The sequence below is a fragment of the Hyperoodon ampullatus genome (genome assembly GCF_949752795.1).
Source record: "Hyperoodon ampullatus genome assembly, chromosome: 15".
Lineage (NCBI taxonomy): Eukaryota > Metazoa > Chordata > Mammalia > Artiodactyla > Ziphiidae > Hyperoodon > Hyperoodon ampullatus.
Window position 1 is genome coordinate 12,826,667 of NC_136928.1, and position 130,963 is coordinate 12,957,629.

The 130,963-nt window shown below is 41.1% G+C and overlaps 1 protein-coding gene and 1 pseudogene across 2 annotated transcripts; both read left to right on the plus strand.

Moving 5' to 3' along the window:
• Positions 1 to 1,268: 1,268 nt before the first annotated feature.
• On the plus strand, positions 1,269 to 94,672 carry ANAPC1 (anaphase promoting complex subunit 1; the record flags this gene model as incomplete). The annotated part of the gene is made up of 47 exons (XM_079720898.1): positions 1,269 to 1,481; positions 2,482 to 2,643; positions 4,523 to 4,574; positions 5,151 to 5,251; positions 5,832 to 5,914; positions 7,008 to 7,081; positions 8,812 to 8,957; positions 9,177 to 9,397; positions 10,112 to 10,321; positions 12,749 to 12,844; positions 20,755 to 20,845; positions 20,947 to 21,012; positions 24,346 to 24,480; positions 25,822 to 25,962; positions 26,527 to 26,587; positions 28,529 to 28,716; positions 32,726 to 32,800; positions 34,817 to 35,085; positions 36,393 to 36,484; positions 37,294 to 37,442; positions 40,167 to 40,245; positions 40,952 to 40,988; positions 41,070 to 41,140; positions 43,291 to 43,469; positions 45,746 to 45,960; positions 47,379 to 47,497; positions 50,842 to 51,113; positions 53,226 to 53,460; positions 55,583 to 55,674; positions 56,996 to 57,130; positions 57,301 to 57,383; positions 58,265 to 58,343; positions 59,051 to 59,125; positions 65,667 to 65,743; positions 66,291 to 66,381; positions 66,477 to 66,530; positions 67,408 to 67,601; positions 71,660 to 71,746; positions 75,224 to 75,341; positions 76,302 to 76,379; positions 76,743 to 76,810; positions 77,820 to 77,958; positions 79,948 to 80,034; positions 81,274 to 81,369; positions 82,989 to 83,187; positions 88,646 to 88,780; positions 94,307 to 94,672. 47 exons carry the CDS (start codon positions 1,269 to 1,271, stop codon positions 94,420 to 94,422), a joined length of 5,835 nt encoding a protein of 1,944 aa, XP_079577024.1. The 3' UTR covers positions 94,423 to 94,672.
• On the plus strand, positions 72,202 to 73,760 carry LOC307064749 (proline-rich protein 14-like; annotated as a pseudogene). The gene is made up of 2 exons: positions 72,202 to 72,235; positions 72,505 to 73,760. The product of its transcript is annotated as a proline-rich protein 14-like (transcript).
• Positions 94,673 to 130,963: the final 36,291 nt, after the last annotated feature.

Consider the following 130,963-nt stretch of genomic DNA (forward strand, 5'->3'; position numbering starts at 1 on the left):
TAAACTTTTAATTGTGAGTGCCGCTTCAAACCCTTTAAAGTTGTCTATGGTGCTGTGGTCAAATGTTGGTTTTGATCTGTGTTTGAGGATCGTAGCTTAAATGTGATGCCACAAAATCCATTTTTAATGTTGGTGTTTTCTTGGAGAGAGAACTGGCATCCACCTTAAATACCACATTATACAGTGAATTTTACTAGCTGTCAACTACTGTATGTAGAAATGTTTTGGAAGTAAAGGGGCATGGTTCCACCCACAGCTCAGCCACGTCTTTATAGTGATAAGCTGTACTGTAATAGGTTGTGTTAATTAAGAGCTAGGACTCAGGGGCTTCCCTGATGGCGCGGTGGTTGAGGGTCCGCCTGCCGGTGCAGGGGACGCGGGTTCGTGCCCCGGTCCGGGAGGATCCCGCATGCCGCGGAGCGGCTGGGCCCGTGAGCCATGGCCGCTGAGCCTGCGCGTCCGGAGCCTGTGCTCCGCAACGGGAGAGTCAGCAGCGGTGAGAGGCCTGCGTATCGCAAAAAAAAAAAAAAAAAAAAAAGAGCTAGGACTCATAAATTTGCTGCAAGTGTGGCTATCCCATGGCCAGAGTTCTTCATGCCTTGGTTTCCTGTGTTTGGACCCCAAATTGGAATTGATTGTAGTCATATGTTTAGGTGGACTGGGGTGTCAAAACTACTGGTGACATTTGACAGTTTATTAGGTCTTTTTGTGGATTGGTCAGCTGAAATGAGCAGTTCAACTTGTGATAAATTAGAAGTAATATGTGGTTTTTTGTGGGGTTTTTTTTTGTTTCATTCCAATATGCCAGTGGTCCTTGAGGTGTGCTTTTCAAATGAGTTTCCAACAGCTGAACAGAAATGACCTTAAATGTTGAGAAGTCGGGCAGTCATGGGACTATAAGGTACAACTTGTCTAAATACTTCATATGTGAAGTGTGGAAAAACTAGCATATAGTAGTAGGAAACATAGGATAGGTGTTGTGGGATGTAAGTGTTTGTCTCAACCCAGTGGTTTCCTTCAGTGGTAACCGTCTACTGGTCAGTCTCCAACTAAAATGTGGCGATAACTGTAATCACCTGAGAGTCAGATCTGGAATGACCTTTGATGTTATAATTACTTGTACACCTACAGTGTAATAGGATTGACACTCATCTAAGGATTAATGACTCTTCTGTAAACTTTTATGATATTTTATTCTGGTTTTAACTCCAGAAGCTGACCAGAGTGTGTTTGAATTCATACAGAAATAATGTTGATATTTGGAACCCATGTCGAACTTCTATGAAGAAAGGGCAACAATGATTGCAGCCGGGGATTTGCAGGAATTTGTTCCATTTGGTCGAGACCACTGCAAGCACCACCCTAATGCTTTGAACCTTCAGCTTCGCCAGCTGCAGCCAGCGTCGGAGTTATGGTCTTCTGATGGTGCTGCTGGCTTGGTGGGATCCCTTCAGGAGGTTACGATCCACGAGAAACAGAAGGTTCCATTAAGTTTCCCATTGTATTTTTGAAACATAGAATGTTGTGATCTACTTGTAATTTAAGGCTACCTGCAACTGAGAAATGAGAATAATGCTACTTCTAGGGTAGTGGTTAAGATTTGGTAATTTCAGTCAAGACTAAAATAATGACTTCATTGTATTATGCTGTCATAACTGTTTATTTAGACATATAACTCATGGTTTTATAGTAAGTACTATGATTATGGTCCATTCTAAACCTCTTTCTCTTCCCTCAGTATGTGGGGACCAGATTTCATGTTGTTTGATTATTAGATGGTAGAGTTAGAAATGGTCCCTGCTGCAAAAAGACTTACATGTTTCTTGAGGACAAAAAAAAAAGCCACATAAGTAGATAGAGTACTAGTTCTTAAATAGGAGAATGAGGTGTTAGCGTGTGTCAGAAAATCAGTCTTTCCCACCTTATTCCACTTTCATTCCATTTGGGATACCAAAATCTCAGGGAGAGGAAGTCTATGTAGTTAGAAATCTGAACCTTTCTCTCTCCCATTTATTTTGATGAGTGGGACAAGGGAAGGAAGGTGAATGTATATTTAGTTGTGAAGCAGGGAAATCTACCCTGTGAATAAACTCCCCCAGTGATTCCCACGTGCACCTTCCTGCCCCCTCTCCATCACTTCCCCATGCACCTAATGTACCATTTTACTTTCCCTAGCATGTTGGTTTCATTTTTGGATCTATAGATATGGTATAATTTTTGTTTGTTTATATTTTGGGCAAATAATAGAGTAGTATAATATAAAACATCCTGTAAGGTATATAATACACATATGCACACACCCCACTTTGTCAGTCAGTGGCACTAAGCTTCTAAGAATTGGGCTTAGATTGAGTCTTACTCCCCAGGCAAAGAGAGAGTAGGAGACTTGTCTCTGAATGATTATTTGATTTAATTAATAAATCCTGCTCCATACTTTGGAAAAAAGTGCTTGAACATGTCCTACATGTGTTAATTTTTAAGGAGAGCTGGCAGTTAAGGAAAGGCGTAAGTGAAATTGGAGAAGAAGTAGATTACGATGAGGAACTCTATGTGGCTGGAAATATGGTTATCTGGAGCAAAGGAAGTAAAAGCCAGGCATTGGCCGTTTATAAAGCGTTTACAGTTGACAGTCCTGTTCAACAGGTGAGTTGATTTGAATTTTAGCGTTTGATTGACTACTTAACACTTAAAAAACTTTTTGTCCTAAAATTTAACAGAAATAATAAAAACAGTGTAATGGTCCCAGCAGCTGGGTGTCCATTTAAAAACTTTCATTTGTTTTCTGTATCATCACTTTTTTTACACCATCCTTTGTCAATTTAATGATAGTCTTTAAACACTGTTCTTGAGTAATTCAATTTGTTATTCTCAATAAAATTTTCTAAGACATTGAGGGTACAAAGAATACTGTAACACATGATGATTATAATTGATTGCAGAGTATTCAATAAATAAAAATCTGGTTCCTAGTGATAATCAGGAAGAGAAAGAAAAAAACTAACTTGTTGCCACTGCAGTTGGCTATTACACCTAACTCTATTATAAAAATCAGTAATTAAAAGGAAGGAATTAAGCATTTGCCCTGCCTTTCTAGGAAGACGTGCAGTTCATCTCAAGTTAATGAAGGAACACCCTTATTTATGGACGAATGCCAGCTAATAAATATAGAAAGAAGGGTAGAGTTAAAAAAATCACCACTTTGTAACCTCCAATGTAATAATGGATTCAGAAAAGGATTGTTAATGGATATTAACACTCTTGGGTGAAAGGATATTATTACCATGGCACCAAGGTATTACCCTGTGAATTACTTGCTAAAATGGACTGGACATCAGGTGCTAGAAGAAAATTACATTATTTTTCCTCGGGTGGGATGATGGTTTTGTGGTTATATAGGAGTACATCTTTAGTTTTAGGAAATGCATGACGAAGTGATTAGGGGTAAAGTGTCATGATGTGTGCAATTTTCAAATAGCCCCCGCCCCCTGCAATTCCACATGTACTCAAATGCCCTTAAACAGGTACGGCAAAATTCAGGTGAGACAGATGTTCACTGTACTGTTTCATCTTTTCTTACTGAAAGTTTTCAGAATATCAAGTTGGAGGAGAAATGAAAACATTTATGTTGGTTGCATTAATTGTTACGCTACTGACAGGAGGTTTTTAGAAGCTTTTTACTCATGTGAAGTTCCCCATTTGTAGACACTGAAATCGTACCTCGATACTGCTTTTTTTTTTTTTTTCCATGAACTATTTCCTGATGAGTGTTGTACTCTTCTAACAATTTATTAGGAAGGGTCAACTGAATTATTCCCAAATTTGAGAACATGTGTGAAAGCATTTCCATCCAGGAGTGTCGAAGCCAGTGCTCTTTTTGCTGATAATTTCCCCCTCATGTAACATTGTGAATGTATTTAATACCACTGAAAAATGGTTAAGATGGTAAATTTTATGTTATGTATATTTTACCACAATTAAAAAGGCACATAAAAATGCCATTAAAAAATTTCAATAAGTGATTGTCAAGCATACCAGGTGAAGTTTAATGGCTTTTCCTAGTTTGTATATATATTTTTAAGATGGGCCCTTAAGAAAGGGAAATGTTTTTCTAAATATTCTTTCTGGCGAGTCAAAGAATGATAAGATTAGGTAAGTCTGGAGATTATAAAATAGCTTGGCAATTTTCAACTCTTCTGATTATCTTTAGCTTTGTATAGGATATAGGGTTTACGATAGGTTGAACCACTATTTGAATTCACTTTTGCTGCAACGCTTCTATCTAGTAGGTTTCTTGATTTTGTTTTCCCTTTTCTTTTTATTTGAAAGCATAGTTTATCTTTCCTTAAGATAGTTATCATTAATTAGTCTAATTTTATCTTATTTTTCTTTGTTCCCATGGTATATGTGTTGAGCTGATGAGGAGGGACCGTTATGTAGGTGACACTATTATTTAGATACCATTAGTTAATAGGTTATTATTTAGATGTAATTTTCTTAGGTAAGCATTTTGTTTTGATTTTAGGCATTGTGGTGTGACTTCATTATATCACAGGATAAGTCTGAAAAGGACTACAGTAAGTTTCTTTTTGAAATTTTATTTGATCTTATGATGATTCCAAATGTTTATCTCATTTTTTTCATTCAAAATAAGTAAGCCATTAATAATGGTGGATTAGCGCAAGCATTTTTATATTGTGCATTAAAGAATTTGTGCTGTTGGGAATTGCAATTTATTTATTTTTAAAACATTTATTTATTTATTTATTTATTTATGTCTGTGTTGGGTCTCCATTGTTGCATGCGGGCTTTCTCTAGTTGCGGTGAGCAGGGGCTATTCTTCGTTGCAGTGTGTAGGCTTCTCATTGCGGTGGCTTCTGTTGTTGCAGAGCACGGGCTCTAGACGCTTGGACCTCAGTAGTTGTGGCTCTCGGGCTCTAGAGCGTAGGCTCAGTAGTTGCGCTGCACAAGCTTAGTTGCTCCGCGGCATGTGAGATTGTCCCGGACCAGGGCTCGAACCCGTGTCCCCTGCATTAGCAGGCAGATTCTTAACCACTGTGCCCCCAGGGAAGTCCCGGGAATTGCAATTTATGATTATTGGGAATTTTTTTTTGAAAACAATGCATATATCTTGTTGTACTCTCTCTTTCCAGGTAGTGATGAAGTAGAAAAATGCATATGTATATTGCAAAACTCATGTATTAACATGCACAGCATAGAAGGAAAGGATTACATAGCTTCTTTACCTTTTCAGGTAAACTTGAGTGTTTCAGTGTTTTTGTGTTTTATTGGAGAATATTCTTGAATTATTTGGTTTCAGAAGTATTGCTACTCTCATGTCTTATAATCAAAAATGTTATTTTTACTGAAATAAAATTGTAGTGGCTTACCATTTCCATCCTTTGTCTTAAAAATAAATTATTTAGTGAAGTGAATTATGAAGTCTTTTCTGAGAGGTTTTTTTTCAGTTTAAGTGACATAGAAGAAATCATTTTGGTTTTATTCAAGCACTTGAGCAATATTAGTCTTTCTCCTGTTTCTCATTATCTTTTTCATGCTCTAATGCTGTTGTTACACTTTAATCACATTGTCATTTTGGTACTGATATTAGCTTCTGGCAGGAATTTCAGGTCGAACTTCTCTTCCTTAGATTTGACTTTGTCTTAGATTTACTTGTTAGAATTACTTTAAAAAATTATAGTTAATGATTGTTACTTTGCAAAACTCTTATTAAATTGGAAGAAAATCTAATGTTCTGTAATGTTTCGTAAAAACATGTTATAAAGAATAGTTTCTTTTACTTCTGTTTTTTTCCTCACCCTTTTACCCAATAGGTTGCAAATGTTTGGCCCACGAAGTATGGCTTGTTGTTCGAACGAAGCAGCTCTTCACATGAGGTTCCTCCAGGCCCACCCAGGTATGCAGGTCAGAATATGATTCCTTGGGCCTTTTTTGGTTGGTTCTAAGGTAAAATTGTTTCCCCAAAAGTTTGGGATGATGATAATTTCCATGCTGTCAGCACAGGTAGATGCCTTTTTCTCTCATTTCAGTGTTGTACCCTTACGAGTTCTACTTCTCACTTGGCTCTTAATTATATACAGCTTTTTTCCCCAAGTAGTAAAATTGAGCAAACACTTGGCTTAAAGATAACAAAACTCAATTCTTAACCCCGCCATTTTTTCCATCATGTTACTTTGGGCAAATCATTAGCTGTGGCTTTAGTTTCCTTATCTGTTACAGGAAGAATACTGTCATTTATTTCTTAGGATTTATGCAGTGATTTAACAAGCTAATGTATATAATCTCTGACAAAGGGCTTCTTATGTCTTAGGTGCGTAATAAATTATAGTGTGTTTACTTTGTCTCCCTAATCAGCTTTGAGCTCGTTGAAGGGCAGGAACATACAGTACCTGTCACTGTGGTGCAAGTAGTAGACACTGAGTTTTAAGAAAATTGCTTATAGATTTTAATCTCTCTCTGTGTTTAGATAGAAGGTCTGTTTTTTCCTTTTTTCAGTCACTCCTTAAGAAAATGCAGCCATTTTATTTACTTGAAGTGTTTCTTCTTTTTTTTTTTAAATACTCTCTTTTGTCAATAGGTCTAGAAGACTAAATTTCTTTCCTAGCTGTTAGAGACACACTGCCACTAAGAGAGGTTTTAAAAAAAAAAAGACTGCCTTATGCCCATGACTCTGTTTGTTCTGAAAGGTGTTGACTGCTGCTCACAGATACTCCCTGGGCTACACTGAGTTCCGTGTGTGTGTGTGTGTGTGTGTGTGCGTGCGTGCGTGAGCAAATTTACCCTGCATAAGAGGAAAGATTTCTAGGAATAAAATAGAAGATACTGTGAAAAACAGTAGGTCAAAAGTTTTTAGAGGGTTGCTTTTTGAGATGGTAGGTTTCTAGTTGTTAGTGTAATCTGCAGAAGACATTTCTTTGCAAGGAAAGTACAAAATTTGTGCACAGATGGAGTCATCTTGTGTTGGTGATTGTTTATTTGTTCTTTACTAGAGAACCTTTACCCACCATATTCAGCATGCTGCATCCACTAGATGAAATTACACCTCTTGTTTGTAAATCTGGAAGTAAGTGTATTTTTATAAATTCTTTTATGTATTCTCTCTTTTGAGTTTGGGGCTAGGGAGGAAATAAAGGAGCTTACGAAAATTAGATTTGTTTTATAAAAATAATTTAAGCATTTAAAAATAACTCTTATTATGAAAATAATTCATATTAATTAATTCATTGAATACCCTGGTATTAATTGTTTTAACAGCTATTCTTTTAGTAAAAATAGAGCCTATACATCAACCAGAAATACTGATATATTTTCTAACTTACCTGTAGATGACTCTGGACTTTGTTCCTTAGTAATTAGTAAGTAAATGAACAATACTTAGATAAACTAAAATCGTTTCCTTTTTTTAGAAAAAAGAAATGTAGGGCCTTAGACCTTTACTTTGGAAATTTTTAATATTTCATTTTCCCTGCTCATAATAACATGATTTGCTGAGACTCAGACTTTTAATAGTTCCTAGAGGTATTTCTAGATGCTTGTTTTAAAATTTTAAATGTGACCAAACATAGGCTATTATGAATAATGAGGACTTGAAGGCTAAAAAAAAATATTTATATTCTTTGACCAGCTTTACTTTAAGGACTTTATCCCAAGTATATATTCTGAAATACCACTGAGGTTTTTATCTTCTGTATCAGGGCTTGGCACACTACAGCCTGGGGGCTAAATCCAGTTTATTTTTCTAAGGCTTAAGAGCCAAGAGTGGTTTTTACCTTTTTAAAAGGTTGTAGAAAACAAAAATATTATGCTACAGAGTCAGTATGTCTGCAAAGCCTAAACTATTTACTCTTCGGCCTTTGACAGAAAAAGTTTATTGATAATTCTATATTATACTGTTAACAACTACAAACAACCTAAAAAAACATGTCAGAGTGTGTGATTGAATGGTATGCAGCCATTATTGATCATGTTTTTGAATAATATTTAATGACCTCAGGAATTGCTTATTCATAATGTTAAGTAAGGTACAAAACTAACTGCAATATCATCCTAATTTTGTAAGAACATAAAAAATATGTCTGTATAGGAAAAAAAAAACTCAGAGGAGTGCTCCCAAATATATTAGTAGAGGTTATTTTGAGTGGAATTATGGATGATTTTTATTTCTTTCTTTATAAAGTACTCCTTTTATAAAATAATTCTTTTAAAATTTTTCAATATTTTAACTGAGAGGGAAGCATTTCGGAGACCCTCAAATAAGGATATAGAAACCAGTTTATGGTGCTGTAGATGTAAAAGCTGGACTCACTAGGAAAAAACTTATTTTGCATGTGTACCCAGTAAAAGCAGAAACAGTAGTGTACTGTTCAACACTGTTTGAATAGTTATAGTAGAGAACAGATTTCTTAAAGAAGAAAAGAACCAGTAAGGAAGTCAAACTTGGTTGAATGGTTGAGTGCAATTTAAGAATAAGTCAGTTATTAAATGAGTCATGGACCTTTTACCTGTGGCTGATGAATTTAATGGTTTAGTCAGCACAAATCTTCAACATTTAGTTGCATGTCTGTGAAATCAAAACTCATAACGTTCTCATCTTTAATATATTTTAAAGGAATTGATGCCCAAAGTAAATTTATTAAAAATTGAGGGTTAATTACATAATATATTAATAGATTTTTGTGCCTTAATTGCCTTGATTTCTCTTTATCTTTAGGAATTGCAAGAAGTCACTTCATAAACAAAAGTCTTGTAAAAGTCCATTGTTCTATACCTGATCATTTCTTTTCTGTCTTTAAGGTCTTTTTGGTTCATCACGGGTACAGTATGTTGTAGATCATGCAATGAAAATTGTTTTTCTCAACACTGATCCCTCCGTTGTAATGACCTATGACACCGTTCAAGGTTTGCATTCTGTGTGGGCTCTCCGGAGAGTCAAAACAGAGGTAAGGGTAAAGGCAGATCACTTCTTAATAGAAAAGGACAGTTAATACTAAAAACTTTGCAGGTTTTTAGAAGAATCACTTGTGAAATAGGTTGAGTGCCTTAGGTAAAAAGATATATTATATCTTTAATAACTGGCAACTACCCTGCATTCTCACAAGGAAATTGCGCTTTTAATCTAATTATTTTCTGCCCCCTCCCCCTTTTCATTTTGACTTAAGGAAGAGAATGTTGTTTTAAAGTTCTCTGAACAGGGGGGCACCCCACAGAATGTGGCCACCAGCAGCTCGCTCACAGCACACCTCAGAAGCCTCTCCAGGGGAGACTCCCCCGTGGCTTCCCCCTTCCAGAACTACTCCTCCATCCACAGCCAGAGTCGCTCAACCTCCTCGCCCAGCCTACACTCCCGCTCACCTTCCATTTCCAACATGGCAGCTCTCAGGTGGGAATTAAGTGTGGAAGCATTTCCTTGCTTTAAACAAGACATCCCAAGAAAAAGATACCTTCTTTTAAAACTTTCTTTTGTGATTTGAAGGATTTAAAATTTCTGTTGACAGATCCTGAGTATCTTTTAGAGAAAGCAGCATTATTCCAGTTGTGCTATTTTTCCTAAGACTTCCAGGCCTACTGTGTTACTTTTTCACTGAGCCATATTTAGAAACTGCCAGTGCTTGTTGTAAGAGTGCCTCATTTTTACCACTAAGTGGCAGCAGTTTGGTGAATATTCATTACAGAAATTTTTTGGTACTCCTTTCTTTTGTCTTAATTTGCATTAGCTTTTCTTTTGTTTTTGTTAATATCTGTCTGGTGCAATAGGGACATAGTTTTGTTGGTGTGTATATGTTTGAATCTATAGGAACATAGTTTAAACTTTTTTGATTAATATTGATATAAATAATTGATTTTCTGAGGCAGAAAATGAACTGATTTTCAGTTAAAAAAAAGAATTCTAACAGGAATTCTAAATCTTTAGAATATAATAAAGCATGTTGACAAACCGTTTAAGTAGCTACTCCTTTTTAAAAAAATTGTATTTCTGACTGGGTTTATGGTATGAATACTCTCCGTACATAGAATTTGGAAAGCTTTATTAGAAAGTGTGTTACATCAGCCTGCGTTGTTAATTGTGGTGCACTCTTTTCTCTTTATTTTGCAGTCGTGCTCATTCTCCAGCCTTAGGAGTGCACTCTTTTTCAGGGGTGCAAAGGTTCAACCTTTCAAGCCATAATCAATCTCCAAAGAGACACAGTATTTCTCATTCTCCAAATAGTAATTCTAACGGCTCCTTTCTTGCACCAGAAACAGAGCCAATTGTTCCTGAACTTTGTATGGACCATTTATGGACAGAAACGATTACTAATATAAGGTTTGGAGTATATATTTTTATATTCAAAGAAAAATGATACTAAAAGTTTTAGAAAATACTTGGCATTTTGTGTAGAGCTTCCTTTGAGTATAAGCAGTTATTAATATTTCTAAAATACATAGAGATATGTATTAAAGGCTACCTCAGTTTCAGTAGAGGATGTTAGTGATATTAAGGTGAGCATAAAAATATTCTTTTGTCATTTGCTATTTCTTCCGTAACTTAGTAATCTCTCAGATTTGAGGTGTTTGATGTTTTAGGGAGAGACAACTAATTTCTGTAGATTAGGAAACTTGGGAATTTATAACATTTTTCTTAAGTTTTGTCTTTATGTTAGTTGAGTATCAGTTTTTCCGGGAAACACAACTCAGACCTCTGTTGCTTGTGACCTTCCTCCTTTTATGTTCTCTTTAATCATTCATTCAGTCAATGCCAGTGTGTGTGCCAGTGGCTATGGTTTATCAGCAAATAAGTTGCCGTCCCTGTCCTCAGAAAGAGACAGCTGGAGGATGGTGGCACTGCTCATCTGCTGGTAGGGCTTTGGAAAGATGACTAGGTATTTCCTGGGTGGGTAAGCGGGGCAGTACACAGTAGTTAGAGGAGATCAGAAGAAAAGTGCACAAGTGTGAATGTGTGGTTTGTTCAGGGAATTAAAAATACCCTCCATTTGTTTGTGCAGGAGGAGGGGAAGGGGCTGCGAAAGAGGAGGTGGAGAGAGATGGCCTTTTGGGCTGTTCTGTTTGATGAGAGCTGTAAGAAGGTGCTTTATATGTGGGTCATAAACTCAGGGGTCAGAGCAGTCACCTATCAGTGGTGATTGAGGCAAGACAGGTGGATTGGAGTTTACGGAGTGTGTAGAGGTTGGGTTCCAGGAGGGCCTGTGGATGGGCTTGCAGTTGCAGGGGTTCTGGTAACCCTCGAATCAAAGATAGTAATCATGGGTATGTGTGGTGTATAGGCCTTTTCTTTAGGAGAGGGTTTAACATTCATTAGATTCTCAGAGTCTGTGACCTCCGAATAGTTACAACCAGGCCGTGTAGAATCAGAAGAGGGCTAGTGACTAAAGTCTTGGAAACTTAAGATTTGGGAGTGGTGAAAAGAGATAAAGCCGCTGCAGAGAGACAGCGCAAGAGAGGTCAGGCGGGGGAAGCAGCAGGACGTGTCATGGAACACAAGAAGAGTGGCTTTTGAGAAGAAGGTGCCAATGTTGCCAGGTGCTGGTGAAGTGTGGCACTCTTAGGTGAGCTCAGAGAGGCAGTATCTGGATGGCAAGGTCACTGGTGACCTTGGCCAGAGCACCTGGGGGTGGGGGTCTAGGGTGGAGTGGAATGGGGTGGAAAAAGTAAATGGGGACCGAGGAGGTGAACATAGATATACAGACTGTCCAAGGAGTTTGCCTTTGAATGGGAATGAGGATACAAAACTAGCTGAGGGAATCTCAGGGTCAAGGGAGTTTTGTTTTTCCTGAACTATGTTAGAGAAAATTAGTCTTCATCTTTGCCCTTAAATACCTAAGTGTGTTTCTCTAAAAAGTAAGGACATTTTCTTACCTAACCATGCTACCATTTTTACACCCAGCCAAATTAACAGTAAGTCCTTTATATAATCTAATATTTAGTCCATCTTTGTATTTAAAGACTCATTTTAATATGAGAGAGTAGGCTATGAAAAGACTATATACCCAGAGCAGGGAAAGCACTGAAAATACAGCTGGCTCTACGACCTTAAGCTATCCACATCCAAGTAGAAAGACAAGCGCATGTTCTTAGGCTGGCCGGTCAGGGATGGGCAGTTGGAGGAAAGGAAAGATGTGAGTACAGTGTTGAAGGATGTTCTATTTTTATATATATAAAATAAAAATTCCTTATAAAAATTCCTTATATATAGAATAAAAATTCCCTGTATTTAAAAATCATTTGTCTTTAAATACCTTATTGCTAAGTTGGATATATTGCAGATCCTTAATGTACAGAGTTACAAAGAAATTTTTGAGAATAGAGAATTTTTGAGTATGGGTTAAAAAAAAAGGGATGAAGTGGAGCCTACTCAGAGAGAGGATAGATTGGAGAGGTCATGTTATCAAACGCCTGACCCCTTAGACCCTGTAAGAGGTCTAAGATCTCTTCAAGTTTGCATTACTTTAGCAGTAGGCAGCTTGCATGATGTGGAATTAAAAAGTCTGTTGGTAATGATTACATTTATTGTAATTTTTCCCCAAAAGAGCTGTGTAGTGGACTCAGAGTCAAAGAGCTGAAAGGAATCTTAGAGATCATAAAGTTCAATTCTTAGAAGTGCTTTTGTGTCTTCAAGCTTATTGCTTGGCCCAAGTAGTATTTCCTGTAGAATATTTTCAAAGACTTTTAATAATTACTATGGTAGATTTTTAAGCGAGTGCCAACAGTTTCTTTCTTAATGTATCTGTTACAGGGAGAAAAATTCACAGGCCTCAAAAGTCTTTATTACATCTGACCTATGTGGGCAGAAGTTCTTGTGCTTTTTAGTAGAGTCCCAGCTCCAGTTACGGTAAGTGCATTTATGTATCTCATTGATTTGGTATAAATAAACTTAGGACTATTTTTTCTTTTTCTCTCTCTCTCTCTTTTTTTTTTTTTGGCTTAAGTAGCTTTATTGAAATAATTTACATACCATAAAATTAACATGTTTTAAGTGTATAGTTTAATGATTTTTAGTAAATTTACAGTTATGCAGCATCACCACAATCCAGTTTTAAAAATTTCTATCACTTTAAAAAGATCTCTTGTGCTTGACTTGCATTCAGTCTCTGTTCCCATTCCCAACCTCAGGCAACCAGTATATAGGCTTTCTGCCTCTGCAGATTTGCCTTTTCTGGATATTTTATGTAAATAGAATCATACAATATATAGTTTTTTTGTGTCCACCTTCTTTCACTTAGCATGTTTCTTAGGGCCTACCATGTTGTAACATGTATAAATATTTTATTCCTCTTGCTGTGTAGTATTGTATAAATATACCACATTTTGTTTATCTAGTCATTAGTTGATGGGCATTTGGTTTGTTTCCACTTTTTTGACCATTGTGAATTATGGCACTATGAAAACTGGAGCCAAAGCCTTTGTGTGGACATACATGATTTCATGTAGATAGATAGGTAGATAACTAGGAGTGGATCAAATGATAAATTCATTGTAAACTTTTAAAGAAATTGCTAAATTTGTCTTCCAAATAAGCTGTACCATTTTACATTCCCACCAGTAATGTTTGAGTGTTCCAATTTCTTCATCCTTGACAAGATTTCTGATTTTAATTTTTGAATATTATTTTATTTATTTTTTTATACAGCAGGTTATTATTGGTCATCAATTTTTTACGCATCAGTGTATACATGTCAATCCCAATCACCCAGTTCATCACACGACCATCCCCACACCCTTGCGGCTTTCCCGCTTGGTGTCCATACATTTGTTCTCTACATCTGTGTCTCAAATTCTGCCCTGCAAACCGGTACATCTGTACCATTTTTCTAGGTTCCACATACATGCGTTAATATACAATATTTGTTTTTCTCTTTCTGACTTACTTCACTCTGTATGATAGTCTCTAGATCCATCCACGTCTCAACAAATGACCCAATTTCATTACTTTTTATGGCTGAGTAATAATTCCATTGTATATATGTACCACAACTTCTTTATTCATTTGTCTGTCCATGGGCATTTAGGTCACTTCCATGACCTGGCTATTGTAAATAGTGCTGCAATGAACACTGGGGGGCATGTGTCTTTTTGAATTATGGTTTTCTCTGGGTATATGCCCAGTAGTGGGATTGCTGGATCATATGGTAATTCTATTTTTAGTTTTTTAAGGAACCTCCATACTGTTCTCCATAGTGGCTGTATCAATTTACATTCCCACCAACAGTGCAAGAGGGTTCCCTTTCCTCCACACCCTCTCCAGCATTTGTTGTTTGTAGATTTTCTGATGATGCCCATTCTAACTGGTGTGAGGTGATACCTCATTGTAGTTTTGATTTGCATTTCTCTAATAATTAGTGATGTTGAGCAGCCTTTCATGTGCCTCTTGGCCATCTGTATGTCTTCTTTGGAGAAATGTCTATTTAGGTCTTCTGCCCATTTTTGGATTGGGTTGTTTGTTTCTTTAATATTGAGCTGCATGAGCTGTTTATATATTTTGAAGATTAATCCTTTGTCTGTTGATTTGTTTGCAAATATTTTCTCCCATTCTGGGGGTTGTCTTTTCATCTTGTTTATGGTTTTCTTTGCTGTGCAAAAGCTTTTAAGTTTCATTAGGTCCCATTTGTTTATTTTTGTTTTTATTTCCATTACTCTCGGAGGTGGATCAAAAAAGATCTTGCTGTGATTTATGTCAAAGAGTGTTCTTCCTATGTTTTCCTCTAAGAGTTTTATAGTGTCCAGTCTTACATTTAGGTCTTGAATCCATTTTGAGTTTATTTTTGTGTATGGTGTTAGGGAGTGTTCTAATTTCATTCTTTTACATGTAGCTGTCCAGTTTTCCCAGCACCACTTATTTAAGAGACTGTCTTTTCTCCATTGTATATCCTTGCCTCCTTTGTCATAAATTAGTTGACCGTAGGTGTGTGGGTTTATCTGTGGGCTTTCTATCTTGTTCCATTGATCTATGTTTCTGTTTTTGTGCCAGTACCATATTGTCTTGATTACTGTAGCTTTGTAGTATAGTCTGAAGTTAGGGAGTCTGATTTCTCCTGCTCTGTTTTTTTTCCCTCAAGACTGCTTTGGCTATTCGGGGTCTTTTGTGTCTCCATACAAATTTTAAGATTTTTTTGTTCTAGTTCTGTAAAAAATGCCATTGGTAATTTGATAGGGATTGCATTGAACCTGTAGATTGCTTTGGGTAGTTTAGTCATTTTCACAATATTGATCCTTCCAATCCAAGAACATGGTATATCTCTCCATCTGTTGGTATCATCTTTAATTTCATCAGTGTCTTATAGTTTTCTGCATACAGGTCTTTGGTCTCCCTAGGTAGGTTTATTCCTAGGTATTTTATTGTTTTTGTTGCAGTGGTAATGGGAGTGTTTCCTTACTTTCTCTTTCAGATTTTTCATCATCAGTGTATAGGAATGCAAGAGATTTCTGTGCATTAATTTTGTATCCTGCTACTTTACCAAATTCATTGATTAACTCTAGTAGTTTTCTAGTAGCATCTTCAGGATTCTTTATGTACAGTATCATGTCATCTGCAAACAGTGTCAGTTTTACTTGTTCTTTTCCAATTTGGATTCCTTTTATTTCTTTTTCTTCTCTGATTGCTGTTGCTAAAGCTTCCAAAACTATGTTGAATAATAGTGGTGAGAGTGGGCAACATTGTCTTGTTCCTGATCTTAGAGGAAATGTTTTCAGTTTTTCAGCATTGAGAATGATGTTTGCTGTGGGTTTGTCATATATGGCCTTTATTATGTTGAGGTAGGTTCCCTCTATGCCCACTTTCTGGAGAGTTTTTATCATAAGTAGGTGTTGAATTTTGTCAGAAGCTTTTTCTGCATCTATTGAGATGATCATATGGTTTTGATTCTTCAATTTGTTAATATGGTGTATCACATTGATTGATTTGCGTATATTGAAGAATCCTTGCATCCCTGGGATAAATCCCAGTTGATCATGGTGTATGATCCTTTTAATGTGTTGTTGGATTCTGTTTGCTAGTATCTTGTTGAGGATTTTTGCCTCTATATTCATCAGTGATATTGGTCTGTAATTTTCTTTTTTTGTAGTATCTTTGTCTGGTTTTGGTATCAGTGTGATGGTGGCCTCATAGAATGAGTTTGGTAGTGTTCCTTTCTCTGCAGTTTTTTGGAAGAGTTTGAGAAGGATCATGTTAGCTCTTCTCTAAGTGTTTGATAGAATCACCTGTGAAGCCATCTGGTCCTGGACTTTTGTTTGTTGGAAGATGTTTAATCACAGTTTCAATTTCATTACTTGTGATTGGTCTGTTCATATATTCTGTTTCTTCCTGTTTCAGTCTTGGAAAATTATATCTTTCTAAGAATTTGTCCATTTCTTCCAGGTTGTCCATTTTATTGGCGTAGAGTTGCTTGTAGTAGTCTCTTAGGATGCTTTGTATTTCTGCAGTGTCTGTTGTAACTTCTCCTTTTTCATTTCTAATTTTACTGATTTGAGTCTTCTCCCTCTTTTTCTTGATGAATCTGGCTAATGGTTTATCAATTATGTTTATCTTCTCCAAGAACCAGCTTTTAGTTTTATTGATGTTTGCTATTGTTTCCTTTGTTTCTATTTCATTTATTTCTGCTCTGATATTTATGATTTCTTTCCTTCTGCTAATTTTGGGTTTTGTTTGTTCTTTCTCTAGTTCCTTTAGGCGTAAGGTTAGATTGTTTATTTGAGATTTTTCTTGTTTCTTGAGGTTTGCATAGCTATAAACTTCCCTCTTAGAATTGCTTTTGCTGCATCCCATAGGTTTTGGATCATCGTGTTTTCATTGTCATTTGTCTCCAGTTATTTTTTTGATTTCCTCTTCGATTTCTTCAGTGATCTCTTGGTTATTTAGTAATGTGTTATTTATCCTCCATGTGTTTTTGTTTTTTACATTTTTTCCCTGTAATTCATTTCTAATCTCATAGCGTTGTGGTCAGAAAAGATGCTTGATATGATTTCAATTTTCTTAAATTTACTGAAGCTTGATTTGTGACCCAAGATGTGATGTATCCTGGAGAATGTTCTGTGTGCGCTTGAGAAGAAAATGTAATCTGCTGTTTTTGGATGGAATGTCCTATAAATATCAATTAAATCTATCTGGTCTGTTGTGTCATTTAAAGCTTCTGTTTCCTTACTTATTTTCATTTTGGTTGATTTGTCCATTGGTGTAAGTGAGGTGTTAAAGTCCCCCACTATTATTGTGTTACTGTCGATTTCCTCTTTTATAGCTGTTAGCAGATACCTTATGTATTGAGGTGCTCCTATGTTGGGTGCATATATATTTATAATTGTTATTATCTTCTTCTTGGATTGATCCCTTGATCATTATGTAGTGTCCTTCCTTGTCTCTTGTAACATTCTTTATTTTAAAGTCTGTTTTGGGACTTCCCTGGTGGTGCAGTGGTTGAGAGTCTGCCTGCCAATGCAGGGGACACGGGTTCGTGCCCCGGTCCAGGAAGATCCCACATGCCGTGGAGCGGCTGGGCCCGTGAGCCATGGCCACTGAGCCTGCGTGTCTGGAGCCTGTGCTCTGCAACGGGAGAGGCCACAACAGTGAGAGGCCCGTGTACTGCCAAAAAAATAAAAAAATAAAGTCTGTTTTATGTGATATGAGTATTGCTACTCCAGCTTTCTTTTAATTTCCATTTGCATGGAATATCTTTTTCCATCCCCTCACTTTCAGTCTGTATGTGTCCCTAGGTCTGAAGTGGGTCTCTTGTAGACAGCATATATATGGATCTTGTTTTTGTATCCATTCAGCAAGCCTGTGTCTTTTGGTTGGAGCATTTAATCCATTCACGTTTAAGGTAATTATCGATATGTATGTTTCTATGACCATTTTCTTAATTGTTTTGGGTTTGTTTTTGTAGGTCCTTTTCTTCTCTTGTGTTTCCCCCTTAGAGAAGTTCCTTTAGCATTTGTTGTAGAGCTGGTTTGGTGGTGCTGAATTCTCTTAGCTTTTGCTTGTTGGTAAAGCTTTTGATTTCTCCATCAAATCTGAATGAGATCCTTGCTGGGTAGAGTAGTCTTGGTTGCAGGTTCTTCCCTTTCATCACTTTCACTGTATTATGCCACTCCCTTCTGGCTTGTATAGTTTCTGCTGAGAGATCAGCTGTTAACCTTATGGGAGTTCCCTTGTGCGTTATTTGTCGTTTTTCCCTTGCCACTTTCAATAATTTTTCTTTACCTTTTATTTTTGCCAATTTGATTACTGTGTGTGTTGGTGTGTTTCTCCTTGGGTTTATCCTGTATGGGACTCACTGCGCTTCCTGGACTTGGGTGGCTATTTCCTTCCCCATGTTAGGGAAGTTTTCGACTATAATCTCTTCAAATATTTTCTCTGGTCCTTTCTCTCTCTCTTCTCCTTCTCTGACCCCTATAATGTGAATGTTGTTGCGTTTAATGTCCCAGAGGTCTCTTAGGTTGTCTTCATTTCTTTTCATTCTTTTTTCTTTAGTCTGTTCCACAGCAGTGAATTCCACCATTCCGTCTTCCAGGTCACTTACCCGTTCTTCTGCCTCAGTTATTCTGCTATTGATTCCTTCTAGTGTAGTTTTCAGTTATTGTATTGTTCATCTGTTTGTTTGTTCTTTAATTCTTCCAGGTCTTTGTTAAACATTTCTTGCATCTTCTAGATCTTTGCCTCCATTCTGTTTCTGAGGTCCTGGATCATTTTCACTATCATCATTCTGAATTCTTTTTTTTGGGAAGGTTGCCTATCTCCACTGCATTTAGTTGTTTTTCTGGGGTTTTATCTTGTTCCTTCATCTGGTACATAGTCCTCTGCCTTTTCATTTTGTCTGTCTTTCTGTGAATGTGGTTTTTGTTCCACAGCCTGCAGGATTGTAGTTCTTTTTGCTTCTGCTGTCTGCCCTCTGGTGGATGAGGCTATCTAAGAGGCTTGTGTAAGTTTCCTGACTGGGAGTGACTGGTGGTGGGTAGAGCTGACTGTTGCTCTGGTGGGCAGAGCTCAGTAAAACTTTAATTCACTGGACTGCTGATGGGTGGGCCTGGGTTCTCTCCCTGTTGGTTGTTTGGCCTGAGGCAACCCAACACTGGAGCCTACCTACGCTCTTTGGTGGGGCTAATGACAGACTCTGGGAGGGCTCATGCCAAGGAGTACTTCCCAGAACTTCTGCCGCCAGTGTCCTTGTCCCCACGGTGAGCTCCAGCCACCCCCTGCGTCTGCAGGAGACTCTCCAACGCTAGCAGGTAGGTCTGGTTCAGTCTCCCCTGGGGTCACTGCTCCTTCCCCTGGTTCCCGATGTGCACACTACTTTGTGTGTGCCCTCCAAGAGTGGAGTCTCTGTTTCCCCCAGTCCTGTCCAAGTCCTGAAATCAAATCCCACTAGGCTTCAAAGTTCGATTCTCTAGGAACTCCACCTCCCGTTGCCAGACCCCCAGGTTGGGAAGCCTGACGTGGGGCTCAGAACCTTCACTCCAGTGGGTGAACTTCTGTGGTATAAGTGTTCTCCTGTTTGTGAGTCACCCACCCAGCAGTTACGGGATTTGATTTTACTGATTGCGCCCCTCCTACCCTCTCACTGTGGCTTCTCCTTTGTCTTTGGATGTGGGGTATCTTTTTGGTGAGTTCCAGTGTCTTCCTGTTGATGACTGTCCAGCAGCTATTTGTGATTCTGGTTTTCTCACAAGAGGGAGTGAGAGCACGTCCTTCTACTCCGCCATCTTGGTTCCTTCTGACAAGATTTGATATTGTCATTTTCTTTGATTATAGCCTTTCTGGTGGGTGTGGAGTGTTTTTTTAAAATTCTATTTATTTATTTATTGGCTGCATTGGGTGTTCGTTGCTGCATGTGGGCTTTCTGTAGTTGTGGCGAGTGGGGGGGGCTACTCTTCTTGCGGTGCGCGGACTTCTCATTGTGGTGGCTTCTCTTGTTGCAGGGCACAGGCTCTAGACACGTGGTTTTCAGTAGTTGTGGCACGCGGGCTGTAGAGTGCAGACTCAGCTGTTGTGGCGCACGGGCTTAGTTGCTTCGGGGCATGTGGGATCTTCCTGGACTAGGGATTGAACCTGTGTCCCCTGCATTGGCAGGCGGATTCTTAACCACTGTGCCACCAGGGAAGCTCCTGAAGTGCTTTTAATTTGCATTTCCCTAATGACTTATGATGTTGAGCATCTTCTCGTGCTTATTAGCCATTCATTTATCTTCTTAGGTAAAATGTGTATTTATATATTTACCAATTTATTGACCTTTAATTTTGAAATTATTATAGATCACAGGATGTTGTAAAGTAGTAGAGGTCCTGTGTAGCCTGCACTTTTTCCCCCAGAGGTAACATCTTACATATCTATCTATAGTGCATTGTTAAAACAAGGAAATTGACATCAGTACAGTCAATGGGCCTCATTCAAACTTCTTCAGTTTTACGTGTACTCATTTGTGTGTGTATATGATTCCATGAAATTTTATCACGTGTAGATTTGTGCAAACATCCCAGTCAAGATTCAGAACTTCTTTATCACCTCACAGATCTCCCTCATGCTACCCACTTTAGAGTCACATACACCACACCCATCTACCACAGTCCCCAATCCCTGGCAACCACTAATCTGTTCTCCATCTCTATAATTTTGTCATCTGAAAATGTTTTATAAATGGAATCATACAGTAAGTAACCTTTGAAATTGGCTTTTTACAGTTAGTATAATACCCTTGAGATCAGTACAGGTTGTTGCATATATCAATAGTGTATTTCTTTTTTAATTTGAATATTTAGATGTGTAAAGTTTCAAGAGAGTAATGATAAAACCCAGCTCATCTTTGGCTCCGTCACCAACATACAGGCAAAGGATGCAGCTCCAGTGGAGGTAAATGCAGGCACATTTCTTGAGAAGTTGAAAGTCGTTGTGCTTTATAATTTGCACAGATCGGAAAATAAAAGTTTTGCCTTTTTTTTTTTTTTTTTTAGAAGATAGACACTATGCTGGTCCTGGAAGGCAGTGGAAACCTGGTGCTGTACACAGGAGTGGTTCGGGTAAGTAATAAATAGCATTTCATGCTTTTAGTAGGACTACTTCCTTAATTATTATTTTTTAATGTTACTTTAGTTTGATATTTAAAATTTGTTACCTCCTGTCTACAGAATTTGGCAGAAGATTCTTGTAAGAGTTGACAGTGAAGCCTTCAATTTAGGTTGGGCCTTATTTGAAGGTCTAGGATCACTGTCATTAGATGGATTGGCACTATGAAAACAGGGCAGTTGGGGAAACTTTAATGAATATAGATGATTTAAAAAAAAAGAAGAAAGTTAATTGACGTTTTATAAAGAATATAGTTTTGAAATTGATGTATGGGTAGCTTTCTTAAGTCTCAAAGTTTTAGTAAAGTTTCATTGTATTAAATGTATAATATATATGTTGTCTGTGTCTTTTTAAACAGTTGTGAACTTTACATACAGAATAATGTAAATTTTACAAATTTAAATTATGAAATTTAAATACACACAGTTTGAAGGATAATGAAGAGAACATTCATATAAGCACTACCCAGGTTAAGAAATAGGATGTTGCCATATATTTACAGTCTCTTGGATTTTGTTTCCTCACTGTATCCTCATCCCCCAGAGATCCTTACTTGGAATAAATCAGTCCCTTGTCTTTATTACTAGCTTTTGCAGTTATGTATGTATCACTGACGAGTAAATTGTTTAGTTTTCCTTGTTTTTGGATTTTCATATAAAGGAAACATACCACATACTCTTCTCTGACTTATTTTGCTCAACATTATATTATTTTTAGATTTATTTGTGTTGACGTGTAGCTGTTGTTGACTCATGCACTGTTACCTAGTTTTCCATTGTGTGATTATACCAGAACTTTACCAGCCACTAGGGTTGTTTTGCTGTTTCCTCTAATAAACAATGCTTAAAAAGTTTTTAAAAAATATATATCTCCTAGCCTTTAGAATATATGCATATTCAACTTAGCCGCATGGTGCCACATGGTTTTCCAAAGTGTAGGTTGCATCAAGGTCGCAAGGTTGTACTCCGTGCCTCCAACAGTGTATGAGAGCTCTCGAAGTTTCTTTACATTCTTGCTAACCCAAAGTACTGTTAGCTTTTTGTTTTTGTTTTTCCCAAATTGGTGCCTCATTACAGCCAGGTGATAGTGGAAGTCCAGGCTCCCACCTGGCCTTTGCTCACAGGGCCGAGGGCTGGGGTGCAGTATTTTCCTATCGTGTTTGTCTGGAGTAGGTTGGTCATTGTCTAAAAGTTTTCTAGCTATTCCTTTCCTGATGGGGTCTTTTTTCCTGTCTGCTCCCATAATGAGATTGTGGTCTGCCTCAACTTCCACGTTACCTAGAGGCCAGTTTGAGAACCGAATGGTGTTACAGATCAGTGTTTAGTTCTCAGATCTTTTACTGTGTCATTGTTGGTCAGTTTCACACATGGGTCACTCATTGTTGGTCAGTTTCACAAAAACTTTATATATACTAGTTGTTCTGTCATTTTTGTTTTTTAATCCTAAAAGACACACCAGGATTTCATACACGTATTTAGATAGTCCTTTTCTCTATTTCCTTCCTCTCCATTCCTCCCCTCACTCCCTAGTTGGGACAGCGAGGGGTTGCTGCTATGTTATTGCAGGGTAGGGATGGAATAGAGTGCTCCACCCACAGTCTCTGGAAGAGGGAGGGGAGAGGTAGGCTGCTTTTTATTACAGAGGGAGGATGAAAGCCAGGCCCTTCCCCCTTGACAGTTGCTGCACACGGTGGGGAGGTGGAGAGGGGCTGCCTCGTGGGAACGAGAGCAGGGCTCTGTCCGCAGCGTCTGCAGCTGCAGTGCCTGATGAGGGGAGGCGATGCCCCCTGGTTACTGCATGGCTGGGCTGTAAGATAGGCCTTGCCTCTGTGCTGGGGCAGGGCGCCACCTAGTCCTTGCAGGTGGGATGGCAGGACCCCGCCCGGAGTCTCCAAACACAGCTCCTGATGGGGCGGGCACCGAGGGCTGTGGCTTTTTCCGTGTGTTTGCCTGAAGTGGGGCAGGTGGGGCGAAAGTGTTTCTGCCCTGCTTAGTCTCTCTCCCTGACCAAGTTTTGGCCAAAAGAGCGAGGTTTTCATGGGCTCTCTTTTGGTGTGTGCCTGTGGGCATTTCTGGGTTGCAGGCCTCTCGAGAGCCCAAGGCCTGGTTATGTAGGGAGTTGGAGAAACAACAACAAAAGCTAGGGAATTCATAGTCCATTCCTGGTTCTCAGGGCCCTAGCCAGTCTTCTTTCCTCACCTTTTAGAGTCTTCTGCTAGTTGCATCATACATTTCATGCAGATTTTGTTGTGGTGGTAATTAGTGGGAGGAATAGCAGGGAATGTGCTTATCGCATATTTTTATGAACTGGAGGGGAGTGGTCTCTGATGGCTTTTTAAAAACTTTATATATATACTAGTTCTCCTGTCATTTTTGTTTTTTAATCCTAAGGATTTTATTTGGGCAACTTCTGTAATTCTATTAGCTTTCGGGTAGTATATTGACATAACTATGTATATTGTCAAAATTCCACTTTAGTTCTGAGTATCTCCTTTTAGTCCTATCAAGAGTTTTCAGCCTGTGTGGGTGTGAATTTCTGTTGTGTTTTTCCTGAGAACCCTGTGGGTAGCTAAAAGGAAGGAGTGGTTAGCATGGATTGCTGGCTCATTCTTTTAAGGTCAATGAAGAGTTTATGTAAATTTTTTTTGAGGAAGAAGTATTTGAAAGTTTATGACAGAAGACAGATTGTGAGCTAGAGAGCACAGTTTGAATTAGGTTGGATTCAATTTCTTGAGTATGCTTCAGCCTAAATTTTTTGGCTCCCAAGAAGTAATTGGTGTCTTTCTCTCTAGTCTCTGAAAGCTTAGTGTCTCTGCTGCCTTTACCACCAATGAGGTAGAAAAATGCATAGTATACTTGAATTTTGTATAGTGTCTTGACTATATTAACATTCCCCCTGTTTTCTGCCCCCAGAGAAGTCCTTAGTTATGAAAAGTAGGAATCAGGTTAAGAATTTATGCCAAGATATTCATAGTTGGTTGGTAGAATTTGATACATTATTAAAATTTTAATTCTCTGTTTTTTAGTTGTGTTTGGTGATCATAGACTTTGAAATATTTAAAGAAATATATGCTTACATGCCTTAACGTTTCATTTAAGAACATGATACAGTAGGAAATTCCCTGGTGGTCCAGTAGTTAGGACTCTGAACTTCCACTGCAGGGTTCAATCCCTGGTCGGGGAACTAAAATCCTATATAAGCCATGTGGCGTGGCCAAAACAACAACAACAACAACAACAACAACAACATTAAAGCTAATTTTTTCCACATTTTTTTATCACTTAAAGGTGGGAAAGGTTTTTATTCCTGGGCTGCCAGCTCCCTCCCTGACAATGTCGAACACGATGCCTCGGCCCAGCACCCCACTTGACGGCGTTAGTACTCCTAACCCTCTGAGTAAGCTGCTTGGATCCCTGGATGAGGTAAGACAGGGAGTGGGTGTTGTCAAAAATTAATAGTGTTTTAAAGAAGTTTGGTCAAATATTAGTTCTTCCCATGGTTAACTTTTTTCTGTTTTAACGATGACAGAATTGGAAGTTTGGCTAATGCTTGTAGAATGTGTGTATTTTCAAACACAAATGATTCAGTAAACATACATTGACTTCCCTTCTGATGTGTAAGGTACTTTTTGAAGGTGCTGCAGTGAGGAAAGTGATGCATTCTTTTTCAACTAGGGATCTTACAATTTACTTGGGTGGAACAGATGTACAGTCTGTTTTAAGAGATTATAATTTAAGATAGGTAGACTATTAAAACTTAAAGAGGAACAGAAAGTACCATAGGAGATTCACTGATAGGAAGATACATTCTGATGGGATGATGTGGTGGAATCAAAGGCTCCTCTTCTAGAGACGTGTCTACCTTGGTTTGGACCTGGAGGGTAAGTCGGATGTCTGTAGATGGAAGGGAGCTTTGGGGTAAGCGGAATTGCATGGGTGTGGGCATGGAGTCAGGACAGTGCGGAACATTTTAACACATAGTTGTATCTCCATCTCCCAGCATACAAGTGAAGACTCAAGGAGTCTGTGGAATGAATGAACGCTTATAAAAGTACACGTAGTCTCTTGGGTGAGGCAGGGCAGGGGGTGGGATAATAATAACCTGTTTTCTAGTGTTCTCTGTGTACTAGGCACTGTTCTGAGTGTTTTATATGTATTAACTCATTTAATCCCTTAAAACAGCTTTGTTAGGAAAATATTAATCCTTGTTTTACAAATGGGCACATAGAGAGATACAAGGAGGTTACTGGTCTAACGACATACAGCTAATAAATGGTAGAGCTAGGATTTACACTGTCTTCCTAACATGCTCTTGAAAAAGAAAGGATGAAAAGGTTTTTATTCCGAATGCAGTCTCCAGGGCATTATAGGTTTTTGAGCATGGAGTTAAGAATGTTAGGATTTGTGTTTTAAATAGGTTTATCTTGGGATTGCAGATAGACCAATTAGATCCCAAGTGCTGTAAGACTCTGGGGCCACCTCCTTCCGATTCCTTTCTTTCTCTCCTGATCTTGGTCCCTCAAGTCCAGGTAGTCTCCACAGCTTTGTAGTGCTGTCCATCAGATGTGCTATTTTTATCGACTTTTTCTAGTTGCTTTGGTGAGGACCTTGGTCTGCTACAAGGTACTTAGTCATGATTAGAGCAGAATGGTTTTAAATCATTATGTACAATTGCTAGACCATATGCAAAAAAGATATATAGTTTCTTTAACCTTAATTTCTCAAAACATGCTTCACATGTGTTGTATTTATGACTCTTTACAGGCTGTTCTCTTGTCCCCAGTTCCAGAACTAAGGGATTCTTCAAAGCTTCATGATTCTCTCTATAATGAGGATTATACTTTCCAACAGCTTGGAACTTACATTCATTCTATAAGAGACCCTGTCCATAACAGGGTAACGCTAGTAAGTATGCATATTTATTTTTAAAAGGTTAGGAAACTTTCCAAGAATTGTGACTGTTATTTAAAGTTTGTCAGAATGCAGAATTTTGTGAAAAATGGAAACGTTTCTTGTGATTTTTAAAATCTCTTGTAATGCGTCATTTTTTTGCCCTATTTTACTTTAAAGTAGTTCTGCCCAACTTTTCTGAAGTTCATGTATTCTTAAAAAATTTATTGAAAACAAAGCTTGTTCAATCAGTTGAATTTTATGTGGGCATGGTTTTTGTCTGTTAAAAGTGAGCCTCTTATTTTTGGTGATGGTGACTCAAGTGTCTATATGAAAATTAGACACTTTGTTAAAGACAAGAATTTTTGTAAATGTTTTACAAATAAGCACATTTATTGTTTCTAAAACTTCGAAGTATTCAATTCTGTTTGAAAAATATTGCTTGTTTTTCATTTATTTTATTGCATTTTTGTTGGACAGACAGTCTTGTGAAGCATCAGCTATTTTTAAGACATTCAGAGACTTAGAATGCACAGATTCTATTTACTTGCTCTTATTTGTTTCCATTCTTTTCCCTAGGAACTGAGTAATGGCTCCATGGTTAGGATCACTATTCCTGAAATTGCCACCTCTGAGTTAGGTATGATTAAGAATCAAACCTCACTTTGTGTGTTCTTAGTTTTATTTAAAAGATTTGGAGTAATTGCTGATTTACATGAATAATTGGGTTAAAAAATTTTGCTCTTTTTGAAGCCGTGAGATGGAGTTTTCTACTGTGCTGAGAAGCTTTAAAAAAGAGCTGGAGGGCACTTTGCTCTGTCTGCTCCACGTGTGCTCTAAGGCTGGGGGAACCCGGGAAGTGTGTGCTAGTTCTGCTTCTGTGAGATTTCTTATGAAAAAGAAGCCATGCAGTGAGATTACAGTGTATGGACACGCCTGTTGCAAGAAAATCTCAAAAACAAGGAAGCCCAAGCAACTAAAATAGTTTTTGGCATATTGATGGTTTTTAATCCAAAAATATATCTCTCAATTGTTAGATACATTGAAAATTAACATACTCGCCTTTAACTGAATAAAACAACGTTATAGTAAAAATACACTCAGGAGTATTTTGATAAAATTGGAGTCTGCTTGAATTATTATTGAAATGCAATTTGGAAAGTACTAGGTGAAAAATATTTCTGAACATAGAATAGTAAAGAAAACTGTGGAATTGAAAAGATTTGCCAACAAATGTAAATTAAGAAAAGAATGCTTGTATGATGTAAGAAAATTCAGGACATCTATTAGTTTCAAAGCCTAACTGCCAGAGCAGAGCGTTGGCAGATTGTGTGAATTCTGGAATTTGCTAAGTGGGCTAGAATGACTTTTGCGTTTTAGGAAGTATCTTTCATTGGTGTAGTAAATGATATTCTGAGTTCATATGGAGATGGCTTGCTTTTCTGAAAGGTATTTAGCCAGTGATCTCAAGATGTATAAGCCTAACCAAAGTACATAAAAACAAATAACAGGTTAATTAAAAAAAAAAATCTTACTCTCTCACGAGCAAATAGAAGTCACATAGTTCATGCACGTAAGTTTTTGTACTTATAAAGCTTTCCTCAGCCCCTCAGGCAGTATCTGGTTTATACTTATTTTGGATTCAGTCATGACAAACTTGATTATTAGGTTTTCTAACATTGGTTTCATTTGATTCCAACCTTTGCTGTATATGCACACACGTAGCAAATTGATGAGAAAAAGCATATGCTGCTGAGGATGGGCCTGGTGACAGTGCCAGTGGGAAGGGAAGAAAAGAATCCTCTAAAGAGATTATGGGAGGATACGAAAACATTGCAGTTTGGGGCCATTTCCTACTAAAAGCAGACCCAGGCCTCTTTATAGCAGTAGCCCTTGCCACCCTGAGGGGGTCACTGTATGACAGTGTAGCACTGTAAGTGATAGTCATACTAATGATATTGAGTCATTAGGAAAGTTATAGTTTACATGATATTGATTGATCAGAGAGCATGTAAAACATTTTAGAAACAATGCTGTCAGAAATAGTGAAAAGTTACAAAGCTTTGGTTAACCAGAATGTTCAATCATTCAGAACATATTTTAATGCTAGGTAAGCATTGCTGTTTGAGGAGGTATATATTGATTACATATTTACTGAAGTATTGAAGCAATATTTTATATGAATTTATTAATGTAGAAATTGTGTGTTTTTGTTAGAGTGGCCTTTAATTTATTGTCCAAACTAGGACATTTTTGAGAGTGAAATGGGGAGCTATTAATAACTGTCAGGGCCATGGATGTCAATCACTTCTGTCTGAGGTAATCTCAGCTCTTTGGTTACTCTATTTCTGATCCAAAATTAATGATCAGAAAGCTGCCCTGAGATCTCTCGCAAGCCCTGTTAAATTCAGTGTCAGTTGATTGGCTAGGTCAGATTTGCGTCCCATTGGCTCTTTAATGGCAGTTCTTTTTTCATAGTACTTGGCCTTTATATAGTACTAATTAAAAAATGTTCTTAGTAAAAGGGGAAAAGAAATGCATGCATAGGAAGCATACTAAAATTAATCTTTGCTTTTAACAGTACAAACTTGTTTGCAAGCAATTAAATTTATCCTGCCAAAAGAAGTAGCTGTTCAGATGCTTGTCAAGTGGTACAGTGTCCACAGTGCTCCAGGAGGACCCAGTTATCACTCAGAGTGGAACTTATTTGTGACTTGTCTCATGAACATGATGGGTTATAACACAGACCGCTTAGCATGGACAAGGAATGTAAGTACAGATAATTGTTTTTCCTTCTGAGATATGCTGTAGTTATCAATGTAATGTTCGCATAATTTTTTTTAACATCTTCATTGGAGTATAATTGCTTTACAATGGTGTGTTAGTTTCTGCTTTATAACAAAGTGAATCAGTTATACATATACATATATCCCCATATCTCTTCCCTCTTGCGTCTCCCTCCCTCCTACCCTCCCTATCCCACCCCTCTGGGTGGTCACAAAGCACCGAGCTGATCTCCCTGTGCTATGCGGCTGCTTCCCACTAGCTATCTATTTTACATTTGGTAGTGTATATATGTCCATGCCACTCTCTCACTTTGTCCCAGCTTATACTTCCCCCTCCCCATATCCTCAAGTCCATATCCTCAAGTCCATTCTCTAGTAGGTCTGTGTCTTTATTCCCGTCTTGCCCCAGGTTCTTCATGACCATTTTTTTTTTTTTTTAGATTCTGTATATATGTGTTACCATACGGTATTTGTTTTTCTCTTTCTGACTTACTTCACTATGACAGACTGTAGGTCCATCCACCTCACTACAAATAACTCAATTTCATTTCTTTTTATGGCTGAGTGATATTCCACTGTATATATGTGCCACATCTTCTTTATCCATTCATCTGTTGATGGACACTTAGGTTGTTTCCATGTCCTGGCTATTGTAAATAGAACATTGTGGTACATGACTTTTTTTGTGTGTGTGGTACGTGGGCCTCTCACTGTTGTGGCCTCTCCCGTTGCGGAGCACAGGCTCCGGACGCGCAGGCTCAGCGGCCATGGCTCATGGGCCTAGCCGCTCCGTGGCATGTGGGATCTTCCTGGACCGGGGCACGAACCCGTGTCCCCTGCATCGGCAGTCGGAGTTTCAACCACTGCGCCACCAGGGAAGCCCCCTATAGTTTTTATTTTTTGACTCGCATTTCATGGCTTACCTGTTTCATTCTCCTCTCCACCTAGCAACCAGAGTAATCCTGTCCAATAAAGTCAGATCAAGTCACTCCTCTGCTCAGAACCCTCCAGTGCCTTCCCATCCTACTCAGTAAAAGCCAAAGGCCTGCAAGACAGCACGTGACCCAGCTTCTCTCACGCCTGGTTTTACTGCTTACTCACCCCTGCCTTGCTCACACTGTCCCCACCGCACTGGTTCCATTGTTTCCCCTGAACACACCAAGCATGTTCCTGCCTCAGGGTCTTTGCACTTGCTGTTACCCCTGGAGAAAATTACTTCCCTCAGACAAGACAAGCTGAGGCCTTTTCCAGATGTCACCTCGGTACAGCCTGCCCTGTCCATTCTGTGTAGAATTGTACCTACGCTCCATGCCCCCCTTATTATCCCCTTTACCTTTTTTTCTCTTAGCACTAATTATATATAATATGCTGTATATTTTATTTATTTTGTTTGTGTGTCTCTTCTCCTCCCACAGGAAGGTAAATTCTGTGTGGGCAGGGATTTTTGTTTGGTTTTGTTCACTACTCTGTCTCTAGGACCTACAGTAGTGCCTGGCATAGATGGGTGCTTAGTGAACATTTGTTGAATGAACGCCCTTTTCCACCTGAATGAAGTATTATTTTCAACATTTTGTGTCTGTTGCATCATATGAAAGAATCGCCCTCTGCCATTTCCTTGGGAAAAATTTTCCTGGGAAAATAGGGACAATTTTCTTATTCCAAACAATTGCATGAATGCTACTTCATTCCAGATTTTTCCATTCTTTATTAAATATGAAAAAATTGTGCCTTATAGAAACCGAGGATTTCTACAATATGAATAAGTCCACGTCAGCTTCTTGTAGTTTTTGTATGTTACTGTCCTGTGGAACTTGTTGAGGAATACAGATCACTGTGCCCCATTCTCTAGCAGAGAGCCAGTGCCCCCTCGTGTTTCCATGCTGTGGTTAGGACTGAGCATCCACAGTTTTTTTCTTTCGTAAAGAAGAACATGATTCTTTGATTTACTTATTGCACGATAGCCCTAAAGGAAGGAACGAGGAAGTCAGCTCTGACATTTATCTGTAGGACTGCGTAGTTAAACCCTGCTGTCTTCTGGCCTCACCGTCAGAGTTCAGGGTGAAATGGTCCTCAGTGGCAAATGGTTTTTATTTTGCTTTGTCCGGATATATCTCTTTTTTGTTTTCATTTAAGTAATAAAGTGGAGGGTAGAGTACCGAATTTCTGCCAATGACTAGCTCTGTGATTTTGGCATTTCTTTGGGCCTTCCTTAATTTACGAATGAGTTAAATGAGAGGACTGGGCCAGATGTTGCTTTTTGGTTCTTACATTCTGTGAGTGGTTGCATCTAGGGTTAACTCTGCTGTCCTTTGGGATGCTCATATTTTCATTAGATAGATATTGAGTTCCTGATGTGGGCCAGGCATGAAGCCAGGCTTTTCAGATACGCATTAGGGAAGACAGATGTTTCCTCTCATGGAGTTGACTGTCCTAGGGGAAGGCAGATAAATGAATATTTTATATCCAGGTTGTGATAGATCAAGGTCAGGGATCCACAGAATTATATAACAGGATTGGCTAACCTGTGACATATTAAAATAATGAAAATAAGACAGATCCATATATGTCACAAAGAGGTATCTGTATCAGACAATCGCCACTGTCCTTTCCCATAACTCCAGGTCTTAATGAATCTGATAACCATAGCTGGGACATTCTTTCTGACTGTGGGACTTAAGACTATGTGTGTGTGTGCGCGCGTGCACACACGCACGGTATATTTGGTTGAAGTTTTAGGTAAGATAGCTATCATTTCATCTGTTGCTTTGATTTTGCTCTTGTTATTTTTGTTTTTTGATAATATTATGGTAAGTTGGGCTGTGTTTTATTTAAATGCTTCACAAGAAAACCTGTTCTCTTGATCAGTTTTTAAAATTACTTTATTCAGTTTAAAAAAGTACTTTGTGTGGTTTTATATTTAAACATTTAGTTTTAAAAATTATTGCTATCTATGTTTAGTTTTTATATAGAAATCAACTTTCAGATGAATGAGAGTAATTGATAAATATGTAAGTTTTTATAGCATAGGAAAATAGCTATTGCTATTTATAAGGTTATGGTTGATTAGTTGGTAGTTCAGTGCCTGTGTAAAGTAGCAGGTGGCAAAGGTTATGCCAGAGGGAATTGAATAAGACTGAAGTTTTAGAAAATTGCTTTTATGTAACTCATTAGGATAGGCTAACTATTATAACAGAAAGCTCTCAGAAGATATAATGGCTCACACACAATAAAAATGTGTATCTTGTTCATATAACAGTATTTAGCAGGTAAACAGGCCTCATGGTTATTAGGGACCCAGGCTGATGGAGCATCTGTCTTCTTCAACGTGAGGCTTCAAAGATAGCCTTAGAGTTGACGCTAGATGCAAGGGAAAGAGCCTAGGGGAGCATGAATGGGAGGTTTTCATGAACTGGGCCTGGCAGTGGTGACATCTACTTTCATTCATAATCACACTGTCAGAGGGCCACACCTAACTGTGAGGGGGCAGGGATACATAGCCTGGCTGTGGGTCCAGGAGAAAGAGGAGAACACAGATTTTGGAGAGTAGCTACCCATCTCTGCCATAGAATTGTTAGACTGTCACTGCAGACAGACTCTAAATAAATGTCTGCTAAGTTCTGACATTTGGCTAACACTGGGTTGATTCTTTGAGACTTGGCATATTTTGGGTATAGCTAATGGTCCTGTTCTTTCTACCAGTGGAGTGAAGATCTGTGTCATCAGAGAAGTAGGGGAGGAAAGGAAGCTACCGTTGCAGTACCTGTGCGCCCAGGCACTGGACTAGGTGCTTTACATAGATGATTTCATTTAGTCTTCACAATGATCCTAGAAGAAAGGTTTTCGTACCATGTTTTTCCAGATGAGAAAATGAGTTTTGGTGACATTCCTCAGTTTCCATAATTGGTAGAACTGATTTCAGGATCATTTAAGTTGATCAGTTGTCAGTGATAAATTTACATGATTTTGTCTTCTCTTTTGGGGTTATCTTCCAGTTTGACTTTGAAGGATCACTTTCCCCAGTCATTGCACCCAAAAAAGCAAGACCTTCTGAGACGGGATCTGATGATGTAAGCATTGTTTTTTCTTGCTAATAAAAATTAATCTGTGAGTATTATTCTGGTCCCCCACATTTGTAGTGTTCCTGTTGATTTGTGTGTATTTCTAACACCTTTTACTTATTTTAATACTGAATGACAGCTACTTTGAAGGACAGGACCTGTTACATTTTCTGTGGCTATTTATTCACTTTTGTCTTTGATGATCATCTAAAAATTACTAAACATACATAATGCTGTGTGATTTAAATTTGGGTTTATAGATGTTTTACTGCCAATTGATCACCTAAAGTGACAGCATTTGCCTTTTTAGGCAGTGTTTCTTTAATTTAGGTTTTCAAACGTATCAGATTCCATGGGTGTATTCTTGTTGTTTCAAAACATTCTTTTAAAATTGAGGTTTCATTTCCATAAATGAAATGCTCAGATCTTAAGTATGCAGTTTGATCAGTTTTGACAAATGCACACTCGTGTGACCCACACTCCTCTCAAGAACAAAACATTTCCATCATTCCATAAAGCTCTCTTGTGCCATTTTAAATCATTTTTTTCTTCTCAAGGCGTCCACTGATTTGAATTCTGTCATATATTAGCGTTGCCAGCTCTAGAACTTGATACAAATGAAGGAATATAGTATATAATCTCTGGCATAAGGTTTCTTTCATTCAGCATAATGCTTTTGAGATTCATCCATGTTGTTGCAGATATCAGTAGTTTGTGCCTTTTTATTGGTGGGTAGTATGAATATACCACAGTTTGTTTATTCATTCTTCTGCTGATGGATACCTAGCCCATTTCCGTTATTTGACTGTTATGTGTAAAGCTGCTGCCAACATTCAGCAATAAGTCTTTGTGGACATATATTTTCATTTCTCTTGGCTAAATACCTAGCAGTGAACTTGTTGGGTCATTGCTGGTTCTCAGACTGGTTATACCATGTTAACGCTGACGAGTAATATATGAGTTGGCCAATATTTGCTGTCGGTCTTTTTCCTTTTAACCATTTGGATATGTGGAAAGCAGTTTCTCTAAGAGGTTTTAATTTACCTTTCCCTAATGGCTCATGATGTTAGGCACTGTTTCATATGCTTATTAGCTACTTACATATGTTTGTGTGAAGTTTCTGTTCAGGTGTTTTACCTGTTTTTAAATTGGATTTAAAAAAATATTAAGCTGTAGAAGTTCTTTATATATTTTAGATATGACATTCTTTGTCATATGTGTATTTTGGGAATATTTTCTCCCAGTATGTGGCTTAACAGTGTCTTTTGGTGAGCAGAATTTTTTATATTGGTTGTCTAACTTATAAATTTTTTACTTTTATGGTTGGTTCTATATCTGTTCCAAGAGTTTTTAAGTTAGAATAACACACTGTATTGAGCCTGACAAAAGCACCAATAAATTCCAAGTTGTGACAAAACCATAGACCACATTCTCTCGACACAATACAATAAATCACAAGTAGAAACTAAAACACACTTAATACTTGTAAAGTGTAGCACAGTTTGAATATAAAATTCAGTTGACTATTAGGCACATTACTAGCGTCATCATCTTATAAACATTGAAAGATACATATACCAGCTAGATACAAGTAGACCTCTCCTCTTACTAAAACCCAAATCAATGTAGTGGTCCTTATACCTGCCTGTCTACACTTCCCACCTTTCCTTCTTTACTTTTGGCTCATAAGACATTGCCTAAGATAATCTGAAATTTTTCTCTCTCAATCTCTACCTAGGTAGTAGGATTTTTCTTCCAAAGTCTCTTCCCTAAGAGGGTGTGACTACATTTTTTCAAGTGGTTTTTAAAGGTGGCTTGTCTTAATATTTATTGCTGGCACCTGGAAACTGCTTAGCCATTTGAAGTGTTGGTTCTAATTTTTCAGCATTGTGATTTTTCATACTATTAACAACTTAATGTGAAAATGGAACTTGAATTGTTTTAAGTGAATTTGATTTTCTTTTTTAATGATGACATTACAGGAGGGATTATTTAAAAAGTTAATATCCTTTTTATTCTTCTCAGGACTGGGAATATTTACTAAATTCAGACTACCACCAGAATGTTGAGTCTCATCTTTTGAATAGATCTTTATGTTTGAGTCCTTTGGAAGTTTCACAGATGAAGGATGAGGATTTGTCACAGAATCTCAGTTTGGACTCTTCTACACTTCTTTTCACTCACATACCTGCAATTTTTTTTGTTCTTCACCTGGTCTATGAGGAGCTTAAGTTGAACACTCTAATGGGAGAAGGAATTCGTTCACTTGTTGAACTTCTCGTTCAGTTGGCAAGGTAAATGTTGTTTGTAGATTAGAAACTTCAAGAGGTCGTTAGTTGACTTGATCTTAGACATGAATATCATATAGGAGGCTTGCAAATAAATTTCTGAAATCTACCATCTCAACAAACCACAGCATTTTCTATAAACAACAGAATTGTTTGAAGGTATCCACTATGTAAGGGCCTGTGGGTCATGCTGGGGTTGCTGGTCTTTGTCCTAAGATGAGTGGGAAGACACCGGAGTGTGTTACACGGTGAGGATGACCTGCTTAGCTTTCATTTTGACAGGATGACTGTGGTGAAAGGTCTGTAATGACACCTGCTGTTTTTGTAGTAATGCGTATGTTCAGATAGTGTTTACAGTGAACAAAATCATAATTTACATGTAGGAATTGTCAAAGTAGGCATTAGAATCCCTGTTTCAGTGATGAGGAAACTTGCCCAAGTTTGTTTCTAAGAACAGGTGTCGTTTGCTAGTCCTGGGCTGTCTTTGCTGTTCCTTTGTTGTCTCAGTCTGTGGTCTTCCCCGTCTTTCAGGCTCTCTTAGTGGATCCATAATAAGATTGTTCTGATAATACTTTTAAAAGCCTTTCTAGCACCTTGTGTTTGGCACTGAACTGGGAAGGTCATACTTAGGTGTTATTTGAGCCTTTGTGACCCTTGGTGATAAAGAAAGTTAACTTTGAATCAAAATGCCAACCTCTGTGTTAAGGTTGTCGTATGTTTTCTAATTTCTGTTATCTTCCTTGAGATACTGAAATTCTTTTCTGAGACATGGCAGTTTTAATTGATGGTCAGTTTCTCTTAATGACAAATCATTACTATGATGAAAATACTTTTGTAATGAAATGATTTTCAAACCCTAATCATGGCTCTCTGAAACAGGTAACAGTTGTAAAATGTTTTACATTTTGTAAAGTATTTCTCGCATATTATCTTACTTAATCTTAAAAACTTGAGAGTGAGTTAACTGGTGTTGCTCCATTTTCTAGAAGAAAAAATACTGAGATTCATAGAGTTGACTTGCTGACTATCACACAGCTAATAAATTAAAAGAGGAGAAAATGGACCACAGTGTTTTCACAGTAGTTTTATCCACAAAATTCATCTAGCAAAAGGAGTTTGGGTTCCATTTGTCATACTGGGCACTTTAAAGTCCAGAAATAGAATACAGAGGCTCTAGATCTGGTTGTCTTCTTTCTCATAAGTAAATTTTTTTAATTGAAAAGTTCAACTGATGAGTCCTTCTAACTCTTTGGGAGGAAAATGCTATAATACCTTCCTTGTTATTTCTTTTTTATATGTTCTTATTGTTTTAGGGACTTAAAATTGGAGGCTTATGTAGATCATTACTACAGAGATTACCCAACACTTGTCAGAACTACTGGACAAGTGTGTACAATTGATCAAGGTAAGTGTGCTGTTAAAGGTTTTCTGAACAATGTAGTGACATTACCTTGTATTTTTCTTGGTGAATAGCAGAGGATATATTTCTTACCATTAGCCTCTAAATCAGGGGCAGTGTCTTTCCACCAGGCAGATTTTAGTTTGTCGTGTTCGACCTCTGACTTGTAGTAAGCCATAATCTCTTCAGTGTAGGGGGAAAATGTTACTCATCCCTAAGCTTCTGCCTTGCAAAAGCTTAGAGCTTCCAGTGCCAAGGGTGCTCTGCTGTCCTGTGCTGCCCAGGGAGTAGCCACCTGCCATGTGCTATTGAAGTTAATTATATTAAAAATTCAGTGCCTCAGTTGCACTGGCCACGTTTCAAGTGCTCAGTAGCCACATGGGGCTAGTGATTGCCATATTGGACAGTACAGATACAGAACATTTCCATAACCACTGTACTGTCTTAGACCCTGAGTTAAAGCGACTCAGGATCGGGGCCCAGTTGTTAAAACAGAGCACAATCCTGGGTGTATTGTCTGTTTTCTCATCTTTAGGGTTAGGGCAGAAATTTTTGGTTAGAGTCTTTATATGCCTTGAACACAAGAATTTTTCTAAATTTCCTTCCAGGATTGGATAAAATATTAGTCAGTTAAATTCCACATATTATAATATGGTCAGTTACTTACTGTGGCAGAAAACATGAAGCATTTTGGAGACTATGGAAAAATGTTATTCTGATCGTTTTCAAATGATAGGTATTGTTGATTATTTTTCCTTTAGAATAAAACAGTATTGTATTAATGTATCTTTATAAACATTTATCTAATTTTAAAGGACAAACAGGATTTATGCATCATCCATCATTTTTTACTTCTGAGCCACCAAGTATTTATCAGTGGGTGAGTTCTTGTCTGAAGGGTGAAGGAATGCCACCCTATCCTTACCTCCCCGTCATCTGTGAAAGAAGCAGACTTGTAGTCTTGGTATGTATTCAAAGTGTTGCCGAACTTGTTTTTTTCTTTTTCTCTTTCAGTATAATTTAAAAAATTATCATACAGTTAAATTAACTTTTTTTTTTCATTTTGTGTATAGCTCTGAGGATTTCAACAAATGTAGAGTTCATGTAATCACCACCATAATTAGGATTCAAAACAGTTTCATCACCCCCCTCAGAAAATTCCCTCATGCTTTTGAGATTCATCCAAGTGTTGCTGTATCAGCAGTTCGTTGCACTTAACTGCTGAGTGCCAGCTATACATTGTGTGGATATATCACATTGGTTTATCCGTTCATCCACTGAAGATATTTGGGTTGACTCCAGTTGTTAGAAATTATGAATAGAGTTGCTGTAAACATTCATGTCCAGGTTTTTTGTGTGAACAGAAGTTTTCATTTCTCTAGGGTAGATACCCAGAGGTGTGATTGATGGCCATATAGTAAGTATATATTTAAGATTAATATATGTGTATTTAAGAAACTGTAAACTGTTTTTCAGAGTATATGTACCATTTTACAGTTCCACCATCAATGTGTGAGAGTTCCAATTTCCCTGCATCCTGATCAGTGTTTGGTATTGTCATGATTTGTAATTTTTGTCATTCTGATAGATGTGTAGTGATATCTCATTGTGGTTTTAATTTGCATTTTCTTAATGGCTAGTGATATTTTGAGTATTCCTAGATATGAGGTTTTGTCAGATATATGGATTTCAAGTATTCTTTCCTGTAGTTTGTCATGTTCCATTGTTCTCTTAATGTTTCCTTTGTGAAGCAAAAATGTTTAATTTTGATGAAGCCAGTTTATCCAGTTTTTTTTCTTTTATGGATCGTGCTTTTGGTGTCATGTCTATAAATTCATTGTTTAGGTCACAAGGATTTTCTCCAGTTTTCTTCTAGAAGTTTTACGGTTTTATGTTTTACATTTAGATCTATGATCCATTTTGTTAATTTTTATAAGATGTGAGGTTTATGTTGAGATTTTTATTCCATTTGGATGGTCAATTCTTTTAACAGCATTTGTTGAGAACACTATTCTTTCTCTTTTGCACTTTTGTTAAGAATCAGTTGACCACATTCTTGTGAGTCTGTTTCTAGACTTTTTGTTCTGGTCCATTGATCTGTGTTGTGGTCCACACACTCTTGATTACTGTAGCTTTATAGTAAGTCTTAAAATTGGTTAGTATGACTTTTCCTTCCATTACTTTGCTTTTTCAAAACTGTTTTAGCTATTTAAATTCCTTTGCCTTTTCATTTAAACTTTATAATCAACTTGTCCATAGCTACAAAAAATCCTACTTGAATTTTTAAAAATAAAATAATTTTTATTTTTAAAAATTAATTCATTTTGTTAATACATAGTTAATCAAAGATCAGACCTTCAAATAGAACCAGAGGGTGTTGGCAAAGGTGAGTTCCTTCACACTCCTTTCTCTTGGTCCCCCTACTGGAGTGGCCTGCCTACAGGTCTTTTGTGGACCTTTCTGGAGATGGAGCCTTCCCAGACTTAGAGGAGAACCAGATCTTTTGTCTCCTCTCCCAGATGTCACTGGAGTATATGAATGTCCTTGCTCCTCACCCATCTTTTCCTTTACTCTGCATTCTGCTTTGCTTCATGTTGAGAAAGGCTTCAGAACCCCCTGTGGCTCTGAAATTGACACGCAGAATGGTAATTCTGCTTTTTTTAAAAAAAAATGCTGATAAAATATACATAACATAATATTTATTATTTTAACTATTTTTAAGTGTACAATTCAGTGGCGTTAAATACATTCACAGTGTATTAAGAGCAGCTTAATCCCAGAACTTTTTCATTCCTTGCTGCTTGTGTGGAAACATTCAGGTGAAATCACCAGATGTATTGGTCCTGTCCAACTCTGCTGAAATGGGTTAGACTCAGTGTTATATCTACCCAAAAGGGAGCCAGAGAAATATGAATAAGCCAGAGTTGTTCAGCCTCCAGCTTAAATAATAGTAGTCAATTTGTAGATATTCATATTATATCTTTGTTAGATATGATGTCAGCTAGCTTTAGGAATATATGATTTGCAGTGCTTGTATTGGTTTAGAATGTAGGACTTGAAGATCCTCCAGCATTGTGCTGAAATTTTAATAAGTCATGCTGCTACTTTCTTTCAGAAAAAAGAAAAAGCTGCAGGCGTAGATCTTAGTGGTAGTAGCAAGTATTCAAGCGAGAACTTTGAAGGCTGAAGCAGAGAAGGGTTAGGCCTAGAGGGGTAGAGAGTTAGGGTGTACCTCACCAAATGTCAATCAGTTTATAAGTAGATAAACAAAGGTTGGTACATCTGTATAATGGAATACTCATCAGCAGTAAAAAGAAACAAGCTACTGATACGTGCAGTAACGTGGATGAATCTCAAAGGAGTGCTGAGTTAAAGAAGTAGGGCACAGAAGACTACATGTTCTATGACTCCATTTGCATGACGTTGTAGAGTAGGCAAAATTTAGGGAGAGAAAAAAGATGAGTTGTTTCCACTGCTTGGTGTAGGGGAGGGAGTGGATTGACTCCAAGGGGCACCAGGGAACTTTTTGGTGTGATGCAGGCATTCTGTGTCGTGACTGTGGTAGTGGTTATATGATTGTATAACATTTGTCAAAGCACAGAGCTGTACATTTAAAGTGGGTGAATTTTCCTATATGTAATTATGCCCCAGTAGTTTAAAAACTAATGTTAACTTTCTCCTTATGCAGAGTATTGCACTCTACATACTTGGTGATGAAAGTTCTGTTTCTGATGAATCCTCACAGTATTTATCCAGAATAAGTATAGGTAAGTCAGTCTAATGTTAAGCTTCTCCAAACAAATTTTTTTTTTTGAGTTTATTAATTAATTAATTTATTTTTGCTGTGTTGGGTCTTCGTTTCTGTGCGAGGGCTTTCTCTAGTTGTGGCAAGCGGGGGCCACTCTTCATCGCAGTGCGTGGGCCTCTCACTCTCGCGGCCTCTCCTATTGCGGAGCACAGGCTCCAGACGCGCAGGCTCAGTAGTTGTGGCTCACAGGCCCAGTCGCTCCGCGGCATGTGGGATCCTCCCAGAGCAGGGCTCGAACCTGTGTCCCCTGCATTAGCAGGCAGATTCTCAACCACTGCACCACCAGGGAAGCCCCAAACAAATTTTTATAGATGTTGATATCAGAGTTGAAATTTAAAAAATTAAAAATTTTCTAAGTGTACTTTAGAGGCCATGTCTTGCCTCATTTTAGAGGTGACATAATTGCACCGTTTTAGTCTGGAGTCCACATCTGACTTTTAGAGACCAAGTTTGCTTAAAATCTAACAAATTTTACATTTTCAGTGTGCCTAAAAAGGACTGTTTTAGCCCCAGGGAAATGATTATACTTTCCAGCCTGCCAGAGTACTGCTTATTATTTTTTAGCAGTTGTTTATTAAATGAATTTTTATTTGCAAATGTTTTCTACATGTTGTGTGTTTTCTTTACCAGGATAACTATCAAAATAAAGTTTCATTTTGTTTTAGCCCCACAGAAGTCACAAGCAGAACAAGAGGAGAACAGGTGACTTTTATTCAGATTGTGCTTTTACACAATCTGTTTAATAACTTCGTATTTAATAACTTCATGTTTGTTCTCTTATAGGTTTAGTTTCAGGCATTCTACATCAGTTTCTAGTCTAGCTGAGAGGTTAGTCGTCTGGATGACTAATGTAGGTAAGGTGGTCTTTGTTACTGTTCATGTGTCTTTGAAATCCTTTCCCTGGACTCCTTCCTAAGTAGGCCCTGCGTCCTCAGAGCTCACTAGAGCTGGAAGGCGTGAGAAGGGAGGGCCTCTTGCTCTACAGAAGGATCCCACAGGATGGAGATGATGGCCCATCAAGCCACCCTTCCTTTCCCTGACAGTCTCACAGCTTCCCTATACTAATATCTGGGCTATCAGAAATGAGTATTTCTGGCAAAATCTAAAAGTAACGTGTAAATATTTCAGGGTATGCTTTTGAATGATACAGGCCAGGGATTTTATGCACCAAGAGGCAGATTCACCTGGGACAAGAGAAAGGAAGGAAAAGAGTTTATTCTCTCTTCCTAAGCCTGTGCCTTTAGGTTTTAAGCTGAGTAAAATACTAAAATTTCCTATAAAAATGAACTAAAAATTTTAAAAAATATTACTGATATGAAAATGTAAAAAAGGAGAATGTTATAGAGTAGTATGTTAGAAAGTAATGCTTTAATGAATATTACAGGATGTTTCTGAATTCTTATTTAGGGAATGTTCTAAATGACTTAGTTTCTCACTGTTCTTTTTTGTATGCTTCCTTTACAATTCCAATAATTGTCATATAGTATTACAGATGAGATACTTATGCTGAAAAATATGAGTTCTGTTCATTTGAATATTACATAGTATTTAATAAAAGCGTTATTCTCAAATAAGGTAACATTTTAACCTCAATAATTAATCAACTTTCTATATTAATAAATAATGTATAATATTATAAAATTTAGAAAATTTTTACAGAAGAAATTAATTAACCTGAGGATTTGAAGTTTTTTTTTAATGAAATATGGTATACATATGAGTGTATAAACTGTATTTAGAGGATAATAATAAAATGAACATTGATGTCCTGGTGACCCACCATTAGAAATAAAACATTGCCAATGTAGTAGAAAGCCCTGTGGATCTACTCCTGCATGGCATCCTTTTCTCATACACCCATCACTAGAGGTAAAGTACCCGTCCCATACCCTACCTAAATTTTGTATTACCTTCTGTCATTTGTTTTTATCACTTCATATATTGCTTAGTGATGTATGTTTTTTAACTTTATGTAAATAGATATAAATATAAACATTTTTTTTACTATCTTATTTTCTTCACTCAATATTATTATTTAAAGATGCATCCATGTTGACTCATGTAGCAGAAGAGCATTCATTTTCACTGCTGTATGATCTACTGCTTGAATATATCACAACTTATTTATCCATTCTATTGATGATAGCAATTGGGCTCTTTCCTCCCTTCCCTTTTTTGCCATAATGAAACATTACTAATGAATATTTTAATGCTTATGTCCCGGTGCCACGTGCACAACGTTCTGTATGTCTGTTGGTGGACCGTAGGGGTGGACCTAACTCTGCATGCTGAATGTTTTCCAAAGTGGTTGGACCCGTATACACCACCACTGGCTGTGGAAGAGAATTACTGTTGCTCTGCATAGTTACCAACACTTGGTATCGATTGACTTTAATATGTGTCTGTCAAATGAGTGTGAACTTTTATTTTCTAGTGGTTTTAATTTACATTTCCCTGATCACTCATTGGATAGAGCATCTTTTTTATATGTTTATTGACCATTTGTGTTTCCTCTTAGGGAAATGTCTTTTTGTCCTTTGTGTTTTTCCTATTGGATTGTTTGTCTTTTTCTTTCTTTTTTTTTTTTTTTTTTTTTTTTTGCGGTATGCGGGCCTCTCACTGTTGTGGCCTCTCCCATTGTGGAGCACAGGCTCTGGACACGCAGGCTCAGCGGCCAAGGCTCACGGGCCCAGCCGCTCTGCGGCATGTGGGATCTTCCCGGACCGGGGCATGAACCCGTGTCCCCTGCATTGGCAGGCAGACTCTCAACCACTGCACCACCAGGGAAGCCCTGTTTGTCTTTCTCTTAAAGTTTTTAGGAATTTTTTGTTTAAAACAAAATTTTATACTCATCCCTGAGGTCAAGACACTGGTTTGGTAGTAAGATGAATAAAATCAGTTTCTTGCTTATTTGTTAGGATAGAGTTTACTAACTTCACTCAGAGAATAATTGGGACAGTGGTAAGTCTAAGTGAAAAATTTTCTCCCTTCCTTTCACCACAAGGTTTCGCTTTAAGAGACTTGGAAACTCTTCCCTTTGGAATTGCTCTTCCCATCAGAGATGCGATTTATCACTGTCGGGAGCAGCCTGCTTCAGACTGGCCAGAAGCTGTCTGCCTCTTGATTGGACGCCAGGATCTTTCTAAGCAGGCCTGTGAAGGAAACTTGCCCAAAGGGAAATCTGTGAGTATCAATATGGAAAGTCCATATTCAGATTTAGCCTCAATAAAATCAGAGTAGAAATGTTCTCCATTTTCCTTTAAGTCTTTTTGCAAGTGTAGATATCAGATTATCTTTTATATTACATGCTAGATATGGTTTAAAATTGGACAAGTCTTATTAATTGTAAATCGAACATGGGAACAGATTTTGTGAATGCTCTGTTTTGCCTGGACCTTTCTGTACCTTGAGTCAGGACAAGTGCCGAGTCAGTAGAGCAGCTACCATGACTGATTGATTCCCTGCTTGTACCATGTTAGTAATTAACTACTTTGTAATTATTATGTGGAAATAGGGAGAGCACATAATGTCCTGAATTTGAATAAATTATAACTGTTTTCTCCTTCATACTTTTTTGATGTGTTGCATTTCTTAAATTTAACCTTTTACATAGGTGTAAATATATCTTTAATCACATAAAACGGAAGCCCCAGGAAAAAGGTTTTTTTCCAGGGGGGCACTAAAGTTGTTCAGAAGCTGTCTTAATGTTATCCCTCCTCAAACAGTGTCCTTCATCAATGTTCAAATCTGTTTTTTTAAGAATGGGTTCTAAGACCCTACAAATAGAAAGTGAAATATATCGTTATCCTCCTTTCTTTTTAAAATCAGCCTCTTTTAAAACTTAAAAATGGAACTTTTAAAACTTCTTCTAGAACTCCAGTTAACTTTAAAAAAAATGATAGCACCTGCATTTACTCTGAGGATCAAGGAGGATTCAGGGATGGTTATTCCACCCCTGGTGACTTTGGTACTTTATGTCTCTGAGAAAACAGTGCAGATTTGGCTCATCTTTTATTAACCTTTGAACCAACACATAATAATCAATACATTGTAACTGTTCATAATCCACATTAGATCTTAGGCTATTAATGCTTCTTCAGAGACTGTTGTCAAAATTTATTCCCAACATCAGAGTTGTATAATGGATCTGTGACAGAAGCAGTTTCCATGGGGGATCCCATCTCCAGCAGGGTTGTTCCAGCACATCTGTCTTTTAATCTGCACTGAAATAACAACTCTTAGTTGAATTAGCATTTGTCTTGTTTTAAACAGAAAACCAAATTTTTTTGCTAATAATATGGTTATCTTTACCTTGACCAAGGTATGTCTTTAGCATTTAGACCTCTTTTATTACTGTGAATGTGAGAACATCATTAGCACTAAAGCCAAATGGTATTGATAATTATTCATCTATATTTATAAGTCATTTTAAGTAATTCTGGCTAAATTAAATTTGTTCAGTTATTTGAGGTTACATTTTATAACTCGTCTCAAATTTATCAGCTATTTGGGTCTATATCTTATTGCTAACTCACCTATTAGAATGTAGCTTCTTTTAAAATTAGATGTTCCATAGGAATTATAATAAATTTTTATCAACTAAAGTCAGACTGATTATCTAGTCATATCTACCTTTATTCTTTTTTCAGGCTAATGTCGCTTCCACATTAAATGTTGCAAAACTTTAGCATTTCACCTAGGAGTTAATTTTTGGTGAAAGGAGTTAAAACTGAGAGAAAATGAGATTTCTGCTATTAACATCTGTCTTAAAGTCTGACTGAATTATGTGGACTGGGAAGGCTCCTAGTAAAGTACATGCTGAGCTTATGAGGACAGAATGATAAGCAAGGAATGAACTCTCCTCACTTGTTTTGCTTCATTTCATCCCTTTCCTTTTATGAAATATAGTTGGAACATACTTAGGAAAAAAAAAGTGAAAACCAACCATGATTTATTCTGTTTAAAGTACAGAAGTGAGAAAGTGTTGTCTGCCCTCCTCCAGCCCTTGGTTTATATCCTTCCAGGTTGTTTTCTTCTGCTTCTATCAATTAAAGACAGTATTTAAATTGGTGTTGGTTCTTTAGTGCGTGGGGTTAATATTCCATTTGCAGTAATTTGTGTCCTTTTTGGAATATTTAGGATATAGTTAGATTTTTACCATTTTTTTAGAATATATCTTTCAATGGAATCAGCCTCCCGACTATTGTCGTAAGTTGAAAGCTTTCCCCTTGGCTCAGTAAAGAATGTTTCCAAGTGGGCAATATAATTATACTTAAAAAAAAAAAGATTTTTACGTTAGAGTCCCAGTATGTATTGGGAACCCAAGCCAGCCCTGCTTTGGAATATATTTTTTCTCTGCACTGATGTAGACTTGGTACCTCATCCTGTGTATCCTCATGTTCAATAAGTGTGTGTTGGCTGGTTTTTAAATTAGTATTACAACCTAGTCTGTTACTCAGGTGCTCTCATCAGATGTTCCTTCAGGAACAGGAACTGAGGAGGAAGATGATGGCATGAATGACATGAATCAGGAGGTGATGTCACTAATATGGAGTGAAGACTTAAGGGTGCAGGATGTGCGAAGGCTTCTTCAGAGTGCGCATCCTGTCCGCGTCAACGTGGTGCAGTACCCAGAACTCAGTGACCATGAGTTCATTGAGGAAAAAGAGAACAGGTAAAGGAAAACATCAACTGCTGTAATTTAGGTAAAAATTTAAATAAAAAATTAAGTACTGCCTCATTTTGTTCAGCTGTAAGAATAAGCATGACTGTAGCATTCACACCTCACAGAGTTTCTCTGGGAATCAAGTGGGTCATTTCTACACGGTGCTTAGAGCACTGCCCAGTACATAGTAAAGCTCAATGCAGTCAGTGATTATTATCAGAGTTCATTGATTGTATGACGCTGATTTTTTTTTTGTACCTTTTACTATTTCTGAAATCAGATTATGTCTTTCAATCTGTAGGTGTTTGTAGGTGTTATGGTTTAAATGGCAGTGTTTTTTCTTTTTTAGTACCTCATGAAATAGTGCTGCATCTTAAAATCAATGGCATCTTAAATGGAAGGGGGAGGCTATACTGTTTTTGTTTTCACTATTATAATTTTGTAGATTATGTATAGTGTTTCTGCTAAACATGTTATGGAATGTAGTCTGCTGGCCTGATTCTAAATTTCCCTGATTTTAAATTAATGTGGGGCAGTGTTCCCAGAGAATCTTAGGACAGCAAAATTTTCCTCACCAATGAACTAGAAAGCAGCTATATATATTTACAGTTGGAGAGGGTGCTTGTGAATAACTTTGTCTGCAGAGAGAACTTCAGCCTCTGGTTAGCCTCAGAAGGAGGAGGGATATTTCTGTCTTCAGATATAACTTGTCTTAAGTGTTTCCTGGTTATGAATGCCCCTGCTTCCATAATTTCTGTTGGATGCCATTTATTTTAACATAGAAACAAATTCAAAAGCAGTGTATTAGTTTCAAAGTATAGCCTGTAGAAGCCATTTTAACCTTGAACATAGTTGACATATAGTGCTATTAGTCCTATAAGTCCTCACCATCAAGTAAATGAAACTCCTTCTGTGTTTCCTGGAGACACCATGAAATCCACTGACCTCCAAAACAGGGACTTCCTTTTTTACCTTGTGTGCACCCATGGAGGTGGCACTTGGGCTACATTCACAAAAAGGATGAGAGGAGGATCCCAGCTAAACTGATAACAGCACAGTGAGGAAACCCAACAAATGTGATACTTTCCTCTGAGAGGGTTAGCATCATTTAGAGTAGAATTACAGGTTTTACTTTTTGAATACTTAGGGAGAGTTGGCTTGGTTTATACAACAGCTGATTTTAATTCAAAGCAAATATGAAACAGAAGAAAGAAACGTGTCTCCCCTTTAGAGTTTCTGATGGGAGTAAGAGTATTAGAATGAGAACAGCCGTGTTTAGATGACTCACTCAGGACTTTGTATGGATTTACTTTGATGTGGCTTCATCTTACACAGCACTGCTGCTTTTGAAATACTTGCCTACAGATTACATTCCAGTTTTTTTTGTTTAAAATTTTTTCACATGTTGGTTTTAATTTTAATTATAGATTGCTCCAGTTGTGTCAGCGAACTATGGCTCTTCCAGTAGGACGGGGAATGTTTACCTTGTTTTCATACCATCCTGTTCCAACGGAGCCATTGCCTATTCCTAAGTTGAATTTGACAGGTATGTTAAATTCTGGGCTCAGTGAGAAAGGAAAATGGGTATATATTTAGTGGAGTTCTTTTGAATCATTGTAGTTAAAACCAAAGAAATGCTCTATCCCCCATGATATTAAATATTGTTAATAGCTACTGTAGTGATTATTGTTAATAGCTACTGTAGTGTTTATCAAAGCTCAAATAGCAAATCAAATTAAACATTGAGGGAAGTAGAATATAGCCCATTACTAAATTTTGTTTTTAATGAGACCATTTCAAGATATAAAAAGGCACGTGGGGAAGTTTAGAAAGATACTATTGAATGGTGAGATTATTAAACTTTAAATAACCTTAAAGTCAATATGTAAAAATATTTAGTCTTAAAATGTCTTGTTATGTCTTAGCATGAATAGATGATGCTTGTACAAAAACAAGAAAATATACTAAGCAAAAAGAAAAAATGGTCACTCATAGTAGTCCCAACTTGTTAGAGTTCACTAGTGTTAAATAACACTTTGGTTTATTTGTTTCCCAATTTTATTTCTCCATTTTATAATTTTATATTTGTTTATCAGAAAATTTAAACCTGTTTTAGAAATTGTTTTTAAAAATTTACTATATAGTGAGTGAGCATCCTTTTATATGTAGCATATATATGTGTACAATTATGTATATGTATTTTATACACATTTTTAATCAACAACTTCATTTTTATTTGCTCCAGAATATTTCGCTTAATGGAATATAGTTTATATAAACCACCTGGTATTTTTGGAAATTACTGTTTTTTGCCATTACAAACGTATTGTTGGGTTATATTTATCTTTTATCTTATCAGCAAGATTTTAAGACTGATGTAACATATTGTCAAATTTCCCTTCTGGTTGGTTACATGAGGTTTTACTTCTGCCAGATGTAAGTGTACTTATTTCCCAACGTTACTGATTATAATGGGTTTTATAGTGCACATCCACCTGATCTGGTTTGAATATATATACTAAATGTGACAGTTGTATACAGTTGAAATTGTTATTGAAAATCCCTTAAAGTATATAGTATATGTGACCCGTACAAATGTATGATACATACAGTAGTGTATAGGATGTAGTATATACAAATACCATTCCACCATATTTTAAGTTACATAATTAAAAAACCCAGGGTCCCACTGAGATTTGTAAAGAGCTTGTGTTTTTAGCAACATGCAGAAAATGAGATCGGCTAGTGAAGAACACATTCCTGTATCCTATATCACACCTTTTCTGGAGCCATAATCTCATTGACAGACACAGCAAACAGTTACCTTCAGTATTTTAATTGTTCTCTCTCTTAGAGATAAAACAGCTATGGCAGAATCAGAACAATTAGTGAATATTGATGGAGGGTACTGTGTATAGGTGTTCATTTTATTAGTCTTTTAACTGAGTGTTTTCATATAAAAGGTTTGGGTTAAAAAAAATCTCATGCAAAATTGGCAAATGTTAAAATGTATTACATCTGGGTGGTAACGCTTGGGTGGATGTTAAAAAGTAAATGCATGAATCATTGTCTCTTTTTTCAGAATGCGTTTAAATTTGCATGATTTAAAATGTATTTATGACATTGATGCAAAGTTTTATTCTTTTAGTCATTCTGGTAGGACCCCCTCCCAAGACCAGCACTGCCCCCCGCCAAAAGATGATCTTGTTTTAATAATAAATTCATTTAGGAAAAAAATGTTCACTTGAAATAGTTCCTTAACTGACACTGGTTTGGCCTGTTGTGCTTTTGTATGTAATTATTCTTATTGAAGAAAATTTGCTTTACCCTTTGCCTTTTATTTTCTCTTGTGTATAAAAATTATGTCTTATACATATGTTGAATTGTTGTTTTAGAAAATTTACTTGCTTTTTCATTATTAATCTCTCTGCCCTTTTTGAGAAAGTAAAAATATAACTCATGAACTTGTCACCAGTGTGGTGCTATCACAGACCAGCATTTGAGTTAGCTCTTAGGTACAAAAAGCAAATGGTGAATACAAATATATTTTATTTTATGCTTGTGTCTGTGTATGTGTATATAGACTACAAACAAGACACTGTGCATCTAATTAAAATTTACATAACTTTCAGAACTCCTTTAAAACCATATTTTCAAACCTCTAGTGAACTGTATAACTGTATGCAATACAGTAAGTCCCCTACATATGAACGAGTTCAGTTCCGAGAGCACGTCCATCAGTCCAATTTGTTTGTAAGTCCAACAAAGTTAGCCTAGATACCCAACTAACACAATTGGCTACACTGTACCAGCTACATCACTGCTGCTTTTACGCTTGCTTCTGGACATCCTGGGCTTGAAGATACTGTACTACTGTACTCTACACAGTACTGTACAGTAAAGTACACAAAAGCACAACCACTTGTAGAGGATGCACAAACGTGACAACGTACACCAGACGCGTGAACTAACTTACGGGATTGGACACGTGAACATTTGCATCTTTGAAAGTTAGCAATTTGAAAGTTCGTATGTAAGGGACTTACTGTATTTAGAATATTTATTTTAAATAGTCATCCATGACTTGAGCTAATACAGAATATTAAAAATATAGAGATAATTCAGTATTTGTGGGTACGCAGTGTAGTCAAAACACTCAAGAAAAGGCATTCAAAGAGAACATAGCATCATGAACATTTAATTTATACTGTTCTTAAATAAGTTGACCACAGATTTAAATTTAGTGAATACTCTTTTATGGTTCACTGGGTAACTCAAGTGTATAAAATGTTTTTTATATAGGTATCTTTGAATACAATTTGGCATTTTTACCAATAGCGTGTAGATTTCTGTATCATATAGAGAGATGTATAGATAAGAGATAGAGCAAATTTATAAAGCTCCTTGTCTTTTTTAAAAATATAATTTTTCCGTAACGTCCAGAGAAAAAGATGGGATGGCATATTTGAAATTAACATTGTTGTCAATCACATGTTGGAATTATTATTCATGTAGTTTTTGATGTTAATTTTCATTTTCTTTTTCGGTGAGCTTACTGCTGTTTGAAAGACAGATTCCAAAGCAGTGGGTATCCTAATCAGATCTGTACACAGTTAAATTGGTATCAGTTATCTTATTATAGTCCCATATATTTTAGCAGAAAGGACAGTGAATTATTTTATACAGTTAAGGTTTTTCCACCTTGCATCAAGTTTGACTCACATGTATAAAACTTTAAGTATGCGTAGTAACCTAACATCATTACAGGTATTATGGGGTTAAGGGTTTTGAATGTAGAAAAGTGGTCTTTGTTCTCAAAGCATCTAAATGTAACAATTTTGGTTTCTGAAATTTTGTTCTCTCAATTTAAAATTTTGTTTGCCTGAATAGGGCGGGCACCGCCTCGGAACACAACAGTAGACCTGAACAGTGGCAACATCGATGTGCCTCCCAACATGACCAGCTGGGCCAGCTTCCATAATGGTGTGGCTGCTGGCCTAAAGATAGCCCCTGCCTCCCAGATCGACTCAGCCTGGATTGTCTACAATAAGCCCAAGCACGCCGAGTTAGCCAATGAGTATGCTGGCTTTCTTATGGCCCTGGGTCTGAACGGGCACCTTACCAAGCTGGCTACTCTCAATATCCATGACTACCTGACCAAGGTGAGAACTCGTGCTGCCAGCTCCTGGCCTTGTGCCTCCCCTGGGCTATTACAGTAGCTCCTAGTTGTTCTGTTTGCTCTTCTTCAGTCTTGTACCTCTAAGTGCATTCTTCTCACAGCAGGCAGAGAAATCTTTCTAAAGTGTAAATCGGAATATATCACTTCCCTGGTCAAACTGTTCAGTGATCTTCCATTGCTCTTAATGTACATTCTAGGAGCCTGTGTGATCCTACTCACTTCCCCAGCCTTACTTTGTGCTTCTCTTTTCCTTGCTCCCTATGCTTCAGCCATAGAGACTGCTTGTATTAGCTCCTTGGCAGACCAAACTCTTTCTTTTGGCGTAAACTTTTCCACTTCTATGCCATAAAAGTTCACCCATATGAAGTACACAATTCAGTGGTTTTTATCATATTCACAGAGTTGTGCATCCATTACCACTGTTAATTTTAGAACATCTTCCTCACCCCATGAAGGAACCCCCTACCTAGGAGCAGTCACTCTCCGTTCCCCTTTCCCTCCGGCCCCTGGCAAGCTGCTAATCTACTTGCTGTCTCTATGGATTTGCCTACTATGGACATTTCATATAAATGGAACCAAACAATATATGGTCTTTTATGACTGGCTTCTTTTGCTTACTGTAATGTTTTCAAGGTTTGTCTATGTTGTACCATGTATTAGCACTTCATTCCTCTTTATTGCTGAATAGATATTTATTGTATGGATATACTGTATTTTATTTTTCCATTCCTCAGTTGATGGATACTTGAGTTATTACTACTTTTTGACTATTATGAATAATGCTACTGTGAACATTTATATACACATTTTTGTGTGGGTGAATGTTTTCATTTCTATTGGGTATATTGCTAGGAGTGGAATTGCTGCATCATATGGTATCTCTTTGTTTTAAAGTTTGAAGAACTACTATATTGTTTTCCAGAGTGGCTGCACCATTTTGTAATCCCACCAGCAATACATAAGGGTTCCAATTTCTCTGCTCTCTTGCCAACACTTGTTATTATCTGTCTTTTTAATTATAGTCATCCTAGTAGGTGTGAAGTAATATCTCAGTGTGGTTTTGTTTTGCATTTATTTCCCTGATGGCTAATGATATTGAACATCTTTACATGTGCTTATTGGTCATTTGTATATCATCTTTGGAGAAATGTCTATTCAAATCCTTTGCTTATTTTCTAATTGGCTGTCTTTGTTGTTGAGTTGTAAGAGTTCCTTATGTAATCTGAATACCAGTCCATTAACAGATAACATGATTTGCAAAAATTTTCTGCCATCGTGTTTTTTGACTTTCTGATGGTGTCTTTGAAGCACAGAAGTTTTAAATTTTGATGAAGTCCAATTCATCTACTTTTTTTTGGTTACTGTGCATTTGATGTCATATCTAAGAAGTTACTGCCTAGCACAAGATCACTTGGATTTATATCTATTACATAGATTTACACCTATGTTTTCTTCTAAGAGTTTTTTTTTTTACTTTTAGTTACATCTTACTTGAAGTTAATTTTTATGTATGATGTCAGGAAGGGGTCCAATTTCATTCTTTTCCAAGTGGCTGTATAGTTATCACAGCATCGTTTTTTTGAAAAAACTCTTCTTTTCCCATTGAATTGTCTCGGCACCCTTGTAGTCAATTGAATATCAATGTGAGGGTTTTTTTTTAATCATCTTGGCGTCATTTACATGTTTTTCCCTCACCTGTCAGCATTCTCTCTCACTTGGTAAATTTGAGTGCCCTCCCTTCTTGCCACTTTGCCTGGCTAATTTGTACTCATTCTATTGTAAATTTTACTTTTTAGAGATTCTTAATAATTCTCCAGTCCCTTCTAATCTAAAGTAGGCTCTGTTAAAATACTCTTTCATAATCTTTACAGTTTTTCATTTGCTGAGTTTTCAATAATACGTATTTTTTAGTTTAACACTTTCCCTTCCCCAAGGGCACTAACTTCATCAGAACAAGGACCCTGTCTGTTTAGTGTGCTTGTGTATTCTTGGAGCTCCTCACTGCGCCTGTCACAGTACTGGCAGGCAGTATTTTACTTAAAACTACATATTTGTTTTGGTAGTGACTTAAGTCTCATTCTGTTTTCTGTCTTAGGGTCATGAGATGACAAGCATTGGACTGCTCCTTGGTGTTTCTGCTGCTAAACTAGGCACCATGGATATGTCGATTACACGGCTTCTTAGCATCCACATTCCTGCTCTCCTGCCCCCAACGTCCACAGAGCTTGATGTTCCTCACAACGTCCAAGTGGCTGCAGTGGTTGGCATCGGCCTTGTTTATCAAGGGACAGCTCATAGGCATACCGCAGAAGTCTTGTTGGCTGAAATAGGTATGGCGTTAATAGTGCTGTGGTTTCGTAAGTGTATTTTTACCATTCCACAGGACCCAAAGTAAAAATGATAGTAAGATTATAAAAATTAAGGAAAAAATAGTAGCTTTTGTGAGCACAGAATGAGCTATACTAATAAAGAAAAAAACTGCAAAGTAATGTTTTCCAAGGCTGATGTTACTATGCAGGTTACTGGTCTGCATACGTACTTGGCTAGCCCATTATTGAGCTCCAGTGGTCCCATTTCACGAGGTCGCCTGAGGTCTTAATCACGTGCGAGCATGCTGCCTATCCTGCTCTGTCTTTGCCAGGCAATGTCTAGCAATGGTCTACACTTAAAATTCAGAGTTGATTGTTTTGATCCCTACAAGCACAATGTTTATTCTGTCGGACAACAACACTTCTAACAAAATGCAAGTGATTGATTCCGGCTTTCCTCTATACGCTGGTGGGTATGTTCATGATAAAAGGCATTTTTTATGTTTTCTCCGAAGTCTACATTCTTTGGAAACGTGTCTTACGTGTTATCATCTTTTTCTGAGAAATGGAAATGCTATTAGCATTATTGGTACGTTCAGTAATTTAGATACATACTTGCATGTCTTGTTGTGTCCTATTCAGGATCTTTCTACATATGTTTCAGGATAGCCACAAAATTGGCCCAGGCATCTCTGCTTCAGGCCATAGATCTATGGTCTGCTGCTCAGACTCTGCTCCAAATGCCTTATTCTGGGACCCAGCCTTCTTTTATGGTGATAACAGAAGGGCAAGAGGGAGAACCAAATAATGGAAGCGCATTTTAGGCCTTTGCTTACCTTGAGCCAGCCAGGATCCTAGTTCAAAGCCGGTCACACGTTCAGGTACAGAGGAAACTCTGTCAGGAGTGTGGATGTATTTATAACTGGCACTGTAGGGCAGTGAAGAATTGGAGTCAACAATGTAGTCAACTACAGTGATGAAATATTCACAAAGCTAAAATTTTCCTGTCAGCAAAATATGTAATAGCATAAGTGATTGGTCTGAGAAACACTTCTTCAGAAGATACTCAGGATTGGCTTTTAAAGCTTGTTCATCTGCAAGGTAATTAACATTCTTTGGCTGTATCATAATGATATCTAATGGTGCCAACATTATACATATCTCACAGCCATAGTACACCTCTTTCATATTGTATACAGAAGATTTCATCTGGATTCATATGCGTATGCTCTTTTGTATAATTACAGTCAGAATGTACGTACTGTTTTTGTACTGCCCTTTTCATATATCATTGTCATAAATGGCTTTTAAAATTAATTTTATATTGTGGAATAGCTCACTGAGTTGGTTTTCTATAAATTGCCTAATCATTGTCTTATTTTCAGGGCTTTTAGGTGGTTTTTAACTCTTTGCTAATTAAGCAATAAACATTACACTGATTACTTGTGTATAATTTTTCTTTCTTTTTAAAAAAGTTTTTTTCCTGGGGATGAAATTCCAGGAATGTGAACTTTTTTTTTGGTGGAAGGGGTCTTTATATATAATACATTTTGCTGCCCTAAAAGGGGTGGAGTTAGAATTAGGGGGTACTTTTTAAAGTATGAATTTTGCATCCAGTCAAACTTAGAGCATCGATACAGAGAAATTCTATCATAGTAAGGCTCAGTATTATATAGATTCAAAATAAGTGTCTGGATGCATAATATTTAACATTCTTAAAAACTTAAAGGAAGTGTCCTTCCTGTTCCTTATCAGTATTTGAACATGTTTTTACCACATCTGAATAGATTTGAAGCTAACAAAACAAGAACAAAAGGAAAGAAATTACAAATTGAAGCTTTTTTGAGCATCCATCCCCTTTAAAAAATTTTGGTAAATTTTTTTTTTTATTATAAAACTCAAGGTTTGATAGTATTTTAAAGCGATTGCTTTCAGATTGGCAAATTAGAAGAACCATGTTTGGGGTTTATTTTGTGGTAAACTGATAGTTGTGGACACCATTTGTGATAACGTCAGATCTTTCTTAGTGGGGTTATATTGAATCCATAGTTCTTATGCAACTTACTAGAAAGTTAACTCTAAAACTTTTACGAGTTAGGATTTTAAGAGGCCAGTTTGAATTGTGTTACTTTCTGTTTTATAGGACGGCCCCCTGGTCCTGAAATGGAATACTGCACGGACAGAGAGTCTTACTCTTTGGCTGCTGGCTTGGCTCTGGGCATGGTTTGCTTGGGGGTAAGCAGAGTCTGTGCCTGCAGATGCTTCAGTTACAAATTCTGCTTGTTGAGACAAGTAGCCTTGACAGTTTACTCTGAATACCACTCTGCCTTACTGTGACTTAACTTGCTGTGATCCTCAGCTCTTTCTTCTTTCTGGATATTTTTCAAAGTGCCAGATTTGGGAATGGAGAGAAATTGTAGTGGAGAATGGGGCTTTAAGGTTTCTTCCCCCCTGGCTTAGATATAAGTGTTCATGAATGAACTAAGTGAATGAAGTTTCTCGAAAAGAGCTCAAGACATAAGATGAAGAAATAACAGTTCACTCAGTAAGAAAACAGAAAAAAGTGAAAATGGGTGTGTGATGGGGAGCCTTAAGAGTCTGTAGGACTAGAGATAAACCAGAACTCTCTTTTGGTGCCCTGGTGTTCACTAGGTATCCCAGAATGGCAGCTGCTTTGTGACAGAATGCAGTATCATTCTGACTCCCCATCTTTAACCCCATCTAGTAGACGTAGTGTAGGGTTACCAGAGACATTAAATGACTATGTCAGCTGGAATGTGGGTCCTTTGAAGAACCACCAATACAGTATTATACTGAAACTGAATTATATAAAGAAAGTCGACTGTCGTTTAGGCTTTTGACTCTTCACATTTGACACATGAACTAAAGAGGCAGATAAAACAATGGAAAAGCATCATACTGGGAACTGGGATGTGAATTCTGGTCCTGACCAGTGAGTCCTGACATCATTTAACTACAGTATTTTCTAGTAGTTAAGCAGCTCAATAGACTGTGGAACCAGACTGCCTTGTTTTATATCCACTGCTGCTCCTTACTAGCTATGTAACCTGGGGCGTAATCTCTTTGTGCCTCCCTTTCCTCACCTGTAAAATAGTAGCTATTTGATCGAATTGTCATATTAAATAAGTTAATCCATGTTAAACATACAGAATCATGCCTGGAAGAGCGTTAAGCGTTCAGTAAGTTATTATTATGGTTATTATTGCTGGAATAGTTCATAGGCACAATAATGAAAGGATTCAGGTGTTCATAGTTCAGGTTTCATTTACCTACCTAATATTTTCTTTAACTGTTAATGCAGTTAACTGTATTTTGAAGCCTTTATGTATTTTATGAAATGAAAGTATTAACTTGCCTGTGTATGTATTATAATTTTTAATGTGAATTATTAACAGACTGAGTTATGAGATTTTAATTGATAAAAAACCCAGAAGGCTGGCTTTGAAGTTAGTTTATTGTTTTCTTTGCTATGGGTATGTGTCATGGATCTTATTCTGTAAAATTTCCTTTCCCTTGTCTGTTACTTCGTTTACAGCATGGCAGTAATTTGATAGGTATGTCTGATCTCAATGTGCCCGAGCAGCTTTACCAGTACATGGTTGGAGGCCATAGGCGCTTTCAAGCAGGGATGCACAGGGAGAAACATAAATCTCCAAGTTATCAAATCAAAGTAAGTCCAAATCAAGCAACAGATCAAACTTCTGCAAGCTAAGAAGTTAATTTGAAAATAGTAGTTTTCATACCAACATGTGTAAATATGTTAATTTTAAGCATAGGTTAGTATTCAGAAGAATTTTGTAATAATTCAGAGCTCTTTTACACAAACTTTTCTTTTGATAGGAAGGAGATACCATAAATGTGGATGTAACTTGTCCAGGTGCCACTCTCGCTTTGGCCATGATCTACTTAAAAACCAATAACAGGTACCGCATCTCCTCACCCCATCCCTTGCAATGACCATGTGACTTCCTTTCTGACCTCAGCAGTAAAACTAAATTATCTTACTGTGTTTACCTCTCCTGTGCTAGATGAGCCTGATTTTAGTGCTCTCAGATACTACAAGTTATATAGAGTTTTATCTAGAAATAATACATTTGGTTATTTTAATGATATTTGATAATACAGTTGCCAGTTTCTATTCACTTTTGTTTTATAGTTGATGTCACTGACAATCAAACAATGTCTAAATTCCTTTTCATTAATTTTGCTTGTTATGAGGCCTGGGTAAATCAGAAATACTTAGCATTATTATATTCTTGGTTACCATTCATAAAAATGGTTTCTGCTTAGTTCGAGAGCTTTCCTAATAGCTATTTCTTCTGCCTCCCCAAGCCCCGTAATTAGTGCTGACACTTGAAAGTAGATGTTTGGTGTTTATTCTTTTACATTTTGTATAGAAGAGTAAGTTGGGTTTTAAGTCTTTTAATTTAAAAAACATTCTAAGATTAAAGAAATTTTTCAATGTTGTAAATTCCTTTTTTAGACAAAGTGAATGTTTGTAAAATTAACAAAGTTGTTAAAAACAGGTTTAATCATCTACTTTTTGGATGAAAGTATATGACATTGCTTTCTTGGCACTGGAGATGTTTCATTTAATAAAAGAAAGCTAAAAATATCTGCCCTTAGGAAACTTACAGTAAGAAATACATACATACTAAGTATTACGTTGGAGGACATGAAGTACTATGGGAAAAAGTAGGACAGTGGTTGGAGTGGAAAGAAAATTCTTGAAATCTGTCTTGTGGTCTTGATGATCTTATTCTCTTCTTGAGCAATAACGCTTACTGGTATCCACCACCAACAGATCCATTGCAGATTGGCTCCGAGCTCCCGACACGATGTATTTGCTGGACTTTGTGAAGCCAGAATTTCTCTTACTTAGGGTATGGTACTTGGCAATTTTTAATTTCTGTTAACATGAGGAGTCTATAAAATATCTCCACCAGGGAGCTTTACTGTTAATCCATCATGTGTATATATAATTGGTAGTGTTCTTTTGAAATTTCCCAAATATAACTGTAGGAATTGCCAGGAAAGACAATCACTTTGATATATAATACTTGGAGTGACATTTTAACTTGTCACATTATTATTCAAAACTTCCTAATAAGTAACAAGACACTGGGGCTTCATTACTACTTTATTTTACGTTCTTTCATTATTATTAAGAATGAAATAATACTATTAAGGGTATAATTAGTTACAGTAACTGACATAAATTTGATTCAGATTTTCCCTTTTCTACAATGTTTATGCTTTTAGCATATGAAAGGCTTTAAATTATGTAGACAGATCTAGGTATGATTCTTTTCTTTATGATTTTTCTTCTATGGAGCAGGTTTTAAAAACTTCTCTCCAACTCCTCCAAACTTCAGTGATGATCAAATCAATTTGAGATTTTTTTGAGATAAATGTAAATCTTCAGTTTATTTTAATGAGTGGCTTAGGTTGATACTATATACTTTGTTTTTCAAATTTTTCATCAGTTGGGAACTAATTCTCAAATTGTTCTATTAACAGTATTATCATTGTTACAAAATCTATGAACTTTGCCTGCTGTAATTAATTTTTCTGTATTGCATTTTTTAAGACACTTGCTCGATGCCTGATTTTGTGGGATGATATTTTACCAAATTCCAAGTGGGTTGATAGCAACGTTCCTCAAGTACGTATGTATAATAAATATTATTATATCTTTAATCACATAAAATTATGATTTCCTGTGGGATTTTCTAAAACCTTATAAAATACTTTTTCTTTTGAAGGCAGTAGTGATGGTTATGATTACTATATTTCTTGAAAACGTAGGAACTGTTATTTTAAGATTGTATGCTGAGCACAGACCACAGCCTTCCTTTTTCGGTTACAGAGCACTAGAAATGCTGATTTTTAAAAATTAAATGTATCGAAGAACTCTAAAAAAGTATTTTTGACATTTTTATCCTAAATAAGGATACATTTATCCAAAATACTGTTATACTTTGTGACAATTTTTTATCTTGTATGTAAGAAGTTGTTTTAATTACTTTATGGCATATTTATGCAATAAGCCAAATAGTTAAAAATAAGCAGACTCTTTTGTAAAAACTCCAAATATTGTAAGTATTGTAACTAAATATTGCCCTTTAATTAACTGTCCATGTCCTCGGTACCTTTTTATTTAGAAAATAAATCTGTTTATCCTTTAGAATGCTAGAGTGCTCCCTCCAATGTTTTAATAAGAAAATTTCAAAATAAAGGCTGAAAGAACTTTATACAAACACCCATACAACCAATTAGATTCTACAATTAATATTTTACTGTATGGACTTGTTTAATCACGTATCCATTTATCTTTTCCTCTATCCAACCCATTATTTTTTGATGAATTTCAAAGTTAGTTACAGATAGTCATACACTTTTCCCTAAGTACTTCAGCATGTGTATTATTAACTAGAATTCAGTATTTACCTCTTTTCTTTTCCTTTTAAGGTAAAATTTGTATATGATGAACTGCACAAATTTTAATTATACTATTTGATACAATTCAACTAATGTATAAGTTCATGGAAACAAACCTTTATCAAAATGGCCACAAGTTCCCTTCCCACTCAGTCTGTGCACTCACTCCCCATCCCCAAGACAACCAATTTTCTGATTTTTTTCTCCAAAATATATTACTTTGCCCGATATAGAACTTTATATTAATGGAATCACAATGTATACCCTTTTGTTTAAGACTTCTTTCACTCAGCATGATTTTGAGACACCATTGAGTATATGAGTAGTTCAAACTTTTTATTGTTAAGTAGTATCCCATTGTATGAATAAACCACAGTTTTTTTTTTCATTCTCTTTTGTTGGATGCCTGGGCTCGTTCCAGGTTTTGGTACCGTAAATATTCTTATGCAAATATACATGTGGATTTATGTTTTAGTTTCTCTTGAGTAAATACTTAGGATTGGAATTACTGAGGCATAGAGTAGCTTTAGAGTATGTTTAGTTTTATAAGGACTGGTAAACGTTTTTCCAAAGACGTTGCACCATTTTACTCTTGGACCAACAGTGTATGAGAATGCTGGCTGTTGCATGTCCTGCAGCTGTGGCACATCTTGCAAGTATTTGGTGGTGTTAGTCTTTTTAATTTTAGCTCTGCTGGTCAATATGTAATGATAACTTATTGTAGTTTCAATTTGCATGTTGAGAACGTTTTCATTTGCTTATTGCTTCTTCATATATCTTTTTTTAATGAAATGTCTATTTATATCTTTTGCCCATTAAAAAAAATTTTGTATTGTTTATCTTTTCATTACTGAGATGCTAGAATTTTTTATATATTCTGGAAACCTATCCTTTGTCAGATAAATGTTTTGCAAATATCCCTCCTAATCTGACTTGCCCATTCATTTTTTTAGTACTATTTTTGATGAGTAGAAAATTTAAAAAATGTGATAATGTCTAATTTATCAACGTTCAATTTTATGGTTGTTTTTTGTGTCCTATGGAAAAAATATTTGCCTAGCCTGAAGATTTATTTTTTTCTAAAAGCCCTGATGTTTTAGCTTTTATGTATAATTACATAATTCATCTCAAAGTAATTTCGTTTATGGTACGAGGATAAGGGTTAAGGTTTTCATTTTAAAAAATATAGATACTTAGTTGTGCCAACACTGTTTGTTAAAAACACCTTCTCTTTATTGTATTCCTGTGCCTCCTTTGTCAAAAATTAGATGACTGGTCTTTTTTTTTTTTTTTTAACATCTTTATTGGAGTATAACTGCTTTACAATGGTGTGTTAGTTTCTGCTTTATAACAAAGTGAATCAGTTATACATATACATATATCTCCATATCTCTTCCCTTTTGTGTCTCCCTCCTTCCCACCCTCCCTATCCCACCCCTCTAGGTGGTCACAAACTACCAAGCTGATCTCCCTGTGCTATGCGGCTGCTTCCCACTAGCTATCTGTTTTACATTTGGTAGTGTATATATGAGATGACTGGTCTTTTATTCTTTTTCTGTCGTTTCTACAGATTGCAAGTTTCTATTGATTTATCTTTCTGTTCATTCACTCTTCAGGCATTTTATTTTCCTATTAAGTACATGAAGTGAATTTTAAAATTACATTTACCGTACTTTTTAGTTGTTTTTCCTTTTTTTTTTTAAATAATTTCTACTTTTTTTGATGAGATTTTCTGTGTTTTCACTCATTATGGGCATACTGTCCTTCTAGTTAGAAGAGCTGCTTTAAAATCCTTCTCCTCTAATGCCAACAGTGTGGTCATTTCAGGATTGTTTTCCATGGTCTTTTCTCCTGAGAATATGTTGCATTTCTTGTTCTTATGTTAAGTACTTTTGATTTGTAGCTGGGACATTGTGCATGTTGTCTTTGAGTTTCTGTTGTATTCCTCTAAAGAGTGTTTATACATATGTACATACATACATATCTCTGTGTATTTGTGTACACACTCACACACACACACAAATACATTTTGTTTTAAAGCAGGCAGTTAATTTACTTGTAATCAGATGTCAAACCCTGTCTCTTGTCTGCCAGTTCTAATTTTAGTTCAGTTCTTTTATCCTCTGGAGGCTGAGTCTGCCCTGATCACACATGGTTCATGGGTCAGGCAGACATTTAACTCCCAGCACATTTAGATGTCAGAGATATCAGTTCCTTTTGGAAAATAAATGTACACTGTAGGATGAAAACATACTTTTTCTTCATTCAGCATATGTTTGTTGAACCTTTGCAAATGCAGGACACCATATTAAATTCTATGCTGCATTTAAGATGCATCTGACATGTAGACTGCCTTCGAGAAAACTTTATTTTACTAAATTTTGTTTATAAAGTGAAGTTAAACATGTACACAAGTAAATGTATTCTCAAATGGAAGGTGAAAATTCATGTCAGTTCTTTCTTTAAACTTTTGTGGAAATGTAGTCTTTGGACTTTTTTTTTTTTTTTTTTGAGGTACGCGGGCCTCTCACTGTTGTGGCCTCTCCCGTTGCGGAGCACGGGCTCCGGACCCGCAGGCTCAGCGGCCATGGCTCACGGGCCCAGGCGCTCCGCGGCATGTGGGATCCTCCCGGACCGGGGCACGAACCCGTGTCCCCTGCATCGGCAGGCAGACTCTCAACCACTGCGCCACCAGGGAAGCCCTGGACTTTTTTTTTTTTAATTTATTTATTTGGCTGTGCTGGGTCTTAGTTGTGGAACGTGGAATCTTCGTTGCAGCATATGGAATCTTTAGTTGTGGCATGTGGTCTCTTACTTGCGGCATGTGGGCACTTAGTTGTGGCATGTGGGCTCTTAGTTGCGACATGCGGGATCTAGTTCCCTGACCAGGGATTGAACCCGGGCCCCCTGCATTGGGAGCATGGAGTCTTAACCACTGGACCACCAGGGAAGTCTCTTGGACTTTTAATACAAAGTTATCTCTCTGATATTTATTTTACTTCAGACTTAATAATTTTAAATTTGGTTTTTATTACATCAGGGATACACAGTAGGACATATAATAAGTTCACAGTTCTGTTGGTTGATATTGCCTGTCACTCTCCACTTTCTCCTAGTTCTCACCCACTCATCTCATTGATTCTGTAGCAGGGTCCCTTGTAGGGAGCAACTTAGCATCAAAGGTGGGATTAAAAAGGTCACTTTGTAAACTGCTTATTTGTTTGAATTTAAGGCATGTGTCAAATACAATAACTAGCATCTTCATAGCACTTTTTCCTTCATAAAAAGCTTTCCTCTACAGCCTAGTGTTTTTCTTTTTTGCGGTGTCATGCTATAAATTGTTCAAGTATTGCCCCCATTGTATGGGTGGGAACGATGTACTACTTTAGATTATCTATTTGTGTATCTATTAGACCGTGAACTTCTCAAGGCCAGCTACCGTGTCTTTTCCATCTTTCATTCCTAGCGACTCGCGCACAGTAGCTAGAGTTCAGTATATCACTGTTACACTGAAAGAGGACGGACTGGTCCAAAACCATCCAGCTAGTAAGAGATGGGGCAAAACTGAAACTAGCTGTTAGGACTTCAGAGCTTGAGGTTTTTGTATAAGACTCTGTACAAGACAGGGCAGTTTGGTGGTCTTTTCTTGTTCATTTCCTGTGTGCCTCAACCTGCCTTTAAGTGATTACATGTTTCCCTTTGATTACTCCTTATATTTCTTGCTATTTTTTAAACTTTAGGAGACCATGGAAAAGGTTACAAGGACTGGGTTGAAGTGTGCTCCCCACCCCCACAGTTGTGTATTTATTGAAAACAGGATTATTTTATGACATAATTGGACTGCATGCTTTCTTCTTTTATATATAAATTTATTTATTTATTGAAAAATTTTTTTTGGCTGCATTGGGTCTTCATTGCTGCGCATGGGCTTTCTCTAGTTGTGGCGAGTGGGGGGCTACTCTTTTTTTTTTAATGTCTTTATTGGAGTAGAATTGCTTTACAATGGTGTGTTAGTTTCTGCTGTATAACAAAGTGAATTAGCTGTACATATACATACATCCCGATATCTCCTCCCTCTTGCATCTCCCTCCCACCCTCCCTATCCCCCCCTTCTCGTTGCAGTGCACAGGCTTCTCATTGCTGTGGCTTCTCTTGTGGTGGAGCACGGGTCTAGGCTCACAGGCTTCAGTAGTTGTGGCACGCAGGCTCAGTAGTTGTGGTGCACGAGCTTAGTTGCTCCGCGGCATGTGGGATCTTCCCGGACCAGGGCTCGAACCTGTGTCCCCTGCACTGGCAGGCGGATTCTTAACCACTGTGCCACCAGGGAAGTCCCCCCACAGTTATTTATAACCCAAGTTTTTAGTGATGTTTTAAAGTGGTTATGATCAAGTGTGGTCTTGTGATAGCAATGGTACAGATCTATAATAATGATAATAATGGAGCTAACACTTGCAAAGCATATGTGCCAAGCATTAATTTTAAGAGCTTTGAGGCGGTTAAGTCCTCTAATTCTCAGAGACACCTAGAAGGTAGGAAGTTTATTTTTGCTCATTTTTACAGATGTGGTCCCAGGGCTAGTGTGTGGCCCTGCTGGGCTTAGAACCTAGGCCTTCAAGCTCCAGGCTACATGCTCTTTTGAAGACAAAAAGGAGCTTGTATATGTCTGCTGTCAAAATAGAAATATTCCATTCCTGTATGATATTGCTAATTTATATGAATGTTATAATCAGGTTATCCATGAATATATTAATTACTCACTTTGGAGTTATATCAGTTTTTCAGAATGTCGCTCAATTTCTGAGTAAATACATCCAAAATTGAAAATAAAGACAAGAGGAAGGAAGAAAGATGGAAGTAGTTATCAGCCTATATTACACAACCAACATAGTTGCTTACCTCATTGAGATTATCAAAGAGAAAAGGTATTTCAAGTTTTTTGATCGGTGATATTCAGTATATAGGAAGATTGTGTCATAAGCGACTTCTGAATACTTACTGATTTATTATGGAAAGCATGCTGAAATATTACTCCCCTGAACAGTCTTCTAAGAAGAATTATAGGAATAAATCATCAGAGTTTTACATCTGTGTACCTGCATTCATAAGTTTAGAGAATATATAGCTTTATGTTTTTTATTTGTGTTTAAGTGAAGAGAATCAAATCAGTTCTTGGTTGTTAAAGTTAGATATTATCTATATTTAAAAAAAATAAATTCTTGTTCACACTTATACTAAAAGGAAAGGGATGTGTTGCTAAACGTTAGTTACAGATTAACCTATTGACAGTTTAGTTTAGCTTGTGTAATTAATCTGGTGACTAACTTCACCTTTGGTAGGTCGGTAGGCTTAATACTAGAAACATTCATGAGTAAGACGTATATGTCTCTGGTTATTAGAGTTTCACTGCAACTGCTTTTTCCCACTTTCCCTGCTGCTTCCCCTCACTCCTGCCCCAGCTCTGCTCTGTGGCCATCATCTTTGCATATCAGTTCACTTGCATGAAACATTATTACTCTGTTATTGATTCAGAATATACTTAAGTCTTCCAGTTTATATTCGTTCAGTCCTATTCAGTTATTTGGCCCATCTTAGATTTGAAATTGGATTGCATTCAATGTGATTAAAATATAGGCCTTTGAGTGAGATGGTTTGGTAAAGCTTATTTTATATAAATATGGCCATAAGCAATATGTTACTCTTCAAATTATTAAATACTTGTAACTTGAATGTTAACGTCCAAGTATTCTTGCCTTCTGTCTTGACAGATTATAAGAGAAAATAGTATCTCTCTCAGTGAAATCGAATTGCCGTGTTCAGAGGATTTGAATTTGGAAACTTTGTCGTAAGTCCTAAAACATGTAATAGAAATCAGCTACTTTAGCATCTGTCAGATAAATGAATTGGAATATACTGTGTAGGAGTAATCCTGTTCTTGATCTGAGTAATGATTCTGAATCCCCCATGTTTCTAACCATTATTTACCAGATGGTCACAGGTTTGTTTTTCGTTTGGCTCTCTGAAGTATAGAGTTCTTACCCTCAAAAAGCGGTGTCTGAGTTTTAACTTGTACATATTCCTCTTTTATCCTTTCCATTAAAAAAAATTGGCAGTGATTGTTTAAAATTATCTTCTTTTGCTGCATATGAAACAGTGCAGGCAAGAGGCCGACTTTATCAGCAAGAGCCGCATGGTGCTTCCACTGAAGAAAACCGGATGGAAATCTGTCCAGTTGATTGAGTAGAGGCACAGTTGAGCATTCCCAGAAGAATATAAACTATTGATAATTTAGAGAAGAGGAATATTTATTATTTGTATCCCCAAATAACAGTAATAATGAATTTTAAAGCAAGACAAGGACAGTATTTAAATTTCTTGTGATCTGTTTTCAGGCAGGCACATGTCTACATAATTGCAGGAGCTTGTTTGTCTCTGGGTTTTCGATTTGCTGGCTCAGAAAACTTATCAGCATTTAACTGTTTGGTAAGAAGTATCTTCATTTACTGTGTTCTGTTTTCTTTTTTACAGAGTCTTAGTATGCTTCTTTTAACCTTAAATTTTTTCTTTTGTTTTTCCAGCATAAATTTGCAAAAGATTTTATGACTTATTTGTCTGCACCTAATGCTTCTGTAGTAAGTCTTTTTATGATGATTTTCCTTGGGAATAAAATTAAACTTGAAGAAAATTCACTGCTAATTTGATTACTTATGTGTTGCCAAATATATGCACAGTTTTTGAATTTAGAATGGGAGATTTGAAGCTTTGGCTTATCTTTGTATTTTAGTTCTGGGATATTAGGTGAGAATGTGACTATGCTTGAAGGTATCTAATTCTTGTGACAAGAAAATAAATAAGAAAAGCCATAACCTTCATGGATTGTCATACCTTGTGCCATGCTCAGTACTGAATCATGGTAACTGCTTTTTGAAAAAATTAGTACTTAGTAAAAATGCAGTTGCTTTTGAGGATTGCTGCTCTGATGATAGTAAGACTGCAAGATTTTATTTCCTGGTTAAAAAAACAACAGCACATTAATCAACATTATTTATATTAGAAAATTGGAAACATCAAAAAATGTAAAATTAGCCAAAAAATGGACTGTGGTGTATCTACACTGTTATATAGAGGAGCTATCAAAATCATATTCTGTAAGAATTTTTTATGAGTGAAGATTGCTCATGATAAAATAGATTAAAAAGCTTAAAAATACTGTGTATAGTAATATCTCAGTTTCATTAAAAGCAAAATAGATACAGGGAAAGATTTGGAGAAAAAGAAAGCCAAAATGTTTACAGCTGTTAGTATTCCAAGTGATTGTTATTTCCTTTTGATACTTTATTTTCTGAATTTTCAACATGGAACTTAAATTTCATAATCAGGGAAAATATTTGTTTTTTTAGATTTTTTTAAAAATTGTGAACATTTGTAGTCTAATGCTGGCCACTTTAGTTTTGATAATAAAGAAAACGTAGCACAGCGGTTATAGTATGTCATCTTCTGCGTCTCCAGACAGGTCCTTACAACCTGGAGACTTGCCTGAGTGTGGTGCTGCTGTCTCTCGCCATGGTGATGGCTGGCTCAGGGAACCTGAAGGTTTTGCAGCTTTGTCGCTTCTTGCACATGAAAACAGGTGGTGAAATGAACTATGGTTTCCACTTAGCCCATCACATGGCCCTTGGACTTCTGTTTTTGGGAGGAGGAAGGTAAATGAATATATATATTTTTTCCTCAGTGAAAAGATCTCATGAGCAAGATCTCAAAGAGTGACTTATTTTGATTTTGAAGATGCAAGAAAATTTTCAATTCTGACTAGCTATTAGCTTATCTAGGGCATTATTACACTTAAAAAGGGCTTTTTCATAGTTTAACCACCAATTTATGCCCCACTTAGTAGCGTGACCATCCTCTCTCTAGCACACTTGGCATCACTGCATTTCTCAGAAGAGTCTGTACTCAGTACTTCATTGCATCACCTCGTGTTCCCACTCATTAATGACTTTACTCTTCTACTAAATTGCTTTCTCATAATGGTCATGAACACTTTCAGTTACCAAATCCTATGAGATTGCCTTAGTTTTCAACTTTCTTGCTCTCTTTCCAGCATCTATCATTCCTGACTACCTCATCCCTTTATAAGACTTCCTTGGCTTTTTTTTTTTTTTTCCCTTGGCTTTTAATGATCTGTTTTGAATAAAAATACATATCCAGAAAAGTGTGCAAATCATAGGAGAATGACTCAGTGAACTACCTACAGTATGAAAATCTGTTTGATATTATGTAGATCAAGATGTAACCGAGACAGCCCATCTCCAGCCCTGCTCTGTCCCTCCCAATTCACTGTTACTTTACTTCTGCCCAAAGATAGCTGCTACGTAGCTTTCTAACACCTTTGACTGGTTTTGCCTGTTTTTGAAATTCAGATGAAATCATATACTATGTATCCTTTTGTACTTTATTTCTTTGCTCAACGTTATGTTTGAGATTCATCCATGTTACGTGTAGTATTGGTTTATTCATGTTTCAGTGCTGTTGAATTCCACTGTATGGTTATACCACAGTTATTAATCTATTCTGTTAGTGACGGATATGTTTGTTTTCTAGTTTGGGACTGTTATGAATAATACTGTTATGAGTGTTCTTGTACATGTTTTTGATTTTGTTATGTATAGATCTATGAGTAGAACTGGGTCATAGGGTGTATATGTATGTTCTATTTCAGTAAATAATGCCATCAGCACGCCAGAGTGGTTTTACCATTTTATATACTCATCAGCATCATATGAAGTTCCAGTTGCTCCCCATCCTGTCAACACTTGTTATTGTTAGCCTTCCTAATTTTAGCCGGCACATAGTAGTATCTCATTGCGGTTTTAATTTCCATTTTCCTGAATAATGGTATTTGGCACCTTTTTATATCTTTAATGGCCAACTGAAAAGTCTCCTCTTGTGATGTCCAAATCTCTTGCTACCCATTTTCATATTGGTTTATTCATTTAAAAAATTTTATTTGTGGTATAATATACATAACATAAAATTTCCCATCTTAACCATTTTTAAATGTACAATTCAGTAGTATTAGATATATTCACATTGTTGTGCAACCAATCTCCAAAACTTTTTCATTTTTCAAAACTGAAACTCTATACCCTTTAAACAGCTACACTTCATTTCCCCTTCCCCCACCCCCTGGCAACCACTGTTCTACTTTCTGTTTCTTTTTAAAAAAATTAATTAATTTATTTATTTTTGGCTGTGTTGGGTTTTTGTTGCTGCGCACGGGCTTTCTCTAGTTGCGGCGAGCGGGAGCTACTCTTCAGTTGCGGTGTGTGGGCTTCTCGCTGAGGTGGCTTCTCTTGCTGCGGAGCACGGGCTCTAGGCACGCAGGCTTCAGTAGCTGCGGCATGTGGGCTCACTAGTTGTGGCTCACGGACTCTAGAGCGCAGGCTTAGTAGTTGTGGCACATGGGCTTAGTTGCTCCGCGGCATGTGGGATCTCCCCGGACCAGGGCTCGAACCCGTGTCCCCTGCGTTGGCAGGCGGATTCTTAACCACTGCGCCACCAGGGAAGTCCCTACTTTCTGTTTCTTTTAATATGACTATTCCATATTAGCTTATCATTATGATCCCAAGACCTTTGTCAGTTTTGTATGTTGTGGTTATCTTCTCCTACTCTGTGGCTTGCCTTTTAACTCTCTTAATGTTGTCTTTTGATGAACAGAATTATTGATATTTTTCTTTTATGGTTTGTACTTCTTTGTCCTTCTGATGAAATATATTCTTATCCACCAGAAATGAAGATATTTGCTTATTTATCTTGTAGAAGTTTTTTAGCTTTTCCATTCACATTTGGATTTAAAGTTGACCTGGAACTGATTTTTCTGTGTTGTTTTCCCCAGTTGACACCTTACAGGTATCAAAAAGTTTATCCTTTCTCCACTATTCTGTAGTACCACTTTTGTTATAAATTAAGTGTCCATATACATATGTTTATTTCTGGGCTGTTATGTTCAATTGTCTGTTTTTCTGTACTTGCACAGTACCACACTTGTCTTAAGTATTGTAGTTTTGTAATAAGTTTTGATATCCAGTTAGAGTAAATCCTCCAAACTGAGATTTCTTCTTCAAAAATGTATTTTTCTGTTCTTGGCTCTTTGCATTTTATATAAATAGTACACTTTGTTTTTGACTTTTCCACACTAAATAACATGATAGAATATTGATCGGAGTTGCATTGAGTCTATCCATTGGTTTGGAGGAATTGAAATCTGTTATAACATTGAGTCTCTCAATCTGTGGGTATGGTGTATCCTTTCATTTATTTAGTATGTGACCTTGGACACCTGACATACTTCCTATAAGTCAGTAGGTTTATTTTACACTCTTAAGACTGAGTTAAAACGTTGGAACTCACCCTTTCAGAAGTACAGAAAGTAAAGATTATTAGAAAGGTGTGCATTCATTTCCTTTTGACAGGTTTTGTAGAAGTTTCTTCTTTTAATTGTTTAAAATTAAGAGTGGTTAAGGAAATATTACAAAAATTCTTATTTTATGATTTTTGAAAATTTCTCTCCTTTCAAAGTAAGCCCCTCCATTTATTTTATCTTTATTCGATCTCACCTTTTGTCATCACACATTGCATGAGCCTACGTGTTCTTCTTTCATACGGAGTAGATTTTCTCCCATTCTGCTGCTGCTTTTCTAGTGACTTTTTAAATCTTTGAATGCTTATGTGTACTCTGTAGCAACATTTACATTTCTCATAGCATAGTTACACCCTTATGCTTTACCTTATGGTAAAGCAGAAATGGCCTAGTCTATGTACATGTCAACATAGATATATTTCCATATTTAAATTTTGAAATCTCTTCTTCATTAAATATATGTGTGTATGATAAATGCTAAATTCTTACTTGATACCCTAATTATTAAAAAAGATAAGGAAAGAGATTTGGAGATGTGTGTATGTGTATATGTATAATAAAAGATATATGTATATAGAATAGGGACAGCAGTGGTTTTATGTGATGTTCTGAACCATATTTATTTCAAAATATTTGTAAGAAAAGCTAAAACTTTAGACAAATCTGCCTGTTTGCCATGCTGAATTCGAGCAACAGTAAAATAATTGGACGAAAATTTCAAAAGATTTTATTTTACTAAGAGTATGTGGCCTTTGTAAAATAAGTTTATCATATCGATAAGAAAAAAAAATATTTGTTTTTCAAGGAATAGTTGTTTATCCATTCACTGTAAATTTTTAATGGTAGCTTTTGCCTGTTTTATTTAGTCTAGCGTTCTAAGGAAATGCTTACGCTTTACAGAAAGGAAAAAAATGTTTGAGATACCCAGTAAAGAAACTTTGTATGTTTAGAAGGTTCATATTTCTATAAGTAGGCATATATAAAACTGGAGAAGGTAGCATACTTTACACTTGACTTTTTCAATATCTATAATCTCTAGAATTGCACTCATGGTCCTCACTACTGTTCTCTTTTAGGTTAAAACTTTGCTTACTAATTCAAGTTTTAAAATTTAATATTTGTGAAAAGTCACTCCTGCTTTAAATAGTAGATGATGTTGAAGTGGCTTAAGGACTGACTGTAAAGTCAAGTGTTCACAGCGTTGATGCATTTGTATTGATCAAGGGTTAGCTTTATCAGTGTGCCTTGCCATACTACCCGAATTTCCTGATTCTCGAGAATGCCGTGAGAGTTTGCACAGTATGATTAACAGCGTCTGTCCCTCCGGAATCTGTTTTGCAGGTACTCTTTGAGCACATCCAACTCTTCCATTGCCGCTCTCCTCTGTGCCCTTTACCCGCACTTCCCAGCTCACAGCACTGACAACCGGTGAGTCTAGTGATTTTCCTCACGTGATCTTAAGTTCTCTAAGGGGCTAAGTTGATTGTGTTTTGGCTCCATGGATTTGTTTCCAAATTAGCTTTATTCTGTTCTTCAACTTCGTTATCTCCCTGGGTAAACCTTTTAAAAAGTTTTTCTCACAAAATATTAAGCCAGAAGAGAACTTTGGGCACCTGATGACTGATCAGTCTTCTCCCATTCTCCAGGCAATAGAACTGCTCTAAACCCAGAAGTAGGCCAGACAGGGTTACCTTTAGGGAAAAACTCATCATGCAAAAGAGAGCAGCTAAGAGAAGATGAATATGTTTTGGCAAAATTGTTTAGTTCCAAGAGAGGAATTTGTCGATTTAGCGGCAATGTCAATGTGAATTCTGTTTTTTCTCTCCTTTACATGAATGCTGAGAAGTTTTGTATAATTGACAAAGAAGGGACAGAAAAGCAAAATGCAGCAAAGAATTAGACAATTTAGAAGTGGAAGTGAGCAGTAGAACCTCAAACATGTACAAGCAGTCTGATAATACAAAAGCTCTGCATATGTTAAAGTTTTCGATATGTTTAAAAAAAGGGGGGAATTCCTTGGCAGTCTAGTGGTTAGGACTTAGCGCTTTCACTGCTGGGGCTTGGGTTCAATCCCTGGTTGGGGAACTAAGATCCTGCAAGTTGCGCAGCAGGGCAAAGAAAAAAAAAAGAAAAGAAAAAAAAAATTCTTTCCATTATGGCCGAATAACATCCCATTATATGGATAGACCCCATTTTGTTTATCCGCCAGCCCCTGGCTCGAGCATTATGGGGAGCCAGGAGCCCCAAACAGCCGAATGTGCAGCCCCTCGGGGCCTCTTTGCCCTTGGAAAAAGCCTCTCGGCACGTCCTGGCCATGGTCCTGGAAGATGTCGTGGCTGCCCACAGGGTCCCCCTGGTGCCCCAAGAGGAGATCTCCAGCCCACGGCACCACAGCAAACGTCAGGATTCTGTCCGCAGCCAACCACCTGCCTCGCCACGCAGGCAGGCCACGTGGTCCCCACAGGCCGGGCCTTCCGACCCACTGCACTTATGCCGAGAGCCCTTGAGCCGTGTCCGTTGGCCCTTTTCCACCCTGCGGCGGTGATCAAGGGCAACACCTGGCCCAGAGGAGGGCCCTTCACAAAACGTGGACCAGGCCCCCCAGCCCACGCAGGTGGTGATGCTAGAGGACATTGCCAGCTCCAGACCCCCAGTGGAGGGCTCTGCCAGTGAGACTCCCAGCTTCATCATCCGAGCAAGAAGAGCTGGGTTCACCAGCCAAAGCCTCTGCCCAGGGACCTGTAACCCCCATTCCAGCCATCTGCCCTGTCTGCAAACCCTCTGGAGAGCCCACCACCAGCCCCTGGGGCTTGGCCTTCCATTCCGTTCGCTCCAAGCAGGAGGGCTTTGCTGACATCTTCCTCATGCCCAGCAAAGCCCCTCGCCCTCATCACCCCCCATGAAGTTGGAGTCGAAGATTGTCATGTCAGAGGCCGAGCAGTCTGGGGCCACTGAGGGCACTGCATCTATCGGTCCCCGGCCCCCTGTCTGCCAGTGGCAGGCTCAAGACCAGAATCCCCCAGCACCTCTCCCTAAGCCCTCTCTGGGCCGATGCCACTCCTGCCCTGGTCGGGACCCCCTGGCCCACCCCACCTAAGCCGGCCACGGCCTCGGCGGCGCACTGTGGGTGGCGGAAAGATGGCCTGAGCCCCACCACCCCCTTGGCCCTGACTCTGGAAAGTGGTCTTCCCTCTTGGAGGGGGTGGAGGTCTCCTCCCCTCATCACATCTTGCTCATCTACTGCATCCAGTTTTTCCTTCTTTGAACCTGCAGAACCCAAGTTGAGCTCAAGAGGAAGGAGCCAAGGGCCTCAGAAGACCAGGTGCTTTCAGACCCCAAGACCAAGACCATGGGAAAGGCTTGTAGAAAGAACCACCAACACTTCCGTTTCCCTATGAGTTTCAAGCCTAGCCAATCTCTGTGGAGGAAGGGAAGACAATAGCTCCTTATATCCCAGTGACATCCAGGGTGCTCCATGAGCTCAACTGAAGGCACCCCCAGTGATCTGCCCAGAGATGGATCAAGAGAGGGAGCGCTCATTGCAGCAATAAGCCGTCATTTAAAACTACAGCGTAATGTAGAGACAATAATGACAGAAAGGTGACTGTTCTATAAAAGTAGCCTGATCTGAAGTCCATAATTTAGTGGTAGGTGGTGCATGAGAATATTGTTGTTAAATTAATAAAACTCGGACAGGTGGTCTATCATTTGTCACTTTAGGGAAGGGTTTTTTGAGTTGTTGAAGTCAGCTATTGGTTAGGGTACAAGGGAGAGCTGCCCTCACATGTTGTTGGCAGAGTATCAGCTATTTTAAACAAAGCAATTTGGTGATAAGCACAAGAACCTTTATGTAACTGATATGTATCAGGTTTTTTTGGCCTTGATTGATTTTGTTTCTAGTAGATTTATAGGAGTGGGTAGCTTTGGGTGGGAAGAGGGAGGGTATTGATATAACTAAAAGAAAAGTAAATTTGAAGTCTTGTTTTATCCTTTTATGGGATCTTAAAATGTAATAGCTTTATATGTGTTTAAATTCTAAAATATAAATTTTAAAGTTAAAAAGAACTTCTTTTGAAAACTCAGAAAAGCACACACACAGCAAGAAAAATGTTACCCATTAATGTCACCCATTAATTTTTGGTGTACTGTGTTCTGGGTGTGTGTGTATGTATTTGTGTATAGGGATGTATATGTAGAAGAGCTTTGCTGTCTGAGGAAAACTGTCATCCTTTCTTTCCCCCTTTTCCCTACCAAACCTTAAGAAAAAAAAAGAAAGAAAGAAGTAGATCCCATAGAAGGTAAAAGGAGATGCCTGTGTTGAGCAGAAAAGGATTTGAAAACTAGCATTATAAGTGATCAATTTATTACTAAATATTTTCATGTTTAGATAATTTTTACTTCCCTATAAAACCTCTTAACTGTGAAGACTCAAAGGATTCTTGGGTCAAGGGTCACGTGTCTAATTTTTTAAAGAGAATTTTTGCATTACTTTTTTTTTTAACATCTTTTCTCCATTACTTTTTTTTTTTTTTTTTTTTTTTTTTTTCTGTATGCGGGCCTCTCACTGTTGTGGCCTCTCCTGTTGCGGAGCACAGGCTCCGAACACGCAGGCTCAGCGGCCATGGCTCACGGGCCCAGCCGCTCCGCGGCATGTGGGATCCTCCTGGACCGGGGCACGAACCTGTGTCCCCTGCATCGGCAGGCAGACTCTCAACCACTGTGCCACCAGGGAAGCCCCTCCATTACTTTTTAATTGAACCTCATCATCTTCCTTTAGGATTGCTGTCCTGAGAAGGTATCACTTGGCTCTGACTTGGTTTAACTCGTAGACCACAGCAGATTGTACAGCTCATGTGCCGTCACCTGTTTTTTTTTTTACCACCTTTCTGTGTTTTCTCTGAGCAGGTATCACCTCCAGGCTCTCCGGCACCTGTATGTGCTGGCTGCAGAACCAAGACTTCTCGTGCCCGTGGATGTGGACACAAACACGCCCTGCTATGCCCTCTTAGAAGTGACCTATAAGGTAACTCTCTCCCCGTTGTTGATTTGTAATTTTATTGCCACTCATCCATCTTTGCAAATCAAAATATTTTGAAAGCGTTGTCCTTTAAAAGATGACAATAGTGAGTTGAACTCTCGTAAAAATTGAAGCTTCCAAAGTTCTTGTACGTTCTGCCAGTCTGTTCAGGCTCATTTGTAGTCTATGGGTGTAATATTTTAGAGACCATCAGCTGCTCTTTTATCTTTAGAGCTTGTAGTTTGAAAATGTCCGTGTTAACTTTACGCAGCTGATAGCGGTGTTCTAAAAAACGAATTCTATTAGAATGATTCTTAGATTTGTTAGCAGAGTGCTTTAAAGCCCAAGGTTTTGTATGTGATGAGGAATCTTTGATTTAGATGTACAGATAGATTACAAGTCATGTATCCTTCCTTCAGAAAATTGTTAGGTACCTTCCATATATCAAAACTGTGCTAGGCTCTGGGGTACAAAGTTGAGATGACATAGTCATTTTCCTTAAGGAACTTCTGTCACTGGGGAGTCAGGCACAGATGCACTAAGAATAGCCTGTGATAATTGGAGGTTTGTGTGGGATGCAGGGGGAGCGGAGACGTCCTCCCATTCAGCATCTCTGGGGGTTGGAAGGCCGTCACAGTAGACACAGTGTCTGGGCTGAGATTTGCCAGCTAAGCCGGGCACGTTCCCAGCAGAGGAGACGACATGCAGAAACCCAGAGGCCTCGCAAGTGCAGAGCTTCAGTGCTGCTGGCAGGTGAAGTGCAGGGCTCGGAGGGCTGGAAGGTGGCGCTAGCTCTGCAGAGGATTGTAGACAGTAGCCCTTCCAGACTTGAGTATCAGAGAGGATTTTGTGCCCTTTGACAATCTGTCTACAAACTGCAGGGAAGGGGAAGTGTAGAGTGATGTTCTTTTTGTACTTTTCCCTGACTATATAGTGAGCTGTGACTCTTCTTTTACATTTGTAAAGGGTACTCAGTGGTATGAACAAACCAAAGAAGAATTGATGGCTCCTACACTTCTTCCAGAACTCCACCTTTTAAAGCAGGTAAGTAGGATGTGAATAGGGAGATTTATCCAAGGGGTAAATTCAACCAGAAAATCATAGCATTTAAAGATAGCTAAATAAAAGCCTATGCTTTCTCAGTGTTTTATAAGAAATAGGAAAGCAGCGCAGGAGGAATAGTCCTGAGGAATAGAGAAGGTCTTTACTGGGGGGCTCTTTACTGATGGCCGAGATGGCCTGAGAACATGGTTCACTTACACATTCATCTGGAAATGGGGCTTGTTAACCTCTCAGTATCTCTTTCTAGCCCATTTTATTTTTATTTCCTCTGAGAAGCATGGGTTTCATTTTATCAAACTAGCACTTTCCCAGCATTGGATTGACTGTTTACATTTATCTTGGCAGATTAAAGTTAAAGGCCCACGATACTGGGAACTGCTCATAGATTTAAGCAAGGGAACCCAACACTTGAAGTAAGTATATAGAATTTCTCAGATGTGTCTGTGAAGGGAATAGAAATATATGGGAAGGTATAAATTATAGATTATTATGTAGAATGCTCCTTGTCACCCTTTAATGTCATCCAGGTCAGTATGTAGTGTTGAATAAAGTGGTCTGTATCTTTGAAACAGTTTGTATTAGAAAGTAAAATTTTAAATTTAGAAGTCAAATCCTATTTATATTAATTCATTGAGAAACTTGAAGTGACTTAAATTGGGACAGTAATGGAATTGTCTTTTGGAGCAATAATGAAAGATTTAGTTTAAGAAAATGAGGCTGATTTATATATGTCTCAAAGGGAACTTTGTAACAGTTGGTGTTTGTCAGACCACATCTTCTGTTGTATCTCTTTACCATTCTCTTGTTATATTGCTCTCATAAAATTGAGGTTATGGTAGATTGCTTTTGGGTAGAAATAGTCATATGCAAGTAATTACTTTGAAGAACAGAGAGTGTTAATAATTTTACACTTCAGTTAGTGTGTAAATTAAGTCTTTAAATTCCCAGAAAGTTTAACAAGCTTGTAACAACTTTTAAAGTACAGTCTTCATTTCTGTTTCTCCCACACTATATAGTAGCTGTTTTCTGTATTGTTCTGTCTTAGATTTGCAGCATCCTTTTCTTTTTGCTATAAACCAATCAATAGATATTTAAGGGAATATGAAGATGTGTTAGATAAAATACCTCCTTTGAAGTCCACACTTGAGCCGATAGTCAGAATGACTTCTTATTTACCAGGTCCCGTGAATCTAGGTGGCAGAGAAAAGCAGAACCTGATTATGACTTTCTTGTAGGGACTGATTGAGTTTAGACACAGTAAATCATCATATATCTTAGTGGAAAGTGGTGAAGACTTCACCTCATGTGAAGTCTTGTTTAAGACTTCACTTATTTCCCAGTACTATTATTGGGAAACACTACATTCCCAGCCAAAAACTGCCAGTAATACCTCATATTAAATTCATTCTTGTTTTCTTTCAGGTCAATTCTTTCCAAGGACGGGGTTTTATATGTTAAGCTCAGAGCGGGTCAGCTCTCGTACAAGGAAGATCCAATGGGGTGGCAAAGTCTGTTGGCCCAGACTGTTGCTAACAGGAACTCTGAAGCTCGGGCTTTCAAGGTAGTAATTGGTAAAAACTGAAGGACATTCTCATCTCAAGAAAAAAATATTTATAACTTTGTGTGATGATGGATGTTACCTAGATTTATTGTGGTGATCATTTCTCAATATATACATATATTGAATCATTATGTTGTACACCTGAAACTAATAAACTGTTATATGTCAATTATATCTCAATTAAAAAAAAACCCCAAAATTGAATGATGAAAGGGAATAGGTTCAAATCCCACTAGTCCACCCAAAGTACTTCTATGATAACATTTATGGTACCGTTTTGGTAGATCTGCTCTCTCTCATCATTGCATATTATAAAGGATGAATGACCTTGGGCCTCTTGGCTGTTTTCTGTGACAACCATTATAAAATATGGGCCATCTGCCAGGACTCTAAGGATGATTTACATTTAGTGGCAGGGACAGTCAGAATATGTCTTCACACTAAAAAAAATTTAGCTTAATAATTAATCCTCAAATCCATTAAGATTTACTTAAGACATGGCCCAAATAAAAGATTTTTGCAAGGTAGCACTTATTAGTTCTTATGACTGAGCCTTTATAATAGTTTCCAGGGAATAAATAGATATAGTTGACATGAGTGAATTTTGTTTGTCAGTATTCAATAGGTTCTCTATGAAATACTTTTTTTTTTTTTTTTTTTTGCGGTACGCGGGCCTCTCACTGCTGTGGCCTCTCCCATTGCGGAGCACAGGCTCCGGACGCGCAGGCTCAGCGGCCATGGCTCACGGGCCCAGCCGCTCCGCGGCATGTGGGATCCTCCCGGACTGGGGCACGAACCCGTGTCCCCTGCATTGGCAGGCGGACTCTCAACCACTGTGCCACCAGGGAAGCCCTGAAATACTTTTTTTTTTTTAAGATTATTTTGGTGTGGACCATTTTTTTTTTTTTTTAAGTCTTTATTGAATTTGTTACAATATTGTTTCTGTTTTATGTTTTGGTTTCTTGGCCAGGAGGCGAGTGGGATCTTAGCTCCCTGACCAGGGGTTGAACCCACACCCCCTGCATTGGAAGGCGAAGTCTTAGCCACTGGACTGCCAGAGAAGTCCCTATGAAATACTTTTGAAGGATTTTGGGGCAAAGTTTAACTTGAATTAGCACTGTTGCTTTGATTTATAAACTGGGGCCCATCTCAAAGATCGTAATCCAATTTATAAAGAAAATAGATAAGTTTAGACTTGAGTTTGAATGGGGCAAATTTATAAAAATTAAAAGACATCTCCATCTCCTGCCTACTGGGAGTTCGGAAGTAAGCTGTAACTCTTGGTGGAAAGTGGTAATACCTTCATATTCTATTTTCAGCCTTGAAACTTGAGTGATAGTCCTCCTCACCCTTCCTTCCAATTTTTTTATTGTGGTAAAGTACACATAACATAAAATATACTGGCTTAACCCTTTTAAGTGTATAGTTCATTGGTACTAAGTACATTCATAATGTTGTGCTGCCACTACCACCATCCATCTCCATGACTCTTTTCATCTTGCAAAACTGCAGCTCTGTCCCCGTGAACACTAACTCCCCATTCCCCCTCTGCCCAGCCCCTGGCAACCACCATTCTGCTTTCTCTCTCTATGACCTTGATGACTCTAATGACCTTATGACAGCATTTGTCTTTTTGTGAGTGGCTTATTAGAGTGATAATCTTTTTTCCTTACCTTTTCTGTAACAATTCTAGTTTCTAGTTTGCCTTTCAGTTCGTTAAGGAAGGAGAGGGAAAGCCTTTTATGGGTGAGTTGTGTAAGAAGCACCTGTTTTGATAAATCAGTAGCTCACGGTAGCTTGTGCAAAAAGTTTCTTAAAACTTCTCAGCAGAACAGGTTGACGAAGCTCTAGCAAGTTTTACCTTGGGTTTTGTGGGAACACTGTGTGAAAAATATAAGGTAGGTTATAGGTGCATGCATTACAGTTTGAGTAGTAATGGAAAAAATCTTTATTATCTCACTTATGCTTGTTTGTTTGTTTATTTTTTAGCCTGAAACGATTTCAGCATTCACTTCTGATCCAGCACTTCTGTCATTTGCTGAATATTTCTGCAAGCCAACTGTGAACATGGGTCAGGTATATATTATGTGGTTTGCTAGACTTTGTTGTTTCTATCTGTGGACCACCAAAAAAACCTAAAATATCCATATCTAGCTTTGATATTGATAACATGCCTCAGGCACATTGGATGATTTTTGTTTGGCAAGTATAGGTTTTTCATAGTCAAAAACTATTAAATTCAGTAACTTCCTACCTTGATAGAAGAAAACAACTTAAAATTCCTAAGACATTAGTTTTGATAGGTGATACTTTACGTCCATTCTTGTACTAATTCATGTTTTCAATGTTTACTACCCTTCTCTTGTTTTTACATAATTTTATTAATTTTGTTTTCTATTTTGTAACCCTTCTTTTTGTTGGTCATAAAACCATTCTCTTAAGGATTCAAAGGATACTTGCTGGTAGATCTTTGATTTAATCCATCATTTCAGATGGCAAGGACTGGATGTAGGAATTAGATGATCCAGGATTGATGGCCTATTGCCTGCAAGTGTATATAGCCTTGGGAAAAAGTTTCAACCTCTTTGAGATGTAGTTTCCTTATTTCTAAAAGTGGGATTATAATAAAACCTACCTTACATTGTTGCTTTGAAAGTTAAGTGATATAACCTTCCTGCCACTTACTTACTGAATTTTCACTGTATATTGGACACTCTGTTCAGTACTCTTTGTAATTTTTTCCTTTAATTCTGACCCAGAGGGTAGGTACTTTATTGTTGTGGGTTTACAGATGGGGATACTGCCACTGAGAGATGTCACATGCCCAAGATCACACAGCCAGTGAGGGCTGGGGCCTGCACTCAAGACCACAGGTCTCTGGTGAAAGCCCATGCCTGCCCTTAACCCCAGCTGGGCTTGCTGTGCAGGCTTCTCCTAACCTGTTCTGCTCAATGTTTCTACTGCATCTTGGTGTGGTGGATCCTGGGTGCCCTTTCTGGATCCTCTTGCCAGCCCAACCCAACCCAAGACATAGCTCTGTGATGTCCTGTCTGCTCGTTTTACCCAGCTTGGTTCACTCCTCTCATCCACAGCACTTATAGCCTTAACTGTCCCATGGGACTTAATTTTGGTTATATTTTATTGATGTTTAATATTGCATGCACTTTGATTTTATAAAGACCTAGCTGTTTTGCCCTTTTATATCATTCACTGCAGAACTTAAGAATGGGCCATAGTAATTGCTATACAGTTGTTTTTTGAATTGATTTTGGAATATACATTGATGTGCTACAAAAAGATTCTGACTTTCCACAGAAACAGGAAATTCTGGATCTCTTTTCTTCAGTACTATATGAATGTGTGACCCAGGAGACCCCGGAGATGTTACCTGCATACATAGCAATGGATCAGGTATGGTTCAAAAAACCTATTCCAATTCTGATGAGATTTATCCTGTACTTCACATAACATATGAACAGTGAGGTAAGATTCTCTCTGTGTCCATCTCTTTAGTTTCTCATTTGCTTTTAGAATTTTAAAAAAGGAATCCCTATCAAAGTTGAAAGCTCTGTATAGCTTAGAGTTTATGATGACAAGTGGGGTTACTCCAGGGGTTCGCCTCTTCTGGCCTCTTCTCTGACGAGTAGAGGAAGAGCACTTTCCCTTCCTTTCTCCCCTAGCATTCTCATGTCTCTTGCCTTCCTCCTGATAAAGCCTCTTCGTGGAAAACATTATGCGAGTGAGCAGTAAGTGAACAAACGGTGCCCTGACGATAGCAGTAGTGTGCAATCACACCTGCGTAATTAAGCTCGCAGAGGTTACAGCATCAGCATGTGGGATTTAGGGAGCTGGAGTTCATTTTTAAATTTCTTTTGTGTTGTTGTTTTAAAAGAGCCTAAAAGGGGTAATGCAGAAGATAATGCTCAACAGCTTTCCTAAAGGATCAGACTAATTTATTCACTTTAGGTTATTAGTAATAAATATGGCATTTTTTAATAGTGTCATATCTTTCAGACTCAAATTTGCAGTTAAACTAAGCCAGTAGTTTTCTAACTTGGCTAAAATTTATCTGGGAAATCTTAACAGTTCAGATCCTCAAGTCCCATTCCATAGCTATTGAATCAGAATTTCTGAGATGAAGTCCAGGATCTGTAGTTCTAAACAACCCTTTGAGTGACTGTGATATAATGAGTTCACAGATGAGAATTTGGGACTCAGTATCTAACGCCAAAGGAAGTAATCTCTAATGGAAAAATAATCTCTACTGAAAAACTGAGTGGGAAAACACAGGAGATAATTCCCAAAAACCTGTGTTAAGTAACAATCTTAATTAAAAGGCCAGTTCCAGTGTAACCGAGTAGGCCTAGAATGCCATTATTGTCAGGTATCCACCTTTTTGGTTGATAAGTATGAATATATGAGGTCCACACTGGTACTGCTTCTCACAGTGTCTCTCTATACAACAGCCAAGTAATGAGTTGTATGTTTTAGTTGCTGGCTGAGAGTGTGTTCTCTTTTTACGCTCTGAACCTTCACCCCTTGCAGTTGTGGGTGTGTATCTAGAGAAGAACATCCCTTCTGGTCGCAGCCGTGGTGACTTTGCAGATGGGTCCCAAGAACAGCATTATCATTAATACTTCTTTTTTGCCTTCTGACCCCTGGAATCCCTGGCCTGATCCTGGCCATGTCATTGTACCCAGCCTGGGTTTCCCAGAGGTGACTGGCTGTAGACCTATTGGTCTTCATTTTTCAGAGCCATTGAGCCAAGAATGAGCTCATTTGCCTTTGCTGTTTTTTCACCTGAAAGCTGTTCATGTTCATTTTGAGGAGAGTGGGCCATGTATGTAAACCCAGTAGGGGGCTCCTCTGTGGGGCAGATTGCAGCAAAACCCAGAATGGGTTCCCCTCTGCCCTTTATTGATCTTATGAGGCACATTTAAAACATACTCTAGTATACAACTCTGAGGAAGTGACAGTTAGCATCTTTACTCTTTCATTAAGTGGGTTGCTGCTCCTCTTTTCTCTGCAAGGCTGTAAGAAGACTGGGAAGAAGAGAAATGTCCGAGACATCTGAACTTTGGCAGATAAAGTTGATGTTAGAGTTTTTCAGCTCCAGAAGCCATCAGGAGCGGCTGCAGAACCACCCTAAGCGAGGGCTCTTTATGAACTCGGAATTCCTCCCTGTTGTCAAATGCACTATTGATAATACTCTGGACCAGTGGCTACAAGGTAATAACAGCATTGTGCCCTTTGTGTTTTTAAGCTACACTGGGACTCAGGTGTTTCTGTTTTGACCTTTTTTTTCATTGGAAAGCAAGGTAAGTCTGAGTACAGCCCCGAATGGCTATAGATGTAATGTTTCCAGTTAGGTGAATTACATTGATTATCTACTTTAACTTCTTTAACAAATATATTTAACTCTGCTTTATAAGCCATGGGGAGAATATATATATATATATATATATATATATATATATATATATATATAGCATTTTAAATACCACTTGACACTTAGGAACTTGTTTTATTTTTTCTAACATCAGATCATGTTTCTTTCCAGTGCCTCTCTCTTCTGTTTCTTAGGGGTGTGGCCTGTCACCTACCTGAGGGCCTTTTTTTCTGCCTTTACCCTGTGTACACTGAAAACTTGATGTGGACTTAGAGTGAATGCTTCTTTTACCAGTTCTGTGAGTCAGTCAGTGAGGACCTGGGGCATATGTAACTGGCTTTCTGTCAGCGGAAGCACTGCCTTATGATTGCAGGGAGATTGTGAAATTACTCCTGACAGTGTAGAAGTAATCATGGGAGGCAAGTGATGGGGCCTTTTGTTATATGGAAAGCTGTTTGATGTGTGATATATGCCTGAAATTGATTTTTAATAGTTAACCCCTTGATCTTTTTATTTTTTTCAGTTCTAATGCTTCCAGTATGTATCTGACAGCAACTTGCTTTGAGTAAATACTAACTCTAGTGATATCAGTAGGAACAGTTCCTAATTCTGTAAAGTTGTTAGTAACCGGTAGAACCCAGGAATTCGAATATAATTATGTTTAAAGCTATCTGCCTGTTCCACTACACCTGGCTGAGGCTCAGCTGCCTGCCCTGCCCCAGCCCCCGGGTGACTGATTCTCCCAGGTCCCAGCTGCTCTTGCTTTTTCTGTATTTTAGTTAAGACAAGAGATGGGAGTGAGGGGGAGGTGGAGGAAGGGGGAAGAATGTTAGTTTGAGCCTGTCTTCACCTGGCTTTAGAGCTGGGGTGGGCTCTGCCCAGGCACTGGAGGTGCAGGGGAGGAGGAAGAGGGAGACCCACTAGAAGCGGGGAGCCTGCCAGGGCCCCTCCCCAGAGGAGGGAGGTGAGGGTGGAGGCGGGTGGGGCAGTGGTTTTTGGCAAACGTGAGGGGGACCCTTGCCTCCCTATTTCCCATCTGCACCCTTCTCTCCCCCCAGATGGATACGCTATTTGTTTCTTTAAAAAAAAATTCTGAAAAAATTTAACTGTAAACCAGATTGTGAGTGATATATATGGAAAACAGCAATTTCAAACTCCCAGTGTTTATGTTTAACACCTGCACGTGCTCTGTTATTTCTTCTTGGGATTTGAAAGTTCGTGCAGTTTCACAATTTCTAAAAATATGATAATCATTTTGTTCTCATGTTTGGGAAAAAAATACATGTTATTTTATAGGTGTTGATGTTCTTTTTTACTTCAATTTAGTGTTTGATCACCCATAGCAGACCCTTGCTGTTGCTAAGAAATAAGTCCTTAAACCTTTGCAGATTCTCTGATTTGCATGTTTCATATAATGTGATGAAGCTTTGGCAGTGACTAGAGCGTTCTCTAAAACAGTGCCCTGAATTGCTTTCTCCTCACTGCTCTTTAGGGCATTTGGTGGGTTACAGCATTGTAAGTAACCTTCACCAGCTTTGACTTGCCACTCTGATTGCCAAAAATGTGTATTTATTTTTTTATTTAAAAAGAACTATCACTTTAAAAAAAATCTTGGGCTTCCCTGGTGGCTCAGTGGTTGAGAGTCCGCCTGCCGATGCAGGGGACACGGGTTCGTGCCCCAGTCCGGGAGGATCCCACATGCTGCGGAGCGGCTGGGCCCGTGAGCCATGGCCGCTGAGCCTGCGCGTCTGGAGCCTGTGCTCTGCGACGGGAGAGGCCACAACAGTGAGAGGCCCACGCACCGCAAAACAAAAAACAAAAACCAAGAAAAACTCTTTAAGTATGTGGTCTCCCCTCACAGATACTGTTAGCTTTGGGGCAGAGAACAATAAATTAAATGACGATGCAGAGGCCGTGTGGCAGCACTGGAAAATGTCATTCATATTTGTGTCTCAGTGAAATCACAGATGCATATATGGACTTTTAAGGTGGCTCACTAGTAACCCAAACTATAGCCATGAAGTCTGAAAATGGAGCAGATTGATCATATCGTGTACATGTTTTGTGATTTATCTCCTCAAATGGATTTTAATCGAGCAAAGAAAATGGGTTTAAAGTTGAAGAACTTAAAAAGTTTTATTTACTTTTATATTTTATTATGGAAAATTTAAAGCATAATGCAAAGTAAACATAATACTATAATAAATCCCATTACCCAGCTTCAACAGTATCAACATTCTGCCATTCTTATATCATCTCTACATTCACCCATTGACATGCTCAGTTATTTTCCAAATTGTGCCATTTTACATTCCTGCCAGCAGTGGGATGCAGTGCAGATTTTGGCATTGTTAGTCTCTAGTTTTAGACAGTCTACTGAATATGTAGTGGTGTCTCATTGTAGTTTTAATTTGCATTTCCGTGATGACTCATCATGTTAATTATTTTTGCATGTGTTCGTTATTCATATACCCTTTGCAAAATGTCTTTTCAAACTTTACCCATTTTTAATATTGGCTGTCGAGTATTGAGTTGTAGGAGTTTTTAACATATTCTGGCTGCAAGCTCTGTCCGATATGTTTTGTAGATATGTTCTCCTACTTTATGCCTGGTATGAGGTAGGAGTTTTCTTTTTTCTCACCTTTAAATATGGATATCTAGTTGTTCCAGGACCACTTGTGCAAAAGACTTTTCCTTCTCATTGAATTGCTCTGGAGCCTTTGTTGAAAATCAGTGGACTGTATAAGTGTGAGTCTGTTTCTGGGCTCAATTCTGTACGATTGATCTGTATGTCTGTCTTTATGCCAGTACTACACTTTCCTAACTACTGTAGGTTTAGAGTAAATTTTGAAATTTTGTAGTGTAAGTCTTCCTGCTAAAGTGGGAAATTTATAGTGCTAAATGGTTACAGTAGGAAAGTCTCAAATCACTAATCTAAGTTCTTTGAGAAATTAGAAAAAGAAAAGCAAAATAAACCCAAAGCAAGGATATAAGAGCTGAAATCAATGAAATTGGAAGCAGAAAAAGTGTAGAGAAAATCGGTGAAACAGAAAGCCAGTAGGCAAGGGCTTCCCTGGTGGCGCAGTGGTTGAGAGTCCGCCTGCTGATGCAGGGGACGCAGGTTCGTGCCCCGGTCCGGGGAGATCCCACATGCCGCAGAGCGGCTGGGCCCGTGAGCCATGGCCGCTGAGGCTGCGCGTCCGGAGCCTGGGCTCCGCAGTGGGAGAGGCCGCAGCGGTGAGAGGCCCGCGTATCGCAAAAAAAAAAAAAGCCAGTAGGCATGAGAAAGTCATTGACGAGGAACTGTGAGCGACCACGCTCTCTCCTTCCTCTCTTGAGAAGCTGCCACAGCAGGGTCTCTTCTTGCCTCCTTTATCACCCCTCCTGCTGCCACCCCCAGATGTTCCCACTCCCACCAGACTAACATCCTCATGTCAGGTTCAGTGGACCCCCTGATAGTCTTCCTGTCGCTCCGTCTTGTTCTTACGGAAACAGACCTCCCTTGACCTTTGTGACGGCACACTTTCCCAATTCTTTTTTTAAAAAAAAAAACCCTCCGACCATTCTTTCTTAGTTTCATCACTATTTCACTGTCATTCCTTCGTTACCTTTCTGGGAGTCACCCTTGCCCCTTCCTCTCCCTCCCTCTCCTCTCTTCTGCGGTAGCCAATCCATTACCACATCCTTTCAGTCCTAACTCTTAAATATCTCCTAACTCTGTCCACATTTTGCTGCTTCTATCCTAGAACAAACCATGATTATTTCTTGCCTGGACGGCTGTTGTAGCCTCCTGCAAGTCTTCCTGCTTTTCATTCTCATCTCCCTCTCACTGTCTCTAGTCAACTGACAATGGTCTTTCAAAGAGTAAACAGATCCAACACTTCTGCTTAAAACCTTGCAAAGGCTGCTGATTCAGTTGTGAAAAAAATCTGTACCGTGTGGCCAGCAGGCCCCGCATGACCAGCAAGGCCTCTGTCTCCCTCTACAGCCTCTTTTTATACCACCTGCTCCTCACAAACTCCACTCAGGCACCCTGGTCCCTTCCAGTTCCCCAAAAGCATGGAGTTCTTTCTCACCACGGGACTGTTAAATGTGCTGCTTCCCTTCCCGAGAACCTTTTTCCTTACATTCTTTGCCTGCCCAACTCATACTCATTCTTGCAGCCTCCATTTAAATGCCCCTTCCACACAGGCCTTCCAAGACCACACTGCCTCAGGCAGCTTTCCTGCCATCTTTATTTCTCTCTTTCTCTCTCTCAACCTTTTTCTCTGTATCAAAATGCCTTTGTCTGCAAGTAACAGAAGGCCTGACTCAGCCTGGCTCCCACAATAGGACACCTATAAACTTATATAATTGGAAGTCCACAGTTACGGCAGGCTGTCGCTCCAGTGGCTCCAGCTCCATTTCTCTGAAGTTCCCTCAGTGACACTCTGTGCCATGGCTTTATCCTCAGAGTACTTCTTTCTGATGGCAATGAACTGACTGTAACAGTTCCTTGCCTCCAACTCAGAGGAAGAATAGAGTTGCTTCCAGGAGCTTTGCCATAAGAACGAGGAATTTGTTTCCCAGAAGCCTCTAGCAAACATGTTCTCAAGCATCTCCTTGTGTCTCTGGCTTGCATTGGAACTCATGCACATTCCTCGATCAATCCCCAGGGCAGATTGTCTGTCTGAATGGCTTAGGTCTACCTGTCCTTGAACCAGTCACTGTGTCAGGGAAGTGGGGTTGCCCTGATTGTCCCAGACCAGTGGTTCCCACAGTGTGTTGTCTCTGGAGCAGCAACAGTGGGATCACTTGGAAACCTGTTATAAATGCAGTTTTTCTGGCCCCATCCAAGAAATTGTGGGGACCCACCCATCTGTGTTTAATCAGTCCTCTAGGTGATTCTGATGCCTGTTAAAGTTTGAAAACCTCTGGCCAAGACAAATCAGGATCCAGTCCTGGAGCTGCAGTCAGTCCCCTCAGATGTGACAGTGGAGGGAAGGGTGGTAGAATGGGTGTTTGGGGAGACGACCATGGTGACCACTGACCCTCATGGCACTCATCATAATTTATGATTAGCATTTGTTTGCATCGTTAGGTATGTAGTATCTCCGTCCCCCGCAGCACTCTAAACTCTGCAGTGACGGGCACTCTGTCTGGTTTACCACAGTAGCCTTAATGCCCAGCACAGGACCTGTGTGGTATATGGTAAGTGCTCAATGAGCTCTTGATGAGAAAATAATAAAAAGAAGGCGTTCCTTGTACCTCTCAGTTCTGTAATCAATTGGTTCTGTTCCATGTGTGCTTCTCTCACAGCTGGGGGTGATGGGTGTGTGCACACCTACCTCAACGGGCAGCCCTGCGAGGAGTCGCAGCTGAGCATGCTGGCCTGTTTCCTTGTCTACCACTCAGTGCCAGCCCCACGGCACCTGCCGTCTATAGGACTGGAAGGTAATTGCACATCTACATCCTCTTTTCAGTGCCTGTATTACCCGCTGATGGGTTTAGTTTCTTGTTAGGAGGTGTTTCTAAACTGAGTTATTTTCTCCAGTTGGGTTTTTGGCTTCATTCATGTTTGGGTGTTATTGTTGAGAATTTTTTCTGGAAGAAAAAAAAAAAACCCAAACTATCCGAATTTTGCACATGCATAAACCTTTATTTACGTTCAGAAGAGGATGGATTCTTCACAGGGCCCCAGATACCAACCAGTATGTACTAATAAACTAAATGTTCATATTCTTTTTCTCTGTTAATTGATTTTTATTAAAGTTATTTTTCTGTATTTTTTGGGTTTCCAGTTTGGATTTTTTTAAAAACACATAATATTAATTTCTAATATTATAAAGCTTTGAAATGAACAGGTGCCTAATTTTGTATGTATTGACATTTGAATGTTTTCATAATAGAGAGTTTAAAATCTTAGCATCTAACTGTATTTTTCAGAATATGGAATCAGATACAAAATTTGTCCATTTGATCATTTAAACTTAAAATTTAATGATATTACTGATTTATAGCTGCTTTGAAAACCTCAGATAAAAATGCACTGTTTAGAGGCTTCTGTTGCAGTTATGGCCACAGTGGAATTGCTCGCATTAGACTGACTCTCCTACAAAAGCAAATATAAAAGTGGACAAGCTACATAAAGTTTAAAGGAATTGGTGGCAACCATAGTGACCAGACTTGATTGAGAGACAAGAATTCCTGAGAGAAGGGACTCATTTGAGGAGTTCCATATTTACTCTGGCTTTCTCCCAGAGGCATTTGTCAATTCATTACACGAAGCAGAGTCCCAGCAAAAAGCAGCAGTGCTACTGGGCAGAGGAGCCAGAGGAACCAGAGGTTGGATTAATGATTGCCCAGGACTAGAACCTGAGGAGCAAAATCCCAGATAGGAGGGGACAAGAGGAATAATAACTCAAAAACCTGGACGCACTCTTCCCTTGAGGCATTTGCCAAATCTTAACCTGCATATGTGCAGGATAAAACTTCAAGAAATCTAGCAGAAACCAGGAGGCTAAAAATGTGGGCAACGATTCCAACAACAGCATAGTGCCAAGGAGACAAAGGGCGGTACTCAAGGCCTGCCAAGGCGGAGTGGCTCTAGTAAGCATCCCAGCCATTCACATGGAACAGTAGCAGGGCTAAGCCCTAGCAGGAAAGGTAAAACTGAAACACACCAGACCTAAAATTAGCCTAGAGCAGAATTGAGGAGATCTGCTTGCATGCTACCTCCCTGATAGAAGAAAAATTAACCTGTATAGGAGGAAGAAAATATGTCTTAAACTTCTACAGTTTTTAATTCATAATATCAGTGTTGAATCAAAATTAAAAGACATAATAAGAATAAAAGGTAGAAGAAACAGATGTGTATGTGATCCAGATATTGGAGTTATCAGACTTCCATAACTCCAGTATCTGGAGTTACTGTGACTAATAACTGACTAATATTTCCAAGAAAATAGAGGAAAAGATACAGAATTTCACCAGAAATCTGGAATCAGTGAGAGTTAAATGGAAATTCTAAAACTGAAAAATATAACTAAAATTAAGAATTCAGTATATAGGGAATTCCCTGGCAGTTCTGTTCTTAGGATTCCATGCTTTCACTGCCCAGGGCCCAGGTTTGATCCCTGGTTGGGAAACTAAGATCCTGTAAGCTGTGTGGGTGCAGCAAAAAAAAAAAAAAAAAGAGAAAAAAAAGAAAAAAGAATTCGGTGTGTAGATTAATTAACATATTAGACATGGCAGATAAATGAACTGGAAGACAAGTGTGTAGAAAATAGATTGAAGCATAGAGAGAAAAATGAATGGAAAATTCAGAAAAGAGACATGTGGAACGTGGTGAAGAAGTCGAACATGCATGTAGTTGAGATCCCAGAATATGAGGGGAGAGAACATGAGATAGAAGCCGTATTTAAAGAGACAGAGGCTAAGAATTTTGAAAAATGGATGATGGACATCAACCTACAGTGACCCCTGAGCAAGATAAATACAAAGAAAACCACACCTAGTTGCATAAAAGTCAAGGTACTAAAAATAAAAGAAGAAAAAATTTTAAAGCATAGACTTCCTTTTTCATCCAGGATGGAGTAACAGAGATCTGATTTACTATCCTGCCTGAAACAAGAAAACAAAACACACAAAATAAACAAGCTGAAAAAACAACAAAACTGGACACTGCGTATGAAACAATGGCTTTTGAGACGTATATCAGGCAATGAAGAAGAGTGATCCCTGAGACATGAGAAACAAATGAGATAAGCCCTGTGATTGGCCCAGCTAACAGCCTTGAGAGTTTCCAGACTGTGAAGGAGGGAGAGGGAACCCAGGAAGAGCCTGAAAGACTCCTTCAGTTGAGGTGATGGAGCTGAGAGTACAGGGAGCCAAAGGAGCTAGAGTTTACATGATAGAGTGCCAGAGAGGAGAGAGCTGCACACAGAGAATGCCAGATGTCTGCAGAGGGTCCCCCTCAAATATCAGAAGAGTCCTTACTAATCAGCACATGCATGTGAAGAAGTCTCCCAAGGCTGAGGGAAGAACTGTCCTAATGGATTAGAGAGAACCAGTTTGCACAGGTTCAGGAACAGTGTCTGTTCCCACAACTTCACAATTTAAGGGGCTGTACTCAGTGTGGTCTTGCCTCAATGATGGGAAATATTTAGCCCTAGACTAAACAGACTAAACAGAAATATTTAGCCCTAGACTAAAATATTTTAGCCCACCTTAAAAATCTTAAAAGCATGACACAAAAGGATCAAACTGCTTTTCAAGTAATATAACTGTATTCTGAAAGCTCAAGAATACAGAAATACAAAAATATGCAGCACCCACAGTAAAATTCATGATGTCTGGCATACAAAGAAACAGGAAAATACAGCCTATAATGAAGGAGGTGAGAAATCAATTACAACTGACCTGGAATTGACATGGATGTTAGTTAGCAGACAAGGACATTAAGACAGTTATTATAACTCGATTCCATATAACCTTATTCCATATTTCAGAACATTAAGAGATATGGAACTACAAAGAGAATCTAACTGAACTTTTAGAGGTGAAAACTATAATTCTGAGTAAAACACACTGAATGGGATTAATAGCAGATTAGACATTGCAGAATAAAAAAAAAATAGTGAGTTTGAAGACATAGCATTAGAAACTATCCAAAATGAAATGCAAAAAGAAAACAAGAATTAAAAAAAAAAAGGAACAGAGTATTAAAAATGGAGCAAAAGCTCTGGGACTTAAAGGACCCAATTGACATGAGATTGGAGTCCCTGAAGCAGAGAAAAATGTGGGAGAGGGACAGAAAAAAATACTTGAAGAAATAATGGCTGGAGATTTTTCAAGTTTAATGAAAACCGAGGTCCACAGATGCAAGAAGTTCAATGAATCCCAAGCCTGATAACCATGAAGAAAGTTGCACCAAGGCACATAATAACCAAATTGCCCAAAACTAAAGATAAAAAGTCTTAAAAGCAGCCGGAGGAAAAACACGTGTTACAGAGAAACAAAAATAGGAGTGATAGCATATGTTTCATAGGAAACAATGCAAGTGATAAATTAGTGGAGTAACATCTATAAAGGACTCAAAGGAAAAACACTATCTAGTTAGAATTTTTTACCCAGCAAAAATATCTTTCAAAAAAAAAGACCATGAAATAAAGCCTTTTTCAGACACACAAAAGCTGAAACAATTCATCAACAGCAGACCCACACTACTGGAAATGTTACAGTAAGTCCTTGAGGCAGAAGGAAAATAATGTCAGATTTAAAGATGGATTGACACAAAGGAATGAAGAGCATTGGAAATGGTAACTACATGGATATATACATAAGGTTTGTTTCTTTTAAAAATACTTTTTAAAGATAATTGACTTATAAAAATAATAACAATGTACTATGGGATTTGTAAAATCTGAAAAGCAAAATGTATGACAATAATGGCTCAGAGGCTGGGCAGGGAGAAATGGAATTACAGCCATAGGCTCTTATACTACCTGTGAAGAGGTATAATCTTACTTGAAGGTAATCTGTGATGGAGATGATACTATAAATCATAAAGCAACCACTAAGATAAGAAAACAGAGTTAGAGCCAATAAGCAATAAAGGAGCTATAGTGGAATCATAAAAAGTACTCAGTCCAAGAGAGAGGAAAAGAGGAAAAGGGGGAACCAGAGAACAGACAGAGAAAATAGAAAACAAATAGCAAGATGATACATTTAAACCTAACCATAGCGATAGTCACATTAAGTCTAAATGGTCTGGGGACTTCCCTGGTGGTCCAGTGGTTAGGACTCTGTGCTTCCACTGCAGGGGGTGAGGGTTCAATCCTTGGTCAGGGAACTAAGATCCCTCATGCCGCGTGTTGTGGCCAAAAAAAAAAAAAGTCTAAATGGTCTGTTAGAGTCCACGGTGTATCAGAACATTGGAGATGTTTTCCATAGCTCATATGTATTTGTTCTCTGTCTTTGAGTTTTAGCAAGGTCTTGGGAACACTGTGGATAACAATTAAATAGGAAATTTCTCTTAATTCCTGTTGAGGTTTGTTAAACACATTTAATTCACAGATTACTGGCAGAGTCGATAAAAGGAAATACTAAAGAGAAATAGTTGCTTTCTTCATATTTTGTGCAGCATTACAACTCTTTCTTGTGTTAGTTATGCTTTTATCAGAAAGCCACTCGATTCACATCATGAGGCTCTTCTCTGTCCATCTTCATGGGATCATATGACCCACCTGTACACTCTGCTGTCTGCATGTCTACTAGGATGCTTGTTGTGGCTTAGAGACTCATCGGGATCATGTATGTGTATATGTTGGGGCTGAGGAAAGGGAACTGTGGACAGTGGCATGTGGTGAGGATGGAGGCAAAGAGGAAGATGATGCTTAATAGAATTTGCAGGTAATACACTTGCTGCATCCCCTTAGAGCAGTGGTTCTTGACCTTGCCTGCACATCAGAATCACCTGGGCAGCTTTCAAAGCTCCAGATGCCCCGGCTGTACTCCACATAAATTACATCAGACTCTCTTGGACCAAGGTTGGGAACCATTGCTTGTTAGAGGAAGAGGCGTTAGATTAACTTCTCTGTTACTCATTTTGAGCCTATGTCTTTTTTTTTTTTTTTAGGTAAATTATTAAGTGCATGGATTATGGTAATTGAGGATAGATGGGCACATGTACTAATTATATTTAAGTAATACATGTATTTAAACAGTATTAATAATTTCACATATGGTTACAGGTCAGTTTCTGAAGTACAGAATGGATAAATTAAAATTTTATACCAAATCATACCCTATAGTGCATTAGGGAAATTCATAGTTTAAATATTATCTTTCAGTAATTGTTTTCAAATGGAAGAACGCCAGCTTGAAATGTGATTATGTATCTGAAGCTTCCTTGAAAGAGGATGTGTTGCTGAATTTATTTAGATATGTGACCCCTTCCCTCCAATTCCATTTCTTTAGGGAACACAAGCTTCGCAGAACTCCTCTTCAAATTTAAACAGCTGAAGATGCCAGTGCGAGCTTTGCTGAGATTGGCTCCTTTGCTTCTTGGAAATCCACAGCCAATGCTTATGTGATCATGTCTGGTGGTAAGCCTACCCTGAAACGTGACTTCTGCACAAAAACGTGACCAAACAACAAAGCTAAAGAAACCTTTATAAGTTTTATAATATAACTGGGGGGGAAATGAGCTGCACAAACCTCAATGTATTTTAAAATCAAGGGTTTTAAATATCCCAGAGACTCTGTTGCTGTTGGCATTAACATTATAAGAATATAAAAATGAGTGAAAATTTACTTTTGTAAATAAAATTTTTTGGTTTGTTCTCAAAACTCTTGATGATTAGTTTGGGGTTCCAGTGAGTAGAGCAGTGGGGGCTGAGATGGACATTAGTTTTTGAAATCTTTCCAAAGGATTTCAGGTGATTCAGGTGAAATGGTGATTCAGGTGAAGTGACTTTATGCTCAGAAATGCAAAGTTTTTAAAGAGGCTCTGTCATATAGTTTTACTTTCTGCAGCAATGAAGGGCTTTTAGCATTTCCTAAGGTGTCACCATAGTCTTGTCTAAAGTAAGTTCGTACATCCTGTGACAGTGCCAGGCATCCTCATAGTATGATTGATCATCTTAAACAGGAGGAGATTTATACCCTAACGAAGAATTGCCCAACATGAAGCCTGCTCTAAATAGAGAAAATAAGAAATGTCTACTACAGAGAGGTCTTCAGAAATTATATTTTAAAATAAAAGTTCAGGGGCTTCCCTGGTGGCACAGTGGTTAAGAATCCGCCTGCCAATGCAGGGGACACGAGCCCTGGCCCAGGAAGATCCCACATGCCGCAGAGCGACTAAGCCCGTGTGCCACAACTACTGAGCCTGTGCTCTAGAGCCCGCGAACTACAACTACGGAGCCCGTGTGCCACAACTACTGAAGCCCATGCGCCTAGAGCCCGTGCTCCACAACAAGAGAAGCCACAGCAATGAGAAGCCCGTGCACCGCAACGAAGAGTAGCCCACGCTTGCCGCAAATAGAGAAAAGCCCGCTCGCAGCAACAAAGGCCCAACACAGCCAAAAATAAAATAAATGAAATAAAATAAATAAATGTATTAAAAAGAAAAAAGTTCATTTCCACCCAGGATTTAGAGAACATACGTCTGTATCAAGTTTCTGGACCAGATGCTGAGGAAAGGGATTCGTATAAAGGTGTCTGCAGCTTCAGGTTTCCAGTCCAGGAAGAAGAAGGCTCCCTGCTGTCCAGATACTGATGTGCCCTCTGCCTCCTAAATGGCCGGTGGGACCGTAAACTGGTCAAAGCTGCAAGGTCCATCCAGTGATTTCGTGTTTCCACACCCTGAATTGTGGGGTTTAGCTTTAAAAGTAAAAATCAAAGCAAATAGAAATGTTTCCATTGAGAGTTTGACAAAAACCCATGTGGTGTTTGCTCCTGCAGAGGGGGCTTCGTCCGGAAGGCGTGCATCAGTGGTTCTCTTCGGACCTTCACTGTTCCACCTGTGTGCCCGCCCCGGGACTTGCCCCTGCGTGTGAAGCATAGGCAAGGTGGCTGATAGGGAGGGTGAAATGTGCTTCCTTCACACTTAAAGAGTTTTTTCTTGTAATTAAAAATAAAAGAAAAAAATTAAAATGGTAGATTATGGAAATTCCATTTGAATCAGGGTATAGAGAACTCAGCATTGGGCAGCTGTTGCTGACTTCACCCTCAATTGTTTATAACTTCTAAGCTTTTCTCTGATTGAAGAATGACCTGAGTTGTTTGCACACGTATGAACTCTGGTGTACGAAGGAGAATAGTCATTGGAATGTTGTCAATGAAAGCAAAAATCAGGCTTTATAAGGGAGAGAGCAGGATGGAAGATTGTAGATGGTCTGGAAACAGCATGGTCTTTATATCTGGGGTCTCCCGAGGAGCACAGATGATGATCTGGACACTCTGCTCCCGAGCAAACATGTTAGGACCATCAGAGAAGTCAGTGCCAGCTCTTTGTGGGCTCTCAAAAAATCTTGAGAATATGGCCCTCACCATCCAGAATGTTTTAGCCTCCTCACAACCATGGCAGGGAAGAGCAGGAGAAACGCATCCAGCTCTGAGTGTTTTGGCCCAGAAGTGGCCCATGTCACTTCTGGCTACAGCCTGTTGGCATGAAATAAATGGCTCCACCTTGTACGTGTTCTTTCACAAAGGGGAGAACTAGACACTGGTGAGTACTGGTAATGTCTGTCACAGTATGATTCCTCACTTGTCCATCCATCTTCTCTGCTTACACAGATGGAAATGCATGTCATTGCCTCCATAGATGGACATTATTAAAGAAACAGTACAGTCACACACACACTCAGGTTATTACTGTTTTCCCCGACGGATGCTGACATCTGTGCTCCTGGCTCGAGTGTCTTCCAAAGGAGTGAAGGCATGAACTTGTGGGAAGCTCTGAGGCTTAGACGCCAGGCCTTAGCCGCAGGACTCCATTGGTGTAAGCCTCACAGAACTGCTCCTTGGTGCTGCGTCATCTTACTTGAATAAGGCCACTTTCTCACCCTTTGTCTAGAAACCAGCTGACTTCACAGCATACGGAGAGGGGCACGTCCCAGCTTAGGGGATCTCCTGACATCCTAGAGGAGGCAGGAAGGAGGGGGCTCGCACCTCTCAGCCTGGTGGTCAGTGTGCAAACACGCTTGGTGGGAGGTCGGCGAGCCTGCTGGGCTGCAGACAGGCCCCAGCGTGGGAGCCAGCATTGGACTGGAAGCCAGAGCCTGTGGGAGCCGAGGCAGGAATTGTCAGAGGAATGGGCTTGTGACGATTCCAAGGGCAGCACATGCCAAAGCCCAGTCTGAGCGACAGGAGTAGGCCAGGCCGGGAGAGGGTGTTGGGAACTGGGGGAAACTGAAGGCCGTGGACCAATGTGAGACCAAAGCAGGAAGACTTTGTCGCCTCCTTCATACAGGGTTGGGGGCCTCTCTTCTGGGTTCCCCATCCTCATTCTGACCAGATTTTGGGGAAAATGCCTCACTGTATGACGATCTCTCCAGTTAAGCAATGGGGGAAGGGACAGGATTTGGTCACCTCTGTACCCCTGTGTCTGCAATTTTTAACCAGCAGTGGAAGGAAGCAGAGGTGAGGCCAGAAAAGCACCCCCTCCACGTGGAGGCCTCTGTCAGCACCTACTGCGCCCGGCAGATACCCACGCTGGTTCCAAAGCTTCCCAGGTGACTGTGTTTTCCTGCTTCCAAGGCCAGGTTCCCCCTACTCCAAAATACATTGGTTGCTTCTCATTACAGTCACAAGCTTCCGAAAAGTCTTTTTCGATAAAAGAGCCCCTAAAACCACATCCTTGATTTTTGCCTGTGGATCAGGAAGACTTGCCTGTTCTCCATCCTCTTGCTTTGCTCCATCTTATGTTCTTGAGTGAAAGTGAGGCTGGGATGGAAAGTGGGGGCTGCTCAGAGGGCAGGACTTTCAGGCCCCAGACGAGGGGAGCCCATCGATCAGGCAGCTGCACCAGAAGCTCCCTCAGGTGGCATCTGGTCCTGCCCCTCGTTCTACAGCTGAGACCCGGAGGCTCAGGGAGGGGTGGCTGGCCCAAGTCCGCACCGCTCCCCATCGCAGCCCAGACAAGCCTGGGCACCCAGACCACGCTGTTTCTGCCTGAGAACCTGGTCCTTTACTGCCTGTCTTCCTGGTCCAGTAGACCCTCAGGAAGAGGCCAATTAAATGTAAGTTACAAGGACGTTGCCGATTAAGTGTAAGTTACAAGGACGTTGCACCAGGCAGAGTTTATGAACACCTTTAAAAAGCAGACACACTGACTCTTCCTTTCTCTGTGCATCTTTGGAAAAACAAAGGGCTTTGTGTAATTTCTTGGAATTACATTAATTGAATTAGCCTGTGTGTTGCTTTCTTGGTCATTACAACATCTTAATTAAAAAGTTTCTCTTTTAGCTGAAAATATTTCTTCCATGGTATATTAAGACATGAAGTAGGAAATTTAGGAAAAGAAGTAATTTTATACTAAGCTCAATAAAAGCAATGAAAATCTGTAAGTAAGCACATGTTCTTAATTTCCACTGCTTTTACTCCAGTACTAAGGTGTGAAGTGTCTCGCCTTGCCTGTGTAGTCAGTGGCGCCATCCTGAGTCTTATGTGCAGGTGCAGGGCCTTGGGACACTGTGGACCGTGTGCTTTCAGAACCCAGACATGCCAGATCCTGATCTGTGGAGTCACATTACTGGGGGGCTCATCACAGGGACAGTGGTTGGAAGCTAGTTGGTGCCACTTGTTTTTCTTTCATTTGTGTTTCTTTGTGTGCGTATCCTTCACTTATCAAGAATGTTTTAATTCTGCTTACTGTACCATTTCAGAGATTAAGAAGATATTTTGGGTAAACGTGTCTAACTCTGGAGTTGAAGGAAGAATCCTTAGCAAATCCACTGTAATTAGCATCCCTGGCTGCAGTCTCCTGCCTGGTAAGATCTAGATGAGAGGAGCTCCAGCCCTCAGGCGATGAAATCTCTGTAGGTCCCCAGAGGAGGGCGCAGGTGCTGTCCGGTCACCTCCCTCCACACCCCCTGTGTTGCGCTGGTTCACCTGTAGGTCATCCCCTGTGCCCTGTGCGGGGCCTGGATGTCAACTCGGCGTCTTCACCACCTCCTCCTCTCTCCTTAGCCTCCACCTGTGTTTCCCGTACGGGACCAGGTAAGAGTGTGCCATTGGGAGGTGCCAGCGAGAGATGCCCAAGCAAGGCCGGGAGGTGGGAGAGGAGGTGAAGCCGTTATAGGCGGACACGAGGGCAGATGGTGCACACCTGGCAGCAGGGCGTTAATACCAGCTCTGCCCGGGGGCCCCGCCCTGGAGTTTCTGGAGCTTTGTTGGGGCTTCTTCATCATCTGCTCCAAAGACCCCTCCATCTGCTTCCCTTTATCAGCACCCTTTCTGCTTGGGTTCCTGAGCAGACCCTGTGATGCTGTGTGGGATGTAATGACCCAGATGTGAACACAACCCATACCGAGTCCCCACCACTTGTTCTCCCCTGGGCTTTGCTTATGGAGTTTCCAGCCCCTTGGTTATCTCCCCTGAGCTCCCAGTGCTGTTCACTTGCCTTTTCCATTATCAGACACTCAGCTGTTCTCTGAAAGCCCCAAATGTCTCTGCAGTCCTGTAATCCTTGCACCAGCTCCCCCGAATGGCACCAGCCTCAGTGCTGCAGCAGCAGTGACCTCCCCGAGTGGCCTTGGGTTTCCCCTAACATGCTGAGGGGACTCTCTGACTAAAGGAAGAATGGGCGACCTTTTAGCTGAGTACCTGGAAGGCATTGGGGTTGGCCCCATTTGTGTCAGGCTTCCTGGGACGGAGTCCCAGGTGTGTGGAGGGAGGCATAGTGTGGCCCATTGCCCAGTCCTGTTGGTTCTGGGTTTGCCCCTCAGCGGCCACCCTGAGGAGAGAACCAACCCTTAGCCCAGCTGCTTCCACCTTGGCCTTCTGGGGCAGCACAGACTGGGTGTCACAGACTGAAAAGTACTGTGGTCGTTTGCTGCTGGCAGTTTCGAGGACTCGAAGCAAATGCTAAGCCTTCATGGGATAGAGAGCATTGAACAACTGTATTGCTTCCTGAAAGGAGTCGGCTTTTTAGAAGACTTGACTGTGAGGTTCCTGGGAACCTTACCAGAAATTTCTTGGCACAATTAGACATTTCCAGGGGAAAAAAGAGAGACAAAGAGCTAGATAGTTTCTGTCTGGCAATTGCAGTGATTACCTAGTAATACTGTATAGCAGCTGCCCAGTAATAAGACTTCCTACCTAAAGGGGCTATACATATAGAGAGCTGTAAACCTGGACATCACTGAGCAAATCAAGCTGCAGTGGACCAGCCCAGGCCCTGGGATGGCCTTTAATGCTGGACAGGTGCCCCCAGGGTCCCCCACCCCGACCCCAAATGACCTTCTTGGTCTCTCTGAAGGGTTCTGAGCCTTAATTTTCCTTCCCCTGGTGTAAAAATCACAATTCCTACTCTCAGTCGAGCATGTCTGTTGGTGTAGCCCTCGCACCTCTGATCATTTAAGGATAAGCTCTTAGAAACCACACAGCTGGGTTTTGCTTTGTGATTCAATCTGAAGATATTTTTCTTTTAGTAGTGAGTTCAGATTTATTAATAATATGATCTAAGGTGTGTCTAGTTTTTATATTTCTATATTTATACCGCACTTCTTATATTTACTGTGTATCTTTATTTGGTCTGTTTTCTCTGCTCTCAAAATTTGTTGTATTCATGACTTTGGCATTTAGGGTGGCTCATGTTTTTGTGACTGCATTTCACACTAATACCTTCATAGGATTCCTTGAATCCCTCTTTTCCTTCCCTCGGCTTCCACTGTCCTGTTTCCAGCTCTGATGGCACCCTGGCCCCTCCCCACCTCTCCCCCAGGCAGCATTCATGAGCCCCTCCGCTGCTCTCTCCCTTCTCTGAGCCTGAAGGTTGGGTTATTTCTGGAATGTCAGAGTGAACGATAGCATACGACTCCCCGCCTCTGTTTCCACCTGTGTCAGCCTCAGACCGGCCCACTGATGCTCTCCATGCCTTCCCGCGCTCCTGCGGCTGACATTTCCCATCTCCTCCCTGGATAAGGCTGCTCTCCAGCAGGTGAGATGCTGATTGTCCTCCTCTCTCCTCATGTGTTTCCCTCCTTCCTGTCTCTGCCTCTTTCCCTCACTACCTTCTAGTCTAGGTTCTTTGGGCTCTTCTCAGGTCCCTCCTCCTCGGGGGTCCAGGCCTCTTCCTGACTTTCTGTCTCTTCTCCCTCTGCCCATCCTCAGTCTCTGTGGAGGCTCCTCTCTGGTCTCTTGTCTCCCTTGGGTGGCCCCCTCCATGTTACTGCTAGACCCTTTCAGAGTACTCAGGGGTCAGGGCCACTGTCAGCTGACACCCACTGGAAGGCTGGGGGGCCCTCGTGCCACTGGCTGGTCTCGACACCCCAGGTTCAGGCTGCCACGGCCGGCGGGCCTGAGGAGAGCTGGAGGCCCAGTGCTGTCCCTCTACAGCTGCCTGGAGGCCCCGTGGTGGGGGAGGGAGAGGGGGGTGGGAGCTACAAGAAAAGAGGGAAAGTGAGACCAGAGTGGAAGGCAGGCCCCCCAGCGAGGAAGCTCTCAGCGCCACAGCACACGGTGCGTGTAGGACAGAGGGTCTGGGAAAATCAGCTGTCACCCTCATTGCTCTCATGAGTGACCACATCCAAGAGGGGCCCCGGATGTTTGCCTTTCTTTTTTTTTTTTCTTATTGTAGTAAAAACACTCTTTTCTTTCGAATTTTGAGACTCCTGATATATACAGTAGGAATATGTAGTCGTGGCATATTCTTGGTCCTCAACTAAAAACCTGAGGGATGAATGAAACTTCACACCGAATTCGGGTTATCTCAGAACACACTTGCCCTGCATTTCTCTCTCCTTTTCTTTCTCCTGGGGTCAGGATGGGCCCCTGCAATGAGGCAAAGGGCGGGAGGCTCAGCTCACAGGACTGTCCTAGTACAGCCGTCTGCCCAAGCAGGGGGTTCCTTATGCATTTCACAGAAGGTCTCCCTCCACTTCAAGTAAATCCACACATAAAAACGAAATTTAAGCCAAGGAAAACAAATGCTAAAGCATGTGATGCTAGTCAGGTGGTTGGTCTGTGCATGTGTCGTTTGTCACGGGCTTCCTCACAGCTCTGCTTGTGTACTTGTTTCCTTTATCTTCCAGCAAGCTTATTTGTTCAGAGACTAGAGAGCTCTAGGAGCTCCTTCCGTCCACGTGAGGCTAGACCCTGACACATACTACAAGGACCCAGCTCAGGGTAGCTTGCATCAAGTGGGAGCAAAGCACAGAAAACCTTTGATGACACGTTGGAGTTAATTGTTCTCTTTTCCCAAGAGCCACCATGGTAATGGCTCCCTTTCCAGAAAGGATGACCTCAGTGTTTTTCATGTATTTATATTTAAAAATCAACTCAGATCAAAACCCTACAGAGGTTTTCATTCATTACTTAGATCAGCATTTCCAAGAGTTTTCCTAAAAAAAAAAAAAGGAAAAGAAAAAAATTGATATGCAAATTAGGACCTTGTATAGCATGGTAAATAATTCCATAATTGAATCCATTTGGAGAGTTTCTGTATAAACACAGTAATTACTTTCTGTACCGTGGGAGTTCGCAGAGCCCTTACTAGGCTAACAGTGCATTAAGGGATGCAGTGGCCCTTCCTCGTGACCACCAGCCCTGGAGGTGACTGCAGGGCACGGGGTGGGGTTGTCCCCACCAGGAGGCCCAGTACTCACTTGGAGCACCTGCAGCCGCTGCTCCATTCCTTGGGAACCTAGGGGGCGCCCGGGCGCACCCGACTCCAGACCCAGTGATGTGGGTTCTGTGCCTGGATCTGGAAGGGTAGCACAGCAGGGTGAGCGCCTGGAGGAGGGGCCCAGCCCCTCCACCTCTGGGGTGTGCTCCCCGGCCCTCATCCCCGACAGACCTCCTCACACAATTCCAGGGTGACCCAGGCTCGGTACTCCATCGCACGGAAGAATTCCCCCTTCAGCTGGAGGAACTTCTTGTAGAGGTGTTGCCAGTGCTCTCTGCCCAGCACGAACGGGAAGATGCTCTGCTTGGCCGTGACGTTGTCCTCCTCCATGTCGGAGGCGATGTAGCTGCCATCAGAAAAGAGGGCTAGCTGGTCCCGGCCCCCACAAGGACTCAGGCGAGACAGTGGAGAGAGGCTGCTGAGGTCACCCTGGAGGAGCACCCGGGTCCACAGAGGGCAGGACCGTCCTCAGCACCAAGGCTGCTGGGCCCACGCTGTGCCCGGCCCAGGTCAAGGTTCTGGCTGTCGCCATTTCCCTGGGACTTTCTACCTTGAGTCCCTCAGTCTCTGGGCAGCAAATGGTGTTTCCTGGCTACGTTCATTATCCCGGGACCTTGCTCCTTGCCTTCCCCTGCTCTGACCATGTGACCCCTTGAGGGCCTTGAACCACCACTGGGGGCCCTGAGGCATTGCTCACAGGGCCAGGAAGAAGTGGATCCTGTTGTAGAGGTGACCAGGCAGCCCGACACGGCCGAAGTACTCCACCACCATGGAGAGCAGGTACTGCGGGAAGACACAGGGTGTGGGAGGGGCGGCCGGGGTCGATGGCAGGACCAGTGGCCTGAGTGGGCCCTGCGCCCCACCCCTTCCACAGGCCAGGTGGGAAAAGCACCCAGGGTGGGCCTTGCTGAGGGTGTGATGGCCCTTTGACATGCGGAGATGAGCTGACGGGAGGCCAGGGAGGAGATGCCCAAGGGCCGGGGCACCGGTAGTGTGTCCTTTCTTCCTTTCTGGCCCCAAGGGTGGGCCTCTGCTCAGGCAGACACCTTGTCCTCCGTCCCCACCCCCAGGAGGTGGGGACACTGCAGACCCCTTGGTCCCTCATAATTTTAGTGCTGTGAGTACCTTGTCAGACACTTCCAGGGAAACATCAGCTTTCAAGAAGCTCTGGATAACAGGGTCCTCTGTAAAGGAAGGGAGACGTGATGAGGGCCTCGGAGCAGCCCTTCTGGGAGCAGCGAGGCTGGGGCTGTGGGACATTTCACAGGGAGGAGGAGAACTGGAAACTTCTCCCAGTTCCTCTGTTTCAGGAAGTAGAGGCAGCTCTCTTCCCCCAGGAAGGCTCAGCGCCTTAACAGTGACAAAGCTGTTCCTTCCATTGACCCGGGGAGAGAGTCTCAACTGTGGGGCAGGGATTTTGCTATTGTTATTTAATCTTCAACACATGGCTGGGTATGTGTGTCTCATAAAGAGATATGACCTGGTTCTCAAAGTTTAACATAACGTTCCTCGAGCCAAAGCTTGGATGTGGCCTTTGGCCTCTGGGCACTACATCCCTGTCACTTCATCACACTGCGACTGTGCAATGCTTTCCTGCCCCACCTGATAACGGAGCATCCTATGTGGGCAGTGGAGAGTTCATACCCCCCTGGGTGGGGGTGGGGGGGCACTGGGCATTCTACCCTCCTTCTCCTGGACCCCCTTCACTTCCTGCTGATAATGACCTGGCCTCCCCTGGCCCCAGCAGGCTCATCTGGGATTAGAGTTGTCCCTGGAGTTGCCATTTTCCAGTGGTGGCCTGAGAATGCCAGGTCCTCCTTGTCTTTCACACCTTGCCCCGGACAATGACATTTACCCAGACGGGAAGACGGAGGGGTCATGTATCACTTCGCCCTCCCTGACCCTTGTCCAGGTGGCCTGGCTCCCGGAAGGGCATTGCTTTCTGTGAGGATGAAAATATTCTGTAGCTTGCTGTCCAGTACAGTAGCCATTAGCCATGTGTGGCTACTGAGCTTATGAAATGTGGCTGGTGAGAACCAGGAACTGAATTTCAGAAGTTTATTTTAACTCACGTAGAATTAAATTTGAATCACTGCATGTGGCTAGTGGGTGCTGCACTGGACAGTGTCAGCTCCGTGTCATCCCCCAACCTGCCACACTCGGTCCTGCCTCTGGTCCTGACATCACCTTCTCTGCAGACCTTCCCACAGTATCTGTCACAAAGCTCTCCTGCTCACAGCCTATCTCTAGGTGTCATTGCCTTTTCCTTGTCTGCATTTGTCACTGGCTGAGAGCAACTTATTTCTGTAATTTTTGGGGTCTCCTCCCACTTTGAGCATAAAGGCAGCGAGATCTAGTTTGTCCTTTCGTCACTCATCTCTACAATCTAACTGGAGGCACTAAATGTGGGCAGGGGATTCCTCCCTTGATTTGTCCTAAAATGTCTTGATAATTGAACCCTCAACTGTGAGTCCTTCTTTCCTTTCTTCCTCCAAGAACTCATCTCAAATGAAAACCCATGAGCACCACAGTAGAACTGTGGAAACAGAGCGATCTGCTTCTGTGCCACCTGGATACCTCACAGCTCTGAGCCCCAGGGGGAGATTTGGCCATGATCCCAGAGCCTGTGGGATCCTCGGTGTAGAAGGGACCTGACCCTCCACTAGCTCAGAGCACAGACCTAGAAGCCGGTAGAAGGCCTCTTGGTCTTCTGGACGATAACTGGATCTTCTCTTGCTAAACCTGAGTTTCGTTCCCTCAACATGAGTGACGGTCCACATGTTCCTCCTCTGACTGCGCTTCTTCCAGGACTTCAGCTTGGAGACGGCTTCCGAGGAGGTGGGATTGGAGGCCAGGTGGCTGCTGTCCTGGGCGGCTGCAGGAGCAAGACTCTGTGTGAGCACAGACCTGACCCACCTGGGAGGCCCCGAGTCTGCCCTTGCAGCTCACCCTGAAGATTGAACCCTGCCTCCTGAGGACAAGACAACAAGTGGTTACTCAGCAGTACCTGATGTTCTCTTCAGGGCCAAGGGAGCTGAGGACACCACACCTCCCTTGACATCCATCAGTCTCTTCCTCTTCTGGCCTCTCATCCTCCTGGTTCTCTGCTCAGAGACAGCCTCTGGAGGGGCAGAACTGGAGGCCAGAGGGCTCCCATCCTGAGCAGCTGCAAGGAGAGAGGAAGGACCCTGTGTGATCAGGGGAGGGACCCACCTGGGAAACACTGTGCTCTTCCCTTCTCACTCACCTTGAGTATGTTGCACGTGACATCTGAAGGGATGAGAATGACCATCACCCCCTTTGCACTCTGTCTATAAAGGAGGGTAGGAACTGAAGTAATATTTACCTTTCTTGGCCAGGGAAAAACTGCTCTCCTGTGCCTCCTTCCCTGGATCTTTCTGCCTGGGGAGCACCTCTGTGGAGACAAATGTGAAACTCTCTGGTCATCGATGTCTTTAATAACTACAAAGGTGAGCAAGATAGTGACCTCCTGTCTCACCCTGGACACCTTTCCCCTGCCCTGCAGACCCACACCCATGAAGAGTCCAGGGAAGAAGAAGTGATGCTGGAGCCATGATGATCTATCACCTTCCTTCATTCAGAGAGCAGGGAGAAGTGTGAATGACCACACACACCTGGCTTCCCTGCCACGAGCGGCCTTTTCATCCGACTTTTTTGCCGGGTCCTGTGGACTTGCATCATTCTCCGAGGCATCCGATGTGGAGCTCAGAGCGATAGCCTGTCTTTTCTGGGTACAAAAAACTGGAAAGAAACCAGCTTGATTCTGACCAGGCCACTTCCTTCCGCTTAACCTGCTTCTTGTGAGACCTAATAATAATTAAAATGGCAATAACATTAGCTACCAGTAATTGCTTAGTAAACTTGAGATATTGATTAGTGCGTTGGGATGACCTCATTCAGTCCTTACAAGGAGGTGTGAGGTAAGGTGTGTCACTTGCCTGGTTACAGATGAGGAAATGCTGACCTAATTTGTCTAGGATTTGTTCCTTGACCGTGGCTAGAGCTCTTTGGACTTGGGATTAGAACTCGTGTCTGAGCGGTGCTCAGGGGAAGAAGGCTGGTGGCAGCCCCAGTTGAGCCTCAGTCACATTTCCATGAGGGTTGAGCTGGGCCGCCTTACACGCTTATGTCATTGGCTCTGCCTAAATATCCCTGTGAACCACTATAAAGTTACAGCAATCCAACCTGGCAAAAATCTGACCAGAGTAGCCCAGGCCTGTCTGAAATGGCCCTGGAAGCTGACTGAGGCAGTTCCCCCTCAAGAAGGCCAGTGCCGCCTGCCGCCTCTGAGGGCAGTGTTCCTCCTGGGTGACAAACTGCCCACATGCTCCCGGGGCTCTCAAGGTCGAGTTCTCTGTAGAGTCGCTTTCCTGTCTCTCCTCCTTCCCCCGCATTCATTTGGTTCTCCTTTTGCCCACATCCCCTCCTGTTCTCTGTTCTCCCCAAACTCGAGACCTATTTGTATTCCTACTGCATCCCAGTCACTCCTCTGGAGGTTCCCAGGTGATCCCTTCCACATCCCCTGCGACAGCTTGGAGGAACCTAGTTCAGGATCCAAGACTCACCTTAGTACAGAAAAGAGTGACGCCCACCCCAAGTAAGCACCCGGAGGCTCCCTCGAGATCTAGGCCCTCACCCTAGCCCAGAGTGCAGCCTCACACCAATGTGACAAGAGCACTGACTGTTGACAAGTGTTGCCAAGCGATCCAATGGGGCCCTTGCTCTGACTCACTGGTGACATCACACCATTCCACCAGTGACTGCTCTCTGGTTTATAAAATGCTCTCGAGGAAAAGACGGTGGGCCTCAAGGAGGAAGGAGTTAGTGTCCCAGCCTGAACACTGGGATCACTTCCTCTCACCCCAGTATTACCTCTGAACCTCATCTTGTGTTTCATCTGACCAATTAATGATTCCAAATGAAAGTGATTCATCCACATATCAAACAATTGAGAAAATACAAAATTAAAAGTTGATTAATATTCATAGGAAAGTTAGTTTATTTGATATTTAATTAATTAATTAATTAATTAAACACCTTTATTGGAGTATAATTGCTTTACAATGGTGTGTTAGTTTCTGCTTTATAACAAAGTGAATCAGCTATACATATACATATATCCCCATATCTCCTCCCTCTTGCGTCTCCTTCCCAATGTAGTTTATTTTTACTCCTTTCTGGTTTGTGTTTAACTATGATTATATTGAGATTTAAAAAATTAACTTTTTCATTTTGAGATAATCGTAGATTCATAAATGCAGTTGTAAGTAATGACACATCCTATATACCTTTCCCCAAATTTCCTTCAGTGGTACAAAGTTGAATATCTATAGCACAGTATCACAATAGGAAATTGGCATTGGTACAACCCATTGACCTTATTCAGATTTCCCCAGTTTTATATGCAATCACTTATGTGTGTATTTAGTTCTATGCAGTTTTATCCCATGTGTACACTCATGTACACCACCACCAAGGTATAGAACAGTTCTGTTATACGGATCCTTCATGCTACTTTTTTATAGTATCTCCATCCACAACCCCTGGCAACCACTATTCTCTTCTTCATCTATATAATTTTATTATTTCAAAAATACATAAATGGAAACAGATAGTGTAGAATCTTCTGCTCTGGCTTTTAGTTTTAATTTGCGTAATTCCATTGAGGACTGTTTAATTTGTTGCATAAATCAATAGTTTATTCCTTTTTATTGCTTAGTAGGAATCCATGGTTCTATGGTCAAGAGCATATTTAGTTTTGTAAGAATCTGCCATACTCTTCTAGAGTGGCCCTATCATTTTACATCCCCACCAGGAATGTATCAGTGATCCACTTTCTCCACATCATTGTCAGCATTTGGGTTATCACTTTTTATTTTAACCATATCTCGTTGTGGTTTTTTTTTTTTTTTGCGGTATGTGGGCCTCTCATTGTTGTGGCCTCTCCGGTTGCGAAGCACAGGCTCCGGACGCGCAGGCTCAGCAGCCATGGCTCACGGGCCCAGCCGCTCCGCGGCACGCGGGATCCTCCCAGACCGGGGCACGAACCCGTGTCCCCTGCATCGGCAGGCGGACTCCCAACCACTGCGCCACCAGGGAAGCCCTCGTTGTGGTTTTAATTGGCACTTCCCTAATGATATTCCATAATGATATTGATTTCATGTGTTTATTTGCCATCTGTATATCCTCTGGTTCATGTTTTTTTCTAATTGAACTACTTCTTTACTGTTGAGTTTTGAGATCTTTTTATGTATATCCCAGATACAAGTCCTTTGTAAGATACGTGGTTTGCAAATATTTTTTCCCAGTCTATAGCTTATCTTTTTTTTTTTTTTAAATGTTGGGGGTAGGAGTTAATTAATTAATTAATTAATTAATTTTTGCTGTGTTGGGTCTTCGTTTCTGTGCGAGGGCTTTCTCTAGTTGTGGCAAGCGGGGGCCACTCTTCATCGCGGTGCGCGGGCCTCTCACTATCGTGGACTCTCTCGTTGCGGAGCACAGGCTCCAGACGCGCAGGCTCAGTAGTTGTGGCTCACAGGCCTAGTTGCTCCGCGGCATGTGGGATCCTCCCAGGCCAGGGCTCGAACCCGTGTCCTCTGCATTAGCAGGCAGATTCTCAACCGCTGCGCCACCAGGGAAGCCCCTATATCTTATCTTTTAACATCCTCTTTTTTTAAACCATTGTTCCTTCTGGTTTTATTGAAATGTAATTGAGGTACAACACTGTATAAGTTTAAGGTGTACAGTATAACTACTTGACATATGTATATATTGCAAAATGGTCACCACAGTAAGTTTAGTTAACATTTATTACCTCATATAGTTACCAAAAATTTTTTTCCCTGTAATAAGAACTTTTAGGATTTACTTTCTTAGCACCTCTCAAGTACACCATACAGCAGTGTTGATTATATAGTCACCGTGCTGTACCTCATATCCTCAGGACTTACTTCTTTTAGAATTGGAAGTTTACACCTTTTGACCACCTTCAACCATTTCACCCGCCCCCCAGTCCCTGCCTCTGGTAACCATCCATCTGTTCTTTGTTTCTATCAGTTTTTAAAAATTTTTATTGAAATATCGTTGATTTACAATGTTGTGTTAACTTCTGTACAGCAAAGTGATTCAGTTATACATATATATATATATACACATACATATTCTTTTTCATAGTCTTTTCCATTATGGCATATCATAGGATATTGAATATAGTTCCCTGTGCTCTACAGTAGGACCTTGTTGTTCATCCATTCTATGTATAATAGTTTGCATCTGCTAATCTCAACCTCCCAATCCATCCGTTCCCTACCCCCCATCCCCCTTGGCAACCACAAGTCTGTTCTCTACGTCTGTGAGTCTGTTTCTGTTTCGTAGAGAAGTTCATTTGTGTCATATTTTAGGTTCCACATATAAGTGATATCATATGGTATTTGTCTCTTTCTGACATACTTTGCTTAGTATGATAATCTCTCGGTCCATCCATGTTGCTGCGAATGGCATTATTTCATTCTTTTTTGTGGCTGTGTAATATTCCATTGTATATGTGTACCACATCCATTCATCTGTTGATGGACATTTAGGTTGCTTCCATGTCTTGGCTATTGTGAATAGTGCTGCTATGAACATAGGGGTGCATGTATCTTTTTGAATTACAGTTTTATTCAGATATACGCCCAGGAGTGGGATAGTGGGATTGCTGGATCGTATGGTAACTCTATTTTCAGTTTTTTGAGGAAACTGCATACTGTTGTCCATAGTGGCTGCATCAGTTTACATTCCCACCATCAGTGTAGGAGGGTTCCCTTTTCCCCCCATCCTCTCCAGCATTTGTTACTTGTAGACTTTTTTTTGGGGGGGCGGGGGCGCTGTGCCGCATGGCACGTGGGATCTTAGATCAAACCTGTGCCTCCTACAGTGGAAGCACTGAGTCCTAACCACTGGACCACCAGGGAATTCCTATTTGTAGACCTTTTAATGATGGCCATTCTGACTGGTGTGAGGTGGTGCCTCATTGTAGTTTTGATTTGCATTTCTCTAATAATTAGCAATGTTGAACACCTTTTCATGTGCCTATTGGCCATCTGTATATCTTCTTTGGAGAAAGGTCTATTTAGGTCTTCAGCCCATTTTTCGATTGGGTTGTTTTAAACTTCTTTATTGATGTATGTTACATAATATTCACTCATTTTAAACATACAATTCAATGAATTTTAGTGTATTTACACAGAGTTCAACAATCATCAGCACAATCTAATTTTGGAACATGTCCATCCCCCCAAAAGCTCCCTCCTGCTCATTTGCAGTCACTCCCCATTCTCACCTCCAGCTCTAGGCAACCACTACTGCGTGTCTGTCTTTTTTTTTTTTTTTTTTTTTACTGGGGATTGGTAGAGAAATCAGTTTGAAAAAAATATTTCATTGCTAAAAGCCATTGGAAATTTACTCATTTTAAGCTCTTTATTGATAAATGAGAAAACAGTGGCCCTGAAAGCACCAGGGTGTAGCCCAAGACCATACATAAGCACTACATGGCAGAGGCCAGATCCCTTGAAAAGCATTCTTCCCACTGGGAACCTGGGTGCCAAGCTTCGGGGTGGAGTGGCCACAGGTTCTGCCATGGTTCCCTCTGATTGGTGCTCGAGTGTCTTCCAAAGGAGTGAAGGCATGAACTTGTGGGAAGCTCTGAGGCTTAGACGCCAGGCCTTAGCCGCAGGACTCCATTGGTGTAAGCCTCACAGAACTGCTCCTTGGTGCTGCGTCATCTTACTTGAATAAGGCCACTTTCTCACCCTTTGTCTAGAAACCAGCTGACTTCACAGCATACGGAGAGGGGCACGTCCCAGCTTAGGGGATCTCCTGACATCCTAGAGGAGGCAGGAAGGAGGGGGCTCGCACCTCTCAGCCTGGTGGTCAGTGTGCAAACACGCTTGGTGGGAGGTCGGCGAGCCTGCTGGGCTGCAGACAGGCCCCAGCGTGGGAGCCAGCATTGGACTGGAAGCCAGAGCCTGTGGGAGCCGAGGCAGGAATTGTCAGAGGAATGGGCTTGTGACGATTCCAAGGGCAGCACATGCCAAAGCCCAGTCTGAGCGACAGGAGTAGGCCAGGCCGGGAGAGGGTGTTGGGAACTGGGGGAAACTGAAGGCCGTGGACCAATGTGAGACCAAAGCAGGAAGACTTTGTCGCCTCCTTCATACAGGGTTGGGGGCCTCTCTTCTGGGTTCCCCATCCTCATACTGACCAGATTTTGGGGAAAATGCCTCACTGTATGAAGATCTCTCCAGTTAAGCAATGGGGGAAGGGACAGGATTTGGTCACCTCTGTACCCCTGTGTCTGCAATTTTTAACCAGCAGTGGAAGGAAGCAGAGGTGAGGCCGGAAAAGCACCCCCTCCACGTGGAGGCCTCTGTCAGCACCTACTGCGCCCGGCAGATACCCACGCTGGTTCCAAAGCTTCCCAGGTGACTGTGTTTTCCTGCTTCCAAGGCCAGGTTCCCCCTACTCCAAAATACATTGGTTGCTTCTCATTACAGTCACAAGCTTCCGAAAAGTCTTTTTCGATAAAAGAGCCCCTAAAACCACATCCTTGATTTTTGCCTGTGGATCAGGAAGACTTGCCTGTTCTCCATCCTCTTGCTTTGCTCCATCTTATGTTCTTGAGTGAAAGTGAGGCTGGGATGGAAAGTGGGGGCTGCTCAGAGGGCAGGACTTTCAGGCCCCAGACGAGGGGAGCCCATCGATCAGGCAGCTGCACCAGAAGCTCCCTCAGGTGGCATCTGGTCCTGCCCCTCGTTCTACAGCTGAGACCCGGAGGCTCAGGGAGGGGTGGCTGGCCCAAGTCCGCACCGCTCCCCATCGCAGCCCAGACAAGCCTGGGCACCCAGACCACGCTGTTTCTGCCTGAGAACCTGGTCCTTTACTGCCTGTCTTCCTGGTCCAGTAGACCCTCAGGAAGAGGCCAATTAAATGTAAGTTACAAGGACGTTGCCGATTAAGTGTAAGTTACAAGGACGTTGCACCAGGCAGAGTTTATGAACACCTTTAAAAAGCAGACACACTGACTCTTCCTTTCTCTGTGCATCTTTGGAAAAACAAAGGGCTTTGTGTAATTTCTTGGAATTACATTAATTGAATTAGCCTGTGTGTTGCTTTCTTGGTCATTACAACATCTTAATTAAAAAGTTTCTCTTTTAGCTGAAAATATTTCTTCCATGGTATATTAAGACATGAAGTAGGAAATTTAGGAAAAGAAGTAATTTTATACTAAGCTCAATAAAAGCAATGAAAATCTGTAAGTAAGCACATGTTCTTAATTTCCACTGCTTTTACTCCAGTACTAAGGTGTGAAGTGTCTCGCCTTGCCTGTGTAGTCAGTGGCGCCATCCTGAGTCTTATGTGCAGGTGCAGGGCCTTGGGACACTGTGGACCGTGTGCTTTCAGAACCCAGACATGCCAGATCCTGATCTGTGGAGTCACATTACTGGGGGGCTCATCACAGGGACAGTGGTTGGAAGCTAGTTGGTGCCACTTGTTTTTCTTTCATTTGTGTTTCTTTGTGTGCGTATCCTTCACTTATCAAGAATGTTTTAATTCTGCTTACTGTACCATTTCAGAGATTAAGAAGATATTTTGGGTAAACGTGTCTAACTCTGGAGTTGAAGGAAGAATCCTTAGCAAATCCACTGTAATTAGCATCCCTGGCTGCAGTCTCCTGCCTGGTAAGATCTAGATGAGAGGAGCTCCAGCCCTCAGGCGATGAAATCTCTGTAGGTCCCCAGAGGAGGGCGCAGGTGCTGTCCGGTCACCTCCCTCCACACCCCCTGTGTTGCGCTGGTTCACCTGTAGGTCATCCCCTGTGCCCTGTGCGGGGCCTGGATGTCAACTCGGCGTCTTCACCACCTCCTCCTCTCTCCTTAGCCTCCACCTGTGTTTCCCGTACGGGACCAGGTAAGAGTGTGCCATTGGGAGGTGCCAGCGAGAGATGCCCAAGCAAGGCCGGGAGGTGGGAGAGGAGGTGAAGCCGTTATAGGCGGACACGAGGGCAGATGGTGCACACCTGGCAGCAGGGCGTTAATACCAGCTCTGCCCGGGGGCCCCGCCCTGGAGTTTCTGGAGCTTTGTTGGGGCTTCTTCATCATCTGCTCCAAAGACCCCTCCATCTGCTTCCCTTTATCAGCACCCTTTCTGCTTGGGTTCCTGAGCAGACCCTGTGATGCTGTGTGGGATGTAATGACCCAGATGTGAACACAACCCATACCGAGTCCCCACCACTTGTTCTCCCCTGGGCTTTGCTTATGGAGTTTCCAGCCCCTTGGTTATCTCCCCTGAGCTCCCAGTGCTGTTCACTTGCCTTTTCCATTATCAGACACTCAGCTGTTCTCTGAAAGCCCCAAATGTCTCTGCAGTCCTGTAATCCTTGCACCAGCTCCCCCGAATGGCACCAGCCTCAGTGCTGCAGCAGCAGTGACCTCCCCGAGTGGCCTTGGGTTTCCCCTAACATGCTGAGGGGACTCTCTGACTAAAGGAAGAATGGGCGACCTTTTAGCTGAGTACCTGGAAGGCATTGGGGTTGGCCCCATTTGTGTCAGGCTTCCTGGGACGGAGTCCCAGGTGTGTGGAGGGAGGCATAGTGTGGCCCATTGCCCAGTCCTGTTGGTTCTGGGTTTGCCCCTCAGCGGCCACCCTGAGGAGAGAACCAACCCTTAGCCCAGCTGCTTCCACCTTGGCCTTCTGGGGCAGCACAGACTGGGTGTCACAGACTGAAAAGTACTGTGGTCGTTTGCTGCTGGCAGTTTCGAGGACTCGAAGCAAATGCTAAGCCTTCATGGGATAGAGAGCATTGAACAACTGTATTGCTTCCTGAAAGGAGTCGGCTTTTTAGAAGACTTGACTGTGAGGTTCCTGGGAACCTTACCAGAAATTTCTTGGCACAATTAGACATTTCCAGGGGAAAAAAGAGAGACAAAGAGCTAGATAGTTTCTGTCTGGCAATTGCAGTGATTACCTAGTAATACTGTATAGCAGCTGCCCAGTAATAAGACTTCCTACCTAAAGGGGCTATACATATAGAGAGCTGTAAACCTGGACATCACTGAGCAAATCAAGCTGCAGTGGACCAGCCCAGGCCCTGGGATGGCCTTTAATGCTGGACAGGTGCCCCCAGGGTCCCCCACCCCGACCCCAAATGACCTTCTTGGTCTCTCTGAAGGGTTCTGAGCCTTAATTTTCCTTCCCCTGGTGTAAAAATCACAATTCCTACTCTCAGTCGAGCATGTCTGTTGGTGTAGCCCTCGCACCTCTGATCATTTAAGGATAAGCTCTTAGAAACCACACAGCTGGGTTTTGCTTTGTGATTCAATCTGAAGATATTTTTCTTTTAGTAGTGAGTTCAGATTTATTAATAATATGATCTAAGGTGTGTCTAGTTTTTATATTTCTATATTTATACCGCACTTCTTATATTTACTGTGTATCTTTATTTGGTCTGTTTTCTCTGCTCTCAAAATTTGTTGTATTCATGACTTTGGCATTTAGGGTGGCTCATGTTTTTGTGACTGCATTTCACACTAATACCTTCATAGGATTCCTTGAATCCCTCTTTTCCTTCCCTCGGCTTCCACTGTCCTGTTTCCAGCTCTGATGGCACCCTGGCCCCTCCCCACCTCTCCCCCAGGCAGCATTCATGAGCCCCTCCGCTGCTCTCTCCCTTCTCTGAGCCTGAAGGTTGGGTTATTTCTGGAATGTCAGAGTGAACGATAGCATACGACTCCCCGCCTCTGTTTCCACCTGTGTCAGCCTCAGACCGGCCCACTGATGCTCTCCATGCCTTCCCGCGCTCCTGCGGCTGACATTTCCCATCTCCTCCCTGGATAAGGCTGCTCTCCAGCAGGTGAGATGCTGATTGTCCTCCTCTCTCCTCATGTGTTTCCCTCCTTCCTGTCTCTGCCTCTTTCCCTCACTACCTTCTAGTCTAGGTTCTTTGGGCTCTTCTCAGGTCCCTCCTCCTCGGGGGTCCAGGCCTCTTCCTGACTTTCTGTCTCTTCTCCCTCTGCCCATCCTCAGTCTCTGTGGAGGCTCCTCTCTGGTCTCTTGTCTCCCTTGGGTGGCCCCCTCCATGTTACTGCTAGACCCTTTCAGAGTACTCAGGGGTCAGGGCCACTGTCAGCTGACACCCACTGGAAGGCTGGGGGGCCCTCGTGCCACTGGCTGGTCTCGACACCCCAGGTTCAGGCTGCCACGGCCGGCGGGCCTGAGGAGAGCTGGAGGCCCAGTGCTGTCCCTCTACAGCTGCCTGGAGGCCCCGTGGTGGGGGAGGGAGAGGGGGGTGGGAGCTACAAGAAAAGAGGGAAAGTGAGACCAGAGTGGAAGGCAGGCCCCCCAGCGAGGAAGCTCTCAGCGCCACAGCACACGGTGCGTGTAGGACAGAGGGTCTGGGAAAATCAGCTGTCACCCTCATTGCTCTCATGAGTGACCACATCCAAGAGGGGCCCCGGATGTTTGCCTTTCTTTTTTTTTTTTCTTATTGTAGTAAAAACACTCTTTTCTTTCGAATTTTGAGACTCCTGATATATACAGTAGGAATATGTAGTCGTGGCATATTCTTGGTCCTCAACTAAAAACCTGAGGGATGAATGAAACTTCACACCGAATTCGGGTTATCTCAGAACACACTTGCCCTGCATTTCTCTCTCCTTTTCTTTCTCCTGGGGTCAGGATGGGCCCCTGCAATGAGGCAAAGGGCGGGAGGCTCAGCTCACAGGACTGTCCTAGTACAGCCGTCTGCCCAAGCAGGGGGTTCCTTATGCATTTCACAGAAGGTCTCCCTCCACTTCAAGTAAATCCACACATAAAAACGAAATTTAAGCCAAGGAAAACAAATGCTAAAGCATGTGATGCTAGTCAGGTGGTTGGTCTGTGCATGTGTCGTTTGTCACGGGCTTCCTCACAGCTCTGCTTGTGTACTTGTTTCCTTTATCTTCCAGCAAGCTTATTTGTTCAGAGACTAGAGAGCTCTAGGAGCTCCTTCCGTCCACGTGAGGCTAGACCCTGACACATACTACAAGGACCCAGCTCAGGGTAGCTTGCATCAAGTGGGAGCAAAGCACAGAAAACCTTTGATGACACGTTGGAGTTAATTGTTCTCTTTTCCCAAGAGCCACCATGGTAATGGCTCCCTTTCCAGAAAGGATGACCTCAGTGTTTTTCATGTATTTATATTTAAAAATCAACTCAGATCAAAACCCTACAGAGGTTTTCATTCATTACTTAGATCAGCATTTCCAAGAGTTTTCCTAAAAAAAAAAAAAGGAAAAGAAAAAAATTGATATGCAAATTAGGACCTTGTATAGCATGGTAAATAATTCCATAATTGAATCCATTTGGAGAGTTTCTGTATAAACACAGTAATTACTTTCTGTACCGTGGGAGTTCGCAGAGCCCTTACTAGGCTAACAGTGCATTAAGGGATGCAGTGGCCCTTCCTCGTGACCACCAGCCCTGGAGGTGACTGCAGGGCACGGGGTGGGGTTGTCCCCACCAGGAGGCCCAGTACTCACTTGGAGCACCTGCAGCCGCTGCTCCATTCCTTGGGAACCTAGGGGGCGCCCGGGCGCACCCGACTCCAGACCCAGTGATGTGGGTTCTGTGCCTGGATCTGGAAGGGTAGCACAGCAGGGTGAGCGCCTGGAGGAGGGGCCCAGCCCCTCCACCTCTGGGGTGTGCTCCCCGGCCCTCATCCCCGACAGACCTCCTCACACAATTCCAGGGTGACCCAGGCTCGGTACTCCATCGCACGGAAGAATTCCCCCTTCAGCTGGAGGAACTTCTTGTAGAGGTGTTGCCAGTGCTCTCTGCCCAGCACGAACGGGAAGATGCTCTGCTTGGCCGTGACGTTGTCCTCCTCCATGTCGGAGGCGATGTAGCTGCCATCAGAAAAGAGGGCTAGCTGGTCCCGGCCCCCACAAGGACTCAGGCGAGACAGTGGAGAGAGGCTGCTGAGGTCACCCTGGAGGAGCACCCGGGTCCACAGAGGGCAGGACCGTCCTCAGCACCAAGGCTGCTGGGCCCACGCTGTGCCCGGCCCAGGTCAAGGTTCTGGCTGTCGCCATTTCCCTGGGACTTTCTACCTTGAGTCCCTCAGTCTCTGGGCAGCAAATGGTGTTTCCTGGCTACGTTCATTATCCCGGGACCTTGCTCCTTGCCTTCCCCTGCTCTGACCATGTGACCCCTTGAGGGCCTTGAACCACCACTGGGGGCCCTGAGGCATTGCTCACAGGGCCAGGAAGAAGTGGATCCTGTTGTAGAGGTGACCAGGCAGCCCGACACGGCCGAAGTACTCCACCACCATGGAGAGCAGGTACTGCGGGAAGACACAGGGTGTGGGAGGGGCGGCCGGGGTCGATGGCAGGACCAGTGGCCTGAGTGGGCCCTGCGCCCCACCCCTTCCACAGGCCAGGTGGGAAAAGCACCCAGGGTGGGCCTTGCTGAGGGTGTGATGGCCCTTTGACATGCGGAGATGAGCTGACGGGAGGCCAGGGAGGAGATGCCCAAGGGCCGGGGCACCGGTAGTGTGTCCTTTCTTCCTTTCTGGCCCCAAGGGTGGGCCTCTGCTCAGGCAGACACCTTGTCCTCCGTCCCCACCCCCAGGAGGTGGGGACACTGCAGACCCCTTGGTCCCTCATAATTTTAGTGCTGTGAGTACCTTGTCAGACACTTCCAGGGAAACATCAGCTTTCAAGAAGCTCTGGATAACAGGGTCCTCTGTAAAGGAAGGGAGACGTGATGAGGGCCTCGGAGCAGCCCTTCTGGGAGCAGCGAGGCTGGGGCTGTGGGACATTTCACAGGGAGGAGGAGAACTGGAAACTTCTCCCAGTTCCTCTGTTTCAGGAAGTAGAGGCAGCTCTCTTCCCCCAGGAAGGCTCAGCGCCTTAACAGTGACAAAGCTGTTCCTTCCATTGACCCGGGGAGAGAGTCTCAACTGTGGGGCAGGGATTTTGCTATTGTTATTTAATCTTCAACACATGGCTGGGTATGTGTGTCTCATAAAGAGATATGACCTGGTTCTCAAAGTTTAACATAACGTTCCTCAAGCCAAAGCTTGGATGTGGCCTTTGGCCTCTGGGCACTACATCCCTGTCACTTCATCACACTGCGACTGTGCAATGCTTTCCTGCCCCACCTGATAACGGAGCATCCTATGTGGGCAGTGGAGAGTTCATACCCCCCTGGGTGGGGGTGGGGGGGCACTGGGCATTCTACCCTCCTTCTCCTGGACCCCCTTCACTTCCTGCTGATAATGACCTGGCCTCCCCTGGCCCCAGCAGGCTCATCTGGGATTAGAGTTGTCCCTGGAGTTGCCATTTTCCAGTGGTGGCCTGAGAATGCCAGGTCCTCCTTGTCTTTCACACCTTGCCCCGGACAATGACATTTACCCAGACGGGAAGACGGAGGGGTCATGTATCACTTCGCCCTCCCTGACCCTTGTCCAGGTGGCCTGGCTCCCGGAAGGGCATTGCTTTCTGTGAGGATGAAAATATTCTGTAGCTTGCTGTCCAGTACAGTAGCCATTAGCCATGTGTGGCTACTGAGCTTATGAAATGTGGCTGGTGAGAACCAGGAACTGAATTTCAGAAGTTTATTTTAACTCACGTAGAATTAAATTTGAATCACTGCATGTGGCTAGTGGGTGCTGCACTGGACAGTGTCAGCTCCGTGTCATCCCCCAACCTGCCACACTCGGTCCTGCCTCTGGTCCTGACATCACCTTCTCTGCAGACCTTCCCACAGTATCTGTCACAAAGCTCTCCTGCTCACAGCCTATCTCTAGGTGTCATTGCCTTTTCCTTGTCTGCATTTGTCACTGGCTGAGAGCAACTTATTTCTGTAATTTTTGGGGTCTCCTCCCACTTTGAGCATAAAGGCAGCGAGATCTAGTTTGTCCTTTCGTCACTCATCTCTACAATCTAACTGGAGGCACTAAATGTGGGCAGGGGATTCCTCCCTTGATTTGTCCTAAAATGTCTTGATAATTGAACCCTCAACTGTGAGTCCTTCTTTCCTTTCTTCCTCCAAGAACTCATCTCAAATGAAAACCCATGAGCACCACAGTAGAACTGTGGAAACAGAGCGATCTGCTTCTGTGCCACCTGGATACCTCACAGCTCTGAGCCCCAGGGGGAGATTTGGCCATGATCCCAGAGCCTGTGGGATCCTCGGTGTAGAAGGGACCTGACCCTCCACTAGCTCAGAGCACAGACCTAGAAGCCGGTAGAAGGCCTCTTGGTCTTCTGGACGATAACTGGATCTTCTCTTGCTAAACCTGAGTTTCGTTCCCTCAACATGAGTGACGGTCCACATGTTCCTCCTCTGACTGCGCTTCTTCCAGGACTTCAGCTTGGAGACGGCTTCCGAGGAGGTGGGATTGGAGGCCAGGTGGCTGCTGTCCTGGGCGGCTGCAGGAGCAAGACTCTGTGTGAGCACAGACCTGACCCACCTGGGAGGCCCCGAGTCTGCCCTTGCAGCTCACCCTGAAGATTGAACCCTGCCTCCTGAGGACAAGACAACAAGTGGTTACTCAGCAGTACCTGATGTTCTCTTCAGGGCCAAGGGAGCTGAGGACACCACACCTCCCTTGACATCCATCAGTCTCTTCCTCTTCTGGCCTCTCATCCTCCTGGTTCTCTGCTCAGAGACAGCCTCTGGAGGGGCAGAACTGGAGGCCAGAGGGCTCCCATCCTGAGCAGCTGCAAGGAGAGAGGAAGGACCCTGTGTGATCAGGGGAGGGACCCACCTGGGAAACACTGTGCTCTTCCCTTCTCACTCACCTTGAGTATGTTGCACGTGACATCTGAAGGGATGAGAATGACCATCACCCCCTTTGCACTCTGTCTATAAAGGAGGGTAGGAACTGAAGTAATATTTACCTTTCTTGGCCAGGGAAAAACTGCTCTCCTGTGCCTCCTTCCCTGGATCTTTCTGCCTGGGGAGCACCTCTGTGGAGACAAATGTGAAACTCTCTGGTCATCGATGTCTTTAATAACTACAAAGGTGAGCAAGATAGTGACCTCCTGTCTCACCCTGGACACCTTTCCCCTGCCCTGCAGACCCACACCCATGAAGAGTCCAGGGAAGAAGAAGTGATGCTGGAGCCATGATGATCTATCACCTTCCTTCATTCAGAGAGCAGGGAGAAGTGTGAATGACCACACACACCTGGCTTCCCTGCCACGAGCGGCCTTTTCATCCGACTTTTTTGCCGGGTCCTGTGGACTTGCATCATTCTCCGAGGCATCCGATGTGGAGCTCAGAGCGATAGCCTGTCTTTTCTGGGTACAAAAAACTGGAAAGAAACCAGCTTGATTCTGACCAGGCCACTTCCTTCCGCTTAACCTGCTTCTTGTGAGACCTAATAATAATTAAAATGGCAATAACATTAGCTACCAGTAATTGCTTAGTAAACTTGAGATATTGATTAGTGCGTTGGGATGACCTCATTCAGTCCTTACAAGGAGGTGTGAGGTAAGGTGTGTCACTTGCCTGGTTACAGATGAGGAAATGCTGACCTAATTTGTCTAGGATTTGTTCCTTGACCGTGGCTAGAGCTCTTTGGACTTGGGATTAGAACTCGTGTCTGAGCGGTGCTCAGGGGAAGAAGGCTGGTGGCAGCCCCAGTTGAGCCTCAGTCACATTTCCATGAGGGTTGAGCTGGGCCGCCTTACACGCTTATGTCATTGGCTCTGCCTAAATATCCCTGTGAACCACTATAAAGTTACAGCAATCCAACCTGGCAAAAATCTGACCAGAGTAGCCCAGGCCTGTCTGAAATGGCCCTGGAAGCTGACTGAGGCAGTTCCCCCTCAAGAAGGCCAGTGCCGCCTGCCGCCTCTGAGGGCAGTGTTCCTCCTGGGTGACAAACTGCCCACATGCTCCCGGGGCTCTCAAGGTCGAGTTCTCTGTAGAGTCGCTTTCCTGTCTCTCCTCCTTCCCCCGCATTCATTTGGTTCTCCTTTTGCCCACATCCCCTCCTGTTCTCTGTTCTCCCCAAACTCGAGACCTATTTGTATTCCTACTGCATCCCAGTCACTCCTCTGGAGGTTCCCAGGTGATCCCTTCCACATCCCCTGCGACAGCTTGGAGGAACCTAGTTCAGGATCCAAGACTCACCTTAGTACAGAAAAGAGTGACGCCCACCCCAAGTAAGCACCCGGAGGCTCCCTCGAGATCTAGGCCCTCACCCTAGCCCAGAGTGCAGCCTCACACCAATGTGACAAGAGCACTGACTGTTGACAAGTGTTGCCAAGCGATCCAATGGGGCCCTTGCTCTGACTCACTGGTGACATCACACCATTCCACCAGTGACTGCTCTCTGGTTTATAAAATGCTCTCGAGGAAAAGACGGTGGGCCTCAAGGAGGAAGGAGTTAGTGTCCCAGCCTGAACACTGGGATCACTTCCTCTCACCCCAGTATTACCTCTGAACCTCATCTTGTGTTTCATCTGACCAATTAATGATTCCAAATGAAAGTGATTCATCCACATATCAAACAATTGAGAAAATACAAAATTAAAAGTTGATTAATATTCATAGGAAAGTTAGTTTATTTGATATTTAATTAATTAATTAATTAATTAAACACCTTTATTGGAGTATAATTGCTTTACAATGGTGTGTTAGTTTCTGCTTTATAACAAAGTGAATCAGCTATACATATACATATATCCCCATATCTCCTCCCTCTTGCGTCTCCTTCCCAATGTAGTTTATTTTTACTCCTTTCTGGTTTGTGTTTAACTATGATTATATTGAGATTTAAAAAATTAACTTTTTCATTTTGAGATAATCGTAGATTCATAAATGCAGTTGTAAGTAATGACACATCCTATATACCTTTCCCCAAATTTCCTTCAGTGGTACAAAGTTGAATATCTATAGCACAGTATCACAATAGGAAATTGGCATTGGTACAACCCATTGACCTTATTCAGATTTCCCCAGTTTTATATGCAATCACTTATGTGTGTATTTAGTTCTATGCAGTTTTATCCCATGTGTACACTCATGTACACCACCACCAAGGTATAGAACAGTTCTGTTATACGGATCCTTCATGCTACTTTTTTATAGTATCTCCATCCACAACCCCTGGCAACCACTATTCTCTTCTTCATCTATATAATTTTATTATTTCAAAAATACATAAATGGAAACAGATAGTGTAGAATCTTCTGCTCTGGCTTTTAGTTTTAATTTGCGTAATTCCATTGAGGACTGTTTAATTTGTTGCATAAATCAATAGTTTATTCCTTTTTATTGCTTAGTAGGAATCCATGGTTCTATGGTCAAGAGCATATTTAGTTTTGTAAGAATCTGCCATACTCTTCTAGAGTGGCCCTATCATTTTACATCCCCACCAGGAATGTATCAGTGATCCACTTTCTCCACATCATTGTCAGCATTTGGGTTATCACTTTTTATTTTAACCATATCTCGTTGTGGTTTTTTTTTTTTTTTTTTTTTTTTTTTTTTGCGGTATGTGGGCCTCTCATTGTTGTGGCCTCTCCGGTTGCGAAGCACAGGCTCCGGACGCGCAGGCTCAGCAGCCATGGCTCACGGGCCCAGCCGCTCCGCGGCACGCGGGATCCTCCCAGACCGGGGCACGAACCCGTGTCCCCTGCATCGGCAGGCGGACTCCCAACCACTGCGCCACCAGGGAAGCCCTCGTTGTGGTTTTAATTGGCACTTCCCTAATGATATTCCATAATGATATTGATTTCATGTGTTTATTTGCCATCTGTATATCCTCTGGTTCATGTTTTTTTCTAATTGAACTACTTCTTTACTGTTGAGTTTTGAGATCTTTTTATGTATATCCCAGATACAAGTCCTTTGTAAGATACGTGGTTTGCAAATATTTTTTCCCAGTCTATAGCTTATCTTTTTTTTTTTTTTAAATGTTGGGGGTAGGAGTTAATTAATTAATTAATTAATTAATTTTTGCTGTGTTGGGTCTTCGTTTCTGTGCGAGGGCTTTCTCTAGTTGTGGCAAGCGGGGGCCACTCTTCATCGCGGTGCGCGGGCCTCTCACTATCGTGGACTCTCTCGTTGCGGAGCACAGGCTCCAGACGCGCAGGCTCAGTAGTTGTGGCTCACAGGCCTAGTTGCTCCGCGGCATGTGGGATCCTCCCAGGCCAGGGCTCGAACCCGTGTCCTCTGCATTAGCAGGCAGATTCTCAACCGCTGCGCCACCAGGGAAGCCCCTATATCTTATCTTTTAACATCCTCTTTTTTTAAACCATTGTTCCTTCTGGTTTTATTGAAATGTAATTGAGGTACAACACTGTATAAGTTTAAGGTGTACAGTATAACTACTTGACATATGTATATATTGCAAAATGGTCACCACAGTAAGTTTAGTTAACATTTATTACCTCATATAGTTACCAAAAATTTTTTTCCCTGTAATAAGAACTTTTAGGATTTACTTTCTTAGCACCTCTCAAGTACACCATACAGCAGTGTTGATTATATAGTCACCGTGCTGTACCTCATATCCTCAGGACTTACTTCTTTTAGAATTGGAAGTTTACACCTTTTGACCACCTTCAACCATTTCACCCGCCCCCCAGTCCCTGCCTCTGGTAACCATCCATCTGTTCTTTGTTTCTATCAGTTTTTAAAAATTTTTATTGAAATATCGTTGATTTACAATGTTGTGTTAACTTCTGTACAGCAAAGTGATTCAGTTATACATATATATATATATATACACATACATATTCTTTTTCATAGTCTTTTCCATTATGGCATATCATAGGATATTGAATATAGTTCCCTGTGCTCTACAGTAGGACCTTGTTGTTCATCCATTCTATGTATAATAGTTTGCATCTGCTAATCTCAACCTCCCAATCCATCCGTTCCCTACCCCCCATCCCCCTTGGCAACCACAAGTCTGTTCTCTACGTCTGTGAGTCTGTTTCTGTTTCGTAGAGAAGTTCATTTGTGTCATATTTTAGGTTCCACATATAAGTGATATCATATGGTATTTGTCTCTTTCTGACATACTTTGCTTAGTATGATAATCTCTCGGTCCATCCATGTTGCTGCGAATGGCATTATTTCATTCTTTTTTGTGGCTGTGTAATATTCCATTGTATATGTGTACCACATCCATTCATCTGTTGATGGACATTTAGGTTGCTTCCATGTCTTGGCTATTGTGAATAGTGCTGCTATGAACATAGGGGTGCATGTATCTTTTTGAATTACAGTTTTATTCAGATATACGCCCAGGAGTGGGATAGTGGGATTGCTGGATCGTATGGTAACTCTATTTTCAGTTTTTTGAGGAAACTGCATACTGTTGTCCATAGTGGCTGCATCAGTTTACATTCCCACCATCAGTGTAGGAGGGTTCCCTTTTCCCCCCATCCTCTCCAGCATTTGTTACTTGTAGACTTTTTTTTGGGGGGGCGGGGGCGCTGTGCCGCATGGCACGTGGGATCTTAGATCAAACCTGTGCCTCCTACAGTGGAAGCACTGAGTCCTAACCACTGGACCACCAGGGAATTCCTATTTGTAGACCTTTTAATGATGGCCATTCTGACTGGTGTGAGGTGGTGCCTCATTGTAGTTTTGATTTGCATTTCTCTAATAATTAGCAATGTTGAACACCTTTTCATGTGCCTATTGGCCATCTGTATATCTTCTTTGGAGAAAGGTCTATTTAGGTCTTCAGCCCATTTTTCGATTGGGTTGTTTTAAACTTCTTTATTGATGTATGTTACATAATATTCACTCATTTTAAACATACAATTCAATGAATTTTAGTGTATTTACACAGAGTTCAACAATCATCAGCACAATCTAATTTTGGAACATGTCCATCCCCCCAAAAGCTCCCTCCTGCTCATTTGCAGTCACTCCCCATTCTCACCTCCAGCTCTAGGCAACCACTACTGCGTGTCTGTCTTTTTTTTTTTTTTTTTTTTTACTGGGGATTGGTAGAGAAATCAGTTTGAAAAAAATATTTCATTGCTAAAAGCCATTGGAAATTTACTCATTTTAAGCTCTTTATTGATAAATGAGAAAACAGTGGCCCTGAAAGCACCAGGGTGTAGCCCAAGACCATACATAAGCACTACATGGCAGAGGCCAGATCCCTTGAAAAGCATTCTTCCCACTGGGAACCTGGGTGCCAAGCTTCGGGGTGGAGTGGCCACAGGTTCTGCCATGGTTCCCTCTGATTGGTGCTCGAGTGTCTTCCAAAGGAGTGAAGGCATGAACTTGTGGGAAGCTCTGAGGCTTAGACGCCAGGCCTTAGCCGCAGGACTCCATTGGTGTAAGCCTCACAGAACTGCTCCTTGGTGCTGCGTCATCTTACTTGAATAAGGCCACTTTCTCACCCTTTGTCTAGAAACCAGCTGACTTCACAGCATACGGAGAGGGGCACGTCCCAGCTTAGGGGATCTCCTGACATCCTAGAGGAGGCAGGAAGGAGGGGGCTCGCACCTCTCAGCCTGGTGGTCAGTGTGCAAACACGCTTGGTGGGAGGTCGGCGAGCCTGCTGGGCTGCAGACAGGCCCCAGCGTGGGAGCCAGCATTGGACTGGAAGCCAGAGCCTGTGGGAGCCGAGGCAGGAATTGTCAGAGGAATGGGCTTGTGACGATTCCAAGGGCAGCACATGCCAAAGCCCAGTCTGAGCGACAGGAGTAGGCCAGGCCGGGAGAGGGTGTTGGGAACTGGGGGAAACTGAAGGCCGTGGACCAATGTGAGACCAAAGCAGGAAGACTTTGTCGCCTCCTTCATACAGGGTTGGGGGCCTCTCTTCTGGGTTCCCCATCCTCATACTGACCAGATTTTGGGGAAAATGCCTCACTGTATGAAGATCTCTCCAGTTAAGCAATGGGGGAAGGGACAGGATTTGGTCACCTCTGTACCCCTGTGTCTGCAATTTTTAACCAGCAGTGGAAGGAAGCAGAGGTGAGGCCGGAAAAGCACCCCCTCCACGTGGAGGCCTCTGTCAGCACCTACTGCGCCCGGCAGATACCCACGCTGGTTCCAAAGCTTCCCAGGTGACTGTGTTTTCCTGCTTCCAAGGCCAGGTTCCCCCTACTCCAAAATACATTGGTTGCTTCTCATTACAGTCACAAGCTTCCGAAAAGTCTTTTTCGATAAAAGAGCCCCTAAAACCACATCCTTGATTTTTGCCTGTGGATCAGGAAGACTTGCCTGTTCTCCATCCTCTTGCTTTGCTCCATCTTATGTTCTTGAGTGAAAGTGAGGCTGGGATGGAAAGTGGGGGCTGCTCAGAGGGCAGGACTTTCAGGCCCCAGACGAGGGGAGCCCATCGATCAGGCAGCTGCACCAGAAGCTCCCTCAGGTGGCATCTGGTCCTGCCCCTCGTTCTACAGCTGAGACCCGGAGGCTCAGGGAGGGGTGGCTGGCCCAAGTCCGCACCGCTCCCCATCGCAGCCCAGACAAGCCTGGGCACCCAGACCACGCTGTTTCTGCCTGAGAACCTGGTCCTTTACTGCCTGTCTTCCTGGTCCAGTAGACCCTCAGGAAGAGGCCAATTAAATGTAAGTTACAAGGACGTTGCCGATTAAGTGTAAGTTACAAGGACGTTGCACCAGGCAGAGTTTATGAACACCTTTAAAAAGCAGACACACTGACTCTTCCTTTCTCTGTGCATCTTTGGAAAAACAAAGGGCTTTGTGTAATTTCTTGGAATTACATTAATTGAATTAGCCTGTGTGTTGCTTTCTTGGTCATTACAACATCTTAATTAAAAAGTTTCTCTTTTAGCTGAAAATATTTCTTCCATGGTATATTAAGACATGAAGTAGGAAATTTAGGAAAAGAAGTAATTTTATACTAAGCTCAATAAAAGCAATGAAAATCTGTAAGTAAGCACATGTTCTTAATTTCCACTGCTTTTACTCCAGTACTAAGGTGTGAAGTGTCTCGCCTTGCCTGTGTAGTCAGTGGCGCCATCCTGAGTCTTATGTGCAGGTGCAGGGCCTTGGGACACTGTGGACCGTGTGCTTTCAGAACCCAGACATGCCAGATCCTGATCTGTGGAGTCACATTACTGGGGGGCTCATCACAGGGACAGTGGTTGGAAGCTAGTTGGTGCCACTTGTTTTTCTTTCATTTGTGTTTCTTTGTGTGCGTATCCTTCACTTATCAAGAATGTTTTAATTCTGCTTACTGTACCATTTCAGAGATTAAGAAGATATTTTGGGTAAACGTGTCTAACTCTGGAGTTGAAGGAAGAATCCTTAGCAAATCCACTGTAATTAGCATCCCTGGCTGCAGTCTCCTGCCTGGTAAGATCTAGATGAGAGGAGCTCCAGCCCTCAGGCGATGAAATCTCTGTAGGTCCCCAGAGGAGGGCGCAGGTGCTGTCCGGTCACCTCCCTCCACACCCCCTGTGTTGCGCTGGTTCACCTGTAGGTCATCCCCTGTGCCCTGTGCGGGGCCTGGATGTCAACTCGGCGTCTTCACCACCTCCTCCTCTCTCCTTAGCCTCCACCTGTGTTTCCCGTACGGGACCAGGTAAGAGTGTGCCATTGGGAGGTGCCAGCGAGAGATGCCCAAGCAAGGCCGGGAGGTGGGAGAGGAGGCGAAGCCGTTATAGGCGGACACGAGGGCAGATGGTGCACACCTGGCAGCAGGGCGTTAATACCAGCTCTGCCCGGGGGCCCCGCCCTGGAGTTTCTGGAGCTTTGTTGGGGCTTCTTCATCATCTGCTCCAAAGACCCCTCCATCTGCTTCCCTTTATCAGCACCCTTTCTGCTTGGGTTCCTGAGCAGACCCTGTGATGCTGTGTGGGATGTAATGACCCAGATGTGAACACAACCCATACCGAGTCCCCACCACTTGTTCTCCCCTGGGCTTTGCTTATGGAGTTTCCAGCCCCTTGGTTATCTCCCCTGAGCTCCCAGTGCTGTTCACTTGCCTTTTCCATTATCAGACACTCAGCTGTTCTCTGAAAGCCCCAAATGTCTCTGCAGTCCTGTAATCCTTGCACCAGCTCCCCCGAATGGCACCAGCCTCAGTGCTGCAGCAGCAGTGACCTCCCCGAGTGGCCTTGGGTTTCCCCTAACGTGCTGAGGGGACTCTCTGACTAAAGGAAGAATGGGCGACCTTTTAGCTGAGTACCTGGAAGGCATTGGGGTTGGCCCCATTTGTGTCAGGCTTCCTGGGACGGAGTCCCAGGTGTGTGGAGGGAGGCATAGTGTGGCCCATTGCCCAGTCCTGTTGGTTCTGGGTTTGCCCCTCAGCGGCCACCCTGAGGAGAGAACCAACCCTTAGCCCAGCTGCTTCCACCTTGGCCTTCTGGGGCAGCACAGACTGGGTGTCACAGACTGAAAAGTACTGTGGTCGTTTGCTGCTGGCAGTTTCGAGGACTCGAAGCAAATGCTAAGCCTTCATGGGATAGAGAGCATTGAACAACTGTATTGCTTCCTGAAAGGAGTCGGCTTTTTAGAAGACTTGACTGTGAGGTTCCTGGGAACCTTACCAGAAATTTCTTGGCACAATTAGACATTTCCAGGGGAAAAAAGAGAGACAAAGAGCTAGATAGTTTCTGTCTGGCAATTGCAGTGATTACCTAGTAATACTGTATAGCAGCTGCCCAGTAATAAGACTTCCTACCTAAAGGGGCTATACATATAGAGAGCTGTAAACCTGGACATCACTGAGCAAATCAAGCTGCAGTGGACCAGCCCAGGCCCTGGGATGGCCTTTAATGCTGGACAGGTGCCCCCAGGGTCCCCCACCCCGACCCCAAATGACCTTCTTGGTCTCTCTGAAGGGTTCTGAGCCTTAATTTTCCTTCCCCTGGTGTAAAAATCACAATTCCTACTCTCAGTCGAGCATGTCTGTTGGTGTAGCCCTCGCACCTCTGATCATTTAAGGATAAGCTCTTAGAAACCACACAGCTGGGTTTTGCTTTGTGATTCAATCTGAAGATATTTTTCTTTTAGTAGTGAGTTCAGATTTATTAATAATATGATCTAAGGTGTGTCTAGTTTTTATATTTCTATATTTATACCGCACTTCTTATATTTACTGTGTATCTTTATTTGGTCTGTTTTCTCTGCTCTCAAAATTTGTTGTATTCATGACTTTGGCATTTAGGGTGGCTCATGTTTTTGTGACTGCATTTCACACTAATACCTTCATAGGATTCCTTGAATCCCTCTTTTCCTTCCCTCGGCTTCCACTGTCCTGTTTCCAGCTCTGATGGCACCCTGGCCCCTCCCCACCTCTCCCCCAGGCAGCATTCATGAGCCCCTCCGCTGCTCTCTCCCTTCTCTGAGCCTGAAGGTTGGGTTATTTCTGGAATGTCAGAGTGAACGATAGCATACGACTCCCCGCCTCTGTTTCCACCTGTGTCAGCCTCAGACCGGCCCACTGATGCTCTCCATGCCTTCCCGCGCTCCTGCGGCTGACATTTCCCATCTCCTCCCTGGATAAGGCTGCTCTCCAGCAGGTGAGATGCTGATTGTCCTCCTCTCTCCTCATGTGTTTCCCTCCTTCCTGTCTCTGCCTCTTTCCCTCACTACCTTCTAGTCTAGGTTCTTTGGGCTCTTCTCAGGTCCCTCCTCCTCGGGGGTCCAGGCCTCTTCCTGACTTTCTGTCTCTTCTCCCTCTGCCCATCCTCAGTCTCTGTGGAGGCTCCTCTCTGGTCTCTTGTCTCCCTTGGGTGGCCCCCTCCATGTTACTGCTAGACCCTTTCAGAGTACTCAGGGGTCAGGGCCACTGTCAGCTGACACCCACTGGAAGGCTGGGGGGCCCTCGTGCCACTGGCTGGTCTCGACACCCCAGGTTCAGGCTGCCACGGCCGGCGGGCCTGAGGAGAGCTGGAGGCCCAGTGCTGTCCCTCTACAGCTGCCTGGAGGCCCCGTGGTGGGGGAGGGAGAGGGGGGTGGGAGCTACAAGAAAAGAGGGAAAGTGAGACCAGAGTGGAAGGCAGGCCCCCCAGCGAGGAAGCTCTCAGCGCCACAGCACACGGTGCGTGTAGGACAGAGGGTCTGGGAAAATCAGCTGTCACCCTCATTGCTCTCATGAGTGACCACATCCAAGAGGGGCCCCGGATGTTTGCCTTTCTTTTTTTTTTTTCTTATTGTAGTAAAAACACTCTTTTCTTTCGAATTTTGAGACTCCTGATATATACAGTAGGAATATGTAGTCGTGGCATATTCTTGGTCCTCAACTAAAAACCTGAGGGATGAATGAAACTTCACACCGAATTCGGG